Genomic DNA, 123872 nt, shown 5'->3' with positions numbered 1-123872 from the left:
CTGTAAGGCTTAGAAAGATTAAATGGTTTGTACATTTTCACATAGCTGGTATGTGGCTGAACTAATGCTGAAATCCGGTCTCCTGATTCAAAAATCCACCTCGGTCTCTATTACAAGTTGACCCACAGTCATAGAATATTAGAATTCAAAGGATCTTTAGGAATCTTTTGGCTCAATCCTCTCTCTTTCTCTCTTTTTAATAGATGAAGTTTTTTGGAGTTTAACCTAAGAACCCACAATTAATTACTGACGGAATTGGCTCTAAACCTCAGTTCTCATGCCAGTGTCTTTTCCACTCACCACATTGCTTTCACCTTCTGTGGACACTTGTAAAGGGGGGTTATATTTGTGGTTCAGTCGCTCAGTTGTGTTGTACTCTGGGACCCTATGCACTATAGCACACCCAGGCTTCGCTGGTCCTTCACTGTCTCCTGGAGTTTGCTCAAGCTCATGTGAGTTGATGATGCCGTCCAACCATCTCATTCTCTGTCACCCTCTTCTCATGTCCTCAGTCTTTCCCAGCATCAAGGTCTTTTCCAGTAAGTCTGCTCTTGGCATCAGGTGGCCAAAGTATTGGAGCTTCAGCTTCAGCATCCATCCTTCCAATGACTATTCCGGGTTGATTTCCTTTAGGATTGACTGGTTTGATCTCCTTGCAGTCCAAGGGACTCTTAAGAGTCTTCTCCAGCTCCATGGTTCAAAAGCATCAATTCTTTGGTGCTCAGCTTTCTTTATAGTCTAACTCCCACATTCATACATGACTACTGGAAAAACCATAGCTTTGACTAGACAGAATTTTGTCTGCAAAGTGCTGTCTCTGGTTTTTAATACACTCTCTAGGCTATATTAACCCAAAGATCATGTTATCTGTTGAATAAATGAGTTTTTGTCTTTTGAAAAATCTGACAGTGGAGTTATCTTAAAATGGAGACCTGTACTTTCTGATCTGAATCACTGGAGGACACATCACCTGCCAAACTGTCAAGAATGTTTAACTTCGTCATGAGAAAACAGACAAATCTAGCAGTAGAACATTGCACAAAATAACTGTTCTGGATTCTTAAAGCAGTGCAGTTGTCTGTTGGTATCAGTGGGGGACTGGCTCCAGGAACTCCTCAGATACTCAAATCTGCAGATGCTCAAATCCTTTATATAAAATGGTATCATGTTGGGCTTAGTCATGTCTGACTCTTTGCTACCCCATGGATTGTAGCCTGCCAGGGTCTTCTGTCCATGGGGATTCTCCAGGCAAGAATATTGGAGTGGGTTGCCATTCACTTCTCCAGAGGATCTTCCCAACCCAGGGATCAAATCCAGGTCTCTCCCAGATTGCAAGCAGATTCTTTACTGTCTGAGCCACCAGGGAAGCCCAAGCATACTAGAGTGGGTAGCCTATCCCTTCACCGCAGGATCTTCCCAACCCAGGAACTGAACCCGTGTCGCTTGCATTTGAAGCGGATTCTTTACCATTTGAACTGTATTTGCCTATTTGCACTTTCTAGGTGACTCAGTGGTAAAGAATCTGCCTGCCAATGCAGGAGGAGCCGCAGGAGACGTCAGTTCGATTCCTGGGTGGGGAAGATCCCCGCAAGCAGGGAATGGCTATCCACCCCGTGTTCTTGCCTGGGAAATCCCATGGAAAGAGGAGCCTGGCAGGCTACAGTCCATGGGGCCGCAAAGAGTCGGACTCAACACACACACGTTTGCATATAACCTGTGCACATCCTCCTGCATCTCTTACATCATCTTTAGATTACTTATAATATCTTCTACAATGCAAATGATGTATACATAATTTTAACTACAATGTGAATGCTACATAAAGAGTTATCAGTACATGTAAAATTCAAGTTTTGCTTTTTTGGAAATTTCTGGAATTTGGGGGGGAATATTTTTGATCCAGCATCAGTTGAATCCATGGCTATGGAGTTTCTGACTGTATCGTGAAAGCAAAAATAGTAGGGCACTTCTTGAATAAAGATGGCTAAAGAAATATGGTAACTAAATTTTATCTATCACTGTTGTTTGGATCCTGGATCAAAGACTGAAAAAGCTGCTAAATGGACAACTGGGAAATTTGGTTTTGTGTTAGATTGTGTTATGGTATCAATGTTAAATATCTGGAGTGTTATATCATGGTTATTTTTTAGAATGTCCAAGTTCTTAGGAGATACTTGCTAAAGTTCTTAGAAGTGAAGTGTAGTTCTGTCTGCAATTTATTTTCAAATGGAAAAGGTTGGCGGGAGTGCAGTGTGAGAGAGAAAAAGAGAACATACAAATGAGTTATAATAACTGTGGAGATGAATGTGACAAAATAAGGCAAAATTAACAATTAGGAAATCTAGATGCAGGGCATAAGCTTGTTCACTGTATACTGTTTATATTTTTTTGTAAGTTTGAAGTAATTAAAATTCAGTTGGGGGAAACCCATGTTGTTGATATTCAATCGTAAAGTCATGTCCAACTCTTTGTGACGCCATGGACTGCATGCAGCACACCAGGCTTCCCTGTCCTTCACTATCTCCAGGAGTTTGCTCAGATTCATATCCCATTGATTTGGTGATACTATCTAACTATCTCATCCTCTGTTGCCCCCTTCTCCTCCTTCCCTCAATCTTTCCCAGCATCAGGGTCCTTTTCAATGAATCCAGTCTTCACATCAGGTGGCCACAGTCTTGAAGCTTCAGCTTCAACATCACTCCTTCCAATAAATATTCAGGGTTGATTTCCTTTAGGATTGACTGGTTTGATCTCCTTGCTGTCCAAGAAGTACCACAATTCTCCAGTACCACAATTCAAAAGCATAAATTCGTTGGCACTCAGACTTTTAAGGCATAATCTTTTATTGATTATGTCTTTTTAAAGACATAATCATTAAAACACATCTAAAATTGCAAATGTAGCTAGGGGGATGAAAAAGAAACATACAGTGTTCTGAGAGCCTATAGTAGGAAAAGTTAACCCTTGTAGGGATGATAGAATGATCCTTATATTATGAAAGAGAAACCTGAGGTTCAAAAATGTTAATAAGGGACTTCTCTGTTGGTCCAGTGGTTAAAACTCCAGCTTCCAATGCAGTGGGCCTGGGTTTGATCCTGGTCAGGGAATTAAGATCCCACGTACTGCACAGTCAAAAAAATTTTTTTAATTTAAAGAAAAATGTCAATAAGTAGTCTAAAACAAAGAGTTAGTAAATAGAAAATCTAGGATGATTCCAAACCTATTGCAATTTTTTCTATAACATCTTGTTTTCCATCCAAGTTTATTTGCATTCCCTGAAAAGAGTTTTTTTCCCTTCCTCTTAATGCTAAGCCTCAATTTATACTATTCAATCTTTTTTATTTTTGAGCCATCTTACTCTCTGTTTACCATCTTCCTGTCCAAAGTCAATTGTTCCTTACTCCTACTTTCAAGTATGCCTTTGTGGTGGTAGTTTAGTTGCTAAGTCATGCCCAAGTCTTCTCGACCCCATGGACAGTCTCCTACCAGGCTCCTCTTGGGATTTCCCAGGCCAAGAATACTGGAGTGGGTTGCCATTTCCTTCTCCAGGGCATCTCCCAACCCAGGGATTGAACCTGGGTCTACTGCATTGAAGGCAGATTCTTCACAAGCTGAGCTACCAGGGAAGTCCTCACGTAGGCCTTAAAACCTTTTATATTATGACATATCCTTGCTTGACCGCCATATTTACTGTTGGCAATAGTTGTATCATTGTATCCTTCTCCTAATGGAGCTCTTCAGGTAATGACAGAGGAGGTAACTCAGATAAGTGTCCCCTCTGAAAATAACAAAAATGCTTGTTCCATACAAATACATAGTTTCAGTTCAGTTCAGTTGCTTAATCATGTCCGACTCTTTGCGACCCCATGAATCGCAGCCTCCAGGCCTCCCTGTCCATCACCAACTCCCAGAGTTCACTCAGACTCACGTCCATCGAGTCGGTGATGCCATCCAGCCATCTCATCCTCTGTCGTCCCCTTCTCCTCCTGCCCCAATCCCTCCCAGTATCAGGGTCTTTTCCAATGAGTCAACTCTTCTCTTGAGGTGGCCAAAGTATTGGAGTTTCAGCTTTAGCGTCAGTCCTTCCAATGAAAACCCAGGACTGATCTCCTTTAGGATGGACTGGTTGAATCACCTTGCAGTCCAAGGGACTCTCAAGAGTCTTCTCCAACACCACACTTCAAAAGCATCAATTCTTCGGCGCTCAGCCTTCTTCACAGTCCAACTCTCACATCCATACATGACCACAGGAAAAACCATAGCCTTGACTAGACGAACCTTTGTTGGCAAAGTAATGTCTCTGCTTTTGGAACATGCTATCTAGGTTGGTCATAACTTTCCTTCCAAGGAGTAAGCGTCTTTTAATTTCATGGCTGCAGTCACCATCTGCAGTGATTTTGGAGCCCAAAAAAATAAAGTCTGACACTGTTTCCACTGTTTCCCCATCTATTTCACATGAAGTGATGGGACCAGATGCCATGATCTTCGTTTTATGAATGTTGAGCTTGAAGCCAACTTTTTCACTCTCCACTTTCACTTTCATCAAGAGGCTTTTGAGTTCCTCTTCACTTTCTGCCATAAGGGTGGTGTCATCTGCATATCTGAGGTTATTGATATTTCTCTGGCAATCTTGATTCCAGCTTGTGCTTCTTCCAGCCCAACGTTTCTCATGATGTACTCTGCATATAAGTAAAATAAGCAGGGTGATGATATACAGCCTTGACGTACTCCTTTTCCTATTTGGAACCAGTCTGTTGTTCCATGTCCAGTTCTAACTTGCTTCCTGACCTGCATACAGATTTCTCAAGAGGCAGGTCAGGTAGTCTGGTATTTCCATCTCTTTCAGAATTTTCCACAGTTTATTGTGATCCACACAGTCAAAAGCTTTGGCATAGTCAATAAAGCAGAAATAGATGTTTTTCTGGAATTCTCTTGCTTTTTCAATCATCCAGAGCTGTTGGCAATTTGATCTCTGGTTCCTCTGCCTTTTCTAAAACCAGCTTGAACATCTGGAAGTTCACGGTTCACATATTGCTGAAGCCTGGCTTGGAGAATTTTGAGCATTACTTTACTAGCGTGTGAGATGAGTGCAATTGTGCGGTAGTTTGAGCATTCTTTGGCATTGCCTTTCTTTGGGATTGGAATGAAAACTGACCTTTTCCAGTCCTGTGGCCACTGCTGAGTTTTCCAAATTTGCTGACATATTGAGTGCAGCACTTTCACAGCATCATCTTTCAAGATTGGAAATAGCTCAACTGGAATTCTATCACCTCCACTAGCTTTGTTCGTAGTGATGCTTTCTAAGGCCCACTTGACTTCACATTCCAGAATGTCTGGCTCTAGGTGAGTGATCACACCATCGTGACTGTCTGGGTCATGAAGATCTTTTTTGTACAGTTCTTCTGTGTATTCTTGCCACCTCTTCTTAATATCTTCTGCTTCTGTTAGATCCATACCATTTCTGTCCTTTATTGAGCCCATCTTTGCATGAAATGTTCCCTTGTATCTCTAATTATCTTGAAGAGATCTCTAGTCTTTCCCATTGTATTGTTTTCCTCTATTTCTTTGCATTGATCGCCGAGGAAGGCTTTCTTATCTCTTCTTGCTATTCTTTGGAACTCTGCATTCAGATGCTTATATCTTTCCTTTTCTCCTTTGCTTTTCCCTTCTCTTCTTTTCACAGCTATTTGTAAGCCCTCCTCAGACAGCCATTTTGCTTTTTTTGCGTTTTTTTTCCATGAGGATGGTCTTGATCTCTGTCTCCGGTACAATGTCACGAACCTCGGTCCATGGTTCATCAGGCACTCTATCAGATCTGCTGCTGCTGCTGCTAAATCGTTTCAGTCGTGTCCGACTCTGTGGGACCCCATAGGTGGTAGCCCACCAGGCTTCCCCGTGCCTGGGATTCTCCAGGCAAGAACACTGGAGTGGGTTGCCATTTCCTTCTCCAGTGCATGAAAGTGAAAAGTGAAAGTGAAGTTGCTCAGTCGTGTCCGAATCTAGCGACCCCATGGACTGCAGCCTACCAGGCTTCTCCGTCCATGGGATTTTCTAGGCAAAAGTACTGGAGTGGGGTGCCATTGCCTTCTCCTATCAGATCTAGTCCCTTGCAAAATACAAATAGTTCAAACAAAAACAAATGTTTGTATTTGTTACAAACAAATACATAGTTCAAATCTTCTATGTCCTTACTGATTTTCTGTCTGCCTGTTATATTAATTACTGTGAGAGGTGGGTTAAGATTTTCCCAAGAATGTGGATTTGTTGATTTTCTTTGTAGAGCTGTCAAAGGTTACTTTATATATTTTAAAGCTTTGGTTTTGGTGCATACAAAAGTACAGTTGTTAAATGTCAGTCATTGTTAAGTGAGCCTTTTTTCTTTAATGGATTTTTTCCCCCTTTGATACGGTACTAGCTGTCTCTTGGCTAGTGTTTACAAAGTTTTACCTTCAGCCTTTATTGTGTGTTTCTTAAATGTGCTTTTCTAACTAACATACAGTTGGCTTTGTTTATTTAATCTAGGCTGAGAACCATTTATTTTACCTGAAATATTTAATACAGTAATAGTTAATGTAATCACTCTTAAATTTGGATGTATGTCAGGGTTTTCCAGAGAAACAGAACTATTATCCAGTGTGTGTGTGTGTGTACGCACACTTGGCTTCTACGATTATGGAGGCTGAGAAATCTCAAGATCTGGTATCAGCAATCTGGACATATGTCTTCATATGTGTTTTTTAGAAATATATCCTACTTGGTCTTTGTTGAACTTCCTAAATCTATAGATCAAGAAGACATCCTGACTTTACACCCAGGAAAGCCAATGACATAAATGAAAGCCTGAGAACCAGTGGAGCCAGAGGTATAAATCCAAGTTCACATGCAGAAGACTGATATCCCAACTCAAAACAGGCAGGCTTGATCTGAGGGTTAGTGCTCAGATCTGTCTCTCCTCAAAGATACTATTAGAAGAATATTATTATGACCTTGGATTAAGAAAAAAATTATAATGACACAAAAAGACTAGCTACAAAAGAAAAGATTGATATATTTGACTACACTAAAATTAAGAATTTTGCTCATCAGAAGATACTATTGAGAGAGTCAGAATTTGTACAGGGTTCCCACATACCCTTCATCCAGTTTCTCCAAATGGTTTCCTCGTACGCAACTACAACACAGTATCAGAATCAGGAAATGTATATTGCTATGATGCATGTGTATAATCTATGGCATTTTGTCATACACAAGTTCATGCAACCACTGCTACCATCAAGATACAGAAGTGTTCCATCACCACAGACGTCTCCCTTGTGCTCCTACTTTAGTAGCGCAGCTCCTCCTCTCCCCCACCCCCACCAACCCTAATCCTTGGCAACCACTTACCTATTCTTCCTTTTTATAATTTATTTGAAGAATGTACAGAAGTGGAATCACTGAAATGGTCTTTTTTTTTTTTTTCACTCAGCATAAGTCCCTTGAGATCCAAGATGTTACATGTACTAATAATTTTTAGGAGGTACCAAAGTTTGTTACTAACTCACTTATTGAAAAAAAGACTTTGGTTAATTTTGGCCTTTCACTATCACAAATTAGCTGCATTTTACACTTCTGTAAAAATTTGCATGTGGGCTCAAGTCATTTCTCTCAGACAAAGGCGTGAGCATGTGAATGCTGTGTCAAAAACAAACAGTTAATATCTCTAATTTAAAAAGAACTTCCAAAAGTAGAGAAGAAAAAGTTATACAGTATGTATGTTTCAATTTTTAGTAAACAGCCACACTTTTATAGTGTGGCTATACGATTTTATAGTCCCATTAGCAATTTCTGAGACATCCAAGCAGTATGCATATAAGTCCTCTTTCAGATATATGACTTTCAAATATTTTCTCTTATTCGCTATCTTGTACTATTTTTTTTTTTCAAAGAACAGGACTTTTAAGCTGTGAGGACCAGTCTATCATTCCTTTCACGATTAATGCTTTTTGCATTGTGTCTAAAAATAGTTGCCTCCCCAAGGATGTAAAGATTTTTATCTGATGTTTTCTTTTGAAGGTACTATAGTTTTAATTCTTAAGCTTCTGATCCCTTTTAAGTTAATTTTTGTATATGTTGTGAAATAATAGTCAACATTCATTTTATTACATGAATGACAGCATTGAATGACCTTGGCACATTGTGGAAAACCCACTGAACATATATGTTTTGAACTATTACTGAACTCTCTGGGTGTTCCATTGAGCTATGTGTCTATCCTTAAAAGACTGCCACATTGTCTTGATTATTGTAACCTTATCATAATAAGGTCCTTTACAGCAAATTAATCCATAGATTCAACCCAGTTTCAACTAAAATCCCATGCTTTTTGGATACAAATTGGAACACTGATTCTCAAATGTATATGGAAATGTAAAGGACCTTGAATAGCAAAACAGTTTTTCAAAGGGAACAAATCTGGGTACTCAATTCCAAGGCTTATTATAGTAATTTTTTAAGGAGTTAGGCAAGGATTTCACTGTGGTGTCGATCTCCTCAGCTTCTTTCTCTTCATGAAATTCACCATGATAATCATTACAGGTATGTTATTAAGAATGCTGCTTACTCTCACACAGGGTTCCTTTAATATTATCTCTTAATAATAATATTTGTTTCTAGTTTCAACATAAGGAAGATTCCTGATTCTTCTGACCTATATTACCTTGTTGATACTTGTGAATCTTGTAGCTGATTGCATTTCCCTATTGCCTTTGGCTGAAAGGAATCTAAAGCTAGATTTGTGGCTCTTGTCTAGAATTTGTCCAATATTCTATGGTATGTATTTCTGTATCACAACTATCTCTGGGTAAATTTTCCTATCATTTATTTTTCATTGGTTCTCTACAGTCTAATTCTATTTAGGTTTCTACCCTGATATTCCATGTGTTCATGTAAACTCTTGCAAATACTATTAGAGAATAGGACTGGGAATGTTTAAACATGTAAGTAAATGTAATAAAATATGGTTCATTTAAAGTGGCACTTAGGGCTTCCCTGGTGGCTCAGTGATAATGAATCTGCCTGCCAGTGCAGGAGACACAGGTTCAATCGCTAACCTGGGAGGATCCCACATGTCACGGAACAACTAATCCCTGGGCTAAAACTATTGACCACTCTGCCCTGGAGCCCACGTGCCACAACTACTGAGTCCATGTGCTGCAGCTACTGAAGCCTGTGTGCCCTAGAGCCTGTGCTCCACAATGGGACAGCCACAGTGAGAAGCCTGGGCACCCAAACTGGAGAGTAGCTCTGCTCACACTATTCAGAGAAAGTCCATGCAGCAACGAAGACCCAGGACAACCAAAAATAAAATAAATAATTATTTTAAAAATATAAATAAAATGGCACTTATGGCAAAGAATTAGTGTGTATTTCACATTGAGAATTCAGTTTCAAACTTTTAGATTGCATCACTATCTCATTGTTAAGTTTTGTTGCATAAACCAAAGGTGAAGCAGTGGAAAATATTTTTAACGTGAATCATCTTGTCTTTGTGTACTGCTTAACACTTAATATTGACCACGGTCAAGTAATTTAAATTTTCTCAGCCATAATTATCTCATTTATAATGTGAATGAAGTTGACTTAATGATCAGTTCGAGGACATGGTACCTCTTAGATGAAAAAACAGATTATTCAGTTCAGTCGCTCAGTCGTGTCTGACTGTTTGGGACCCCATGAATCACAGTACGCCAGGCCTCCCTGTCCATCACCAACTCCCAGAGTTCACTCAGATTCACGTCCATCGAGGCAGTGATGCCATCCAGCCATCGCATCCTCTGTCGTCCCCTTCTCCTCCTGCCCCCAACCCTCCCAGCATCAGAGTCTTTTCCAATGAGTCAACACTTCACATGAGGTGGCCAAAGTACTGGAGTTTCAGCTTAGCATCATTCCTTCCAAAGAAATCCCAGGGCTGATCTCCTTCAGAATGGACTGGTTGGATCTCTTTGCAGTCCAAGGGACTCTCAAGAGTCTTCTCCAACACCACAGTTCAAAAGCATCAATTCTTTGGCGCTCAGCCTTCTTCAGAGTCCAAATTTCACATCCATATATGACCACTGGAAAAACCATAGCCTTGACTAGACGGACCTTTGTTGGCAAAGTAATGTCTCTGCTTTTGAATATGCTATCTAGGTTGGACATAACTTTCCTTCCAAGGAGTAAGCGTCTTTTAATTTCATGGCTGCAGTCACCATCTGCAGTGATTTTGGAGCCCAAAAAAATAAAGTCTGACACTGTTTCCACTGTTTCCCCATCTATTTCCTATGAAGTGATGGGACCAGATGCCATGATCTTCGTTTTATGAATGTTGATCTTCAAGCCAACTTTTTCACTCTCCACTTTCACTTTCATCAAGAGGCTTTTGAGTTCCTCTTCACTTTCTAACATAACGGTGGTGTCATCTGCATATCTGAGGTTATTGATATTTCTCCCGGCAATCTTGATTCCAGCTTGTGTTTCTTCCAGTCCAGCGTTTCTCATGATGTACTCTGCATATAAGTTAAATAAACAGGGTGACAATATACAGCCTTGACGTACTCCTTTTCCTATTTGGAAGCAGTCTGTTGTTCCATGTCCAGTTCTAACTGTTGCTTCCTGACCTGCATACAAATTTCTCAAGAGGCAGATCAGGTGGTCTGGTATTTCCATCTCTTTCAGAACTTTCCACAGCTTATTGTGATCCACCCAGTCAAAGGCTTCGGCATAGTCAATAAAGCAGAAGTAGATGTTTTTCTGGAACTCTCTTGCTTTTTCCATGATCCAGTGGATGTTGGCAATTTGATCTCTGGTTCCTCTACCTTTTCTAAAACCAGCTTGAACATCAGGAAGTTCACGGTTCACATATTGCTGAAGCTTGGCTTGGAGAATTTTGAGCATTACTTTACTAGCGTGTGAGATGAGTGCAATTGTGTGGTAGTTTGAGCATTCTTTGGCATTGCCTTTCTTTGGGATTGGAATGAAAACTGACCTTTTCCAGTCCTGTGGCCACTGCTGAGTTTTCCAAATTTGCTGGCATATTGAGTGTAGCACTTGCACAGCATTATCTTTCAGGATTTAGAATAGCTCAACTGGAATTCTATCACCTCCACTAGCTTTGTTCATAGTGATGCTTTCTAAGGCCCACTTGACTTCACATTCCAGGATGTCTGGCTCTGGGTCAGTGATCACACCATCGTGATTATCTGGGTTGTGAAGCTCTTTTTTGTACAGTTCTTCTGTGTATTCTTGCCACGTCTTCTTGATATCTTCTGCTTCTGTTAGGTCCCTACCATTTCTGTCCTTTATCGAGCCCATCTTTGCATGAAATGTTCCCTTGGTATCTCTAATTTTCTTGAAGAGATCTCTAGTCTTTCCCATTCTGTTGTTTTCCTCTATTTCTTTGCATCGATCGCTGAGGAAGGCTTTCTTATCTCTTCTTGCTATTCTTCGGAACTCTGCATTCAGATGCTTATTATCTTTCCTTTTCTCCTTGGCTTTTCGCTTCTCTTCACAGCTATTTGTAAGGTCTTCCCAGACAGCCATTTTGCTTTTTTGCATTTCTTTTCCATGGAGATGGTCTTGATCCCTGTCTCCTGTACAATGTCACGAACCTCATTCCAAAGTTCATCAGGCACTCTATCAGATCTAGGCCTTTAAATCTATTTCTCACTTCCACTGTATAATCATAAGGGATTTGATTTAGGTCATACCTGACTGGTCTAGCGGTTTTCCCTACTTTCTTCAATTTCAGTCTGAATTTGGCAATAAGGAGTTCATGATCTGAGCCACAGTCAGCTCCTGATCTTGTTTTTGCTGACTGTATCTAGCTTCTCCATCTTTGGCTGCAAAGAATATAATCAATCTGATTTCGTTGTTGACCATCTGGTGATGTCCATGTGTAGAGTCTTCTCTTGTTTTGTTGGAAGAGGGTGTTTGTTATGACCAGTGCATTTTCTTGGCAAAACTCTATTAGTCTTTGCCTTGCTTCATTCTGTATTCCAAGGCCAAATTTGCCTGTTACTCCAGGTGTTTCTTGACTTCCCACTTTTGCATTCCAGTCTCCTATAATGAAAAGGACATCTTTTTTGGGTGTTAGTTCTAAAAGGTCTTGTAGGTCTTCATAGAACCATTCAACTTCAGCTTCTTCAGTGGTACTGGTTGGGGCATAGACTTGGATTACTGTGATATTGAATGGTTGCCTTGGAAACAGAGATCATTCTGTTGTTTTTGAGATTGCATTCAAGTACTGCATTTCGGACTCCTTTGTTCTAGAATATTGGAAAGCTATCTGATCTCTGTAGGGTTTACTTTACTCTGGTGGAAAATAAGATGACTGAACTAGATGATCCTTAAGACCCTTTACAACTCTTTTTTTTTTTAAGTTTATTTTTGTGCTGAATCTTTGTTGCTGCTCCGGCTTTTTCTAGTTACAGAGAGCAGGGGCTACCCTCTAGTCACAGTATGCGGGCTTCTCATTGTGGTTGTTTCTCTTGTTCTGGAGCTCTGGCTATGTGAGCTCCAGTAGTTGTGATGCACAGGCTTAGTTGCCCTGCAGCATGTGGGATCCTCCCCAACCAGAGATCAAACCGGAGTCCTCTGCTTTGCAAGGTGGATTCCCAACCACTGGACCACCAGGAAGCCCCCCTTTACAACTCTTAATTGAATTATTCAACAAATATTTATACAAAACTGAGTAAAACAAAGGACTTAGCCTTTAGAAGGTCACAGTACGTTTAGAGGGTAAATGGATTATTAAATTGTTAAATAATAATTTATTATTAAATTAATGAAATTATTAAATTAAATTATCCCCCTCTAGTAGGGGATAGAAACATAATTTCATTGAGACAGAAAGGGAATTATGGGCTCTAATTGCAAAGGCAGAGGGAAATTCAGCCTGTGATAGTGACTTTCTTTGTTCCTTATTTTAGGGGGAAAGTCATTAGTGTTTCACTATTAAGGATGATATTAGCTGTAGGTGTTTTATAGATTTTTTTTCTAGATTGAGGAAGGTTTTCCCCAACCATTTTTCATTTGCTGTGAATTATCATGAGTGGATGTTGAATTTTGTCGATTTTTTTCTGGATCATTTGAAATAATCATCTAGTTTTTCTTTCATAGTGTGAAAATATGGTGAATTACATTGACTGATTTTTGTATTATTATATAAACCATGCATTCTTGTGATTAAGCCATGATATAGTATCCATGTTTGTGTATCACCAAATTTGATTTACTAAAATTTTGTTAAGGATTTTTGCACCTATGTTCATGAGGGATATTGTTCTAAATTTCCTTTTAATATGTTTGGTGTTGATTTAGGGCAATGCTGGCCCCATAGAATGAGTTGAGTTACATTCAATCACCTATTTTCTTTTTTTTTGCTTTCCAGTGTGAACTGGAAAACCTGCTAGACAAATTCCAAAAGAACTGTAACACTCAGTCATCTGTTTTCTATAAGAGTTTGTGTATAGAACTGGTATTATTTGTTCCTTAAGTGTTTTGTAGAATTCACCAGTGAAGCCATCTGGACCTTATGTTTTCTTTAGGGAAGTTCTAAAACAATGAAGTCAATGTGTGGCTCTAATGTGATGTCCTCTCTCTCATTCTTGTTATTGACAATTTATTCTCTCTTATTTATATTAATGATAAACAGTCTGGTTACTGGTTTATCTGTATTACTGACATTCTCAAAGAACTAGCTTTAGATTTCACTCACTTTTCTCTTTTTATTTTCTATTTCATTGATTTCTGCTCTTTTTTTTTTTTTCTATCTGGAAAATTTTAAAAATGTGTTTTCCATAGTAGAGTTCATAATATGTGTAAACATAATGACATAGTACATAGACATAAACATAGAACAGACTTTTTAAAAATTGAAATATAATTGATTTGTAATGTTGTGTTTGGTTTCAGGCGTACAGCAAAGTGATTCAGTTATATATACATATATATTCTTTTTCAGATTCTTTTCCCTTGTAAGTTAGTATAGAATATCAAGTACAGTTTCCTGTGCTATACAGTAAGTCCTTATTGTTTATCTACTTGATATATGGTAGTATATATATGTTAATCTCCAGCTCCTACTCATTTATTCCCCCTTCCCTTTCCCCATTGGTAACCACAGGTTTCTTTTCTATGTCTGTGAGTCTATTTCTGTTTTGTATATAAGATCATTTGTATCATTTTTTTTTAAAGATTCTACATATAAGTGATATCATCTGGTATTTGTCTTTCTTTGTCTGGCTTACTTCACTTGTATGATAATGTCTAGGTCCATCGTGTTGCTGCAAATGGCATTAACTCATTGTTTTTAATGGCTGAGTAATATTCCATTTATATTCACACCACATCTTCGTTATCTGTTCTCCTGTTGATGGACATTCAGGTTGCTTGTCCATGCCTTGGCTATTTTACATAGTGCCACCATTAACACTGGGGTACGTGCATATTTCTAAATTATGGTTTTCTCTGGATATAAGCCCAGAATTGGGATTGCAGGATCATATGGTAGGTCTAACATAGTAGAAATTTTAATGGCAGCTGTTGTTGTTCATCAGTTTAACTTCACAAAAGAAGTTCATCAGCAGAGCTAATGTCTCGCAGACTTACTAATTCACATTCTGTAACAAGTTAACCTGGTTCCTTTTTGTCACCTCTTCTCTCTGCCTCTAATTTATCCTCTAGCAGTTCACATTCATATTCCAGTGTGTGCTCTTCCAAAAATGCACTAGTAAAATCTAAATCATTTACACTCATTCCAACGCAGCAGATCCTCTTTAGGAGAGATGTCATCATCTATGAGGGGTTTGTTTTCTTTTTCTACCGCTTTGTCAACTCAACCAGTCATTTCTCCTTTTGTTTTGGTCATACTGGGCTCAAACTTCTAAAGTCTTTCTTTACCCCCAAGCACTTTTGTCTTCCTTTTGTATTCTATTATTTGCTTTTTGAGTGCCTCCTGATTGAGTCCACACAGATTTGAGTGCACAGCAGATTTCATGATATAAGAGGAGGCTGTAGCTTCCCTTCAGAGACGGCAATGGCAACCCACTCCCGTACTCTTGCCTGGAAAATCCCATGGACAGAGGAGCCTGGTAGGCTGCCGTCTATGGGGTCGCACAGAGTCAGACATGACTGACGCGACTTAGCAGCAGCAGCAGCAGTAGGTTCCCTTAAGTCATTTTGTATAGAGTCGTCTTTTTCATCTGGGGCCCACAGTCAGCAACTGCCAGTAACTAATCAGTCTCAGATGGAGCTGCATTTTGTCTCAAGCAAACACTATAGGCAACACACTCCTCAGGGTCTACTGAGACATCAAATGGTGCCTCACATGGACAGTGCTTTTCTGTAAGATGGTTAAATCCTGTGCTCATTTTGTTCAGCAATAAGAGTTGTCTTCCAATACATACAGCAGGCTGAAAGGTCTAAAGTTAGAGAGACTTTGGAAACCCCACATTCAGGTTACAGATCTCTTGGCTCACATCAGAAGTGTCCAGAGACTCTGTCTGAGCTTTATAAAGAAGGCCATCCCGGGCTTTTAGTGCTCATGATCCTCCTCCTTGGTTTTCTTTGAAGTGTTCTTCGTTAGTAATTCTAACCTGGATGATTTGGAAGTAGAGATCCCAAGGAAAGACCTTAATACTAAAACATTTTTCTAACCAGTACTCTTCAAAGTATAAAGTTCAAAGTATAAAGAAAGGTGAGCATCGAAGAATGGATGCTTTTGAACTGTGGTATTGGAGAAGACTTTTGAGAGTCTCTTGGACTGCAAGGAGATCAAACCCATCAATCCTAAAGGAAGTCAGTCCTGAATATTCATTGGAAGGACTGATGCTGAAGCTGAAACTCCAATACTTGGGCACCTCATGTGAAGAACTCATTGGAAAAGACCCTGATGCTGGAAAAGATTGAAGGCAGGAGGAGAAGGGGACGACAGAGGATGAGATGGTTGGACGGCATCACCAACTCGATGGACATGAGTTTGAGCAAGCTCCAGGAGTTGGCGACGGACTGGGAAGCCTGGTGTGCTGCAGTCCACGGGGTCACAAAGACTTGGACACAACTGAGCAACTGAACTGAATTGAACTCTTCAAATTGTCAAAATCATCAAAAACAAGGAAAACTTGAGAAACTACCATAGTCTAGAGGAGTCTAAAGTGACATGAACTAAATGATTTTTGAGGAAAATTTCTTAAACAAGTTCTTGTCGTCATGGGAAACAAAGGAGCCCCGGGAGCCTCCAGTCCATCTGCTGTGTAGCCTCTGTGGCTCTGTGGGGGCCCCACAGCCCCCTAGCTGGTGCCCACATGGCTTATTATAATTTTTTAAATTTTATTTCCTTCTTTCTGCTTGCTTTCAGTTTAAGTTGCTCTTGTAATTTATTAAGATGGAAGAATAGGTCACTGATATTAAAGTTTTTCTATTCTAATATGAACATTTGATGCTATGAGTTTCCTTGAAAACATAGCTTTAATGGCATCCCATAACTTTTGAATAATTGTGGTTCTATTTTCATTCAGTCCATAACATTAGACTTTTTCTTTTGTGACCTTTGATCCATTGGTTATTTATGTGTTGTATTTGACTTTTAATTATTTGGGGAGATTTTTTCAAATATCTTTCTGTTACTGAATTTTAAAATACTTTAAGTTGAGAGGATGCTTTGTATGAATTTAATCTTTCTGAATTAATTGTCTTGTTTTATGCCACAGAGCATAACTGATATAGCTTGGTAAATGTACCATGTACACTCAAAAGAATGTGTATTATGCTATCATTTTGGGTTTTTTGTTTGTTTGTTTAATTTTTTTATCCCTGTCTTGATTTACTGAAGTTTCATTTTTATAAGATATGTTTAGTTGAGGATTTATTTTGCTTGGGCTTTGTAGGGCATCTTGAATCAGTAGACTGTTAATGATCATCTCTTCAAAATATTGTCTCAGATCCCTTCTTTTTCTTTTTTTTCCGGGACTTCAGTTTATCTTGTTAGGTTCCCTCACTGTATCTGATATCTCTCATCAAAAACAAACAAACAGAAAAGACATTAACTTTGAATAAACTGCACTTAAACCCAACACTGACATTTCAATGACAAGAACTTCAGAAAACAGTGAAATGTTATCTCCAAGGTGCCTTGAGAAAATAACTACTCTTCTAGATCTACTTCAATAAAGAAGGTAAAATTAATATGTTTTTAGAAGATATTAAAAGAAATTATATTTTTGAGAAAATTAAAGTTATTCCAACAGGAGATAAGCATTAAAGAATATTCTCTAAATCATTCATCATGCAGAAAGAAAACCCTCTTGCATGAAAGAACAGATGCAGAAAGTGATGGAGACCAAAGAAAATTATAATTATGAGAATAAATCTAAATCACATTGACAGTGAAAGTAGGAGGTGTGAAGAAAGAACAATGTGGCATTTAGATTATACAGAACTACAATACTAAATGGTGAAAATATTGCAAAGGATATGTATGCATGTTGGGGGATGTATGTGGTAAATGCTTTTACACTGTTCATTAATTCTCCCCTAGGAGGATAATAAAAGTAAGAATGGTTTTGTTAAGGAACTTTTAAAGTAACTAGTAAGAGAATAAAACAGTGAGGCTGCAATAAGATGCCATTTTATACCTACTAGGCTGACTACTCGGAGAAGGCAATGGCACCCCACTCCAGTACTTTTGCCTGGAAAATCCCATGGATGGAGGAGCCTGGTAGGCTGTAGTCCATGGGGTCCCTAGAGTCGGACACGGCTGATCGACGTCACTTTCACTTTTCACTTTCATGCATTGGAGAAGGAAATGGCAACCCAATCCAGTGTTCTTGCTTGGAGAATCCCAGGGACGGGGAAGCCTGGTGGGCTGCCGTCTATGGTGTCGCACAGAGTCGGACACGACTGATGCGACTTAGCAGCAGCAGCAGGCTGACTACTAGATGACCTACTAGTAAAGAAGACTGACAATAACATGTTGGCCAGGACATGGAGATATTGGAACCCTCGAAAAGCTAAGCGTAGAGTGACAGTATGACCCAGCATTTCCATTCATGCGTATACATCAAAAAGAATTGAAAACAGGAACTCAAACAGAGATGTGTACGTCTATACTTATAACATGATTATTCACAGTAGCCAAAGATAAGAAACAATCTCAGTGACTCTGGAGAGATGAATGAATAAACAATGTTAGAACTTCAGAAATCTTTGGTTTGGGAAATGTCTTATTACTTCTTTCATAATTTCTTCTCTCCATGTTCTTTGCTCTTCCTTTGTGGAACTTCTGCAAGATATTTTACCTCTAGGAATGGTCCTCTATAACTCTTACCTTTTCTCTCATATTTCTTTCCTTTTTGCCTTATATCCTGGAAGATTTTCTTCCTTTTATCTCTCAAACTTTCTATTTTAATTTTAGAAATCATCATTTTAATTTCCAACCATTCTTTCTTGCTTTTATCATTTGCATCCTTTTTTTTTGTTATAAAGGATGCAGTATCACTTTTAAAAAATATCTGAGGATATTAGCAGGAGGGTTAAAATATTTTCCCTCTCTCTGTTAAATTATCTCTATCTCTGCAGTTTTTCTTAATATTTAACTTGATCTGTTTTGCATTACAGGTTTTCCTCAAATACCTAGCATATCTTGGTTTTCAATAAATATTTTAAAATTATTAATATAAAAACTAAATGTTTTATAATTATGTAGTATAAAAACTTTAATGTGTAAAAGGATGATGTCTACTGCCAGGCAGGTGTTGGCAGATGGACCTTTTAGTATTTAAAGTGAAGTAGTTAGTGTAAGCTATTACACCAACTACTTAACTAATTCAATCTGTTTTTTTTTTTTTTTTCTTTCAGAACTCCCTGCCCTTGTGTTTAGCCTAGGACTTCAAAACCTAGATACTATGCATTCTATTTTTTAAAATATATTGTATTAGTATTTATTTGGCTAGGCAAGGGATCTTTTAATTATGTCATGTGGGATCTAGTTCCCTGACCAGGGATTGAACCCAGGCCCCTGCATAGGGAGTGAGGTGTCTTAGCCTGCCTGCGTGCTAAGTTATTTCCGTCGTGTGCAACTCTTTGCGACTGTATCGACTGTAGTCCCTCAAGGTCCTCTCTTGGTAGGATTCTCCAGGCAAGAATACTGGAGTGGATTTCTATGCCCTCCTCCAGGGCATCTTCCCCACCCAGGGACAGAACCTGTGTCTCCTATAGCTCTTGCATTGCAGGTGGATTCTTTACCACTGAGCCACCAGGGAAGACCTCTTAGCCACTGGACCACTGGGGACATCATGCTGTGCATGCTTTGTGCGCTGAAGAGAGGCATAGAGAGTTTTGACCGTGCCACATATAGACTTAATCTCTTATTTTTCAATTCTACATTTTTTTTTCTTGGCTTCTCTTGTCTTTGGCCTGAGTCCTTAGTCTCTGGTGTATTCTGCAAGGTGCACCAGCTCCCTAATTAGTGCAGCCCCTCTGGTAGTACTTCATGGTGTAGATGTTTCTTCACTCTGCTCAACAGTTAACAGCTCTCTATCTGATTTCTGCCTTCCAGATATTTGGCGGAATAATTTGCTTGGTGACCACCTGCTCCCACTCTTGTTATTTTGCGTTTGTACCATTTTGATTCCTTTGCCATTTGTTAGGTGATATTGGGCGTGATAAACACACATGACGGGTCTGTTATTCTTCTACTGGGAAGAAATATTTAGTTAAATAACTTTTCAGAGGATATTTTCTGTATGAAAAGTCTCTAAAATGTACATCCCTGATGCTAGAACTTTAGAGGTTCTGGGAATGAACTTAGTGTTGAAGTGTTTAAGTAATTTTGATTCAGTAGGTGGCACTCTTTACTAGTTTAACTCAATCCTAAATTGGTGTTTGAATTTCAGTTCAGGGTAGAAAGATTTTATTTATCCTTATAATCCAAATAAATATGTTTTCAGAATTGGGTTATCAACTCTGACCAATTTATATTTTCACAACTTAAAATGTTTGAGTTAAATTTCAAAGTAAAGATCTGAAAAAAATCAAAAACTAAAATCTCCAACATTTCCACATTTCTAAAACAGTAGCGTTAATAGTGACTTATGCTCTATCATAAGATAGAGAAGGAAATGGAGAAGGCAATGGCACCCCACTCCAGTACTCTTGCCTGGAGAATCCCACGGACGGAGGAGCCAGGTGGGCTGCAGTCCATGCGGTCGCGAAGAGTCGGACACGACTGAGGGACTTCACTTTCACTTTCACTTATGCTCTATCAAAAGTTAAAAATAATTAAATCTTACCAGAAGTCCTGAGTACTGAAGACATTCAGATTCAAGCTGTTAAATATTTTAAAAATTTCCTCTTATTACATGGACAGGTTCATTTCATTCTCTTTTCTTCTCTATCCTTCTTTCTGAATATTCCCCCAATATATCAGTGTTTTAAATTTACTGAGATATTTGTACAATCTGTAGAGTAAACAAAGCACAATGTCTGTTAACACTCCTATAATCAAAAATCATAGTCAGGATACATGTTAGGCAGTTAAGTAAGCACTAATACGGTTTAGGGAAACATTGCGTGCTTTTGGAAAATTTTACATATTCTATAAATAACAAGCAAGTACAGAGAAACATCTTTACTTCCTGTTCTGAATTTGCAAATAATTTACCAGTCTGTAAATCACTCTTGAAATTGTAATATTCAATGTTCACATAAATCTTATTAGGTCTGAAGCAAACCATGAAATGTTAGAGCTTTAAGGGACTTCGGAGAGCATAATGCTAACTATTTAATGATCACAGACTTGTTTTATTTATTACTTACAAAAGTGAGCTCTTTAAAAGTTATGGTTTTTAACAACATTGGAAAAATATTCTAAAAAGAGTTAAAACAACTTACTGTAAAAGTTCACAGGTAAGTCTGTGACCAATTTTGGCAAAATACGTAAAAGATATTAGTAGTGAGAAGACTAAACTACTCTGAGAACTATTATCAATCAGTCTGGAAACCTCAGTGTGATGCTAGGCTTACGTAACCGTGGGTGAATGGTGACTTTCTCTTTTATTTTTCTACAGTTTTATTTAAAAAATATATTTTTAGGACACCCCCAGTGGTTCAGTGGTTAAGACTCCGAACTGCCAATGCAGGGGGTAGGAGCTGCCCTGCAGCTGCCCTGGTGGAGGAGCTAAAATCCCACATGCCACCTGGTTTGGCCAAAAGATTAAAATAAATAAAATGAATATGAAGAGGAAATCTTAAAAAACTAATAAATAAACTAAATAACTAACTAACTAAATAAATAAATAAATAAAAACTAACTAAATAAATAAAGACACTTTAAAAATACATACATACATCTACTTTCACAGAACCATGTGGCCTTAAATATACCCAGAATTTGGCCAGATAGCCAGAAATATTTCAGGATACTTTAAGTTTCAAATGTCTGTCTACAAAATTCCAGGCATATTGTGTTTCCTTGTTAGTCCATAATTTGTTACTTCTGTTTCAATAACTGAGCCACACAGATAATATTAGTATTTGACCAATTCAAATATATCTTGAAGGTTGCATTCCAAAGAAAATCAGAGAAACTTTAAAAAATGATAATACTCGTGAAGATTATTCTATCTTTTGAAATTATCATTCCACTAAAGAGCTCCCCAATTTTTCAAAATTGAGTCCATCGACTTCAGAACAGTTTATTAGTAGGAAATAAGTGGAGTGCCTAATGACTTCTTATCTTCTGTTCCTATTTATCTGTCTCTGTCTCTCTGTGTATGTATAATAAAGATTGTAATCTTCAAACTAACCACAATCTGTTTGTAACCTTATAGTCTGAAATCAAATTATATATATAGAATTTTAATGAGGACCTGCATTGCCTTAACTAAATCAGCAGTGCTGTGTAATTTATAAAATTTTCCTTTTAGTTTCAGATTCCAATGATACCTTGGTACATCAATAAGAAAGTAGAATGTTGTGAATCAGTAAGTGTTCTGATGAGTGCATCTCTTAGGTCCTTTTAATTCTTCCCAAAGCTTTTTATCTGAGGAAATATTTTAGTAAATATTTCAACAAGTTCCCCCAACCCCCTATCTCATTGCATTAAACCTCCAATCTTTGTTTCATTTTTTTTTTTGAAAGAGCTCACAAAGCTGACCACATAAGCATACTCTCACTTTCAAACTTTGTACAGTTATGAAGTATTTATGCAATGGATGGCGGGCATACCAGCCTTTCCCTCTGACTTCAATAATTTGGAGAAAATTTCTTTTTTTCCCATTTATTGCAGCTGATCCATTAGCACAGTGCACTATTTCCATGTTTAGAACCAGCTCCTCAAATTCTTATCTACCAGATAGTTAGGCCCTACTGGCCCGTGTGTGCAGGCTAATTTGGTAAATATTATTTTGCTGCAGTTCCTGGCAAACAGAATTTGGCTTGAAATATATATGTTGGATACCCCTGATCTTTCCATAGAAAGTAAAGTTAACTTTTTTGGAAGAGTTCAAAGATTTAAGACTAAAGATTTATGTTTTCTTAGTGTGAGATTGAGACTAGGACCCCAATCTTCTTTTTTTTAAAAATTTTTATTGAAATATAAAAATTTTTTTATTGTCGTGTAGTTGATTTACCACATTGTGTTAGTTTCTACTGTACATCAAAGTGACTCACTTATGCGTATATATACACTTTTTTCCATATTCTTTTCCATTATAGTTTATCACAGGGTATTGACTCTACTTCCCTGTGCTGTACAGGAGGCCCTTGTTGTTTATCCAGTCTACACACAATGGTTTGCATCTGCTAATCCCAAACTCCCATTTTAGCCCTCCCCCAAACCCTCTCCTCCTTAGCAACCACAAGTCTGTAGAACTCCAATCTTCTTATTCAATAAGTTCAATAAATATTTTAAGTGATATTTTTCTGCTAAAGAGAGAACATTATATATATATATTTGATCTTAGTTTTTTTTGACAGACTGTGTATATAAATAATTATAATATTTCTAATAGAAATATATGCAAAAATTGAAGAGAGTCCCAAAGTTGTAATGATTGTTAGGTCTGTTGTGGGAGTGAGGAGAGAGGTATGGCAATGCTTCATGAGGAGGGCTTTGAGGAACGGTAAGAGTTTGGTGAGCAGATGAAAGTGGGGGTGGGGTCAGGGAGAGGGTGAGAATATTTTGAAATAATGGATAGTAGGTGCAAAGGCAGGAAGATATTGGAACTGTATACTTTTTCTACAGAATGTAAGGAGTTTGAGAAGTCTGCTTAAGTCTAAGCGGAGACAGGGAATAGGGTCATAGAACGAGGTGCTGTGAAATGACCCTGGAGAATCTGGATTTGGAAGAGCTTTATTTGCCAAGTCAAGGATTTTGGATTTTATCTTGAAGCTGATGGAGGGTTATTGAAGAATTTTAACTTAGTGTTTCAGTTTCTGCCACTCTGATAGTGGTTGAAGGTGGAGGCGAAGCTGGCAAGAGTAGACCCACAGAAACCAGGAAACTATTGTGTGTAATTCAGATGAGAGATATTTCCCACCTCTATGTGAAAATTGCTGTCGTGTCTAACTCTTTGCAACCCCATTGACTATACAGTTCATGGAATTCTCTAGGCCAGAATACCGAAGTGGATATAATCTGCCACTATTCCCTTCAATACAACCCCTGGCACCTGTCGTTCCTGTCAGGCTCACCGCTTTTCTGCTCTGGGCTTCCTGCCTTTGATCTGTTGCCTCTATTGTCTGCCCTGCCATCATGTTAGTGACTATTCTGAGTTGTTTTTTTAAATCTCTGTCTTCTAATTACTCTCCACTCAGCAATTTCCAAATCTGATGTCTTAGTAAATGGCCTTACCTCATGTTTTGCAGAGATATCAAGTCCATTCTTTGAGCAAGCCCTCAACTTGTTCCCCGAAGCTAACAAACTTAATTCATTTATACAATCACTTCTTCCTCCTCCCTATCTGTTTCAGTGACAGGAATATCCCTTCTCTTATCCAAGGCTAATTCTCTCATCTGAACTTTGAATCTCATTTATTCTTCCTCCACCGAACATTTGTTTATTTCCATTCACCATTCTCCTTTCCCTTCAATTACCAACATGATTCAAGTCTCCCCTTTTTAAATTCCATATCCTGCTAGATATGTATCTTTCTTTTTCCATTTACTACAAATTTCATTAAAAAGTACTGATTCTTGTATAACTACCCCATTTAGTCCTTTCTAAACCAGGACTTCTAAGTTGGAATATTGTTAGTATTTTGGTTTAGATAATTCTTTGCTGTGGGAGGCTGTGCTGTGTATTTAGCAGCATTCCTTGTTTCAGACCACTAGATGTCAGTAACATCTACCTAGTTGTGCTTATCTCTTGCTGCTGCTAAGTCGCTTCAGTAGTGTCCGACTCTGTGTGACCCCATAGATGGCAGCCCACCAGGCTCCCCCGTCCCTGGGATTCTCCAGGCAAGAACACTGGAGTGGGTTGCCATTTCCTTCTCCAATGCAGGAAAGTGAAAAGTGAAAGTGAAGTCGCTCAGTCGTGTACGACTCTTTGCGACCCCATGGACTGCAGCCCACCAGGCTCCTCCATCCATGGGATTTTCCAGGCAAGCGTACTGGAGTGGGGTGCCATCAGCTTCTCCGAAAAACATTTCCATATACTATCAAATAATCCCTGGGAGTCAAAACCAACCCCAATTGAAAAGCTCTGTTCTAAAATGTAAATGAGTTGCTGAAACTGCTCCTATTTACTGATCTCCATACTGTGAAACTAGCAGACATTTCATATCCCTCACCATTCACTTCTTTATTGAAACTTTTTTCCTCATTGGTGCTGTTTGTTACATGTTTATCCCTTTTTTTCTGGCCCACACATAGCCTTGTAGGACTCTTTTTCATTCTTCAACTCTTAAAATATCAGATTTCCCTAGGTATCTGTCTCGTCTCACTTCTCTGTGTGGCCTCATCAGAACTATTCTTCTGGCTGTCACACTATACGTGAATGAGTCCATATCTCTGTCTTCAGCCCAGACCTCTCTCCTAAGCTTCAAACATGTAAGTTCAACAGCTTATGGGAATCTCCACTTTGGGTAAACTCAATTTGCCCAATATAAGAAGTAATACTTTCCTTTCTCTCAACCTCCTCCCTTATCCTAACCAGTTGAAAGTTCCAGACCCCCAAAGTTGGGTTTTTCAAGCCTGTATCTCTTTCTTGAATGGTGCCACCACACAACCATTCACCATAAATCTGGAAGTCTCTGAGATTCCCCTCCTTCACCTCCTATAACCACGTAGTTATTCATTCTTCTTATTTTTTCTGTCCCTTCCTGCTCATTTCTACTACCCTCACCCCTTTTTACCTGCAATTCCGGCTGGTCTTTCGTCCTCTCCTCTTGGCCTTCTCCATCTGTCCTCTACTTGCCTTATAGAATGGTGTCTCTAATAGTCAAATCTGATTATTTCTCCTCTGATTGATACCCTTTAACGGCTTCTCATGGTTTGAAATATAAAATAGTTAAAATTCCTTTTCCTAGCAAAAATCTTACTTAATACATTTCTGTCTACTTTGCTTCCCTTATCTCCTGAGACGTTCCTTGGAGGATACATTCAGTAGATCTTAGTAGAGAATTTGTTTCATGATGTTTCAACTAGAGGATTCTGTAGCTTAGCATTGCTAATCTTTCTGTGGGCAATGCCCTATTTGGTTTATGTAACTGTCTTATTTATGTTGCAAAATTTAAACATTACCTTCTCTTGGTTTGACTTCAGTATTCTGTCTTTGTGTTCTCAGAGCATGAGTATGCCATCCTATACCTTCCACATTATATTGTAAATAGTTGGGCTTGCTTTCTGGGTCTTCTCAAATACTTCATAAAACAGTGGTCATGTGTCTTGTACTCACAATGCTCAGCACAATGTCTAGCACATAGTAAGTACTTGATAAATATTTGTTATACAAATGAATAGTACCAAATATACGAAAGACCTGAACTGGTACAGAGTACAGAGAGGAATGGGTGGATTTTCAATATTTGAATGTTTCATTGGCAGAATTGGAAGTACTTACTGCCTGATTAGAGGTAGGGAGTGAGGAACAGAGAGTCGTCAAAGATGACCATTATGTTCCTCGTTAGATAACTTGGCCCTATTGAAAGAGACAGTGAAACCTGAGATGGATGAGATTTAAACACTATATATGTACATTCTTATATTTTGGACAAGATGCATTAGAAATGCCTGTGGGACATAACCAGTAAACAGCCATATGGGTCTGGATCCCAGTTAGCGCTGTGCAACTGAAGTATCACATGAGTTACTAACGTAGTTTAAAATTTTTAACCTGCTTTCAATTTTTAAAACTTGAGGTATAATTGACATTTTCTTTCTTTTCTCCCCCACTTTCCTTTCTTTTTGGAAACAGATTTACAAAGTTCAAATCAATTAGACACCTGCTATTTTCATCACTGAAATTTTTTTTTAATTTTTAAAAATCACTGCAGATGGTGACTGCAGCCATGAAATTAAAAGATGCTTGCTCCTTGGAATAAAAGCTTTGAACAACCTAGACAGCATATTTAAAAGCAGAGACATTACTTTGCCAACAAAGGTCCATCTAGTCAAAGCTATGGTTTTTCTAATACTCATGTATGGATGTGAGAGTTGTACCATAAAGAAAGCTGAGTGCAAAGAATTGATGCTTTTGGACTGTGGTGTTGGAGAAGACCCTTGAGAGTTCCTTGGACTGCACGGAGATCAAACCAGTCAATCCTAAAAGAAATCAGTCCTGAATATTCATTGGAAGGACTGATGCTGAAACTGCAATACTTTTGCTACCTGATGCAAAGAACTGACTCATTGGAAAAGACTCTGATGCTGGAAAAGATTGAAGGCAGGAGGAGAAGGGCACGACAGAGGATGAGATGGTTGGATGGCATCACCCACTTGATGGACATGAGTTTGAGCAAGCTCCAGGAGTTGGTGATGGGCAGGGAAGCTGGGCATGCTGCAGTCCATGGGGTCACAGGGTTGGACGTGACTGAGCGACTGAACTGAATGGAAAGATTCTTTTTCCATTTAGGTTATTACAGAATATTGAGTAGAGTTCCCTATGCTATTCAGTAGGTTCTTGTTGGTTATCCATTTTACACATGATGATGTGTACATGTCAACCCCAAACGCCGCATCTATCCCTACTCCCAACCCCTTCCCCTAACCTCTTAAGTTCACTCACTGGAATTTGAAAGGAAGTTTTACTGATTTCAAGGCCTACATCCCTTTTGCCTACAGCCTATTAATGCATGTAATAAAGCATCTGTTGTCTCCTTATTTTTATAAAATAAGAAAACCGTATATGATTGTACAGTTGGTTCCCAGGATATCTATTACCATTTTTTATCTGATTCTGAAAGCAAATTCACCTCAACGGTGATGATCTCATTGGTAAGGATGATTTGAGTACCATTTGCCGTGACAGACTAAACCATGGCGTTTTTGTTCGTTACCTTAAGTATAGTTAATAATTCTGTGGTTGTAACTTTCAGTTATAAAAAAAAATCAACCAAGATGTAGTCAATATTTTGTTTAATATTGAACGCATTTCACAAATGAACATAAATCGAGCTTTATACTTCGTTAGGTTTCGGCAACAGACTGATAAGGCGAGTACAAAGGGGGAGGGCCACGGAAGAGGGAGCCGGACGGTGAGAAACAGGCATCTGAGCAAGCGCAGAAACAAATAGATGTTAATGGAGGATTGAAGGCTACTGCGCTCTCACTTTGCGAACTGTCGTAAAGCTTTGAGTGTCGTGCTTCCTCGGTAGAGGAGGGATTGGTTAGGCGGCGGCGACTGGAAAGCAGCAGCAGTGGCGGCGACGGTGGCGAGGTGTTCGGTCTGCGCAGCATAGAAACGCCCGCAGTTTCGGGGAACGAGTTCCCATGGGACCAAATTAGGCATTCAGAACCCAAGCCGGGTCAGCTGGGCCGAGCCAGGCGCTGCCGCTGGTACAGTTTTGATCGCGGTGACAGACGCTGCTCTTGACCGTAGGGGCCTCTTAGGCCAACATCTGAGGCGCAGATCACTGGCTCTCGACGCATCCTCTTCCCTGCTTACATCTCCTGTCTTCCTTCTTGGGCCAGTGATTCCCAGAGCCTGGGAAGAGGGTGGCTAATGATTCAGGTGAGGGGGCCGGGGGGAGGGGATCGATTGGAGGCCGCGCGTGCGCGCAACGGGGGAGGGGCCGGGCTGGAGGGGAGAAAGAGGAAGGGCTGCGGCCGCGGAAGGCTGGGGTCGGCGGCCGGCCGGTTACTGCTGGCTCCGTTGTGGCTTAGGGTCCGGGTTTCCGCGGAAGATTTAATTGTGTTTGACAGAGCGTTCGTCTACAGACACACCCACCCTCCTCAGTAAAGGACTGTGGGTGAGGGGATTTCTTTCCCTTTTTTGACTCTCTAGAGTCTTAGGACAGGGGCTGAGGACTGATGCGTGGGAGTGCGATTTGACAATGGAGTTATGAAGGTAACCCGCTCCCGGGGTGTTGGAGGGCGCTAAGTCAGCCCTGACGGTTAGGGAGTTGCCTTCTTCTGTGATCAAGGAAACATAGACCGCGGAACAGCAGAAATACAGACGCGTCAGATTTTGTAAAGTGTTGGTTGGCTGGCCATTAAAAAAGGAGCTTTAATATTTTTATAATTATTATCATTATTTATTATTATTTTTTTTACAGAGTTTATCAGAGCCGGTAGCAATGTTGTGGAAATATTTGTTCTGTGCTGCAGAAATGAGGTTTGTCACATAGTTCTTAAATAGGTTAGAGTAGATCTTTACAGATAAGTTCTTAACTCAGGTCTAAGTTTTAACATTTGAAAAAATACCAGGAAGTATAGGGTGTTCGTTTAATTTGTTCGTGTTTGTAGTGTCGGGTGACTCCATTGTATTGCATGCTTTCCTGTTTCTTGATTTATGTGCAGGATGAATTTAGAGCTCTCTGGGGAGATAAGATGCCAGCTGACATAGATTTCATTTTATAGTTCATAACGCTTTTTGAACCTGACTTAATCCAAACTTTATTTCATTTGGTGTTTTATGTTTAATTTTCTTGTTTTAGGTATCTCTTCAACCAAAAGCACAGACTGGGGAAAAGATAACTAAGGTTCCATTTCCTTTCCCATTTCTGTTTTTTTTTGTCATTGCTTTCAAATGTTAGTATGTGATTTGGATATTACATAGAAGTTTTAAAATACTGGTTTCAACTAGAGTGAAAGTCTACATTTTGACACTTTGTTACTGTGTGTTTTTGGTAAAAATTTTCATGTCAGTGTAAACAATATTATTTTTCATATTAAACAATATCGTTTAGTTGTGTTTATGAGACAGAACAAGTAGAACCCTTTCACTCTGGAAAGAATCTTTATTTTTTAATGCCTTGCTTTGTTTTACTCTCGTCCATCTCTTGTCATTTTAACCTTGGACAAATGACATCTCTCCTGTGCATTTATTTGCCACTACAATTCATACTAGTATTCTAAGAACTGGCAAGGGTATTTATGAATACGTCTGAATAATATTGTAGGGAAACTAGCAAGAGTAGAGTCTCTTCTTGTTTATCAGGGTTGCTGTATCTTATGTGTATGGATCTTTCTGTCACTTTCCCCCTTACGTTGGTGTCTTTTGGTCACTTGCATGTTAGTTTTTCACTGGAGTTGGTTTTTGAAGAAAGATATAGTAGGAAATAATTTCATTTTGAATGCATCATAGTCGAAGTTTCACCTTCACAGGTTTCACAGCAGTACTCAATTTCCGCAAATAGTTGAAAAATAACTATACTGATCTTTAATATAAGAGGTCAACAATTTACTTGTTTACAATGAAGGAATAATCAGATATTTCTAAATAGTTATTTTCATTTTAAAATGTAAACTGTGGAATAAAAACTTCATTGAATCAAACCAGTTAGTTTTTTTCAGACGTTTATTGTATTATTTTGTCAAAAAGGGGTCTCTATAATATGCTTTACTTAGAGTATAATTATAGGTGTCCTTGTTTTGACTTTTCCTCTGGTGGCTAGGATTTCAATAGGAAAAAAAGAAGTGACATTACTAAAAATGATGGTAAAGAATATTATAACTTGATATTAGGATTCTATGAGTGACATTATCTTATGAAAGAGTATAGGGTTGGAGATAGGAGATATGGATTTTAGATGTAGCTTTGCTTTCTGTTCATTAGGTCTGTGACTTTGTATGACCACCCTGGGCCTCAGATCTCTCTCAGCTGTCAAATGAGAAGTGTGGACAGATAACTCTAGTTTTCTCTAGGTCTCAGATTTAATGGTTTGCATTTTTAGTTAGGTGTTTTTGGTATTAATTGTATTCATCATGACCCATTCCCCAGAAAGAAATGCTATCTGAAAATGTAAAATTCTTCCATGGTATATGTATATTAGAGACGGGATCGGGGGAGGGAGAAGAAAAAAAGTGAGCCGTGGTCTAGATAATACTTCTGTCCCATTGTAGATATTAACTCCTAATTTAATAGCTCTCATATGGTATTTAAAAAATGAAACTTTATTTTACTCCTGGTAATGTGCTTTAAATCATTCTGAATACATTTTCTTTCAGAAACTTGTAATCATTGTTCAGTAAAAGTCCAGAAATGCTTTTGAATGCTTTATACCTCTATTCTTTCTTTGCTGTATCCCATAGTGTCTTGGTAACAGCTGGCCTGAGTTTCTGCAGGTACTCAATTTATATCATGATGTGAGCAGTGAGCTACAAATGTTTAAAAACAAATACTAAACTGAACTTTTACTGCATTGCTATTTAATCATTCAGTAAGTGTTATTGATTGTCTCATGTTATTGACATTATTCTTGGTCTTCAGTGAAGAAGGCACTCTGCCTTCTTGAAGTGGATGTTTTATTAGAGGAAATAATAAACAGAACAGCGTTAGGTAGTGGTAAGTGCCATGAAGAAAACAGGGGCATATAATGAAGAATGAATGAAAGTGGGACTCTACTGTGCATTGAGAGGTTAGAAAGGGCTTTTTTTTTTAGAGGTAATATTGGATTTGCAATCAGTGATTAGAAAGAATCAGCTATAGTGGCAATATGGAGGAAGATGGCTGCAGACAGAGGGAATTGTAAATGCATTAGATTGGGTTTGATTCTAGAGAATCTATAAGTATGAATTAATTGGTTTGTCTAATAGATTTTTTCACAATTACTAATAGTAGTAAAAAAGTTAAAAATATTTATGTGTAGTGACTAAATGTAATGTGTTGACATTATTTAAGTCCTGACTCAAACCAGTTGTAGAAAGTAATTTTTGAAGCACTTAGGAGGAAATTTGAATGCAGATAGCTATTAGATGATATCAAGGGATTATTGTTACTTTTTGTGAAGGATACTAATGGCATTATGTTTCTATAAGAAAATGCCCATTTATAAAGATGAAAACTGAAGAATGAGGAAGAGAATTAAGATCTCTGGTATTTGTTTAAAAGTATTTCAGAGCGAAAAAAAGATGCGAGAGAGGAGTGTAGATGAAGCAGTTGTGAAATATCCTGATAATTGTATTGGAGTGGTAGGTATATGCGTAGTAATATTCTCTGCTTTTGTGAGGTTTGAAAATGTTCATATTTTAAAATGCATTTAAAATAATTGATACTCTATTTAGATGTCTTCTCCTTTTCTTTCTCTTCCTCTCAATTTTGATATCATGTAGACTTTTGTTCCTCTTTCTAAACATTCATCATTTATTCAACAAATATGTCTGCTGTATTTCAGGCCCTGTGTCAGTGCTTGAGTTAAAACAAAGAGCAGGAGCTTAAGGCCTGCCTGCAAAGGAGCTTATGGTTTGCTGGATGAATGGAGAATCTCTCAGTGTGGTCTGTGTTGACATGAAGTCATAGATTTCTGTGTTTTCCTGAGAGTATACAGGATCAGCATCTTAGTGTTTATGTGGTTACTTAAAAAACATTTTTCTTGAGACTTCCCTGGCAGTCCAGTGGTTAAGACTCCACACTCCCAATTTGAGGATGGGAGTTGGTGGAACAAGTTCGATCCCTGGTGGGGGAACTAAGATCCTACATGCCATATGGAACTGCCTCCCCTCCCTCTCAATCCCCCAAAATTTGTTTTATTTTGTTTTTCTAGAGAATTGAATTTAGGAAGTGCTATATGCAGCAGTGTGCCAGTCTGAGTCACTGTTGCATTCATTTCTCATATTCATATGTGTTATAGGGCATCAGAATAAATAATTTTTTAAACAACCTTTTGACATCCAATTTGCCTCTATGTAAATTTTTTAAATTTTGGAATAATTTCACACTTAAAGAAAAGTTTAAAAAAATGGTACTGAGAACTCTTCAGTATCCTTTAGTCAAATTTACCATTTTAAAAATTTTGTCTCATTTGCTTTAGTGCTCTTTTCTGAATCATTTGAAAATAAATTGCATGTATTATAACCATGTCTCTAAATATTCGTTGTGTATTGTATTCTTTTGCATTATCACAATACAGTTAATGAGATTCAGGTAATCTAACATTGATAGTACTATATCATTATCTAATCTCTAGCCTCTATTCCAGTTTTGTCCCTTTATCCCAGTAATAATAGCATTTGTACCATTACACCATTGGCTGAGACAGTAAAGAATCTGCCTGCAATGCAGGAGACCTGGGTTCTATCCCTAGGTTGGGAAGATCCCCTGGAGAAGGGACTGGCTAACCACTGCAGTATTCTAGCCTGGAGAATTCCATGGATGGAGGAGCCTGGCAGGCTAGTCCATGGGGTTGCAAAGAGTCAGACATGACTGAGTGACTTTCACACACACACAGCATTTCCCCCATAGGATTTGCGTCAGGATTGCCAGCTGCATTTAGTTGTCATAGCTCTTCAGTCTCCTTTCATCTGGAACAGTGTCTTAGGCTTTCTCTCTCACTGTGTTAACATTTTTGAAGAATACAGGCTTATATATGTCATAGAATATTCCTCAGGTTGGATTTGTGGATGTTTCCTCATAATTAGTTTTGGGCTATGCATCCCCAACTGGGGATTTTGTATCCTTTCCAGGGTGTGATATTGAAGTACATGCCGTTGGCCTGCCCCTCAGTGGTGATGTTAGTTTTTTAGTTTCTGATCATGGTGTTTGGTTTCTTCACAGGGATGTATAGTTATTATTTTTCTTCTTCACCTAATAAGCAATCTGTGGGTATAACTTTGAGATAGTGCAGATATCCTGCTACTAATCAGATCTATATCTTCATCAAATTTCCCTCCTATATTAACATCCATTGATGCTTCTTGCCTGTACTGATGTTTACACTGATGGTTGCAGAATGATTATTTTCTGACTCTGTTTCTTTTATGTCAGTAGGCATTCTGTTTTAAGAAAGAAAAATCCTTATACCTCATTGATATGAACTTATGTACTTCCTGTCTTACTCAATGGTTTATACTCTGTTATGCCTTTATTTATTTTGTTGCTCAGATTGTCTTGGATTTGTCCTGTGGGAGCCTTTCTTTCCTGGCTTCTGTGTCATTTTGATATACTCTTAATTTTTTCTGGAGTATATTCTCTCTCTTTGCACAGCAAAATGTTCCAAGTTTAACTTAACATCTTTTCTGTCTCAGTTCTGGATTCAGGCATTCTCCAAGGAGCCCTGGGTCCATATAGTGGGGAATGCAGTTTGCTTTTGAGTTACCTATTTATATGTAGAAATAATCACTTCTTTTCTGATCAGGACATCTTATTAGACACTATATTTAAAATTGACTTTGATAATGGGTTTATGAAGTAATTACATAAGATTAGCAATTATATTTACCATAAAGCTGTTCTTTTATTCTTTTATTTTCTTTTTCAAATAAATAAGTTCTGATTTGATCTTAATTGTGGTCAAATTAAATAGAAGAAAAAAACGAAAGATTATTTTATTTTATGTTATTTGTATGTGTGTGTGGATGTGGATAGGTAGGGGGAGGGTTTAACCACTTAACTGTTAAAAATGACTCAAGATTTACATACTTAACTGTTTTTAACTGAGTTAGACATTCTGGTCTAAGGAAATTGTTGCTTTTGAACTAAGCTTTTAATTTTTTTAAACTCGCTTTTTAAATGAAAATATTTTTGTTATAATATACAATAATATTTTATATAAGAGTGGAAACTCACAGGCACATTATTCCAGGCATTTGCTGTTACATCTTGGTGTATTTCATAGCCATTCTCTCACCTGTGCCTAGGTATTTGCTTTATTTGTCTTTTTAGATTGTATTTTTCCATGCAATATTTTGAATGATTTTTTATTTTTGAGCCAATTAAAATGTACATGGTTTAAAAGTTCCAAATGGCTTATAGTGGAAAAACAGCAGTTTCCTCTAGCACTTCTCCCAGTCTCCTAGTTCTGCTTCCTAAATGGGAATATTTTCAGCTCTTAAAAATTTTTTTTTGCGTGTATTGACCTTTATATTTAAATAATATGCTTATATATATACTTAGCCACTGTAAGATGTCAGTTTACATTTAAAGAAAATAATTGTCTATTTTTTAAATATAAAATACATACAAGGAATACCAAATTCACATGGTGCAAAAGGTATGCAGGGAAAGATGTCTCCTTGCCATTCCTGTCTTCCTACCTTCCTATCTGTCTCTTTCCCCTGGAGAGTTAGTTCCTCTTCTTATTTTATATGTATGTCCAGAGCAGCAGTTCTCAAAATGTGGTATGTGGAGTCTTGAGAGGATCATCAAATGTTTCAAATTACCTGTTGGTTTGAAACTATTTCATAATAATACTAACTTATTCTTTGCTACTTTACTCTGTTGACATTTGAATTCGTGGTGCAAACACAGTGATGCATAAATCTTCTGGTCCTGCAGAGCATATCAAGACAGTGGCAAAAATTGTACCAGTAGTCATATTCTTCATCATTTTACATTTTCGGTTGGGGAGGGGAAAGCTGATTTCATTTAAGAATATCCTCCATGAATCAGTAGAGGTTGTTAATTTCATTAATCCTGATGCTTGAGTAGATTTTTCTTTAATATTTGTTGTGACAAAATGAGAAGAATGTTATAAGACACTACTGCTGCATACCAAGCTATGATGTTTGTCTGGAAGAAAAATATTTGTGTGATTGAGGTGTGAGCTGAACTAGCTAGCTGGTTGGTTTTTTCATGGAACACTATTTTTACTTGAAAGAGTGACAAACTATAGTTATTTAAACATGGATATTTGTACCTATTTTCTCAAAAATAAATGAAGTGAGTCTCTTACTTGGACCAGCAAAATTTATTGCCATTAAAATTAAGGCTTTCAAGCAGAAATTAGAATTTTGGAAAACGTATCTGCCACTATGATCTTCGCAACTTCTTAGGACCTTGCTGATGAAATTGATGATATTAACGTGTAATTTTTTTTTTCTTTGCTATGTTATAGTGAAGTGTGTCAGTGTTTGGAAGATATGCATAACACAGTGGACCATCTTTTTTCTAAAGGTCCATGCATGATATTACAAAATCATGTTGTGGATGTAAGACCTACTTAAGTGAAAGATAGAGCAATAGATTTTAAGTGAAATGGTCTGAAAAGTTTCATTGATACAGTTTCAGAGTCCACTTTGCAACTTACCTTTATAGAATTACACTTTTTAAGTTTTGGCTTAATATCAAAGAAGGATAATATCCACACTTACCTGAAAATACTATAAAAATATTCTTCTTGTGACTTTCTTAGTCGTCCAGTGGTTAAGAATCTGCCTGTCAATGCAGGGGACAGGGATTTGATCCCTGGCCTGGGGATATTCTACATGCCTTGGGGCAGGTAAGCCAGCACTACAACTACTGAAGCCTGTATGCCCTAGAGCCTGTGCTCTGCAATAAGAGAAGCCACCGCAATGAGAATCCTGTGCACTGCAATTAGAGGGTAGCCCCTACTCACCGCAACTAGAGAAAGCGTACACACAGCAGTGAAGACACAGAGCAACCAAAAATAAATACATAATAAAATTTTTAAAAATTCTTTTATCAGCTATATATTTGTGTGAAAATGGATTTTCATTTTAGATTGAATACAGAAGCAGATATAAGAATCCAGGTTTCTCTATTGAAGAGATTTACAAAAATGAGCAGCAGTGTCACTCAGTTTTTTTGGAAAATATATTCATAAATGTTGCTTATTAGCATGGAGTGGGTTTATTGCTGTTTTTAGAATTAAAATTTTAAAACATTTGCCAACTTTTATAGTATTATACTGATACATACAACCCACATAAAAGCTCTTTAGGTTCCTCAATTATTCAGTGTAAAGGGGTTCACAAGTCAAAAAGTTTGAAAACTGCTGCTACAACTGGTTAACATGGAGGATTAAGCAGTTTTTTTAACCTTTTTTTTTTTTTTTTAATTGTCTACATTGGGTCTTAATTGTGGCATGTAGGAGCTTTGTTGCATCATCTTCCGTTGCGGTGTGTGGACTCTCTGGTTGTGGCTAGCAGGCTCAGTAGTTGTGTTGTGGCTTAGTTGCCTTGAGGCATGTGGGATCTTAGTTTCCCAACCAGGAGTCAAATCCACATCACCTGCATTGCAGGATGAACTCTCAACCACTGGACCACCAGGGAAGTCCCAGTATTAAGTGGTTTTAAGCCTTACCTTTTGACTGCTTATGGAAAAGGAGTTCACACTTCTTTCTTTACTGTTTATCCTAATATAGTTGAATCACAATTTTAGATTGTTGTGCTTTATTGTTTTTGTTTTTTAAGAACATACTTCATATTCCCTCTTTTATTGTATAAATATCAGTTTAACCTTGTACCGTAAGAATATAAATGTTTTAAGAGGACAAAGGTGGACTTCCCTGGTGACTCAGTGGTAAAGAATCCACCTGCCAATGTAGGAGATATGGGTTCAGTCCCTGGGTCGGGAAGATCCTCTGGGGAAGGAAATGGCAACCCACTCTAGTATTCTTGCCTGGGAAGTCTCATGGACAGAGGAGCCTGGTGGGTTGCCGTCCATGAGGTTGCAGAAAGGAACACACAACTTAGCGACTGAACAACAACAGGGCAAAGATAGCAAAAGTTTATGTCCTTTGATTTTAGGAAATATTCTTATGTTAGCTTTCATAACTTCTTAGTCATTTTTTCCTCTATTTTGTTTTTGTAACTGCTGTCAAATCAGATGATTGTGTTTTGTTGCTGTTCCATACTTGCTGTTAGTTTTGTGTGTGTGTGTTTTTAAAAATACTCTTACTGACAGTTTAGTGGGAATTGCACAGAAATTTGAGATACAGATATGTGTATAATTTACCATGTTTAAATATAATGTGAGCTTTTGCTTTGGTAAATAATAACAGTATTACTAGGAGCAGCTTATATTGTTGGTATGGAAATGGGCTTTTTTCTTAATTCTATTGGTTAAATCATATTTAAATATGTGAATAAATAAAGCTTTTTAAAAATATATGCAGTAAATATGTTCACAAAACCTTTTTTTTACTTTTAACACCTGTATTCTTTAATACAAATAGTCTTATTAAAATCATGTGATAAAAATTTTAATTACAGAATTTCTGCAGATTCTGATTCTTTATCAAGGATTTATTTGTAATTTCTCTGAAATTACGTTTCTTTAAAGACCTATATATAGTAACAGATGAAAGTGGTCATTTTATTTTCATAACCATCTTCCTGCCTGCCATTCCTCTATTTGCCATTATCCTTATTCTCCACTTGAGGAAATCTTATATAGCCCACTAGGCTCCTCTGTCCTTGGGATTTTCCAGGCAAGAATACTGGAGTGGGTTGCCATTTCCTTTTAAGGACCAGCTCTTAAGCTTCTGTGGTTTCTCCTCCAGAATCTGTATCCTTCCCTTTTGTTCTTCTGTAGTATTTTGTGCTTTTCTTATCTTTATTTAGTAGTTATTTCATTTTATTAAAACTTAACCATTCCCTCACTATGGAGGCTGAGTTCTGAAAATCTTCATGATAAAGAGAAGAAATTGTGGTCGAGTAACATAATGATTATCAGAGAAGGCAATGGCACCCCACTCCAGTACTCTTGCCTGGAAAATCCCACGGATGGAGGAGCCTGGTGGGCTGTAGTCCACGGGGTCAAGAAGAGTCGGACACGACTGAGCGACTTCACTTTCACTTTTCGCTTTCATGCATTGGAGAAGGAAATGGCAACCCACTCCAGTGTTCTTGCCCGGAGAATCCCAGGGAGAGAGGAGCCTAATGGGCTGCTGTCTATGGGGTCGCACAGAGTCGGACACGACTGAAGCGACTTAGCAGCAGCAGCAGCAACATAATGATTATCGGAGAAGGCAGTGGCACCCCAGTCCAGTACTCTTGCCTGGAGAATCCCATGGATGGAGGAGCCTGTTGGGCTGCCTTCTGTGGGGTCGCACAGAGTCGGACACGACTGACACGACTTAGCAGCAGCAACATAATGATTATACGTAAAAATAAGATCTCAGAACTGGAGTATTGAGTGAACATGTAAAAGCCCTCATAACTATACATTTAGTTTTTAAAAAGAGAGACCAAATCCAGCAATTTTTGTAGGAATTAAGAGCCAGGTGTTTGTGTCAGACCTCTTTAGGCAAGTCATTTGACTTCTGTAGGTCTCAGTTCTATGGAGATAATAGTTTTTAGTGAGGATAAAATGAAATTAAAACATGGTATGTAGTTTTTTTATTGGCTTTATCTGATCTGGCCCTTGACCACTTCTGGCGCCTTGTGTGTCATCCTCTCCCATTGATCCCACTCGTGTTCTTTGTACATGTTGAGTTTGTTCCCGCCACATGATCTTTCCTTACTATTCCCCCTGCTAGGAATGCTCTTCCTCCAGAACTGTGTAGCTTGGCTGACTGGTGGCTGCTTCCTTCTCATGATTGTGTCGTTTAGCTTCTTATCTAAGACACTGTTGATGGTTAACCTTTACTATTTGTTTTGTTTCCTTAAGAGAACATATTTCTAAAATTATCTTGCTTATTTATTTGTCTCCTTGTGTCTTGTTTGTCCTCATTCGCATGCAGGTTCCTTGAGAAACTTTCTGTATTCCATTCACTGCTGATGCCTGTGCCTAGAACTTGTAATGGGCTCTCAATAAATATTTATTGACTGACCACAGTACATAAGTAAATGGCAACTAATATACTATCAGTGATATTGTATCTCTTAACATGTTAATAAACTGCTCTAAATTTCATTTCTATTACTTGGGTGGTGTTTCCAGATCCTGATCTGCTTCCAGATGTTTGGAATTGAAAAAGTTTGGGTAGCCTAATCTGTTATTATCCTGCTAGAACTGAATTGATCTTCCTAAAACCTTCTTCCTAGACTTGCGTTTACCCATTTTATTCCTGTGTAAGTGAATATTTTTCCTCATGGATAGCAGTTCTGGGTAGTAGTTCTAAGGCCGTGACTTGTTTTTCAGTCATCTGCCTTTATCTTGAACAAATTTCAATTGAAAAGATTTTTGTTCTTTTGTCTTCCATCACCTTTACTGATCCCGAGTTGCCTCTCTCGGTTGCCACTGTCTTCTGTAACAGGAAGAAGTCACAGTGTATGTACACTAAAGCTAAAATCCTGAGATTGCCTCAAAAGTATATGCGTAAGTGTAGGTTAGACTTAACATATATGGGAACCCATATTAGGGTTAGGGTTTCTGTATTTATGTAGAACGTGAAATTCTTGGAACAGGGTAGTGTTTTAACTATCTTTTAAATTATCACCTTGAGCAGTTACTGGTAGCAAAAAAAAAATTCCGAAGGCTTTTTAGAGTGAAGTAGCTGACATTAGTATACTGGATAGTAACTCCTTGGTTTCCCCAAACCAGTACCCTAGGATTGTTTAATAGCTTGCTAGTTTTGCTTTTTGCCACAAAAGATTTTCACTTGCTATCTGAATGCACAGATTCAAGGAAGACAAAAATGTCATTTAGTCCAAATAACCTTGGAAATCCCTAAAGTTGCCCATAAAATGTAAAATACAGATACACGGTCTCTAAAAGCCCAAAACATCCTATTTTTCCTTCAGTATTGGAACAAATTGTGTTTCATTGTTAAACACCAGATGAAGTAGTAGGCTGTGTTTGTGGTCCATGTCCACATGGAAAAATAAATGCCTCTTAACATTAGAATCTGACAGCAAGATGCTCATATCATGAGAGGCGCATGGAAAGTGAGACCAACCAGAAAGTAGTAAAATATTACGTTATTGTGTCCATTTGGGGCATTTACTCATTGAGCAGAATAGCAGGCATGATCTACATGGTCTAAATCATTTATTTTTCTTCATGAAGTTCACTTTATATGAGTGTACACTCTATCTAGAAGTGTTCCCCCATCGAGTTTTCAGTATGTCTTTACCTTCAGTTGTAAAATGTCAGTTTTTCTCTTATGACTCTTTATCTCCTTCTTAAGAACATCATATTCTTTAATGAATATTCTCCAGGTTACATTTTTTGATCTAGATCACATTGACAAAGCAGAAACAACTTTTATCAAAGTACCAGATCAGATCAGTCGCTCAGTCTTGTCCAACTCTTTGCGACCCCATGAGTTGCAGCACGCCAGGCCTCCCTGTCCATCACCAACTCCCAGAGTTCACTCAGACTCACGTCCATCGAGTCAGTGATGCCATCTAGTCATCTCATCCTCTGTCGTCCCCTTCTCCTCCTGCCCCCAATCACTCCCAGCATCAGAGTCTTTTCCAATGAGTCAACTCTTTGCATGAGGTGGCCAAAGTACTGGAGTTTCAGCTTTAGCATTATTCCTTCCAAAGAAATCCCAGGGCTGATCTCCTTCGGAATGGACTGGTTGGATCTCTTTGCAGTCAAAGGGACTCTCAAGAGTCTTCTCCAACACCACAGTTCAAAAGCATCAATTCTTGGGTGCTCAGCTTTCTTCACAGTCCAACTCTCACATCCATACATGACCACGGGAAAAACCATAGCCTTGACTAGACGAACCTTTGTTGGCAAAGTAATGTCTCTGCTTCTGAATATGCTGTCTAGGTTGGTCATAACTTTCCTTCCAAGGAGTAAGCATCTTTTAATTTCATGGCTGCAGTCACCATCTGCAGTGATTTTGGAGCCCAGAAAAATAAAGTCTGACACTGTTTCCACTGTTTCCCCATCTATTTCCCTTGAAGTGATGGGACTGGATGCCATGACCTTCGTTTTCTGAATGTTGATCTTTAAGCCAACTTTTTCACTCTCCTCTTTCACTTTCATCAAGAGGCTTTTTAGTTCCCCTTCACTTTCTGCCATAAGGGTGGTGTCATCTGCATATCTGAGGTTATTGATATTTCTCCTGGCATTCTTGATTCCAGCTTGTGTTTCTTCCAGTCCAGCGTTTCTCATGATGTACTCTGCATGTAAGTTAGATAAGCAGGGTAACAATATATAACCTTGACGTCCTCCTTTTCCTATTTGGAACCAGTCTGTTGTTCCATGTCCAGTTCTAACTGTTGCTTCCTGACCTGCATACAAATTTCTCAAGAGGCAGATCAGGTGGTCTGGGATTCCCATCTCTTTCAGAATTTTTCACAGTTTATTGTGATCCACACAGTCAAAGGCTTTGGCATAGTCAATAAAGCAGATATAGATGTTTTTCTGGAACTCTCTTGCTTTTTCCCGGATCCAGCGGATGTTGGCAATTTGATCTCTGGTTCCTCTGTCTTTTCTAAACCCAGCTTGAACATCAGGAAGTTCACGGTTCACATATTGCTGAAGCCTGGCTTTTGGAGAATTTTGAGCATTACTTTCCTAGCGTGTGAGATGAGTGCAGTTGTGCGGTAGTTTGAGCATTCTTTGGCATTGCTTTTCTTCGGGATTGGAATGAAAACTGACCTTTCCAGTTCTGTGGCCACTGCTGAGTTTTCCAAATTGGCTGGCATATTGAGTGCAGCACTTTCACAGCATCATCTTTCAGAATTTGAAATAGCTCAACTGGAATTCTATCACCTCCACTAGCTTTGTTCATAGTGATGCTTTCTAAGGCCCACTTGACTTCACATTCCAGGATGTCTGGCTCTAGGTCAGTGATCACACCATCATGATTATCTGGGTCGTGAAGATGTTTTTTGTACAATTCTTCTGTGTATTCTTGCCATCTCTTCTTAATATCTTCTGCTTCTGTTAGGTCCATACCATTTCTGTCCTTTATCGAGCCCATCTTTGCATGAAATGTTCCTTTTGTATCTCTGATTTTCTTGAAGAGATCTCTAGTCTTTTCCATTCTGTTGTTTTCCTCTATTTCTTTGCATTGATCGCTGAGGAAGGCTTTCTTATCTCTTCTTGCTCTTCTTTGGAACTCTGCATTCAGATGTGTATATCTTTCCTTTTCTCCTTGGCTTTTTGCTTCTCTTCTTTTCACAGCTATTTGTAAGGCCTCCCCAGACAGCCATTTTGCTTTTTTGCATTTCTTTTCCATGGGGATGGTCTTGATCCCTGTCTCCTGTACAGTGTCACGAACCTCAGTCCATAGTTCATCAGGCACTCTATCAGATCTAGGCCCTTAAATCTATTTTTCATTTCCACTGTATAATCATAAGGGATTTGATTTAGGTCATACCTGAATGGTCTAGTGGTTTTCCCTACTTTCTTCAATTTCAGTCTGAATTTGGCAATAAGGAATTCATGGTCTGAGCCACAGTCAGCTCCTGGTCTTGTTTTTGCTGACTGTATAGAGCTTCTCCATCTTTGGCTGCAAAGAATATAATCAATCTGATTTTGACATTGACCATCTGATGATGTCCATGTATAGTCTTCTCTTGTGTTGTTGGAAGAGGGTGTTTGTTATGACCAGTGCATTTTCTCGGCAAAACTCTATTAGTCTTTGCCCTGCTTCTTGGAATTCACTCAGGGAGAAATTGTACCCTTGGATAGTGTTGCTCAGGATGTTAGATCTTACATTCTCAAGGCAACGGACATCTTTTCTAATCTAGTTTTCTGTTTTATTTTGTTACCCCAGTCCTTGTTTTCGGGCTTTAACAACTCAGGGGTTCAGTCTGATCAACAAGAGGAACTTGAGGTTCTCTCAAATAAGACTGACTTTTGAGGTGGGTGTACCTACAGAATTGAAGGCCTGCAAAAGAAAAAATTCATGGCAGGGGAAGATTGTGGACTTTTTCTGCCAGGGTGATGGCTTAACATTTACAACAAAACTTTGAGGTAAATATTTCCATTATTCAGGTGAGGAAATTTAGGCACAGAATGATTAGTAATTTGATGAAGGCTCATAGCAATGATGGGATTGAAGGGATTTTAGTTCATTAGGTTTTGAGTCAACCTAAGAAAGGAATTCCAGAATTCAGGAGCTTAACATGTATTTCTGTATTGCCTTTCAGGAAAACATTAAGCTGTATTTTTTGTCCTCTGGGCATGGCTGTTGTCAAAAGAGAAGGAAAGATAGTGTGATTATGAGGGACTTAATTTTTCTGTGCTTTTTCTGTGTATTTCAGATTTTTTATAGTGAACACATTTTAAAAATCAATTTAATTGCAGTATAATTTTATAAAAAGTATAAGGTACATATTTTACTGTACAGTTCAGTGAGTTTTGGCAAATATATACATCCATGTAACCAACACCCCAGTCAGGACATAAAACATTCTATTACCCTAGGAAGTTCTTTCTTGTTCCTTTGCCATAAGTCATCCCTAGCTCCTATCCCAGGCAACCACTGATCTGATTTTTGACATTATAGATTAGTTTTGTTTGCTCTAGAATGTCATATACGTACGAATTATGTAATATTACTGTTTTGTGTCTGGCTTCTTTTGCTCATCAAATGTTTTCTCGCTAGCATTTTACTGTGGAAAATTTCAAGCAGATTAAAGTTAAAAGAATTGTACACCAAATGCCCATTTCCCTATTACCTAGATTCTACAGTTAGCAATTTGCTTTTTGTTTTATCACATATCCTTCCATCTCTCCATTCCTGTAATCATTTGCCATTCAAGTCAATTGCTGTTTGGCTTTGTATTTTAAATTAAGTTGCAAACAGTGCATTTTACCCCTAAACAAATTCAGCTTCCATATCATTAACTAGAGTTGAATATTTATATATAGTTCTTTGTTTTTGAAGTAAAATTTACATATAGTTAAATACACAGATATTAAGTGTACCATTTAAGTCTTGTTAAATGTACACATTTGTGTAATCAAAATCTTAGGAAGAAATAGAACATTACCATCACCTCAGATAAGTTCCCTCATGTACCTTCTGGTCAGTTCTTTCCCAGTCCTTTGTAGAATACAGCCACTGTTTTGATTTTTTCTTCTATTAAATTTGCCTAACCTAGAACTTCATGCAGATGAAATCAGTATAGATATTTTGTTTCTGATTTCCTTCCCTTAGCAGGATGTTTTTGAGATTCATCTGTTATGTTTACTTGTATTAGTAGCTCCTTCTTGGCTGCTGTTATTGTTGCTGTTTGGTATCCCATTATACCTATATATCGAAATTTGTTTATCTTTTCACTCCTTGGAGATTTGTTTTTCTCACTGTTTGGTTATTATGAGTGAACATTTGCATACAAACATTTTTGTATACCTGTATTTTCCAACCTAGGTGTGGAATTTGAAGCTGCTTGGAGTTGTATGTGGAGTTCCAGCTGTGTCACATCCCTTAACACATGGTGTTTTGGTCTTCTCAGCCTTTTAGCCCTTTTTGGGTATAGAGTTGTATCTTGTGGTTTTAATTTGCATTTCCCTGATAATGGAAACTATTGAGCATTTTTGTGTGTACTTGCCATTTGTATATGTATGTGTTTAGAAAAATGTTAAATATTGTTTACCTGTTATATGGTGGGCTTGTCTTACTGAGATGTAAGAGTTTTACATATATTCTGGATTCAAGTTGGGTGTGTATTTGTGTAATATATACATGTAAATTATGTGTTGTGTTGTTCAGTTGCTCAGTCATGTCCGACTCTTTGAGACTCCATAGAATATAGCACACCAGGCTTCCCTGCCCATCACCAACTCCCAGAGCTTGCTCAAACTCTTGTCCATTGAGTTCGTGGTGCCATCCAACCATCTCGTCCTCTGTCATCCCCTTTTCCTCGTACCTTCAATCTTTCCCACCATCGGGTTTTCTGATGAGTCAGCTCTTTACATCAAGTGGTCAAAGTATTGGAGTTTCAACGTCAGCATCAGTCCTTTCAATGAATATTCGGGACTGATCTCCTTTAGGATTGACGGGTTTGATCTTGCAGAATTGATGCTTTTGAAGTGTGGTGTTGGAGAAGACTCTTGAGAGTCCCTTGGACTGCAAAGAGATCCAACCAGTCCATTCCGAAGGAGATCAGCCCTGGGATTTCTTTGGAAAGAATGATGCTAAAGCTGAAACTCCAGTACTTTGGCCACCTCATGCGAAGAGTTGACTCATTGGAAAAGACTCTGATGCTGGGAGGGATTGGGGGCAGGAGGAGAAGGGGACGACAGAGGATGAGATGGCTGGATGGCATCACTGACTCGATGGACGTGAGTCTGAGTGAATTCTGGAAGTTGGTGATGGACTGGGAGGCCTGGCATGCTGCGATTCACGGGGTTACAAAGAGTCGGACATGACTGAGCTACTGATCTGATCTGATGTGATCTGATGTACATGTAATTTTCTCTGTCTTAAGCTTGCTATCTTGACTTTTTCTTTTCTTAATGGTATTAATGGTATCTGAAGAGTAGGAGGTTTTTATTTTGATTAAGTCCAGTTTATCTGTTAAAATGTTTAGTCTTTTTTGTGATCTATGAAATCTTTGCCCGTGGTGTCATCATGTACATTTTCTGCCCATTTCTTTTTGAAGTGTTAGCTTTTAGGGTTAAGTCTGATCTGTTTGAGTTATTTTTTTGTCTCATGTGAGGTAGAAGTTGAAAATTCCTCCATGTAATTCACTGGTTGTTCTACCACCATTTGTTGAAAAGAGTCTCCTTCCCTATTGTCTTGGACCTGTTGTTGAAAATCATTTGATGATATGTGTGAGGCTATTTCTGAACTTTCCAGTCATCCATGTGCTAATAGCACTCTGTTTTGATACAGTTGGCTTTAATGTCATCTTGCTGTTTGTTTTCTACTTGTCCCATCTCTGTTCCTTTTTTCTCCCTATTTCTTGGCTTCTTTTGACTTGAGTTTTTGAGAGCCTGTCTTCAAGGAATAATAGTGTATTTCACGTATAATACAAGAAACTTACAATGGTTTATTCTCTTTGCTTCCCTCCTGTGCTTTGCACTATTATATTGACATACATTTTACTTTTGCATGTTATTAGTTTGGGGAGAATTTCTTTGTTGAAATTTGGGAGTGGTGTCGAGAGAATTATCCCTGTGAAGGTGAGTATCAATGAGGAAGATGTTGGTAGAACTCACTTTTTCTCTTTCTGTTTTCATGAAAGTGACTACACAGTGATGATTTAGGAAAATCATAAATTAAAAAATTAAAATTTGATCAATTCAGAGCAGAAAACTTTGATATTTAAGGCCCCAAAAAAGGATGGTTATATGATATATTCTTTTTGTAGAACTAGACCAGAATTACAACTTGGAGCATTTGTAAGTGACTGTCTCTGAATTACACAGTTATTGACTTTAGGGAAATTATTTGGTGAAGAATGTAAAAATTCCTCCCCTATGGTTTTAATCTATATATAAGGTAAACTTAGTTGTACTTTATATTTTTTGCTTTTAAATAATTTTGCTCATCTCATTCTAAACTTTTATTTTCAGGTCTTTGTTATTCAGTTTATATGTAATTCTTTTTCAGCTTTGTGTCACTTGAGACTATGCTGAACATTCCATTTATGCTTTCATGTGAAATCATTGCTGAAAACAGCTTTTAGAATTCATGGTGTAGGCTAATTTTTAATTATACACCTCATTTTATGTTGCTGATTATCTGTACATTTCCAGACAAGTTTTGGGACTGCTCTTTATTCTGTTTTAACTTCTAAGTATGTTCTAGCTTACTGTTCTTCTCTGTCTACTGAAGGGTAATGAAGTTAAGACTGCTGCCTGATGAGAGTGGTAGGGAGCTTAGTGTTACAGGTAGAGGTTAAAGGAGAACATAGGGCTTTAGTTCTTGTGAGGTAGATTCCTTTGTCTCAGATTAAATTCACAAAACTTCTGGGAGAAATTTTGTAGTTCTGTGGACCTTTGTCTCTTCTTTCATATGCTGATAAGTATCCCAAGAAGTCATCTTGGATTTCCCTGGTGGTTCAGTGTTTGAGAATCCACCTGCCAACGCAGGGTATACGGGTTCCATCCTGATCGGGGAAGATCCCACATGCTGCGTGGCAGCAAAGCCCATGTGCCACAACTACTGAACCTGAACACTGCAGCTACTGAAGCCCTCATACCTAGAGCTAATGGTCCGCAACAGGAGAAGTTGCCATGAGAAGCCCAAGCACTGCGATGAAAAGTAGCCCCGCTCACCACAACTGGAGAAAATCTTTGTGCAGCACGGAAGACCCAGCACAGTCGTAAATAAGTAGATAAATAAATGAAGTCATGTTATTTTCATCTTTTATTCTTAACAGTATTAATAATTCTAGACATAATTGTTTGAAGTGAAATGCCATCTTTGAAGATAATATGCTGTCTTTCAGAAGATCATGTGTTGTCTTTCTGATCACTGGTTTTTAAAATTTTGTAGGTGTATTTCATCATTAAATATGTAGTTCATTCAGAGAACTTCTACTGTGGAAAATAGGGTAATCAAGTCTCATTTCTTCCCATTTCACTTTTCCCTTTTATTCTTCTGAAAAACCTTCCTTGGTACAGCCTCCCCTTCAGGGTTGAATTAGATTTTACTTCAGTGTGTTTCAGTGCATACCTCCTTCATGACACTGTATTTTAATTACCTACTGATAGGTTTCTCTGTCTGTTGCACTTTTCTTGGGCTCCAAAATCACTTCAGATAGTGACTGTAGCCATGAAATTAAAAGACACTTGCTCCTTGGAAGAAAAGCTATGACAAACGTAGATAGTATATTAAAAAGCAGAGACATTACTTTGCCAAAGATCGGTACAGTCAAAGCTAGATTTTTCCAAAGTTTTTCCAGTAGTCATGTATGGATATGAGAGTTGGACCTTAAAGAAATCTGAGCACTGAAAAATTGATGCTTTTGAACCGTGGTGTTGGAGAAGACTCTTGAGAGTCCATTGGACTGCAAGGAGATCAAACCCATCAATACTAAAGGAAATAATCCTGAATATTCATTGGAAGGACTGATGCTGATGCTGAAACTCCAATACTTTGACCACTTGATGTGAAGAGCTGACTCATCAGAACAGACCCTGATGGTGGGAAAGATTGAAGGCAGAAGGAGAAGGGGACAATTGAGGAGAGGATGAGATGGTTGGATGGCATCACTGACTCAATGGACATGAGTTTGAGCAAGCTCTGGGAGTTGGTGATGGACAGGGAAGCTTGGTGTGCTGCAGTCCATGGAGTCGCAAAGAGTTGGACATGACTGAGCGACTGAACTGACTGAACTTCTTAAGGATAAGTCTATGCCTTATTTGTCTTTTGGGACAGTCTAGCACATTAAGATATTTAGGAGATGTTTATTGCATGGTGTATTTGTTTGCTGTGCTTCCATAACAAAGTACCACATTCTGGGTGACTTAAACACCAAAAATCTATTTTGTCACAGTTCTGGAGAGTAGAAGTCCAAGAACAAGTGTGTCTCTATGACTGTTCAGATTTCCTCTTTTCATAAAGGACACCAGTCAAATTGGATTAGGGCCCACTCATAATGACCTCATTTAATCTTAATTGCTTCTAAAGAAGTAAAAGGGCCCTCTATCTAGTCACATTTTGAGATACTGTGGGCTAGGATTTCAACATAAATTTAGATGGGACACAGTTCAGTCCATAACACATGAATTCTTTGGTTTGGTATACATTCTAGCTGAAGAAGATTCATTATGGTCTAATGCCAAACCAAGATTATCAAGGTTGGGACCAAAGATTTCCTAGTTTGCATAAGAAGAAAAGTGCTTTATGCTGGCTTTTCTCAGGAAAAAAAAAAAAGAAGAAATGGCTTAATTCTGGTGTTTTGTCTTAATGTACTTGTAGTATATATTTAATGATTTAGACACTGCAGTGTTTAGTACTTGGAAGTACTACCTAACTGTTCTCCTGTAATAATAAGTTTTCTTTCCTTTATTCTTTATATCACAAAAACATGATAAAACACACAGTCACACAGTATATCAGATCAGATCAGTCGCTGAGTCGTGTCTGACTCTTTGCGACCCCATGAATCGAGGCACGCCAGGCCTCCCTGTCCATCACCAACTCCCGGAGTTCACTGAGACTCACGTCGATCGAGTCAGTGATGCCATCCAGCCATCTCATCCTCTGTCGTCCCCTTCTCCTCCTGCCCCCAATCCCTCCCAGCATCAGAGTCTTTTCCAATGAGTCAACTCTTCGCATGAGGTGGCCAAAGTACTGGAGTTTTCAGCTTTAGCATCATTCCTTCCAAAGAAATCCCAGGGCTGATCTCCTTCAGAATGGACTGGTTGGATCTCCTTGCAGTCCAAGGGACTCTCAAGAGTCTTCTCCAACACCACAGTTCAAAAGCATCAATTCTTCGGCGCTCAGCCTTCTTCACAGTCCAACTCTCACACCCATACATGACCACAGGAAAAACCATAGCCTTGACTAGACAAACCTTTGTTGGCAATGTCTCTGCTTTTGAATATGCTGTCTAGGTTGGTCATAACTTTCCTTCCAAGGAGTAAGCGTCTTTTAATTTCATGGCTGCAGTCACCATCTGCAGTGATTTTGGAGCCCCCCAAAATAAAGTCTGACACTGTTTCCACTGTTTCCCCATCTATTTCCCATGAAGTGATGGGACCGGATGCCATGATCTTCATTTTCTGAATGTTGAGCTTTAAGCCAACTTTTTCACTCTCTACTTTCACTTTCATCAAGAGGCTTTTGAGTTCCTCTTCACTTTCTGCCATAAGGGTGGTGTCATCTGCATATCTGAGGTTATTGATATTTCTCCCGGCAGTCTTGATTCCAGCTTGTGTTTCTTCCAGTCCAGCATTTCTCATGATGTACTCTGCATATAAGTTAAATAAACAGGGTGACAATATACAGCCTTGACGTACTCCTTTTCCTATTTGGAAGCAGTCTGTTGTTCCATGTCCAGTTCTAACTGTTGCTTCCTGACCTGCATACAAATTTCTCAAGAGGCAGATCAGGTGGTCTGGGATTCCCATCTCTTTCAGAATTTTCCACAGTTTATTGTGATCCACACAGTCAAAGGCTTTGGCATAGTCAATAAAGCAGAAATAGATGTTTTTCTGGAACTCTCTTGCTTTTTCCAGGATCTAGCAGATGTTGGCAATTTGATCTCTGCTTCCTCTGCCTTTTCTAAAACCAGCTTGAACATCAGGAAGTTCAAGGTTCACATATTGCTGAAGCCTGGCTTGGAGAATTTTGAGCATTACTTTCCTAGCGTGTGAGATGAGTGCAGTTGTGCGGTAGTTTGAGCATTCTTTGGCATTGCCTTTCTTTGGGATTGGAATGAAAACTGACCTTTTCCAGTCCTGTGGCCACTGCTGAGTTTTCCAAATTTGCTGGCATATTGAGTGCAGCACTTTCACAGCATCATCTTTCAGGATTTGGAATAGCTCAACTGGAATTCTATCACCCCCACTAGCTTTGTTCGTAGTGATGCTTTCTAAGACCCAATTGACTTCACATTCCAGGATGTCTGGCTCTAGGTGAGTGATCACACCATCGTGATTATCTGGGTCGTGAAGCTCTTTTTTGTACAGTTCTTCTGTGTATTCTTGCCACCTCTTCTTGATATCTTCTGCTTCTGTTAGGTCCATACCATTTCTGTCCTTTATCGAGCCCATCTTTGCATGAAATGTTCCTTTCGTATCTCTGATTTTCTTGAAGAGATCTCTAGTCTTTTCCATTCTGTTGTTTTCCTCTATTTCTTTGCATTGATCGCCGAGGAAGGCTTTCTTATCTCTTCTTGCTATTCTTTGGAACTCTGCATTCAGATGTGTATATCTTTCCTTTTCTTCTTTGCTTTTCGCTTCTCTTCTTTTCACAGCTATTTGTAAGGCCTCCCCAGACAGCCATTTTGCTTTTTTGCATTTCTTTTCCATGGGGATGGTCTTGATCCCTGTCTCCTGTACAATGTCACGAACCTCATTCCATAGCTCATCAGGCACTCTAACTGTCAGATCTAGGCCCTTAAATCTATTTCTCACTTCCACTGTATGTATTTAATGATTAAGACACTGTAACATTTAGTGCTTGGAAGTACTACCTAGCTGTTCTCATGTGGTATAATAAGTTTTCTTTCCTTTACTCTTTGTATCACAAAAGCATATTAAAACACAGTCACATACACATCTGGGCACATGTGTGCTTTGTGTATATATTGATTATTAATGTATGGTTGCTGAACATTTTAACCCAGGAGATACATTTATTAGTTGAAGTATTTGGCTTCCCTGGTGGGTCAGTGGTAAAGAATCCGCCTGCAGTTCAGGAGACCTGGGTTTGATCCTTGGGTCTGGGAGATCCCCTGTAGAAGGAAATGACAACCCACTTCAGTATTCTTGGCTGAAGAATACCAGGGACAGAGGAGCCTGCCAGGCTGCAGTCCATGGAATCACCAAGAGTTGGAGAGTCGGATATGACTGAGAGGCTGAGCATGCACTTGGTAGTATCTGTGTGTGTTGACTTTGTCTTTTGCTGTGGAGTCATAAAAAGCAGCTTTTCAAAAGTACTTCGAAGTGTTTTTTTAAAAGTTAGAAAGGTTTAAGGCATGCTTGCTGTAGGGCATCTAAATAGGGATGAATCATTAGGTTCTTCTGTTTTATTCTGAACTTAAAATGAACTCTCTGGATGCAAAAAGAAATGGTATCATCAAGAAACCTGCAATGGACAAAGAAGTGTGTTTGAGAACTTCTGCTTAAAGAAATTGCAGTCTTCTTAGAGCCTGTTCCTCTCCATCATTTTCATCTTTGTTGCTGTCATCATCAATAATATTTGTATTATTTTGCCGTAACTGCTGTTATTTCAGTCTTACCTTTCTTTTCCATAATGCTGAAATTTTTGGTAATGATTTGCAGACTGTCAGGGCAGTTAAAAGATTAGGAAGGTTGGAGCCTTTTTCCAAATTGCTTTTGCTGGACTTGGGTTCCAAGTAATGGAAATTGGAGCTTTTAAATCTGTTTCTTCCTTGAAACTTTATTAAATATTTTAGAAAATGGATGGACCTGGATCATGCAAAGAGTTTATTGTTGAATTATCTTGGAAAACCTGATTTGAAATAGTAACTGTAGCTCTCTGAAAAGGTTTTAGTCAGAACAGCAGAGTTCATCCTTGTAACAGTTAAACAAAGAGTCAATGATACTCACAGGTTTTCTGAACTTTACAATTTCTTGTCTTTTAAAAATTCTATAGTTCAGCCTTTGTTCTCCTACTTATAGTTAGCAACTTAGATCTAAGGAATGATACCCTCTAGGGATTAAAGTTTTTAAATAACAAAGCTGAATCTCTTTCCTTTTTTTCTGTTTGGTTATTTTGCTCTCTGAATTTCTCAAAAAAAGACATTATAGATAGAAGTCACCTGTGTTTTCTTTATCAGTTGAAGAAACTTTGCATGTTATGAATATAGTTTCATATTTTGAAGATATTTTGTATTTTTAAAAACTTTATGCTTTTACCATTTTTGTGAATTTATTTGCAGTTTTTTTTGTACTATTGACATTGTCATCTTGTACATTTTCAATAAAAATTAAGATATTGTTAGTCACAGTTGACATGTAACCATGTTAACCATGGTAAGCAACTAAAAATTACCCATATTATTATAAATATGTCTGAAACATGCTGTATGCTTCTTTTATTGAGAACAGTCTGTCTTCTGGAGGGCTCAGAATCATGATTCAGAACATGAGCTTTTATTCTTTGCTCTATTTCAGTATTGCCCTCAGAATCTTTTCACATAAATAATGTTATTTAATGTAGACAAACTGCTGACTCTTTAGTTATTGGGACAAGTGCTTTAGTTCTTCTGTCTTTTAATTTTTAGGTGCTGCCACCAGTATTACATCTGTTAAATCCAAACAGTACTTATTAGTATTAGCTTATGAGCATTAAATATAAAATAATATAAAAGCTTATTAGTATTAAATATGAAATAATAGTTTCTGAATATTTAATTGCATGTGACCTTCCTGATAATTATTTTTAACCTTCATAGAATATTTTCCCTTTAGGTTCTGTTCTCAGGAGTTAAAGTTACTATAAATCTGACTTCCAAATAAACGGAGTATTTATTTCTGCCTTATAGAAAGAGAAAAGGGGAGTTATTTCAACAACATGATAAAACTTGATTTTATGCAAAGGAAGTATAAGTTACTGAATTATAAATATATAGCATATTTTAGCATGAGTATTTGCTTGGGTGGGAGTATGAAGTTTAGGACCAAGTGCGGTATCAGCAAAAAACAACATTCATTCCGAAATAGCATAATTCTGTAGTGTTCTACAGTTTGTGGTTCTGGCTCGCTTGTTGAGCAGTGCTCTGAAAAAATGTTGAAGGCTTCAAGTTCATATTTCGGTATTTTGGCTCAAGTTTGGTTGATGCTGGATATGTAGCCCTTGATTTGGTAAATAAGTTCTCCTTCCTTCACATGACCCTCCACTCCTAAAACCACCTTTTGTCCCCACCACTGCAAAGCCTTCTCCCTGGTCTCGTCTTTTCCTTGCACGTTTTTTATTGTTGTATCTTATTTATATTCTGCCCGCAGAACCATAAAGCCCATCATAGGTAGTGATTCTTGTGTATGCACTTTAACTGGTCATTGCATTTGCTTTTGATGTAGACTTGTAGCCATTCTGTAATTAATTGAATAACTGTGCATATACTGTATCAGTGAGAAATTTTCATTTTGACTTTCTCAGCCTACCATCATTTGGATCCACCCTACCTATCTTAAATAGTATTTCCTGCTTCTCACAAGGATGTGCTCACTGCTTTGTTGAGGTTCTCTTCAGAGTCTTGCATAATCACAGTAATTTTTATTTTTGTATTTTTTTATTTCTCCTTACTTCTTTGGCATCATTCAACATATATGACTGTTTATTCATAAGTAAAAGACCAAATCTCTTAAAATTACTGACAAAAATTAGTTCAAAATGTTAAATATGCTCCGGTGAAGATTTCAGATCTTATTTAGCAATATAGTTTAATTCTACATTTAGCTCTTGCATATTGTTAAATTTTGATAAGATATTAGGCAAATTAAAGTAGATATCTTTCCACTTATAAAAAGTCTTTTTGTTGGCCTCTGTCACTTTAAAAAAATAAAGAATTCTCAATTCACTGAGTTCCAATCGCCAAGGAAACCTGGAGGCCATTTGAAGTTCAGTTTTGGAAAGTGAAAGTTTAAATAATAGTAATCTCTAAGAGTCGTTTGTAAATTTGAAGCCTTTTGAAAGCTGATAGATTGATTACTTGAATGCAAGATTGTGGAGGTTTGTTTTCCTTGCACATTTTTTGGCTTTTTACTGATACTTTTCATTTAACTCAATAATAATAATTATCATGCTTTAATTGGTGAAAGATTTTGTGAAATGGTTTTATGATGGATTATTACTTTCCAAGCATGAAAATTTTCTTCATAGAGATAAGTTCAGAAACAACATGCCTAGGACTGTAGAGTAGTATCATTACCTAAAAAGGATAATCAACTCTCAAATTTGACAACTTCATTCAAATTTGCCAATAGTTAATTGCCATCTATCAGTTTCTGCCTTATTTTGTTATTAAATCGTCCAGGACATGTGGTCATTTCTGGTCACTAAGGAGAAATTTTATGCTTAGCCAAGATTCTCATAAAAATCATACTATTATATATTTGATTTATATAGAAATCTGCTAATAACAAAGTTGTGTCCTAGTCTACAGGAAAAATAGAATATAGTCAGTTCTTATTTTTCACTCCCTTAAAAATTCTTGTACTTTGATTTCAAAAGTGGCAAATGATCATTTTATAAAAAATTCAAACTGTGCATAAATCTATAACATAAAAACACGTATGCTCCTAACCTGTGCTTTAAATCTCCATCCACAATTACAGTCCCAAACTAAGTGTGTATTTTTCTGTATTTTCTCCATGCATGTATAAACATAAGTTATTTTATAAAAAAGGAAAACATTTTAACAGACTTATTTGCAATCTGCTTTTAAAAAACACACATGTATACCTGTGGCGGATTCATTTTGATATTTGGCAAAACTAATACAATTATGTAAAGTTTAAAAATAAAATTAGAAAAAGAAAAAATAAATAAATAAATAAATTTCACCAGAATAAACTTATTTTAAATGAAAAAAAAAAACTATTGTACAGAGGCTTTTTCATTTTCAAAGGCTGCATAGTAGATTATTTTATGCTTATGCCCTTAATTTTTAATTGATGTGTAGTTTATTGATAATATTTTGGTCTCAGGTGTACAACATAGTGGTTCAGTATTTTTATAGATCATACTGCATTTAAAGTTATTATAAAATAACTTTAAAATAATGGCTGTATTTCCCTGTGCTGTACAGTATATCCTTGTAGTTTATTTATTTTATACAGAGTAGTTTGTACCTTTTAATCCCCTATGCCTGTCTTGCTCTCCCTCCTTCCCTCTCCCCGCAGGTAATCATTACTTTGTTCTCTGTATCTGAGAGTCTTATTTCTATTTTATTATATTCACTCATTGTTTTATTTTTTAGGTTCTACATATAAGTGATAACAGGACATACCATAATTTTGTCTTTGTTGTAAAATTATTGCTTGATTTTAAAAAAGGAAAAAAAAATTTGAGTTCAGATTTACCCTTTCACTTCTACCCTCCTTAGTTACACACATAGCCATACAGTTGCTGTTATTTTTAATTAAATGTTATTTGAAATTTCCAGTGAGCAAAATGATGAGAAACTGAATGTAGACAGTATGAATTTGAATTAATCTTAAGATAAAATTTTAAAAATTTATCTTCTAACTTGTAACAGAGCCAATTTGGAGTGTTTGCATATTCAGAAATGTGGTATCTCTCCACTTACGAGGAGTGTGTTGTACATTTCTATAGTTTATTGCATATAGACCTTTTTTTTGTTGATGCTTTCATTTTTTTCTTGATAGAATATATTTTATATAATAGGTAATTAGCAATATCTTTATATCTCACATTACATGTTGTAATATGAACTCCAGAGTCCAAGCCAGCCATGTTAGACATTTGTGCATTGTACTCTATAATTTGCAATACTGCCTTCCTAACCAGTTGAAACTGACTGCCAGATACTCTTCAGACTTGGCAGGATAGATCCACCCTTCATTTTGCTACTGGCCATGATAATAACACAATCATGACTACAGCAGTAGACTCTCTACAATATATTGAACTCCACCCGGTTTGTACTGATAGGAGACCTAAATAGGTCCTAGCAGATTTTTTCTTTGATGACTAATATTTAGGGATTTTAGAGTACTTTAAACAAGACAAACAAGAAAATCATTAAGTTCACTGAGTAATAGAAACCTATTGTTTGAAAGGCATTTTTCTTTTTCCAAAAGTAGTATGTCTTGTATTAGATAAATTAGGGAGCTGAAGCATCTTGCTCCTCAGCTAATCCTGCATAGTAAAGGAGAGTTTCGAATATTGTTTTCTTAAATTTATTTTTTAATTGGAGGAAAATTGCTTTACAGTATTGTGCTGGTTTCTGCCATACAGTATCATAGGATTTTTAGCGTTCATAGGTTTTATGCCAAAAAATCTTTGTCCTTTATTTCTATACTTTAAGGTTCTGTAGGAACAGATGATTTTATGCCTTCCTTTGACTCTGAGGATTTCATTTATTTTTAGTTATAAGGGGAGACCTTAAACATTGTGTACCTTATGTGTATAACTGCTGCTCTGAAACAGGAATAACAGCCATTATGCTAGGCACTGTGGTAGGTACTCTCATTTAACCCTTAAAGTACTTTTACAAGGTCAATACTATTATTGTCCCAATTTTATAGACGAGAAACAGTGTAGTTTACTTAGGTTACACAGCTAGTCACAACCAGAGACTTGAATCCAGGTCTTTTTAATACACAAATGAAAACACTTAACTTTGGTTGACTACTCCTTTTTGTCAGTGACCCCACTTAAATGTGGATTACAAGCTTCCCTTTCACTCAGTATCTTTTGTTATTCAGTTGCTAAGTTGCTTCCTACTCTTTGTAACACCATGGATCGCAGCACGCCATGCTTCCCTGTCCTTCACTATCTCCCGCAGTTTGCTCAGACACATACCCATTGAGTCAATGATGTCATCCAACCATCTCATCCTTTGTCATCTCCTTCTCTTGCTGCCTTCAGTCTTTCCCAGGATTAGGGTCTTTTTTAATGAATTGGCTCTTTGCATCAAGTGGCCAAAGTATTGGAGCTTCAGCATCAGCCCTTCCAGTGAATATTCAGGGTTGATTTCCTCTAGGATTGACTGGTTTGATCTCCTTGCTGTCCAAGGGACTCTGAAGAGTCTTCTCCAGCATCACAATTTGAAAGCATCAATTCTTTGTCACTCAACCTTCTTCCTTTGGGCTTCCCTGATGACTCAGCTGGTGAAGAATCTGCCTGCAGTGCAGAAGACCTGGGTTCAGTCCCTGGATTGGGAACATCCCCTGGAGAAGGAAACATCTACCCACACCAGTACTCTGGCCTGGAGAATTCCATGGACTATACAGAGGGTCTCATAGAGTCAAACATGACAGCGACTTTTACTTCAGCCTTCTTTATGGTCCGACTCTCACATCCGTACATGACTACTAGAAAAACCATAGTTTTCACTATATGGACCTTTATTAGCTAAGTAATGTCTCTGCTTTTTAATACGCTGTCTAGGTTTGTCATAGCTTTTCTTCCAAGGAGCAAGCGTCTTTTAATTTCATGGCTGTAGTCACCATCTGCAGTGATTTTGGAGCCCAAGAAAATAAAGTCTAACTGTTTCTATTGTTTCCCCATCTATTTGCCCATGAAGTGATGGGACCAGATGCCATGATCTTCGTTTTTTGAATGTTGAGTTTTAAGCCAGCTTTTTGATTCTCCTCTTTTCACCTTCATCGAGAGGCTCTTTAGTTCCTCTTTGCTTTTTGCCATTAGAGTGGTATCATCTGCATATCTGAGGTTATTGATGTTTCTTCCAGCAGTCTTGCTTCCAGCATGAACTTCATCCAGCCCAGCATTTCACATGATGTACTCTGACTTCCCTGGCGGCTTAGAGGGTAAAGCATCTACCTGCAAATGCGGGAGACCCGGGTTTGATCCCTGGGTCAGGGAAGATCCCCTGGAGAAGGAAATGGCAACCCACTCCAGTACTCTTGCCTGGAAAATCCCATGAACGGAGGAGCCTGGTAGGCCACAGTCCATGGGGTCCCAAAGAGTTGGACATGACTGAGCAACTTCACTTTCACTTCTTTCACTCTTCTAATAAGATAAATAAGTGGGGTGACAATATACAGCCTTGACATACAGCTTTGGCATACTCTGTTGTTCCATGTCTGGTTCTAACTGTTGCTTTTTGACCTGCATACAGGTTTCTCAGGAGGCAGGTAAGGTGGTCTGGTATTCCCATCTCTTTAAGAATATTCCAGTTTGTTGTGATCCACACAGTCAAAGGCTTTAGCATAGTCAGTGAAGCAGAAGTAGATGTTTTTCTGGAATTCTCTTGCTTTTTCTGTGATCCAGTGCATGTTGACAATTTGATCTCTGGTTCCTCAATTTGATCTCAGTATCCTTTGAGTATATCTTTTTCCTTAATATTTTCCCGAAGTTCTTAAATTCGCTATAACTTTTTTGGTTATTATTGTAATGCCTTTATTTCCTCTAGCTTCCTAGAATATTTTGGAGATATAAAATATCTTTGTGTTGAAATGTTCCTCTTGGTGGTTTGGTTAGTTGACTAGTTCTCTACCCTAAGTCATTTGAGGTCAAGTTTGTACTAGGAGGGTGGGGCACAAGACTTTTGCATTCACAGAGTAAGCCTTAGATGAGATAGTCAGACCATGTGAACTCTAAATGTAAACTTGGTGCTCTCTGTGCTTCCTGCTTCCTCTTTACCATTTCAGGGGAGATAGTGATCTTGAGCAGACTTGTTTCAGAGTCTGACAGTTCTAAACTCCATTGTCCTGTATTTTCATTATCCTATATCTTCTTTCTTTTTTTTTCCATTTAATTATATGAAAGGGGCTTCTGGGCTTCCCTGATAGCTCAGTGGGTAAAGAATCCTGCAATGCAGGAGGCATCAGTTCAATTTCTGGGTCGGAGAAGGGTTAGGCTACCCACTCCAGTATTCTTGGGTTTCCCTTGTGGCTCAGCTTGTAAAGAATCTGCCTGCACTGCGGGAGACCTGGGTTGGGAAGATCCCCTGGAGAAGGGAAAGGCTACCCACTCCAATATTCTGGCCTGGAGAATTCCACAGACTGTAAAGTCCATGGGGTCACAAAGAGTTGGACACGACTGAGCGACTTTCGCTTTCACATATGAAAGAAAATAAAGGGCAAACTTGTTTCTAGTTCATTTTCTGAAAACTTCTAAAACTTTAATAGAAAATTCAAAATTATCTTATTTATTCCTTTTAAAATCTTGTTCGTTTAGAGTTCTGTAAAATTATTTTTATTTAAAAATTTAAAATATTGTGTTAATCATAAAAAAGTATATTTATCATTGGTAGTGAAGTTTCATACCAAAAATGATGACTCTTTCTAAACTTTATCACTGTATTGAAGTAACAGTTCCTGAAAGTTGTATTGATAAAGTTAGTGGATTTTTACCCCCATTATTAAACTTACACCATCACATAATTTATAATGTAAAATATATAAACTTAATTTATAATGTGATTTATAATGTAAATGTAAAAAACCCTAATTTATAATGTAAATCCTAACCCTAATTTTTAGTTTTGAAAGTTAGCCTTTTTAGCTGTTATCTTCTTTCATGCAGGATTTACTACTCATTCTGTATCCCAAACTAATATCAGGCGTAATTGTTATGCTGCTGTTATGAATAGCAGTAAAGTGATTGAATCAAACCAGTACAAAGAAGAACTAGTATTATGGTTTCAGTATTGAAACACTGTATAATATCAAACCATTCACAATAGGGCCAAGGAACTAGATACATCTAGTACAAAATTACCTTTATAAATTAGATCAACCAATGATTTTTACAGAAATAAAATACTAGATGGTAATCTTATTAAATGGCAAGTAGTTCAGAGCATTCTTTATTGATCCTTTGTGTCAATTTTGTTGCTTTTTTAGTTAAAAAATATAGAATTGATATTTATTTCTTTTCACGACCTTGCTCCCCTTCTTTTTCTTAGTTCAAAGTAGAGCATACATTTGTACTCAAGAACATAATATGGGATGTTAATATTGCATCTAAGGACTGCGTGACAGTGGAGAGAACAGTTACTGGCATACAAATGCACATACCACATGCTGCACCATAACTTCTCTCCATTACTCCATACTTCTCTCCCTTACTCCCTTCCCACCTGGAATTGGGCAGACAAAATTCACCAAAAATCAGAGCAGAGTTAACAAAGAGTTCATTTTTTTGGCCTCGGGGCATAAACTAATGGAAAAGAAATTGAATTTAGTAAATTATGCTGTGAATCATTTCTTTGTAAATTCTCTTATGGATTCCTCTTCTCAGAATTTATCTTGTTCTTTGGCAGATTTTTATTGCCTCTCAGGATCTGCTTTACCAAGACCCAGAGGGTGGTCGTAACGATCTGATGCCTTCTTAATTATGGCTTTACTTTTTGACAACAGCTTTATTGAGATATAATTCACATACCATACACATCTCACTTTAAGTGTACTGAACTCAGTGGTTTTTAGAATATTCACTGAGTTGAACAGTCATCAAGGAGTCTTTAAATAAGTGGTCTTCTATGACCTTTTTTTAGCATAGTGTTTTTGAGGTCCGTATAATGTTGTAAAGTGAATCAGTACTTTATTTCTTTTGATGATTGAGTGTTAATCAATTTTGTGGACTTACTTATTCATCAGTTGATGGACATTTGTTAACACTTTTTGGCTCTTGTGAGTGGCTATAATGGTACTATTAATATTTGTGTATAAAGTTTTGTGTGGATATATATTTTCATTTCTCTTAGGTTATGCCTTGGAGTGGAAGTGCTGGATCATATGATAACTCTGTGTTTAATCTTTTGAGAAACTGCCAGACTACTTTTCCAAAGTATATGTACCATTTTACATTCCCACCAGCAATGTGTGAGAGTTCCAGTTTCTTTACTTCCTTGTCAACATTTGTTATTATCTGTAGTTTTTTTTTTTTTTGTAGCTCTCCTAGTGGGACCTGCTTGAATCTTGAATCACATATACCTGTGCCTTACTGTGACTTGTTTTTCTTGCATTTAATTATGGTGATCCTTGTGCGACTGGCTGCCTCTTACAGTTTGCTCATTGCTCTACACATATGTAAACCCATCTTTTGTTCCTCCTTTACTGCTGATCCTGCTGAAGTCCAGACAGGGCTTGATGATTGATCTTGGATACAACACTACCTGCCCTTGAAGAAGATAGAGATTTTGATAGCTTCGTATAGAAATGGGTTGTTTCAATTTTAACTCTTTGTTAACTCTGCTCTGATTTTTGGTGAATTTTGTCTGCCCAATTCAAGATGGGAAGGGAGTAAGGGAGAGAAGTGTGGAGTAAGGGAGAGAAGTTATGGTGCAGCATGTGGTATGTGCATTTGTATGCCATAATTAAGAAGTTACAAACAAAAACATATACCTATGATGTTGTTTATTCCTGTAACTGTCAATTGTGGAGAAAATCTTGCTACTAAATATCTATCTTGTTTTCCTCTTTTTTCTGGAAGTAGTTTACAAAGTGGGTGTTAAGTACAAAAATCATCTGTGGTGTTAGAAGTTAGGATAATGGTTAAAACTCTTGGTGGGTGCAGTGACTGGAAGGGGATTTCTGGAATGCTAGTTATCTTATGTTTCTTGATCTTGGAGCTAGTTACATAAATGTGTGAGAATTCATTGGCTGTAAACTTAGAATACATGTATTTTTGTTATACTTCAATAAAATCTTGTTAAAATTGTTAACAATGTTTAAATCATTTTTAGCACTAGTAAAGGTCTTCATTTGTCTTATTAACTACCTTTTAAATGAGTGTATTTCTGTTTTTAAAAATTTATTTATTTTCAATTGAAGGATAATTGTTTGACAATATTGTGTTGGTTTCTGCTATAATCAACATGAATCAACCATAGGTATGCATGTGTCCCCTCCCTCTTGAACCTCCTTCACATCTCCCATCCCAAGAATTTATTCCGAGTCATGATATTTAATACCTTACATTATCACTGTTCTTGTATATACACTGCTTTGGTGTAGATGTTTTAATTTCAGGTTCTCTTGTTAGGGCTTCCCAGATGTGCAGCTCATAATTTTAGAGATACAGTGATTTAGGTTTTTAGATTGGCTATAGAGTTTGATTTTTATGTTCTCCTGTGTTGCTTTAACTGAGTGATCTGAAGCAACTCAGTCTTGGCTTTTTTCTTTCTGTATGTATCTATCTAAAACTTCATGAAATGTAGTAGTTGTGCCTACTGTCTGTTGGTGAGTTGAGTCTCATTAAGAGACTAGAGTAGTGTGAAGGAAAGAACCATGAAAGAGAAGCTATATTCATATTCATTATTTATAGTAATCCATCTATCACAGTAACCATCAAGATGTACAGAAAGTATTTGATATAATTATCACTTTAAAATGTGATACCAAAAGAAAAACATTATTGACTAATCAAAGTCTTTTGAATTCTGATCTTTTTATCTGTTTTTACTGTAATAGGTTTTGGAGAAGTTGTTTGATTTTGACCAAATACATTATGCTGCTGATGTTAGGAAGATACAATAAGATCAGCTTTTTGATTAATACAAGATTTGAAGTAGACTTATGTTCTATGTTCTATGATCTTTACTCTGTTTCTTTTTTTCTTTTTTTTTAATTAATTTTATTTTATTTTTAAACCATACATAATTGTATTAGTTTTGCCAAATATCAAAATGAATCCACCACAGGTATACATGTGTTCCCCATCCTGAACCCTCGTCCCTCCTCCCTCCCTATACCATCCCTCTGGGTCGTCCCAGTGCACCAGCCCCAAGCATCCAGCATCGTGCATTGAACCTGGACTGGCATCTCGTTTCATACATGACATTTCACATGTTTCAATGCCATTCTAAAAATTGGATCTGTAAGAGTTATCAGAGAAAAACGACTTGTTATAGCCATTTTATATCCTGATGAGAAAAAGGCATTTCTGCCCTATTACAGGAATATTTGTGCTTCCCAATTGACGCTTGTGATAGAGAACCTGCCTGCCAATGCAGGAGATTTGAGAGACGTGGGTTCGATCCCTAGGTTGGAAAGATCCCCTGGAGGAGGGCATGGCAACCTACTTCAGTATCTTTGCCTGGAGAATCCCATGGACAGAGGAGCCTTATGAGCTACGGTCCATGGAATCACAAAGAGTCGGAGAGTCAGACATGATTGAAGTGACTTAGCACACACGCACAGGAATATTCTCAGTGGAATATGAGAACTCTTTAAATATTATAATAAAACACATTGACAATCTTTTAAATATCATGTTGTGTCTTCTAGGCCTTCCTTAAAGTTTCCCATGTCTCAATGGACTCCTGAATATAACAAGCTGTATACCTTAAAAGTGGATATGAAGAGTGAGATTCCTTCTGATGCACCAAAGACACAGGAGAGTCTGAAAGGGATCCTCTTGCATCCAGAGCCCATCGGGGCAGCCAAAAGTTTTCCTGCTGGAGTTGAGATGATTAATAGTAAAGTGGGGAATGAATTCTCTCATTTGTGTGATGATTCTCAAAAACAAGAGAAGGACATGAATGGTAACCAACAAGAGCAAGAAAAAAGTGTTGTTGTGAGGAAGAAACGCAAAAGCCAGCAGGCTGGCCCTTCATACATGCAAAATTGTGCTAAAGAGAACCAGGGAATATTAGGATTGAGACAACACTTAGAAACACCAAGTGATGAAGATAATGATTCCTCTTTTAGTGATTGTCTTTCTTCTCCTTCATCTAGTCTACATTTTGGAGATTCTGATACTGTGACTTCGGATGAGGATAAAGAAGTCTCTGTAAGACATTCCCAGGCAATTTTGAGTGCTAAAAGTAGAACTCATAGTTCACGGTCCCATAAGTGGCCTCGGACTGAGACAGAATCCGTTTCAGGATTGTTAATGAAAAGACCCTGTTTTCATAGCAGTTCATTAAGGAGACTTCCATGCAGAAAGAGATTTGTGAAAAATAATTCCTCCCAGAGGACACAGAAACAAAAAGAGAGGATATTAATGCAGAGGAAAAAACGAGAAGTGTTAGCCCGAAGAAAATATGCGTTGCTCCCCAGTTCTAGTAGTTCCAGTGAGAATGACCTCAGCAGTGAATCCTCTTCCAGCTCATCAACTGAAGGAGAAGAAGATTTGTTTGTTTCTACCAGTGAAAACCACCAAAACAATCCAACTGTTGCCTCAGGTAAAAATTTTGTTCCTTAAATTTAGTATAGCATGGAAGCTATTGCATTGTGTTTGTCCTTATTTTCTTCTACATTTGGTGATTTCATTATATTTAAAAGGAATATGAGGCTCTATTAACTTTTATGTTTAAGCTGTATGAATAACCAATTTTATTTAGCCATGACCCCTCTTCTGAGATACAAATGTTGAAATTTTCTAAAATTTTAAATAGAAAGTTGTATATTTTTCTATTTTTCTGATGAAAATGAAGCAAGAGATTTTACTGAGGGTTGTTTTGAAAAAATTTGCATTTTATACGTATCAGATTATATTTTATGAATTGTTGATTTATTGTACAGTTTCTTTTTGTTTTTTCCTGTAGTGCATCTTTAATATGTTTACCTTTAATGAGTGCCTTTTTAGATAGCTATGTGACAGATTTCTTTTACATTCAGCCACAGTAGGGACAATTCTGGTCACTAAAAAAGACACTTATTTTTCCTTACGTACTCTATTCTTACTGTTTACTATTCTTTTGTCATATTCTTTATAACCAAAAAATAATTTCAAGCATTTGAGAGGTAGCTTTTATTGTGATACTAGAACACAAACTTTTAATCCTGACAGTGCTCAGTCAAGCCTGTGATTAGTCAGTTAAAAATGGGTTAATCATTAGCTTGAGTGCACCCCTCACCACAGTAAATGTTACATTTAATTGGAATAAGTTTATGTATAGTCTCTGAAGTGTATGTTACCTACAAACCATTTTTACACTTTATAGTCACTTAAGGCAGTTTGATGAAGTGAGCATTGAAGAGTGAAGTCTGAACTGAGGTAAAAGATTACTTTCTTGTGAAAGTATAAGGAAAACAGGATTTGAGAGAGCTTGATTTTTCTGGGGCAAAGATCATGGTTTCCATTTACTGGCAGAACTTTCCCAGTCTTTGCCTGGTGTCTTCCTGTTGAGGGCAAAGCCTACTAGCCTTCTCTTCAGATGACCATTTCTCCCCCTTCTCTCCATCTATATGGGTCCCTTCCTTTTTTGAGACTCCCTTTCCTCTTCCACATTTATTTTTCTATCCTTGCCAGAACACTGAAATCAGCAACTTTGTTCTTAATTTTAGTCTTAGCTATGGTTAGTTCATTTTTTAAAAAAACCTACCCAAATACTTGTTTTTAAAAAAATTCGTTGAGATCACCTGAAAGAAGGTTACAGCAGCCATTCCTTGAAGTTTCTTGAGAAAGAGGGAAGTGATAATAGGAATTGTCTTGCTTAAATGTCACATTTTACATTTTCTCAGGTAATTGGAATGTGAAGACTAGTTTGGGAAGTAGGAGCAACATAATCTAGTGTCTGCTTGAAATTAGTGAGACAGCATGGTTGGTTATATAAAGCAGAAGTTCCAAGGAACTGGTATTTGTAAGGAAGCATAAGAATAGAGTAAATGTAGGTCTGGATCAGTGTCTTTATCTAGGAAGAAAGGAGTTCGTATACTCTTAAATATTCAAGATAAATTCAAACTCTAATTCATTTAAAAATCTTGTTTAGTACTATTGTAGCATGTAGGTTTTTAAACTTTCTTGTAAGAATTACATTATTTTCAAACATTACCCTTAATGGTTTGTCTCTGAAAAGACAGATCCAAAAGTTGAAGCCAAGTACTCACACTGATGTTTTCTCGTTTCTAGACCAGAATTTTGTTTTATATTAGTTTTTAATAATAATATTTATTTGGTGTGAAATTTTAAAAGTTCTAAGAAAGTATAAAGTAAAAAGTAAGTTTACCTCTTATTAGGTTCCAGCCTTGCTACCCAAAGGTAATCAGTTAGCAGTTTCTTACTTCCTTCAGAAAATGTGGAAGTATATATAAATATAGATAAGTAATGTGGGTTTTAAAGATATCAGTATGTATAGTCACTTCTTTTTTTTTAAAAAAAAAGCTGCATAGTATTCCCTTTGTATACGTGGTCCACAGTTTATTTAATCAACTTATTTTTGTTGATATTTGCTACATTCATCAGTATTCAGCATTCTGAATGCATTTTTTACGTGTCTAAGTAAGCATATCTTAAGGAATAATTTGAAAAGTATATCACAGTGTATATGCATTTTAAAATTTGGTAGCAATTGTTGCCAGGATGCCCTCTAAGGAGTTTGCCTCAAGTTCTTCATGGCCCATCAGTGGAGGATATCATGATAGTAAAAATACCTAGTACTGGGGACTTCCTGGTAGTCCTATGGTTGGGATTCCGCCTGCCAATGCAGGGGACACGGGTTCAGTCCCTGGTGCAGTAAGATCACACATGCCATGGAGCAGCTAAGCCGTGAGCCACAACTACTGAGCCTGCAAGCTGCAGCTACTTAAGCCCAGGGCCCAGAGCCCATGCTCCGCAGCAAGAGAAGCCACTGCCATGCGGAGCCTGTGCACCACAACAAAGAGAAGCCCCTACTTCCCACTACTAGAGAAAGCTCATGTGTAACAATGAATTTAGACCCAGTGTAGTCCAAATAAATAAATAAAAATTTTTAAAAATACCTAGTATTTGTTGGGTATTTACTCTGTGCTGGTAATGTTCTGGGCTTCTCAGATGGCGCTAGTGGTAAAGAACCCCCCGGCCAGTATTGGAGATATAAGAGGTGTGGGTTTGATCCCTGGGTCAGGAAGATCCCCTGGAGAAGGGTATAGCAACATACTCCAGTATTTTTGCCTGGAGAATCCCATGGACAGTGGAGCCTAGTGGACTGTAGTCCATAGGATCACAGAGTTGGACATGATTGAAGCAACTTAGCATGCATGCACAGTAATGTTTTAAGTGTTTTATATGTGTTCTCATTTAATCCTCCCACTCTTTGGAGGTGGATTCTGTCATTATCATCTTCATATCATAGAGAAGCATTTAGAAAACCATTTTAGAATAATTTATGTACAGAATAGTTAAATATTGATGGGACTTAGCTGTATTGTCAAACTTTTTTTCCTTTTTCCAGTTTATTGTATTTTTTTATTAATCTTTATTTTCTAACTTTTTATTTTGTATTGGGGTATAGCTGATTAACAGTGTTATGATAGTTTCAGGTGAACAGCGAATGGTGTATTGTCAAAAATTTTTAGTGCTCTCAAAAAATTGACTTCTTTAGATTCTTTGAGGTAAGGTTTTCTTCTAGATGTATTTTTAGTGCTGGCTTTTTGACTCCAGGTATAGTGTGTTTTAGTGTTTGTAAATGATTAGGGGCGGATTTATCTACTGAACTTTAGTAATATGATTTGTAATGTGGATGGGCATTATCTGGAGTACTGGGACAACTTTTTCATAATGCTGTTTATCAGCGCTTATTGATTATTACTGTAGTGAACTGATGGAAAGAATGTTTTACACGTTAAGTCTTTTGTTTAACCTTCAAACTCTCTAAGGCAAAACTGTTGTAGATAATTAAAGGGTTTTGCCAGATTACCAGGAATGAGTTATTTAAGTCAGTACTTTATATTGTATAACAAATTAGTTCATATGTAGTCAGCAGATTTCTGTGTAATCCCTGTTTGCCTTTTGCTTTATCATTATTGTCTTTTAAATTTATTAGAGCTCTCTATTCAAGCCTAGAAAGCCAAAATGATATACAACTTGAGTTGCTGGACATTGAGTTATTTCCCTTTGCCAATGGGGTAGAGAATTTATACATCCTGTTTTGTTCTCAATGTTTGCTAAGAACTTCATATGTTTTAAAATAACCTAGTGGCAGCTAAGTTTCAGAGAGCTATTACTCAGTGTGCCTCCTCTGAACTGCTATTTAAATTTTTATTATATAATACTATAGGCTTTGATTTCTCCCAATTAATTGTACTTTTGAGGATCTCCTTATTTTACTAAATTTAAGTTAAATATTTATAGATTATATTTCCTCCAGACTTGAAGGAAATGTAAATACCATGTATGTCCCCAAATAAGAGAACTAGAATATGTCAGTCCACTTTCCTACTGAGGAGAAAAAAAAAGTTTTGAATCTCTTGAAATATATACATTTAGGGCTATAGTTAAAGTAGTAGTATATCTAAAGTAGTAGTTTTAGTCTTAAAACTAAATCACTAATTTATTTGCATATATAAAATGTTGAATAAATATCAGTTTAGAAATATTGCATGTCAGTACCCACATTTCCTGATAATAGGAATTATAATAATAATAATTATTACTCACACAGGCACCTTAGGTACCAGTGACTTGGTAATTGCTAGAACCACATTTTAAGTTGGACAGTTTTCAAGATCATATTATTCTCATCTTTGTGTAAGATATAGCACTTGTGACTCCATGAGTGATGCTGTCACTGGAAATTTTATTCCAAACTACATATACCTTTTTTCCTTATATTATGATTGGAAAATCCCTTTTTCGTAGGTGTTTTGTTTTGTTTTATTTCTCATAGCTGTACACTTTATTTACAGCTTTAAAAAATGTATCCAACAGGTATATATTCATATTTTGTGACTATACTCCATACTGTATTGACTTAAGGGTTTTACAAGTGTACTCAGCTTGTAAAGATGCTCAACCCTTGGAATTGTAAAGTCCTTACACTGTGAATTATATCTAAATTCATGAATATTTCTTTTCTAAAAATAACAGTTTTTGTTATTTTATAATTTGTATATGGGAATTTTCACACTTTTAATATAAAAAAATATAAATATACAATGAACTCCTACATATTCAGAATCTAACTTCAGTTTTCAACATTCTGCTATTCTTATTTCATCTCTTACCTCTCCTTTTTTTAATGGAGAATGTCAGAACAGTTTCTGTCATCATACCATTTAATTTGTTTTATATACTACATATTTCCTACAGACTGGTGGATCTAAAAACTTGATTAGATTCAGGTTCAGTTTAGCAACATTTCCTTGGTGGTGCTGTGCACATTCTGTTGTATCACATGTTAAAATTGATAAGAGGGTTTAGATTGTGTCATCCTGATCCTTCCACCATAAAATTTCCCATTAACATTTCATAAAATACTTTTAGCAGCTTTGATGATCTTATCTAGATACATTATTTCATTAAGGGTTCTAAAATGCTGACTTTCTAATTCTGTCATTCTGTTACATTTATTAATTGAGTTCTCATAAAAGGAAGAATTTTCCCTACATCAACTAATCGATTACTCTGAAATGTAGGTCATACAGGAAAGGTAAGACGAATGCTTGAATCTTCACCTTCATTTACTATTTTTTCAGAATAAACTCTAGCAATATTTAAAGAGATTTTTCATTTTCAAGGACCATTTTGAGATCATAGATTTTGGCATAGTTGATGTGTTGTAGTCTTCTTCTTCTTTTTGATGTTCAAATAGTTTCATCTTTGACCAGTGGGAGCATTTTCAAGTTGGTCTGTGTCCTTCTGATACCACTCAAGTAAACTTTGCTAATATCCTTACTCTCTGATTTAACAAGATAGTCCAGATTCATCCTATTCATTTCCTGTCCCAAACCCGGAACTAGTCATTCCAAGTACTCCTGGTTGCTTTTTATTGAGAAATAACAAAACTGCTCATTTTTCTATTGGGTTATCATTGCTTTTCATCTTTCTTAATGCATGTAGTTTGTAAAGATTATAGAAAGATAAATAATTAATTCACGTGACTATTTCCACTGAATATTTAGGATTAGGGTTTTTATGTAAGCTTGTGTTTTACTTTTTGATCTGTTTACTCTTACATTGAAAATCTTGATTCTTAACAATATGAACTTTTATTCTATACAAACTATAAATACACAGACAAGTAAACATTCATATATGAATTTAAATGAAAATACTTACAATTATTACTAACAATAATTCTGTTGAATATAATACAAAATTTTTTCTGTGTGTTTCTTTGTTGCCCTTGGCTGGTTTTCTGTGTGGTTATGCCACCAATTTAATATGCATTTAGGATCATTTGTTTCATGGTTGCTGCAAGGTTTTATTTTTTTCTTTTAAAGGATTTGTAAAAATTTTTAGTTTTGCTTTTTAATTCTGTGAAGCACATACCTGGTTCTGAAGTCAAAATCACTGCAGACAGTGACTGCAGCCACAAAATTAAAAGACGATTGCTCCTTGGAAGCAAAGCTATGACAGACCAAGACAGGGCATTAAAAAGCAGAGACATCTCTTAGCTGAAAAAGGTCCATATAGTAAAAGCTGTAGTTTTTCCAGTAGTCGGGTATGGATGTGAGAACTGGACCATAAAGAAGGCTGAGTGCTGAAGAATTGATGCTTTTGCATTGTGGTGTTGGAGAAGACTCTTGAGAGTCCCTTGGACAGCAGGGAGATCAAACCAGTCAATCCTAAAGGAAATCAATCCTGAATATTCATTGAAGGGACTGGTGCTGAAGCTACCTGATGTGAAGAGCCAACTCTTTGGAAAAGACCCTGATGCTGGGAAAGATTGAGGACAGGAGAAGAGGGAGACAGAGGATGAGATGGTTGGATGGTATCACTGACTCAATGGACGTGAGTTTGAGCAAACTCGGGGAGATAGTAAAGGTCAGGGAAGCCTGGCATGCTGCAGTCCTTGGGTCACAGAGAGTCAAACACGACTTAGCGGCTGAACAAAATCAAAACTTTTAAATAAGATGCATTCATTGAGGTCTAGTTTTCCATCTCTGCCCTCTCTTCCTGTCTTTTTCTCACTAATAGTCATTTCACACTATTTTTGTCTTAGTTTGTTCCATTTTTCCTCTTCAAAAAGATTAGCAAATATATATATATATGTATGTGTATGTATGTTTACATACACACATCCTCCCCTCACAACATAGCTCTCTTTTTCACTTAACAATATATTCAGTTGTTAGAGTATAGAGATATAATAGAGGAATAAAAAAATAGATATGAGATGTAGGCTTTCCTACATTCCTCTGTTCATTCTTTTTCATTCCTCTTTTATTTTTTCCACAGGTCCACAGTACTTGTAGTTGTATAGTTATATCCTAATTTGTTCAACCAGTCTCCTATTGATGAACATTTTGCAGACTTCTGCTACTATGAATCGGCTTGCAATGAATAGCTTTTTGTATATGTCATTTGATAGTTCATGCCATTGTATCTTTGGGATAGAATTCTAGGAGGGGATTGTTGGGTCAAAGACAAAAGAGTATGTTATTTTAAAAATATGGCCAAATTTCTCTGTGAAGATTGTAACCATTTTGGATTCATCAGCGTTGTATGAAAGTGCCTATTTCCCAAAGCCTTTCCAGCAGCATCTGTTGTCAGATTTTAATTTTTTGGTCCATTTGATAGGGAAGAAGTAGTATATCAGTGTATTTTAATTTGCATTTTTTATGAGTAATGTTTCTGTGTCTTTTCATGTATTTAAAAGTTATTTGCATTTCTTTTCTTGAGATCAGTAACTTCATTTGCCTGTTTTTCTCTCAGAATATTGGTCATTATTCCATCCATTTTTAGTACTTTTTTATATATATATATATATATTCAGTTCAGTTCAGTCTCTCAGTCATGTCCGACTCTCTGCCACCCCATGAATCGCAGCACACCAGGCCTTCCTGTCCATCACCAACTCCCAGGGTTCACTCAGACTCACGTCCATCGAATCAATGATGCCATCCAGCCATCTCATCCTCTGTCGTCCCCTTCTCCTCCTGCCCCCAATCCCTTCCAGCATCAGAGTCTTTTCCAATGAGTCAGCTCTTTGCATGAGGTGGCCGAAGTACTGGAGTTTCAGCTTTAGCATCATTCCTTCCAAAGAAATCCCAGGGCTGATCTCCTTCAGAATGGACTGGTTGGGTCTCCTTGCAGTCTGATGGACTCTCAAGAGTCTTCTCCAACACCACAGTTCAAAAGCATCAATTCTTCCGCGCTCAGCCTTCTTCACAGTCCAACTCTCACATCCATACATGACCACAGGAAGAACCATAGCCTTGACTAGACGAACCTTTGTTGGCAAAGTAATGTCTCTGCTTTTGAACATGCTATCTAGGTTGGTCATAACTTTCCTTCCAAGGAGTAAGCGTCTTTTAATTTCATGGCTGCAATCACCATCTGCAGTGATTTTGGAGCCCAGAAAAATAAAGTCTGACACTGTTTCCACTGTTTCCCCATCTATTTCCCTTGAAGTGATGGGACCGGATGCCATGATCTTCATTTTCTGAATGTTGAGCTTTAAGCCAACTTTTTCACTCTCCACTTTCACTTTCATCAAGAGGCTTTTGAGTTCCTCTTCACTTTCTGCCATAAGGGTGGTGTCATCTGCATATCTGAGGTTATTGATATTTCTCCTGGCAATCTTGATTCCAGCTTGTGTTTCTTCCAGTCCAGCGTTTCTCATGATGTACTCTGCATATAAGTTAAATAAACAGGGTAACAATATACAGCCTTTACGTACTCCTTTTCCTGTTTGGAAGCAGTCTGTTGTTCCATGTCCAGTTCTAACTGTTGCTTCCTGACCTGCATACAAATTTCTCAAGAGGCACATCAGGTGGTCTGGGATTCCCATCTCTTTCAGAATTTTCCACAGTTTATTGTGATCCACACAGTCAAAGGCTTTGGCATAGTCAATAAAGCAGAAATAGTTGTTTCTCTGGAACTCTCTTGCTTTTTCCATGATCCGACATATGTTGGCAATTTGATCTCTGGTTCCTCTGTCTTTTCTAAAACCAGCTTGAACATCAGGATGTTCACGGTTCACGTACTGCTGAAGCCTGGCTTGGAGAATTTTGAGCATTACTTTACTAGCGTGTGAGATGAGTGCAATTGTGTGGTAGTTTGAGCATTCTTTGGCATTGCCTTTCTTTGGGATTGGAATGAAAACTGACCTTTTCCAGTCCTGTGGCCACTGCTGAGTTTTTCAAATTGGCTGGCATATTGAGTACAGCACTTTCACAGCATCATCTTTCAGGATTTGAAATAGCTCAACTGGAATTCCATCACCTCCACTAGCTTTGTTCGTAGTGATGCTTTCTAAGGCCCACTTGACTTCACATTCTAGGATGTGTGGCTCTAGTTGAGTGATCACACCATCGTGATTATCTGGGTCGTGGAGATCTTTTTTGTACAGTTCTTCTGTGTATTCTTGCAACCTCTTCTTGATATCTTCTGCTTCTGTTAGGTCCATACCATTTCTGTCCTTTATTGAGCCCATCTTTGCATGAAATGTTCCCTTGGTATCTCTGATTTTCTTGAAGAGATCTCTAGTCTTTCCCATTGTATTGTTTTCCTCTATTTCTTTGCATTGATCGCCGAGGAAGGCTTTCTTATCTCTTTTTGCTCTTCTTTGGAACTCTGCATTCAGATGTTTATATCTTTCCTTTTCTCCTTGGCTTTTCACTTCTCTTCTTTTCACAGCTATTTGTAAGGCCTCCCCAGACAGCCATTTTGCTTTTTTGCATTTCTTTTCCATGGGGATGGTCTTGATCCCTGTCTCCTGTACAGTGTCACGAACCTTAGTCCATAGTTCATCAGGCACTCTATCTATCAGATCTAGGCCCTTAAATCTATTTCTCACTTCCACTGTATAATCATAAGGGATTTGATTTAGGTCATACCTAATGGTCTAGTGGTTTTCCTTACTTTCTTCAATTTCAGTCTGAATTTGGCAATAAGGAGTTCATGGTCTGAGCCACAGTCAGCTCCTGGTCTTGTTTTTGCTGACTGTATAGAGTTTCTCCATCTTTGGCTGCAAAGAATATAATCAATCTGATTTCAGTTTTGACCATCTGGTGATGTCCATGTGTAGAATCTTCTTTAGAGAGATGTATTCTGTATCACACATTTTCCTCCAGTTTGTCTTTAGTTTTTGACTCTGCAGTGTCAAAAATTGTTTTGGATTAGTCACATTTATTGACTGTTACTTTTCCTGTGTTTTTGATCATCATTAGTAAAGTTTTTCCCTCTACAAGTTTATAAAGAAACTAACCCATTTCTCTCTGGCCCCTGTATTGTTTACCTTTTTTTCCCCCCTTACAAAGCTCAGATCTATTTGATGTTTACAATGTGAAGAATGGATCCTTTTTTTCATGTGACTATCCAACTGTCCCAAACCAAACCGTTTAAAATGTTCTTTCTCCTGTTGAATTGAGATGCCACCTTTGTCATATGTTAAATTTCCTTAAGCACTTGGATCTATTTATGGAACTTTCCTACTATTCCATTGGTCAGTCTGTCTGCCCATGCACTAGAAGCACAGTTTTAATTATAGACTGTTTCATATTTTCCTGATTATTTTCTCCTGTTTTTTCCTCCAAGTGAACGTATAATCAACTTTTTATTTGAGGATGGTGGTAGGGGGGAGACACATGATGATATATTTTTTGGAATTGTGTTTGTAGGCTAAATTAGAGTGAACTGACATCTTTAATGGAGAAGGCAATGGCACCCCACTCCAGTACTCTTGCCTGAAAATCTCATGGACTGAGAAGCCTGGTACACTGCAATCCATGGGGTCGCTAGAGCCGGACATGACTGAGCAACTTCACTTTCACTTTTCACGTTCATGCATTGGAGAAGGAAATGGCAACCCACTCCAGTGTTCTTGCCTGGAGAATCCCAGGGACGGTTGAGCCTGGTGGGCTGCCGTCTGTGGGGTCGCACAGAGTCAGACACAACTGAAGCAACTTAGCAGCAGCAGACATCTTTAAGATTTTGAGTGTTCCTATTCCAGAGTATGGAATGTCTTTTCATTTACTGAAATGTAATTTTGATCTTGCAGGGAATGTTTTATAGATTTTTTTATCAGCTTTATTGAGGTATAATTTGCCTATCATAAAATTTATCCATATTGAGTATACAGTTCAGTGACTTAGTAAACTTAGAGCTGTACAGCCATTGCCACAGTACAGTTTTAGAACATTTCCATTAATCTCAAAAGATCCCACCTGCCTGTTTACAGTTAGTCTCTGTCCTACACTTACTTCTCATACAACCTCTAATCTGCTGCTCTCTCTATAGACTTACTTTTTCAGGACATTTCATAATACTATATGTGATCTTTTGTATCTGGCTTCTTTCACTTCCCTTAGTGTTTTTGTGGTTCATCTGTGTTGTAGCAGATATCAGTAATTAATTTCATTTTGTTTTTATTTAATTCTATTCATTTTATTACTTAGTTCCTTTATAGTATGCCATTGTATTGATAAGCCACATTTTGTTTACCATTTGTCAGGTGGTGGACATTTAATTGTTTCTAGTATTTGACTATTGTAAATAATACTGTTTGTGAACATTTGGGTACAGATTCTTTGTGTATGTATATGTTTTCACTTCTTTTGAAAAGATACCCAACAAAAGCATCCCTCAGAAGAAGAGTCAAAGCTATTAAAACTTAAGTAACTTTGTGACTACAAAAGACAGGAGCAGTAGCAATGGCAACTGTAACAGGAAGATTCTTTGATAGTAACTAGCATCAGCTTGTTGAACATGCATTGCATTATGATATATTTTATGTAAAGAGTCTGAGTTCAGATTTGGAATTAGGTGTTAATTCCAAGTGTTGCTTATGTTTGTTCGACAAGTCATTTAAACTTTTTAGGTTTTAGTTTCTTATGGAGCTAGACACGTAGAATATTAAACATGGGACAGAGTATGCGCTCACAAATTGGAAGCTCTTGTTATTGGCATCATACCAGACTTAAGACACAGGGAAACGAAAATAACAAGTTATATGGAGGGATTCCCGAAGAAGTCTGCTAGAGCAACCGTTGTTTTTGTTACCATTGTTACACTATCCAGGTTGTTACATTTTATTTTTCTCATGAAGTACAAATAAAATAAGTAATCTTAAATAGCTAAATCACCTGCAGTCCCATCACTTTTAGTTACACTAAAGTTTCTTGTCATTTAATATTTCTACGTGTAAAAGACAACAAAAATGAAATTGGTCCGATAAGAAGTGACCTGTTGATTGTTTTAAAGCTTTATTAGGGTTAACTTCATAACTTCAGGGATATTTCCTTTAAATTTTGTTTTAAATAATAGTCATTCTAAAGATACCCATATCTTGCCTAATTGTGATAGTTATTTAGTTGCATGATTTTTGTGTAGTGTATTCAAGTAATGCTTATAAAGGTTCTTTTTGGAAAAATTACATTTAAGCAAACAGTGCCTAAATAAGTTACTTATATAACTTTTAGTTATACAGCCTCTATATTCATAAAAAATGATACAAATTAAATTTTAATACACTAGCAAAGCTAGCTTTGTATCATTTATCATTGGAACTGATGTTTGACTTTGCTTAACTACCTGAAAGGTGTTTAATATTACCTGTCAGGCTGCAGTCCATGGGGTTGTAAAGAGTGGGACACAACTTGGTGATTGAACAACAACGTTAGGTGATTTCTTTACAGGCTTGTAAAGAAATTTCATATATACATACCATAGAGGGAGATCACCAATAAAGTTGATATGCAGATGTAGCTTTTCTCCATGTAAAATGGTAATGTCTACTTGATAGGTTAAAATAAGGGAGTTGGTTTTTTTTTTTTAATCCATGGTGTTTTATTTTTATATATTATACTTTTAGTTCTAAATATATGATTGCTGGGAGCTTTTATCTTACTCTTTATCATGTATGAGATTATGAAGAATTAGAAAAGTAATTTGGAAATTGAATTGAGAATATTAAGTAGATACTTAAGTGCTGCCATTTTGTTGTTCTCTGTGTATAAGATATTTATGATGTTAAAAATACATTTAGGGACTTCCCTGGTGGTCCAGTGGCTATAAGACTCTGCCCTCGCAATGCAGGGGGCCTGGATTTGATCCCTGTCAGGGAACGACATCCCACATGCTGCAAATAAAGGATCCTGCATGCCTCATTTAAGACCTGGTGCAGCTAAATAAATAAATTTAAACAATTAAAAAAAAAAAGAGAAGGCATCTCCTGGTTTCCCAAATGTAAAACAAACAAAACAAGCAAACCAGAAACAAACAAAAAAAACCATTTGACTTGAACATGTCTATGAGTGTAGACTTTAGAACTTAGAAACTACTTTAAAATTTTGCACATCTCATAGTTTTTAAATCTTATTTTTTTTCTATTTAGTGGATAGAACAATTTATATGTATTCCAAAATAAAATGTTATGGAATATTTTTAAAATAACTATTTCTCCAATCATAACGTCTTTCATTGCCTCTGATTTACTAGTGCCTGCTTTGTTATCCTCTTTGGAGTATCAGTATCAGAGAATATGTTATATATCTAATCATGGACTTGTAACCTCCTCCAAATACTGGCCAGCTTTTGAAGTAGTACAGATATTTGATGATAGAGCTATATTACAGATGAAATTCCAGGATGTCTAGGAATGGTGCCTCAGGTAAAGGAATGTAGACTGTGTAAATTCCACACTGAGAAAAAAATTGAGCCATTTGTTATCATGTGGTAAGCAAGCATTCTGTCAAAACAGGATAAAATTGAATATAACTATCAATGGAATACCAACATACTAGTAGAAAATACAATGAGAAAAAGCAGCAAAGGGAATAAACTGTCTAAGAATAATCTCAATAGCAGTACATTTGGCTTCTCTGAAGAAACTTTGTAACTTTGTAAACTTATGTAACTTTATACAATTACATTTATAATCAAACCATATTCTCCGTTTTTTTAGGGGTTTATAAATATGATATTGGTAGATGTCAAGATAGGATCTTGGATGGAAGTATGTATGTTTTAGAGATATCAGGGCTTTTAAAGTGATGTCTAATGCCACTGCTGCTGCTGCTAAGTCGCTTCAGTCGTGTCCAACTCTGTGCAACCCCACAGACAGCAGCCCACCAGGCTCCCCCGTCCCTGGGATTCTCCAGGCAAGAACACTGGAGTGGTTTGCCATTTCCTTCTCCAATGCATGAAAGTGAAAAGTCAAAGTGAAGTCGCTCAGTCGTGTCCGACCCTCAGTGACCCCATGGACTGCAGCCTTCCAGGCTCCTCCATCCATGGGATTTTCCAGGCAACAGTACTGGAGTGGGGTGCCACTGCTCCACTCCAAATCTCAGGAATTTTTCTCTCCCCTTGATTTATAATCCTGAAAAATAATTAAGAAAACCTGAATGTACTAGGTATCAAAATAGAATAATTTTAGTCCTTTCATCATATGGTGTTGGGACAGTTATAGATCTACATGCTCAGAAGGTGAATTTAGACCTTTTATATCATGTTAGATACAGAGATTAACAAAATGGATCGCAGACATACATGTTAAGAGCTAAATTACACAATTGCTAAAGCAACATACAAATACTCAGTCACCTTTGGTTATGCAGAGGTTTGTTTAAACAGTCACCAAAAATGTGATCCATTAAAGAAATTGCTGACTTGGTGTTTCATCAAAATGAAAGACTTCTCTTCTTTTTAATTTTGTTTATTTTTTAATTGAAGGATAATTGCTTTACAGAATTTTGTTTTCTGTAAAACCTCAACATAAATTAGCTATAGGTATACATATATCCCCTCCCTCTTGAACCTCCCTCCCATCTCCATCCCCATCCCACCTCTAGGTTGATACCGAACCCCTGTTTGAGTTTCCTGAGACACACAGCAAGTTTCTGTGGCTGTCTGTTGTGCATGTGGTAATATAAGTTTCCGTGTTACTCTTTCCATACATCCTACCCTCTCCTCCCTTCTCCCCATGTCTGTAAGTCTGTTCTCTATGTCTATCTCTCCATTCAGATCAGATCAGATCAGTCACTCAGTCGTGTCCGACTCTTCGCAACCCCATGAATTGCAGCACGCCAGGCCTCCCTGTCCATCACCAACTCCCGGAGTTCACTGAGACTCACGTCCATCGAGTCAGTGATGCCATCCAGCCATCTCATCCTCTGTCGTCCCCTTCTCCTCTTGCCCCCAATCCCTCCCGGCATCAGAGTCTTTTCCAATGAGTCAACTGTTCGCATGAGGTGGCCCAAGTACTGGAGTTTCAGCTTTAGCATCATTCCTTCCAAAGAAATCCCAGGGCTGATCTCCTTCAGAATGGACTGGTTGGGTCTCCTTGCAGTCTGATGGACTCTCAAGAGTCTTCTCCAACACCACAGTTCAAAAGCATCAATTCTTCCGCGCTCAGCCTTCTTCACAGTCCAACTCTCACATCCATACATGACCACAGGAAAAACCATAGCCTTGACTAGACGAACCTTTGTTGGCAAAGTAATGTCTCTGCTTTTGAACATGCTATCTAGGTTGGTCATAACTTTCCTTCCAAGGAGTAAGCGTCTTTTAATTTCATGGCTGCAATCACCATCTGCAGGGATTTTGGAGCCCAGAAAAATAAAGTCTGACACTGTTTCTACTGTTTCCCCATCTATTTCCCATGAAGTGATGGGACGGATGCCATGATCTTAGTTTTCTGAATGTTGAGCTTTAAGCCAACTTTTTCACTCTCCACTTTCACTTTCATCAAGAGGCTTTGGAGTTCCTCTTCACTTTCTGCCATAAGGGTGGTGTCATCTGCATATCTGAGGTTATTGATATTTCTCCCGGCAATCTTGATTCCAGCTTGTGTTTCTTCCAGTCCAGCGTTTCTCATGATGTACTCTGCATATAAGTTAAATAAGCAGGGTGACAATATACTTGTTGTTAACAAGTATAACAACATATATAAAAAAGGAGCCTTGATGTACTCCTTTTCCTATTTGGAACCAGTCTGTTGTTCCATGTCCAGTTCTAACTGTTGCTTCCTGACCTGCATACAAATTTCTCAAGAGGCAGATCAGGTGGTCTGGGATTCCCATCTCTTTCAGAATTTTCCACAGTTGATTGTGATCCACACAGTCAAAGGCTTTGGCATAGTCAATAAAGCAGAAATAGATGTTTTTCTGGAACTCGCTTGCTTTTTCCATGATCTAGCGGATGTTGGCAATTTGATCTCTGGTTCCTCTCTCTTTTCTAAAACCAGCTTGAACATCAGGAAGTTCAAGGTTCACATATTGCTGAAGCCTGGCTTGGAGAATTTTGAGCATTACTTTACCAGCGTGTGAGATGAGTGCAATTGTGCGGTAGTTTGAGCATTCTTTGGCATTGCTTTTTTCGGGATTGGAATGAAAACTGACCTTTTCCAGTCCTGTGGCCACTGCTGAGTTTTCCAAATTTGCTGGCATATTGAGTACAGCACTTTCACAGCATCATCTTTCAGGATTTGGAATAGCTCAACTGGAATTCTATCACCCCCACTAGCTTTGTTCGTAGTGATGCTTTCTAAGGCCCACTTGACTTCACATTCTAGGATGTCTGGCTCTAGGTGAGTGATCATACCATCGTGATTATCTGGGTCGTGAAGATCTTTTTTGTACAGTTCTTCTGTGTATTCTTGCCATCTCTTCTTAATATCTTCTGCTTCTGTTAGGTCCATACCATTTCTGTCATTTATCGAACCCATCTTTGCATGAAATGTTCCTTTCGTATCTCTGATTTTCTTGAAGAGATCTGTGGTCTTTGCCATTCTGTTGTTTTCCTCTATTTCTTTGCATGATCGCTGAAGAAGGCTCTTATCTCTTCTTGTTCTTCTTTGGAACTCTGCATTCAGATGTTTATATCTTTTCTTTTCTCCTTGGCTTTTCGCTTCTCTTCTTTTCACAGCTATTTGTAAGGCCTCCCCAGACAGCCATTTTGCTTTTTTGCATTTCTTTTCCATGGGGATGGTCTTGATCCCTATCTCCTGTACAGTGTCACGAACCTCATTCCATAGCTCATCAGGCACTCTATCTATCAGATCTAGGCCTTTAAATCTATTTCTCACTTCCACTGTATAATCATAAGGGATTTGATTTAGGTCATACCTGAATGGTCTAGTGGTTTTCCCTACTTTCTTCAATTTCAGTCTGAATTTGGCAATAAGGAGTTCATGATCTGAGCCACAGTCAGCTCCTGGTCTTGTTTTTGCTGACTGTATAGAGTTTCTCCATCTTTGCCTGCAAAGAATATAATCAGTCTGATTTCGGTGTTGACCATCTGGTGATGTCCATGTATAGAGTCTTCTCTTGTGTTGTTGGAAGAGAGTGTTTGTTATGACGAGTTCATTTTCTTGGCAAAACTCTATTAGTCTTTGCCCTGCTTCATTGCGTATTCCAAGGCCAAATTTGCCTGTTACTCCAGGTGTTTCTTGACTTCCTACTTTTGCATTCCAGTCCCCTATAGTGAAAAGGACATCTTTTTTGAGTGTTAGTTCTAAAAGCTCTTGTAGGTCTTCATAGAACTGTTCAACTTCAGCTTCTTCAGCAGTACTGGTTGGGGCATAGACTTGGATTACTGTGATATTGAATGGTTTGCCTTGGAAACGAACAGAGATCATTCTGTCATTTTTGAGATTGCATCCAAGTACTGCATTTCGGACTCTTTTGTTGACCATGATGGCTACTCCATTTCTTCTGAGGGATTCCTGCCCGCAGTAGTAGATATAATGATCATCTGAGTTAAATTCACCCATTCCAGTCCATTTCAGTTCGCTGAATCCTAGAATGTTGACATTCACTCTTGCCATCTCCTGTTTGACCACTTCCAATTTGCCTTGATTCATGGACCTGACATTCCAGGTTCCTATGGAGTATTGCTCTTTACAGCATTGGACCTTGCTTCTATCACCAGTCACATCCACAGCTGGGTATTCTTTTTGCTTTGGCTCCGTCCCTTCATTTTTTCTGGAGTTGTTTCTCCACTGATCTCCAGTAGCATATTGGGCACCTACTGACCTGGGGAGTTTCTCTTTCAGTTAAATTCTTTGGTACCATCTTATAATGAAAGACTTCTGTGCTTCATAAGACACCATTAAGGAAATGAGTATATAAAGAACTTTTATAATTCAACACCAAAGTCCAAGTTAAACATGAATGAAAGATCTGAATTGATATTTTGGCACAGTGGCTAATAAGCATTTGAAAAAATGCTCAACATCATTAGTTATTACAGTAATGAAAATTAAACTACAATAAAATACTACTATATATGCACTAGAACAGTTACTATAAAAAAAGGGACAATAATAATTCATGGCAAAGATATAGAGCCCTCATTTTCCCGGCAAGAATGTGAAATTGAACAGTCACTTAGGAAAACAATTTGGCACTTCATTAAAATGCTAAACACAATGTATGATAGTATGTAGAAATTGCATTCCTAAGAATTTACGCAAGAAAAATGTAATCACATGTATACAATGAAGTACATGCATTTATTTATAATAGCCAAAAGTGAGAAAAATTTAGGTGTCCATCAATAACAGAAGAATGGATAAACTGTGATATATTCATATGATAGGAAACTTACTCAGCAGTAAAAATGAATGAACTGTTGATATGCCAGAAAGATAAATAAATCACAAAATAAGTATGCTTAGTGAAATAAGCCCAGGGACGGGGGAACCTGGTGGGCTGCCGTCTTTGGGGTTGCACAGAGTCGGACACGACTGAAGCGACTTAGCAGCAGTAGCAGCAGTGAAATAAGCCAGATATGAAAGTATTTATAATGTATCACTCTATTTATATTGAGCTTTTGAAAATACAATTCAATCCATAATGACAGGGGTGGTTCAGTCACTAAGTCGTGTCCGACTCTTGCTACCCCATGGACTGTAGCCCACCAGGCTCCTCTGTCCATGGGATTTCCCAGGCAAGAATAGTGGAGTGGGTTGCCATTTCCTTCTCCATGTTGTAGGGGTGTAGGGATGCAGATAGAGGGATGGTGATTGACTGAAATAGGGCTTGTGGGATCTTTTTAGGGTATTGGAAATATTTAAAAACTGGACTGCGGTGTGGTTATGCTTCACGAATGTACTAAAGTCAGTGAAATGTACACTTAAAGTGGATGAAATTTTAAGCTCTCAATATTCTTATTATTGGAAAATTCTTATCTCAAACATGTCTTAGAAATTGTTGGCTGACCTTTAGACAGGTGATAGTAATGAAGAGATAAGACTATTTTTAAAAAGATAGTTTAGCCCTAGATTTGTGGAAAATACAGCAAGAGTAGAAATGGAGGGTAACTTTTATCCTTTTTTTTTGTTTGTTTAACCATCTTAACCAGTTTAAAGGGTGCAGTTCAGTAGTTTTAAGAATATTCACGTGGTTGTGAAATGGATCTCTGGAACTTTTTCTTCTTGCAATCTGAAACTCCATACCCAATTAACAGCTCCCTTTTCCTTCTTTCCCCCTCAGTCCTGGTAACCACCATTCCCCTTTATCTGTGAATTTGACTACTTTAAACAGTCACCCATAAGTGAAATCATACAGTGTTTTTGTGTGAGTGTGTGTGCGGGACTACATTGTTTCATTTAGCAGGGCCAACTTCTAGTAATAATCTTATCTAATGCCGTAAGTAAAAATTAGTTCTAGGTGAAGTAAATACTAAGGAAACACACCGAACCCAGTATAATGTCTTCTAGATAAGGAAGCACTTTCCAAACTTAGAATACTTTAGAAAAGATTGTGTACAGAAAAAGGTTCTGTAGCATAAAACTAAAAAGTCACTGTGTTTCTTAAAAAATACCATATCACACAAATAAAAACAACCCTGAAGAAAGTGTGCAGAGAGTGTAGTGTCTTCATTTTATATGTTAAAGGGTTAATATCTTACAGAATGTGAATATCTTACATAAGATCTTAAATGACTACTTCCAAATATTACAGTGTTAATGTCCTTATATGATTATGCAAATTCATATGGAAACTACTGAAAGTTTGTAAAGCATAAACAAAAATCATGAGAAGAATTAAAAATGAATACGTACCGATTAAGAAAGGGAATTCCCTAGTGACCCATTGGTTAAAAATCCACCTGCCAGTGCAACGGTTCGATCCCTGGTCTGGGAAGATCCCACATGCCTCAGGGCAAATAAGCCTGTGCTCTGCAAGTGCTGAGCGGGCACTCTAGAGCCCACATGCCACAGTTCCGGAAGCCTGCGTGTCCTAGAGTCCTGTGCTCTGCAACAAGAAGAGCCACCACGATGAGAAGCCTGCGCAGTGCAACTAGAGGGTAGTCCCTGCTTGCTGCACCTAGAGAAGCCTGCACGTGTCAGTGAAGACCCGGCACAACCAAGGGTAAATAATAAACAAAAGTTTAAAAAAAGAGTAAGTAACTTTTCACTATGTGTGGTGAACTCCGGTTTTAAAAACTTTGATTTGGCAGATAAAATTTTCACTTTTGTGACTAATTTCACACAAGTAAAAAATGTCAAAATTTTTTGTCTATAAGTTAGCTGACAGGCATATGCCCTTAATTTTTAAAATTGAAGTATAGTTGACTTACAATGTTGTGTTCATTTCTTCTGTTTGGCAAGTTGATAACATTACACATGTATATACATTCTTTTTTTTTATATTCTTCTCCATTATGGTTTATCACAGAATACTGAATATAGTTCTCTGTGCTGTACAGTAGGACTTTGTTTATCTCATATACCCTTCAAATGTATTTTCTTCTTTCTAGGAAATATTGATGAAGATGTTGTGGTGATAGAAGCTTCCTCCACTCCCCAGATCACTGCCAATGAAGAAATTAATGTTACCTCAACTGACAGTGAAGTGGAGATAGTAACAGTTGGGGAAAGCTATCGGTAAGATTTTAATTCCTAGTTGTATATTTGAAGTTTTAAGTATAAATATTTAGACACATTTGTGCTGCAGATATTTTCATTGTTTTAATTAAAAAAAAAAACAACCTAGTTTGAGTATGTGGTTGTTAAACTAGGCTGAGTTAGATTCATCTGGGAAGATTATAAAATACATATTGTTGCTGGATCATGGCCCAGACCAGTTGAACCAGAATCTTAGGAATCAGTATTTTTTAAGCACCCCAAGTATACAGTGAGAGTTGAGTCATTGCTCTGGATAAATATTGATTTTACTTGGTGTTTTATAAAATTGAGTTTGTTTTATGATTCAGAGTTCACAAACTCCTGGTTTCTCATTAATACCAGTGATGTTTATGCTTTTATATTAGGACAACTTTGTATCAAACCTCTTTTAAAATTTTTTTGTCCTTCACTCAGTAATTTGTTATAAGCTCTGTAGTAAAAAATGAATGGGATATCCTTGTTTGTTTTGATAAATAATTGAAATGTCATTGTCCTTTTGAGAATCACTTTGACCAAAAAAGAGAGAGAGAGACCCTAATATTGTATTCATTTTGGGCTTTAGATGGTTACAGATACTGGTAAAGGAAGCAGTGAACTGCTCCTCTCTTTCATGTCATGCACAAAACTAATCTATGGATGAACCTTAATTTTTGTGTTGGAATGAATTTAGAAATGCATTTGCTTATTGTATTTTAATGTTATTGATTGAAAAAAAAATGTTCATGTAACAGTCTAGAACGTGCTTCTTTACTTAACACTTTTTCATTGGAGTACTGCTCTAATGGCGTGGAAGAGAGTACTCTATAACATACACTTGTTTAAATTTAAATGATTTTCCCATACTTGGAGGAAAATTGATACTCCGTGGTATGTGCCATATAGATACCTGTGACTGCCCATAGTGCTTGATACAATATTAACTTGGTTTCTATGAGCTATAATTATTGTTGAAACTAAGAACCTGTTTTTTCGTGGAATTGGAGAGCTTTCTTATCATGCAGATGTTTAAATATTCAAGCAAATGCATTTACATAGTGGAGACAGTGCTCTTGAAAAAGACATATATGCTCATTACTCATATTTATTTTCCTTATGGTTACCTAGAACATTAACTTTGTCACTTCAACTGGCTCCTTGCCCTTCCTCTGTAAGAGAGAATGTATCCATGTTTCAGATCTACTTGTGTCAGGATTTGATAATTGCCACTAAGGCCTCTGGAACTGTTCCTTATACATCAGGCTTTTTGCTGGTACTTCACTCAACATTATATTTGGAGTTAGTATATCCTGTGAAGTTTTCACCAAAGTACTGCAAAGACCTGGAAGTTTCTTCAGCTATTAACAGTTTCTCAGAAATAATAGGCTGCTCAGTTTCATCAAAGACTCTTGATTTCTCAAGAATTTTAAATGGTGATCATTCTCCTTATCTAAAACTATTTCATCTTGAAACATTTGTTTATCCTCATGCCTTAATATGTACAATTCTTGCTGGAATACACTGTCTTTTTTTCTTTTTTTTTTTAATCTGTGTCTCAGGATTTAACCTCTATACTCCTCTATTACTTGAAAATTTAAATTTACAATTTGAAGTTCTTTCTAAACTTCTAGGCTCCATGATTGCTAAGGCCATTTTCAGCTCAGTTTGAACTTTGGAGTTCTTCTCTGAAATTCTCTGTATGAACTTTGAGTGACCAATCTCATACGCGTACAACTACATGTTAGAAGATCTGGCTCACTTTTTTCCGTACATGCTGACATACATACATATAAGCATATAGGCAGTTTTACATTCATTTTGGGCAGGAGGAGAAACCAACTTTGTAGTAAACCCCATCTTCCCAAAACATTTATTTTTTTCTCCTTGGATCCTGAGAGCTGCATATTCTATATACTGTCTCTCTGTACCTTTAATCCAGATCATTACAGTGAATCCTTTACAATTTTTTAATAATAAAATATATGCCTGTAAGTAATTTAGTACAATATACATAATTAACAGATGATAAAAGGCATTTGGTGTTGAGGGTTTGTAGTTATATGCCTTTAAAGCATAAGTGGCTCAAACAATGATGTTATGTATAGCTGCCAAAGTATAGTTAGCTGCAGTAAACTAGCTACGGCTATCCTTACTTCTCCTGATAGCAAGAAATCTCTCGTACTTCAAATCTCTTTTAGGACAGTCCCAGAAACAACTTGGTTCTGGACTCCCAAAGCTGAAGATCATGTGAATGTTATTAAATGTTTAGGGTGTTGATATTTTTGTTACTATATCTATGATGAATAATTTTAGGTCTTAAAATGTAAATGATTGATTATAACCCAGGTGACTACTCTACCTTGAAAAGAGAGTAGCATTCTTGAAACAGAATCCTATATTTTACACCAATGATAGGCCTAACATATTTTTCGTTTTCTTAGGTCAGTTGGTTGGTGAACATTTATTAAATATTTAATTCAGATGTTTATTGAGTGCTCAGCATTATGCTAGTCATAATTCTAAATTCTATTGTGATTATCTCTCTGGAGAATTCTTGCATGAAGAATTTCACAACTTATTTTGTAAGAAAGGCTTATGATTTCTTAGGTGACTAAAAATTTTGTTATTTAGGTCTCGGTCAACCCTTGGACACAATAGATCTCACTGGAGCCAAGGTTCAAGTTCTCATACAAGTCGACCACAGGAGCCACGGAACCGCAATAGAATGTCTACTGTTATACAGCCCTTGAGGCAGAATGCAGCAGAAGTTGTGGACCTTACTGTTGATGAAGATGGTAAGTTGGAGTGCTAGCAGTGTGGAATTATGAAGACAATTTAGTAAAATGAAATATCTTAATATGTTAGAAACTCTTTATTGCTACTTATTATTGGTAATAATAATAATATGTCAATAATATATTATTAAATTACAGAGAAGTTGGCAGATTATCCTAATGTTATTTTCAGTTGATAATATAACCCCAGTTTGTAAGTTGTGTCTAAGTTTTTTCTGGTTATTGTTTCACTGCTTGGTAGTTGTTTTCTTAGAAAAAATTATTTTTACAAGTGGTGGTTTGATCTATCCTCAGACTTATGTGTTACTTTCATTTATAATATTGCTGTCATACTTTACTATGAAAAATAGAAACAACAGTTTTAAAATACAGAACAGAAAAGCAGTGTAACTGAGTTTAAATGATTAATACTAGTTATTTGAGATGTTGAATTTGCTTTTATAAGTTATGTTATCTTTCAGTGTAATAATGTGGTTACTTTATGTGCTGCTTAGCTCTAGTGTTTCGTTTTGGCTTACAGGGCTTCTGTAGCTCAGATGGTAAAATACCTTCCTGCACTGCAGGAGACCCTATTCAATCCCTGGGTCAGGAAGATCCCCTGGAGAAGGGAATGGCAACCCACTCCAGTGTTCTTGCCTAGAGAATTCCATGGACAGACCATGGGTTGCAAAGAGTTGGACATGACTGAGCGACTAAGACTTACACTTCACTTCTCTGGCTTACATACAGCTACACCCAAGTAACTGAGGAAACAATGCTAGAGTTGGAAAGCAGAGGTTAGGAAATGTGGTAAGCAAGTATGAATATATGAATACATTTGTGAATTTTCCCTCAAATTGAGAATTATCTTTAGATACTGATAGTTACATCTTAGAAGGAAATGGTCGGGAACTCTGCTTAATGAACTGTGGTAACCTTAATGGAAAGGAAGTCCAGAAGGGAGGAGATACATGTATATGTATGGCTGATTCATTTTGCTGTACAGTAGGAGCTAATACAACATTGTAAAGCAACCATACTCAAATAAGTTAAAAAAGAAGCCCTCAATCATAATGTCCTTAATATTTGGTAAGCCATATATGGATTGGATTCTTTACCATCTGAGCCACAAGGGAAGCCCATTAGTTTTGGCAGTTAGCTATAAATTAGATAAAGAATACATTTGCTAGGTTGGAAGAGTTAAGGGCCTTGTGAAATCAACTCTAATATTGGCTGTTGGCAGTTTGGATGATCATAACTTTCAGAGTACCAGTACTTTGGAGTTAAGATGTTTATGAAGAGAGAATTTATTCTCAATGTACATTTCAGTTAACAATGTTTTGGTTTTTATTTTGGAAGTACCATAAATCATCTGTAAGAAGCGGTTAATATAATAGGGATTTATTAAAGATTATCCAATTAAATATTGTTGACTCTTTTGGAAACTTTTTGTGTTTTCCCATGTGACACCTGCCATCTAAGTAACTTTTTAATCCACTTGAATTTAGTTCAAACAGAATACTTTTATGTTAAAAGTATTCCAGTGATTAGTAGACGGACTCCCTTCTCTCAGTGGAAAGCTTCCATCTTACTAAAAGTAAATCTAAAACATAAGTTTAGTTAGAACAGTGGTTCCTACCTAGTGACCGTTTTGTGTGCCTGGAGACATTTGGCAGTATCTACACACTTTTGATTCTCAGAGTGGAGGGAGAGTGCTGCTGCTGCTGCTGCTGCTAAGTCGCTTCAGTCATGTTTGACTCTCTGTGACCCCATACACGGCAGCCCACCAGGCTCTCCCATCCCTGGGATTCTCCAGGCAAGAACACTGGAGTGGGTTGCCATTTCCTTCTCCAATGCATGAAAGTGAAAAGTCAAAGTGAAGTCGCTCAGTCGTGTCCAACCCTCTGCGACCCCATGGACTGCAGCCTTCCAGGCTCCTCCATCCATGCTACTAACATCTAATGGGTGGAGGCCAGGGGTGCTGCCAAACATCTTATAATGCAAAGGACAGCCCACCTCTAAGCCACTCCCACCTCCAGTCCAGAATTATTCAACCAAAAAAGTTAATACCTCTGACTGAGAAACTGAGGTCAACTACTGGCAAATAAACAGAAGTTCCTTCCTCTCCCTTTTATGTTTAGGCAAATATATTTCTTTAAGCATCTGAAGTATAGGGTTCCATATAGACTAACAGGCACTATTTGTGTTTCAGTAATCAGTCTCCTGTACTGCATTGTAGAGAATGGTTGTTTTCTCATTCTATTCTGTATCACTTTTAAATATCTTCTTTGCAAGTCTAATTATTGTGACTATGGTTTGGACAGATTTATTCCCATTATTAATTATTAAAGTCATGTAACAATTAGAGTCTAAAATAGAGCTCATTCATAAGGTCTACCTGAAATTTCTTTTAATTTCTACTACAGAAACTTTAATTTTTATTAGAAAGCACGGATAAAAATATTTGCAAAAAAATTGGGGGAAAACATACAATACGACATGTGAAAAATTAAAACATATTAAAAATCCCAGCTAATGTTTATTAAATGACTTCGATTTGTAAAGCATCATCTATAGGTACTTCATATGTGTGATCTCTGTTCATCCTAACAATAGTTCTATGAAGAAAATTTTGTACTTTACTAGTTCTATAGATGAGGAAATGGAGAGTAGTTGAGTAATTTCTCCTGGATCAATCTGTCAGTGGTGAAATCAGAATTTCTATCCAAACCGTTGAACTCTAAAATCCATAGGTACCAGAGAGAGTACAATTTGTGTGCTGTTCTAACAGCCTGGGACAATGTGTGTGAACATAGCAGAGGGACTTTTATTTTACCTCTCTGTGATCAGAAAACTTACATGGTCCTTACCCAAGAAAACTATGTTAGTCCTTTGAATTATTGGAATATGCACATGTATGTTTAAAAATACAGTAACATTTCATTTTAATGTTGATTTAACTTTACGAAAGCTTTTCTTTTTAAACTATATATTGTACTTATCAGAGGGTTCACATTTTAAGTTTAATAGCTATAAAAATATTAGCTTTTATTAAAATATAACCCATTGCCTAATTTGTTTTGAAATGCTAAATATTTTGTATTTTGTAGAACCTACTGTAGTACCAACCACTTCTGCGAGAATGGAATCACAAACCACAAGCGCTTCCATTAACAATTCAAATCCATCTACCTCTGAGCAGGCCTCTGATACTGCTGCAGCTGTCACTAGTAGCCAACCCTCCACAGTGTCAGAGACTTCAACTACTCTCACAAGCAATAGTATGACTGGTACTTCTACAGGAGGTATGTGCAAAAAATAAAAAGGGGCGAGGAGAGACTCTTTGTTAGAAAAAGAATTGTTGTTATTAAGATTTTAGCTGTGTTAGCAAGAGTATATTCTTAGAATAAACATCATATGTTAACAAAGTGGTCTCTTAGAATTAGATTATGACTTCATATTTGAGTTTCTGTGTGCTATGTTACCAGAGTATTATAGCTCAACTGAAAGAGATGGGGGAGAATTGAATGGCTGACACCAAAAATACAATCAACAAAAGAAAAAAATGAATAGGACTTGATCAAAATTTAAAATTATTGTACATTAAGGGTATTTATAAGAAAGTGAAAAGATAGCCTACAGAATGGGAGAAAATATTTGAAAATCATGTATTTGCTAAGGGTCTGGTATCCAGAATATATAAAGAATTTGCACAGCTTAACAGTAAAAAGAAAAACAGCCCAGTTTTTAAATGGGCAAAGAATGTACGTAGCCATTTTTCCAAAGAAGAAGATCATTTATATAAATGACCAAGAAGCACATGAAGACATTAGTTATTAGGGAAATGCAAATCAAAACCAGAATGAAATTCTGCTTTACTCCTACCAGGATGCCTATAATTAAACAAAACAAAAGAAACAGGAAATCAGAAGATGACCAGTGTTAATAAGGATATTGAGAAATTAGAACCTTTATTAACATCTGGTAGAAGTGTAAAATGATAGAAGACACTCTGATGGTTCCTTAAAAAGTTAACCATGGAGTTACCGTAAGACCCAAAAGTCAACTCCTAAATACGTATCCAAAAGAATTGAAAGTAGGAGTGGGAGTTTTAGGAAGCTTGACGATGTCCATTTCCCCAATTCTATTGTTTATTCTTTTGGTGTCATGTCTAAGAAGCTATTGCTTAACCCAAGGTTGCAAAGATTTACTCTTATGTTTTAAGATTTTTATAGTTTTAAAAAAAGGGAAAAATAAATCCAAGAAGGGCCCCCTGGGGAGTTAAGGGAATATAATGGTGCTGATTGCGTGCAGTTTGAGCTGATGGTCTTCTCACTAGTCTTAGAACAATTTCCTTCTTGCAACAAACATGTTTCCTCCTTCATCCCTAGGAGCTTGGGATTAAAATACACACTTTGATATATAAAACAGATAACCAACAAGGACCTACTGTATAGCTCAGGGGAACTATACTCAATATCTTGTAATAATTTGTAAGGGAAGAGAATGTAAAAAAAGAGTACGTGTGAAAGTGATGTGTGAAAGTGTTAGTCGCTCAGTCATGTCTGACTCTTTGTGACCTCATGACCATAGCCCACCACCAGGCTTCCTCTGTCCATGGAATTCTCCAGGCATCTGAGCCACCAGGGAAGCCCACCCACCCTACCCCCCAGAAAAGTATATATATATATATATATATATATATATATATATATATATATATGTAAATTACTGAGTCACTTAATACCTGAAACTGACACAACATTGTAAATCAAGTATATATCAATAAAAATTTTTTAAAGGAGAATTTTACAGGTTTAGCTTGTAGATTATTTCTTAAGATTCAGTTAGCAGTGCAATCTCTGGTTCTTTCCTATCAGCTGTTTGACTAGATCTTAAAATAGCCTTTTTTCTCTCCTGAATGATGGCACAGAGATAGGAACTTGCTGTTTACTAGCAGAGACATCATAGACCCTATAGGTTGTAGATTGCCTCTATCACCAGTAATAATAGTGATGACCATTAATAATGAAACCACTGTATATTTTATATCAATTTTTTTTTGCTTTTAATAATATGTTTAATTCTTATATCCTTATAACTTAACGTTGAGCAGATTAGAAAACTGTTTGTGTCTGGTTTAGATCTCCCTTCCCTGGAAACTAAAGGTGAGCCTTGAGGAAACACAATTTCCTGGGATATCTTTTAAATACTGCATTTTTTGAAAAAGAAAATGTAGGCAGAAGTGAAATGGGCTTTTATTTCATTTATTGACTGCACACTCTTTTCTGGTTGCATTCTGTACCTTGTGTTTATCTAGATGTTATGTGAAACAGTCCCAACTTTATTTCAAGACAACTTTGAAACAGTCCCAACTTTATTTAAAGAAAACTTTATCTCAAAGCTTTTATTTATGTACTTATTTTTTAACACCTTTGTTTAGTTAGGATTCATATTTAATCTATTAAGTAGTAACATCATTGCATGAGTGGACCCTCTCCATGATATTTATTCTTTTTATGACAGCCCTTCTGATAGACTTAATCATGTTACATTTCTCTAGACGAGGAGAATCTTGTTCAAGGCAAAGTTGTTCCTCTCTATAAATCTGATAAAAGCACATACAGATAGACTGTATTAGGGGCATTCAGTTCTGCTGGTTTCATTTCCTTCCAGGACTGTAGAATATCATTCACCTATTTTCTTCACATCCTGTCTTTACTTTGCACCTTCTTGCATATGTCCAGCGTTGAATCACTTGAGCCATCTAGCTTATCTCTTATCCAGGTTTCTAAATGGGGCTGATAAAAATCATAGAACCATGCAGATCAGTGCCTCCTGAATTTATGGAATCAGATCTTGGGCTGTTGGTAATAAGTTGTGATAGTATCATACCTCAATTAGTTCCCTTCCCTTTCCTTTCCCTCAGTGTCTATTCCAAAATTGTCTTATTTTTATTAAGACTCTCATTTCTGGGGGTGGAAGGAGGATAAAAAAATAAATGAAGGTTCTCATGCTAAAAACTTTTGTATGTTTATACCTATCCATATCTCCTAACTGCTGGTCTCTCAACTCCCTTCAGGTAGCTTCCAGTTTCTTTATCTGTGCTTTTCATGCTATCCTTTTTTGTGTCCTTGGCCTTGTTTTAATCTTGCCTGTGTGTTCAGCATCTGTGCTGGTTTCATTCCTTTCATACATGTACGTGTGCATTTGTGTTAAGTCTATGCACACCTAAGGGATCTTCTTCACCTTAAACTCCTTCATTTAACTTTGACTCCTTTTAAAACAAACATGATGTTTAAAATCTGGCAGTAAACTTTCTTCTCATCTTCTTTTCTCCCAGAACTCTATTCTCATCCCTTTTTTCACTGATCCATCTCATAATTTTAGGTGTTTTCACCTGCTACCAGTAGTCAATGACTCACCATTTTGTGCTTCCAGAGTGCTCTCCTTGTTTTAAACTTTCATATCCAGCTTCCTCTCCTCTGGGCCATTCTGCAGTCACCTCAAATTCAGCATGCCCACACTCAGCTTATCATCTGTATGATTTCTCAGTGTGTTCCTAGCGTATGCGTACGTTATCTTGTGTATTCATTTATTCAGCAAACTATTGATTGCATTCTATGTATCAGGCCCTGTTCTATACACTGGGAACACAACATAAAAAGAGCTAACAATTGTAACGGATAGTAATAGCTAACACCTGTTGAACTCATAATATTGGTTAATTATTTATAGTAGCTCTGACTTTCATAATAACCCATGAGACAGATTGTATGATTATTCTCATTTTGCAGGTGAAGTAACTTATCTAAGGTTATATGACAGTAGAGCCAGAATTCAGACCTACAAAGTCTAGCTTGAATCCTGTATTCTTCGTTATGCCAGGATATCTCAACCTTGGTACTCTTGTCTTTGGGCTGGACAGTTCCTATAGGGGCGGGCAGGCTCTCCTGTGCATTGTAGGATATTTAGCATCATTCTTGGCTTCTACCCACTGAATTACCATTAGTGCCCCCTCCCCTCCAGTTGTGAGAGCCAAAAGTATCCCCAGTTGTTGCTGGATACTCCTTGGGGGACAGTGCTGCTCTATACTGTACTAGAACCCATTGCTTCTGTTACAGTACTGGTTGATTTCTTTTTAAATTTTCTCTGTGCTTGATGATGAGCTCCTTGAGGACCAAAGATCAAGTCTTCCCTTTTTTAGCACTAAGCTGCTCCCATACAGGCATGCCTCTTTTCCCTTGCGAGGTTAGCTTAAATTTAGCAGGTGCTTGTTGATCTGCCTAGGTTGTAGCTTGTTTCTAGTTGCTAGAGATAAAACAACAAAAGCAGACAATATCCCTAAATTATTTTAATGGTCAAGACTTTCCTTTTTACTGTTGTATTTTCCAGTATCTTTATAGATCCTTAGCCATGTTATTATTATATGTAAGACTTGCCAAATAAATGAATAAATACATGAGTACATCTCCGTATTCTTCCTTGAATTACAGTAAAAGTACTTTAAGCAGCCTGATGTCACTGTGATGTGGAGTTAATTTCTCTGATGTAGATTTGTGATGATCTGTTTTTAATGGACACTCAGTAAGCTAATTTTAATTTTAAAAAAGGGCAGGGTTTATTTACTTAATTAGATATCTTTGTATTTTACTCTGCTCTGGCAATTTTCTTTGGTTATTAACTCTTGAACAACGGGAGATTCAGTTGTCTTTGCTTTGGATTTCTACCTTGTTTGAGCAACAAAGAGCTTCTGGACTGTAGGAAAACAGATATTAATTTAATTGGAAATCAAAACTGTACCCTAAGAAGTAGAGCTATAAGGTCAGTCCTCTTTTGAGGGGCATACTGTTAATCATTTAACCCCTTAAATATATATTCAGCCTTAAGGATATTATAGTTATTGTGCTTCCTCTTCTCTCACTCTGACCTTTGTTTTTGGAATAATCGAAGACCAAGAAGGCAAGTCATTTTTAAACAGATAAATGTTGTATCTATCACTTTGGTCATGCAGTCCCTAGATCTCTTGCTCTGGTTACAGACTCATCTCCTTAGTCTTAGAGTTTCTGGATTTGTAAAATTAATGTGTCACAGTTGGAAGGAACTATGAAGGTCATTTAGTCCATCCACTGAATGGATTTAGTGTCCTAAAGGTTTTTGATTTTCTTTTCTGAAGTAACACATAATAAATGACATTTACTTGTGTAACATTTTGACATGCGGACTGAGATATAACCCCAGAAATGTTGTAGGAAGTGAAGATCCTATAATGATGATATTGCTATAAATATTACAGCCTATAGAAAATAGCTACTTTAGATTCAGCATAACTAAGATAGCTGTTGATCATAGTCAGTTCCTAGTATGCCAGTTGTGATTCTATCCAGGTTACTCAAGAAATTTGAAATGCAAATGAATGAAAGGGATGTAGTTATTGAACTGACTTTGAATCTGCTATCACTTATGTTTTAAAAGTGAACAACTTGTTGACTTTTTTTATCTTTTTTGTTTTTGTTACAAACTACTTGTGATATTTAACCTCTCAATTTATGATAACAAGGTAGTATTAATTCCAGGAGGCTACTAGAGATTAGTGTAATTCTTTTCTATCCGAGTTTACAGACTCCTGAATTCTGGTTCTCAGATTAAGAACCCATACAAAAGGGCTCAGGAAATTAGCCCAAATAGGTCAGAATAGGAACTTGAGGGGGAAGTAAAACAATATTCAGAGATCTAGAATAGAGATACTGCCTAACAGTATGCCTAAGAGTTTAGGTTTGTCTGGAAGAGACTCAGCAACAGCAGAATAGGACATGTATAGGAGGGCAGACACTGGAGAATTACAGGGAGGTGTACTGCAATCACACTCATCAGTCAGAGCCACCCAGATTAATTTATGTGAGTCTGTAAATTCCCTTCATTGTTTTAGCCAGTTTTGGTTGGATTTTTTGTATTGTTTGTAAATAACTAGAAGATCCCTAATTGGTACACTGACCCAGAAGAGAATAGCTTTTTATTGTGAGCCAAATAGGAGTAAGGTATCCCTGGTATTGATTATTCTAGAAATATGGCTGGAACACAGGTGTACTCTAGAATCCTAAGAATTCTGAGGAGATGCCTCATGAGTCATGTGGGGGAAAGGAAGGACAAAGCTTTGGGTTTTCTATTCCTCTAATTTTTATTTTTTAAGTAAAAAATGTATCTCCATTTTTATCTTTTTTTAATTTGCACATATGTAGTTTGAGGAAAGGGTGCTGTTTCTTAGAGGAGTTTGAAACACTGGGATAAACCTTCTGGGGACACATTTGCTTTTCTTCTGGCCTGGAAGAATGTACCTTCAAAGTAACTCTGGGCATGCCACAGAGCATAATTAGGACTCAGATGTTTCGTACCTAGAAGATTATTATCTTTTCTAAGAACAACCATGCAAGATAGTTACTGCTATATTTAATAGGTGAGAAAGAGATTAAATAACTTTCTTAAAGTCACATTACTCAAATTAGACAGGCTCAGGATTAGAATTTAAGCCTGTCTGACGCCATGCTTTTATCCCACTATTCAACTTTGAGTCACAAAGTTATTACAAGAGACTTATAATTTTCAACCAGGTAGAATCTTATCATTTCTTTTGTTCTACTGGGTCTGAGGTTAGAGACCAGAGAAAGGGAAAAGACATTGGAAGTTAGTAAGACTTAGCCAGATATGCTCTGAGTTGGATGGTTATATCTTTCAGAAGTTAAGATTTTAAGAAGTATGACATAGTAGTCTTCATTATATAGGAATGATTTATAGTATTAAGAGTATTTGTTGTATATAATGGAAGGACTCCCATGATACTTTGGAGTTTTTAAAATACAATTTAAAACTAATAATTTATTTTTAAAAACTAATAATTTATCATGACCTAGCAAAAGGTGATTTATTGCCATATTTAAACGTCATGGTAAATATAAGCCTCTTGAAGCTTGGAAGAAAATCCCAGTGAAGACCACTGCCTAAAATTACAGGATATACATGTTAAGAATGTGAATATATCACATTATTGTTTACAGATACTTGAATTCACTAATCACTTATTATTCACCTATTTATACGCATGGTTGCTCAGATGGTAAAGAATCTGCCTGCAATGTAGGAGACCCGGATTGGTCCATGGGTCGGGAAGATTCCCTGGAGAAGGGAATGGCTATCTTACTCCATTCAGTATTCTTGCCTGGAGAATCCCATGGACAGAGAAGCCTGGTGGACTACAGTCCATGGGGTTGTGAAGAGTCAGACATGACTGAGCAGCTAAGCACACACACGTATTTTTTACACAGCGATACTTGATCATTTAATTGATCTGTGCATTTTTTCATTTCAAGATGACTCGAGGAGAACTGCATCTAATGCTGTAACAGAACCTGGCCCTCCTGCAATGCCTAGGTTACCTTCCTGCTGTCCCCAGCACTCGCCCTGTGGAGGGTCATCGCAGAATCACCATGCATTAGGACATCCACACACAAGTTGCTTTCAGCAGCATGGCCACCATTTTCAGCATCATCACCACCATCATCATACTCCCCACCCAGCTGTCCCAGTTTCTCCTTCCTTTAGTGATCCTACTTGTCCTGTGGAAAGACCTCCACAAGTACAACCACCTTGTGGAGCGAATAGTACTTCTAGTACCAGCTACCATGACCAGGTATGTGGAATTTGATGAGTTCTTCTTAATTTTTTAAAATTGCAGTTCCTTCCGGAGAAAAAAAATCTAATGATAAAGTTTATGTACCAAATAAGTAATTCTTTTTGCCCCTGCAAGAGTGGCGTAATTTAATGGTCTGTGATTTTTTTTTAAATTAAGTATTTAGGATTTTCTCATGTTGTAAATGATTGCAACCAATTGAGGGGACCAGGGATGTGGATAATTGGATACTATTTTTTATTCTGGAATGTTTTTCAGTGTTTTTAGTTAAATATAAGTGGATTTAATGTTTAGGATTCCATTTCAAACAAAGGTATTGAAACTGCAGTGTCAGCCTCATTCATGAGAAATTGGGGAATTCTCCCAGTTTTTTCCTCTACCTCCTCTTCTGGAGCCTCCCAGTCATCTCCACTCATATAGAAATAAACAGACTTCTCAGCTGCAAAACCATACAGGGAGGAACCTCCTGTTTCTCAGGAGCAGATTAGGTTTTTAGTTTCTGGAAAATTGAAATGTCAGCAAAAAAAATTATCAGTAATTTTTTTTGCTAATTAAGTAAATTGGTTGATAGTGAGTACTTAAAATGTCAAAAAATGTTAAATTCGTATTGGTGATCACATGGAGTAAATAAAGTGAGGTATTTTGTGCTATTTTAACTTTTGCTGTGTTGTTTCTGTGTATAATTGTGATGTAAACCTGGGTGGTGCATACTTTAAAAAACAAAATGGGTAATATAAAATGGTAAGTGACACATGTGCTAAAAAAAATGGGCTAGAAAAAGTTAAAGTGAAATTCAAAGTAACTGCTCCACTGTACCCTCTCCCCTTTGCTCAAGTACATTACTTGCTTTGTCTTTTAAATTTTTGATGCTTATCTCTTCTGCTTCTGACAAATTAAAATTAAGAAAGTGAAGTGTTCCCTTAAGAAGAAGAAACTAGCTGCTGATACAAAAAAAAAATTGAAAGGGTTTAGTAGGAAATGTGATTAAAGAGATTTTGGATGATGTTTTGGCTCTGGTAACAGCAGTTCTAAGTACTAACATCTGTTGGTTGACCACACCTGTTCTACCTTTTGGGCCTAAAAAAGCAACCTGAGTGACTTAATTATAGGTAGAATCTCTTTTATTGTTTTATGTCAAATATAGGTGTAACCTACTGATCTCTCTCTCTCTCAAGTGTTAGTTGCTCAGTTGCATCCGACTCTTTGTGACCCTGTGGACTGTAGGCTGCCGGGCTCCTCTATCCACAGAATTCTCCAGGCAAGAATACCAGAGTGGGTTGCCATTTCCTTCTCCAGGAGATCTTCTCTAACATCTGTCTCTAAGTATTTGAACTATACACAAACCTTGAGGAAAATCAGCAGGATCAGGCATTCAATAGTGATAATGGATATGAAGCTAAAGAGTGAGGTTTTGGAGATATGAACAGTTTGAGATTCGTGTAGCTCTTTGTAGGACTCTGAAATTAACCACATGTACATGAGATAGCCTCATATAGTCTACATTTGAGACCTGTGTGGACATAGTAGGAAGCTGAGGAGAAGGAGATTGATCTTAGAATTTATAATTGTGTGGTGTCTCATGATTGTCAAACTGTAGATAGGCAGAGAAAGATTGGGGAGGATTAGTCTTAACAACAGAGAAGTTTTAGTAGTCACTTGACTCTATCATACTACTCCTCTGGGAGTAGCTTTCTCTTTTGATAGAATAGTTTAGTGTTATACATTATTTATGATCTATGTAAAGGGCTTCCCTGATAGCCCAGTTGGTAAAGAATCTGCCTGCAATGCTGGAGATCCTGGTTTGATTCCTGCGTTGGGGACAACCATGGGAAAAGGGATAGCCTACCCACTCCAGCATTCTTGGGCTTCCCTTATGGCTCAGCTGGTAAAGAATCAACTTGCAGTGCAGGAGACCTGGGTTCAATCCCTGGGTTGGGAAGATCCTCTGGAGAAGGGAAAGGCTACCTACTCCAGTAAAGGCTGGAGAATTCCATGGACTGTGGGGTTGCAGAGAGTTGGACATGACTTAGCAACTTTCACTTTCACTTTCCCTGGTGGCTTAGTGGTAAAGATGCCTGCAATGCAGGAGATCAAGATTCAGTCCCTGAGTCAGGAAGATCCCCTGGAGAAAGAAATGGCAACCTACTCCAGTATTCTTGCTTGGGAAATCCAATTGACAGAGGAGCCTGGTGGGCTACAGTCCATGGGGTCGCAAGAGAATCAGATAGGACTTAGTGACTGAACAACAAAAAAGTAATATTTGCTATTTCTGTACCATCTTGCTTAACCCCTCTTTTCCTTCTAGAATAAGAATTGAGTGAACTCTTGGAATTGTGAAGAAGAGGGTTCTGTCTGTTGGTTTTTTCCCCCTTTTTATTCTCTACTGTTAACTTTACCCTCGGTTGCTTCTAGGAGGACCTTCACCCTACCTTACTCAATCTTTGGGAGTTTTGTTAATCACTGGAGAAGAAGATAGGAAATTTGCTCACCTTCATAGTATGTTAATATTCCAGTCCATTTGCCAGATTTTAACCTAAATAGGAAATACACAAAGGATTTGAGTCATCAGTAATAATTAACAATCTTAAAATATTGTTCTTAAACCTTATTTATCCAAATTAGAAGCTGATACTGTATTTGCCAACTCAGAAGAAAGATGTCAGACATTTACTTAATTGATTGTAGACACGTAATATACAAGAGGAAAGTAGTTCTATTGTCCTTCCCTCATTCTGTACCGTCCTCCTCCTTCCTTTTTAATATCCAGAGTTTCTTACGTTTCTATTATCCTCTGAACAGGGTGGCCATTGAAACCACAAAGACTACTCTGTCTCTAAAAATAATAATAATAAAATAAATTTTTAAAATATACTAAGACCGCTATGGTTCCTCACTGGACTGAGTGACCTGGGCCTCTAATAAATGCATTACCCTAGCTTTCCTCACCTCTAGCCACTCAGATTTCAGTAGTGAACAATCCCTACATACGATTCCATATATAACATCTTCATTTTCTTTAATCACATTTTAAAAATTGGCAGCTGTACTGAACACTAAGCAAAGGCTTATACTTAAAATACTTAAGAATATAAAGAAGCAATTCTGTTTCTGTTACCTGCTCTAGAGTAGAAGGTAAAGTGTTTTCCTTAGGACTTTTCAAAGTGCTGTAGTAGGGATGGAATTTAGACTCTTTGATTTTTCAACTTGGTAAATGATCCTTCCCTAAAATTATTTTACTAATAAAAGTAATTGTGGTTTAATTTTTTTTAAGTGAAAAAGTTGTGAGGCAAAGCTAACTAATGGTTTTAGCTTGAATAATCTTAGACCCTTTGTTATCTTGGATAATGTTTTCACTATTTGAGTTTTAGTTGAATCCTTGCTGTGTACAGTTTAAAAATGACAGATTTTTCCTGAACCCTTAAGTGTTTTCAATGGCATGATTATACGTTTTCTGAAGGAGTCCTAAATTACAAGTCAGAGTTTTGGTGTAAAGGAGGATATCAAAGTATGATTTAAAAGTTTTTCTCTTAAGATCTAGTATATGGAAGATAAATAGATGTTAAAATAATACATTAACTTTTGTTCAAGCACTATCACATGCTTGGTTATTTAAAATTGATTATAGGTTTTAAATGGATAAGCACTATAATTTTTACAATCCAAGATACACATAGTATTTTTTGGTACTCAGTAGGTCTTCACACACAAAATTTTACCAGTTTCAAATTTATTGATTCTATTTTTCTACATTACATTGAGTACTTTTACAGTAAACCATAAACAATGTTTTGACCAAGTTTTAGAAAGATAAAACATAGTTCCTCTTTATACAGCAGGCATTGCCAGTAGACCTGAGCAGCAGTGGTATCAGAAGTCATGGAAGTGCTGGTTTTCATGGAGCATCTGCATTTGACCCCTGCTGTCCTGTTTCTTCTTCCCGAGCTGCAATCTTTGGCCATCAGGCTGCTGCTGCCGCTGCCCCGAGTCAGCCATTATCAATAGATGGTTATGGATCAAGCATGGTTGCCCAGCCCCAGCCCCAGCCCCCTCCACAAGCCTCACTGTCATCTTGTCGACATTATATGCCACCTCCTTGTAAGTATAAATTTAATAGGCAAAGAACTTAGAGGCACATAAATGAAGCATTGTACTCTCCTCCATTTAATAACCTTTCAGTAATTCTAATTTATAAATTTCTAGTATTTCCTTGACCTAAAAGTGGAGTGTATTTTTCCCATTTCATCCTTCCTTCACCTCATATACCTAAAGCGGTCTTCTTAAGCAAAAATGGCAGATGTTGTTTTAAAAGGTCTGGGAAAATAATAAAAAGTATCATATCTAATTTACATTTTAACATTTATGTTTTAATATCTATTAGAAGTACATTGAATGGCACTTTAGATTCCTATAAAAGGAAATTTTAAGGAATTTATATTTATCCTTTAGTATTAAAAAGAAATTGGAAGGTTTAGTAGTTGTTTCTATGCATAGGAAAAGTAAACTTTTAAGAATTCTGAAACTTAACTGAGATATAGGAGAAAATTCCTTGACAGAAAGCCAATTGTAGAAAGGTTATCTGTACTCTTTTTGTGCAAGCAATTAAAACAGAATCAGATATGACTTTTCTAAGAAATTGAAGTCTATAAGATACAAGAAATGAGAAATAACCTTAGGCTGTGTATTTATTGCTTTGTTAAATCATAGGCTAATAATCAGATGGAAACATATTAAATATTTTGATTTTTAAAAAAAGCACTGAAAATTCATGCCAGGAGTAAAGCAAAACATTGGCAAGGAAATTTGCTTTTGTCCTCTGATTACATACGAGGGATAATGTTCAGTTATTTATCTTCTTATGATTCCAGTCCTATAATTTTAAAAATCTGTGTCCTGCATATACAGCTAGAGTCAGCCCAGAATTTGTACAGTGAAATCTGGTGATACATCATTTATCTTTTCAAGAGTGAAAGTTTTTGCAAAGCATTAACCAGTGGATGAATTCTGTGTGTGAACACTGGCAGGATGTGCAGGCTATTCTGTAATAGTTGTTGATATTCATCTTTGATTTATCATCTTTTATTGGGAACTCAAAATGTGTGGTTTTCTCCCCCTCATCTTTAAAAATAATATACTGAAGCAATTTATAAATGTATTCTTTGCTTTTTTCTGTCCTAATCTAAAAAATTAATGTTTTCTTTTTATCATAAAAATAACTTATGTGCACCTTAAGAAAGTCAAATCACAGAATAATATAAAATAAGAAGTTAAAAGTCCTTCTCCATTCTTCCCACTAATCCCAATACTTCAGTGGTAGCAACTGTTTATAGTTCATTATAAACCCTTTCAGAAATTTTCTTTCTCTTCACATGTTATTATTGACACATCTCTTATTATGACATATCTCTCCTTTTTTAAAAAAAAAATAGGATCATATCAAACATTGTATTTCCCTCTTTTTCATTATTTATTTATTTATTTTTTGTTTTTTAATTTTTTTATCTTTTTTTTTCATTATTTATTTTTTAAAAATTTAACAATATGTCTCAGATTTTTGTAATATATAAAATTCTAGCTCATTGTTTTTAATATCCTCATAATATTCCATTATATATTGAATTAGTCCTCAGTTGATGAACATTTAAATTATTTGTAGTTTTCTACTAGTCTGTAGGGTAACTTCTAGGATTGAGATTGCTGGGTTAAAGTGACATGCTAAACTTTTAAGAAACAATATCAAGAACAATTTTTGTTTGTCTGTTTATTTTTACTGGCGAGAACACATAATACAGAGAAGAAGGGAAATGGTCTGTGGGAATGCAGAATATATCACCTTTATACAATGATTAGTAATTATTTTGTTTAGATAAACAGTACATTATAATGATGGCTGAAGTTTTCACCACACACAAAAATTGGCAACTGTGTGAGGTGATGTATATGTTAATTAAACTGATTGTGGTAATCATTTCACATGGTATAATATGTCAAATTATCATATTATACACTTCAGATATATTGTTTTAATTGTTAATTATACCTCAGTAAAGTTGAAAAATGATTAATGAAGCATTAAATAAATTGATTCATTCCAAAGCAAAACATTAGCATTTTGTGATATTTGTGAATATTATTTCTTGTATAATAATTTATAGAGTTAGAGAACCTTGCTGTGAAACTGGGCAAAATACTCTAAATTTGAGGAAGAATAGTTAACAGTTAGAGAACTTAGTGGCTTCTTTTTTGATGACTAAGAAATACTGAGCTTTGTGACTTCTTAGAGTAAAACACTGATTTGAAAATACAACTTTTAGAAAATTAGTTTAAAAATATGTCTCACAACTTAAATTGAGCTCAGTGAAAGTTTCCTTTAAATATATGCTAACAAGTTTTCCTTTGAAGTATGGCTGAATGAGTCTGTGGTTACCTTTCACCCCTGCTGCACAAATCAAAGCAATTAAAAATTGAAGGTAATCTTTCTGTAATGAAACTAGAGAAATGCTATGGCTCCATACCAGGCTACCAAGAAAATCTTACAAATAAAATGAAATTAGGGCTGAAATCCAGGGAGGAGACAAACTTACTTTTTAGACTTCAAACTGATGCTTATCTCTTAAGAGTTAGAGAGAGAAGTATTCCTTTAAGGGACCTTTCAACAGTCATTTTGCAACATCAAGATTCAGACTGAAGAAATGGGTGAAACCATCTTTATAAAGGCTGATTTTCACGGCAAGTTGCTAGCAAATATGCCCTCTACTTAATATGTAGCACAGGAAAAATAGCATGGGGCAGGGAGAGAGGTGCAGTGGTGAAAATATATGTTTACAGGCATGCCTGGGACTTGCAAGTTCCTTTCCTCTCTATAGTGCTCTATAACCATTAATGATGAAAGAAAACATGATTTATGTGTTTATAAATATATAATTTATACATTTGATTTTACAAAAGCAAAATACTTATGGCAGAGTAAAATTACCAGGAGACAATTTGGAAAAATGTTTGTACTACCTTATGACAAAGCTCCCATACAAGGAATACTTATAAATCAATAAGAAAAAGGTGAATTATAAACTAAGAATGAGAATAGATAATTCTGGAAAGAAATATAATTGATTAATGAATACAAAATTTTTTTCTGATTAGCATGTAAAAAATGTGACAGTGTAATTAGTCAGGAACTCTCATGTACTGTTGATGGTAATTAATTATGGTAAACTTTTCGGAACGATGTTTTGTCAACTAGTATCTGAATTTAGATCAAATGGCCAACATCCTCTGGATCCTAGAAAAAGCAAGGGAATTCCAGAAAAATATCTGCTTCATTGACTACACGAAAGTGACTGTGGATCACAACAAACTGTGAAAAGTTCTTAAAGAGATGGGAATACCAGACCACCTTACCTGCCACCTGAGAAACCTGTATGTAGGTCAAGAAGCAACAGTTAGAACCTTACAAGGAACAACTGGTTCAAAATTAGGAAAGAAATAATCAAAGTTGTATATCATCACCTTGCTTATTTATATGCAGAGTACATCATGCAAAATGCTGGGCTGGATGAAGCACAAGCTGGAATCAAGATTGCTGAGAGAAATATCAATAACCTCAGATATGCAGGTGATACCACCCTATTGGTAGAAAGCAAAGAGGAACTAAAGAGCCTCTTGATGAAGGTGAAAGAGGAGAGTGAAAAAGCTGGCTTGAAACTCAGCATTCAGAAAACTAAGATCATGGTATCTGGTCACATCACTTCATGGAAATAGATGGGGGAAAAAATGGAAACAGTGACAGACTTTATTTATTTCCTTGGGCTCCAAAATTGCTGTTGATGGTGACTGCAGCCAAGGAATTAAAATCACTTACTCCTTGTAATAATAGCTATGACAAACCTAGACGGCATATTAAAAAGCAGAGACATCACTTTGCCAACAAAGGTCCATATAATCAAAGCTATGGTTTTTCCATTAGTCATGTATGGATATGAGAGTTGAACCATGAAGAAGGTTGAGCACCGAAGAATTGATGCTTTTGAACTGTGATGTTGGAGAAGATTCTGACAGCCCCTTGGACAGCAAGGATATCAAACCAGTCAATCCTAAAGGAAATCAACCCTGAATATCATTGGAAGAACTGATGCTGAAGCTCAAATATTTTGGCCACCTGATGTGAAGAGCCAAATCACTGAAAAAGACCCTGATGCTGGGAAAGATTGAGGGCAAGAGGAGAAGGGTGCAACAGAGGATGAAATGGTTGAATGGCATCATTGACTCAGTGGACATGAGTTTCAGCAAACTCTGGGAGATAGTGAAGGACAAAGAAGACTGGCGTGCTGCAGTCCATGGAATAACAGAGTCGGACATGATCAACAACAATAATCTGAATTTAAATTATTCTTTCAGACTCAGAACTGCTTATAGGAATTTATGCTATAGAAACTTTCTGTGAGTGGTGTGTATGAATGTGTGCTTTTGTGTTCAGACACTCGTGTACATGCATGTATGAAAGAGAGCACAAGAGGAATTATACACAGAGATGTTTATTGCAGCTTTGGTTTGCTTCCAGTTTTTATCAATGGCGATTTCTTCAATAAATTTTGGTGCCTTCCTGTAATGAAATGCTGTGAATGAAGTAAAGCTATATATATTGACTTGAGAAGATACCTGTGATTACTCAAAGAAGAAAGCAGGTTGCCAAACAAGACTAAGCAGACTCAAGCATTGATAAAGTATTTATAAAATAAAAATACACTAATATGTTTGTAAAGTATAACATGAATGTATTATGGCAATATATGTTTAACCTTGTGGTGCTTGTGCTTTTCTTACAGATGCTTCTTTGACAAGACCACTTCATCATCAAACCTCTGCCTGCCCCCACTCTCATGGAAACCCTCCTCCTCAGACTCAGCCTCCACCTCAAGTGGATTATGTTATTCCTCATCCTGTTCATGCTTTCCATTCTCAAATATCGTCTCATGCAACATCTCACCCCGTGGCACCCCCACCTCCAACTCATTTAGCCAGTACAGCTGCGCCAATCCCTCAGCATCTTCCTCCCACACACCAGCCAATTTCACACCATATTCCAGCCACAGCACCTCCAGCACAAAGACTGCATCCTCATGAAATGATGCAGAGGATGGAAGTTCAAAGAAGGAGAATGATGCAGCATCCAACGTATGTTTTACATTTTTAAAAAGATAATCACCCTTTATTCTTTTCTGTTCTATTTCCATTGGCTTTTAAAATTGTAAAGTCTTCAGAAGTGATATAGCTATACTTAATCCTCAGTTCACTAGGAAATTAATTTTTTTCTAACCAGAATGTCTTATCCTGAGTTGTAGGTGCTGACATAAAAATTTTATAAAAGGTTATTTCATATGAAAAGACTATAAAAACAAAAAGAACTTTTTGTTTTCTTTGCAAAACTCAGGATCTGATGTTCTAATTTGGGGCAGTGTACTTTGTTGGTCTTATTCTGCTTGCCTATTAAAGTTATGCAGGAAAATGGCTACACTGGTTCATCTATATATTGTCTGTAGCTTCTTTTACACTACAAAAACCAGGTTGAGTAGTTACAACAGAAACCATGTGGCCTATAGAGCAAGCAGTATTAAGTATTTGGCTCTTACAGAATGTTTGCAGACTCTTGATTTAATCAATAATCTGGCTCTTGTTTAACTTCTTTCTTTAGTTATATAATTTAAGGTTATATTTACAATCTGTGACTATTTCTGTCATTTTAATATAGTAACTCTTTATAAAGAAAGTTGCCAATTAATATTTCTATCTTCCAGTATCTAGAAAATTACTTGTTCTGAATCCTTAAGGTTAAACATGAAAAATCAGTATATGTGTTTGAAACTAGTAGAAAATAAGAATTAGACTATAAAAATGAATCCCTAGAACTGTTTTCTCTCAAGTGCCATTCGTTTAGAACTTTATTATTATTTGCATTTGTAAATTTGACAGACTTTAGAAAGAGAAAATAGAGTAAGCTGGACTGATGAATAAAGAGTGTGAATAGAAGTAATACCAGTTTCCCAGATGTGTTGACATGTATTTGCATGTGTTTGAAGAAAATGCACCGGTTAAATTTTTTTCCTTAGAAGTTTTTTTGTTTTTTTTTACTTAGAAGTTTTATCCATTAAAATGGATGAATATTATTAAAGCAAAAAGATGAAGCAAGATAGTTTCCATTTCTTCTGTTTTATATGTTTATATAAAACAACTTCCTTGTGTCTATAGCATATGCTGGAGTATTAATTTTTAAAATTTTATTTTCATTTAGTTCCTGTTATTCTATTTAAAATATCTGCCGTATAAAGATTATAAAGATACTGTTTTTTCCCTTGGATGATATTTGGATTGGAGACATTGAAATAAATGAGTAGTGAGAATTTGTGGGACTATGGTTTCTTGATTTATTGTTAATCATTAAGTTATTTTATATTGCATTTTATAATTTATTGTTACAGAGTTAATTTCAAGACTATAGATGTTTATAATATTAATACTAGATTGTTTTTTTCTACATTAAGAAATAACCAATTATTCAATTATTTCCAGTGGTCTTTTTGTGTTCTGTGTTTCCAGGCGGGCACATGAACGCCCCCCACCCCATCCACATAGGATGCACCCAAATTATGGTCACGGGCATCATATTCATGTGCCTCAGACTATGTCCTCACATCCTCGACAGGCTCCAGAGAGATCTGCCTGGTCAGTATCTTATTTATTTCAGGGCTGTGATCAGTTTCTTGTGGTAGAAAAGGTTGGAAGAGATACTTTGTAGGGGAAGGGTAATGTGGGGACTTGCCTGGTGGTCCAGTGGCTGAGACTGGACTTTCAGTGCAGGGAGTCTGGGTTCAATCCCTGGTCAAGGAACTAGATCTCACATGCTGCAACTAGGAGTTCGCATTCCGAAAGTAAAGATCCCACATGTCACAACAAGATTGAAGATCCTGAGTGTTGCAACTAAGACCTAGCACAGCAAATAACTAGATATATAAATTTTTTTTTAAGGATAATACAGAGAAACTGAATTCCAGCTTAGCTGTGACTCACTGTCTCTGGGTGAGTCATAAGAGACTCGGGGAGGAAGGAGTAGCAACTTGAGTTCTAGGGCAGGGAACCCTGTCAAACTGGAGTAGAACTTTTTTGTTGTTGTTGTTTCTCAGAGATTGACCATCAAAGTAAAAACCCTAAATTTTTCATATCTTCTTTATCCAGCACCTCCACCTTTGTACTCACATTTGCTGTACCTCCCTTAACCCCTGCTATTGACAAGGGAGATCCAGCCTGGATTCTCCAGGCTTGAGTTGTTTCCTAGAGAAATGGAGGCAAATTTGCATTAATTTTCTTTCTGAATCTGTTGTCTGTAGGTAGTTATTGAGATCTTGATCCACAATGACTTTTCAGACAAAATATAAAATGAGAATAAATAAATGAAGATTTGATATTTACCAGTTTTACTTTCTAAAATGTTGTTTACCCTTGCTTTATAAGGTATAGAAATGTTTACTCTTCGAATTATCCTTGATGCCAACAATCCAGAGGCACTATCCAACAAACAAAAGACCTGGAAGCAACATTCATATAAACCAAAAAAGTAAACTCAATTGTATGTGCTTCTCATGAAAAATCAGACTTTTAGATTGGAAGGAACCTTAGGGACACTCATTATATGTCCTTCCTTTGTAAAGTGTGAAACTGGATACAAATGCCTTGCTCCTCATGGTCACAAAGTTGAACCTTTGAATTTTGGTTTCTAAAATGAACTTGAAATTATTAGGTATATCTTTTGGGCTAAATTATCTTTTTACTCAGCTAAGATAAGAATCTTCAGATGACATTAAAAAATGTAAACATACTTCTGCATTTCTGTTGATAATAGACACTGTAAGGATGTCTAACATTTAAAATGTTCTCCTTTGTCAGGGAACTGGGAATTGAAGCTGGAGTAACTGCAGCTACTTATACACCTGGAGCATTACATCCTCACTTGGCCCATTACCATGCACCACCTCGGCTTCATCACTTGCAGTTAGGAGCTCTACCTTTAATGGTAAAATAGGAAGATTTCAAAATTCTGACATAGTTGCCTTCAAAAACTGTTCTTCCTTTTCTAAATTATTTTTTGGAAATATTTTTAATGTATTAGTTGTTAATAGGTGTTTCAGTAGAGGATTAGAATTATTATTATTAGATTTAAATTGTGCTATAAGAAGGTATTAGATACAGTAAAATATGTGTTTGTAATGTTACATATATTCTTCTTGATGTAAAAAATGACATTTTTTTCCTTTTATACCGACATGATAATCTTTATCCACTTTTAGTGAGATATGTGCTTTATCATCATAAATGGTAATGGGTCTGTTCTGATGCATTCATACTTTATTTTCTGATCAGTAGAAAGACTATACTAATTCTCTGTAACTGATTTGAGCGGATTCAGATTTTGTTGATACCAGCTTGAGTTCTAAAGAGCAAATTCAGCAAAAATTGAGTTTGCCTTTCACATAATACATATTGTGTTATAGAGAGAAGTGAGTAGTTTTGTAGGAGTAGAAGTATTGCAGAGAAGGTTTCCAAGTTATACATGCAACTTCTAAGCAAGCTTTGGAATTGAGAATGGTACTCTTAAAGTGGCTACATCATGCAAAGAGCTTTCAAATAGCATAAAAGCACAGGGAAATCCAAGTTGCTGTTTCTAGATCTTAGGGGTGAAGGTCACTCAGCAATGAAATATGTGCCCTGCCAAGAAACTAGAACTTAGGCTTCATTGAAAGAGGAATGTCTTGATCAGATTGTACCTAAATAGACCATCTCTTCAGTTGTGTGGAAAATAGATTTCATGGTGGAAGCAAGGACACATTATAGTAGAAGAGATGAAAGTTGATGAATGCTTGAACAAGGGCAGTGGCAGTTGACCTAAAAATGATGGGCTCTGTTTGAGTAATATTTAAGATGATTCCCAGATATCTACTTTGGTTGTTAGGTGTATGGCGCTGCCGTTCACTAATTTGGAGAATATTAGATGAGGATTTAGGGAAGGGGTTGCTGCTGCTGCTGCTAAGTCGCTTCCGTCGTGTCCAACTCTGTGCGACCCCACAGATGGCAGCCCACCAGGCTCCCCCATCCCTGGGATTCTCCAGGCAAGAACACTGGAGTGGGTTGCCATTTCCTTCTCCAATGCATGAAAGTGAAAGTGAAGTCGCGCAGTCCTGTCTGACTCTTTGCGACCCCATGGACTGCACCCTACCAGGCTCCTCCGTCCATGGGATTTTCCAGGCAAGAGTACTGGAGTGGGGTGCCATTGCCTTCTCCGAGGGAAGGGGTTAAATGAGTTAGATTTTGGACATACTGAATCTGAGATATATGTGTGTCAGGGTGGACTGTCCAGTAGGAAGTTAGGTTTATGGTCTGGATCTCCAAAGAATAAACTGGTCTTTGAGTTAAAGAGGTTGTGATCTGTCAATATAAAATATTACATGTGTCATATGTCTGTCATATTACATGAATCCATGGAAGAGGATTAGATTTCTAAGAAAAATGTGCAAAGGTGATGAGAGATTGAAAGAACCTTGGCCAATAATAATACTGTATTTAAATGATAATACTATATTTCAGGGCATCCTAGGTGGCTCAGTGGTAAGAGGAACCTGGTGGGCTACAGTCCATGTGGTCACAAAAGAATCAGACACAACTTAGCAACTAAACAACAACAATAAGTGTACTTCAAACAAATAATTCCAAGAATTGGCTAGGGTAATTGAGGAGAAACAAAGTTAGAATAATGTCAAAATAATACGGTCAGTAGTGTTTCATCACAAAAAAGTAAAGTTTGAAATATGTTGAATGCATTTGGCATTAGAGTGGTTTTTGGCAGCTTTTGTCAAAGTGATTTCAGTAATGGTGAGGGATGGAGGTTGGGGTGCCTCTTAGATCACAGTAAGGTAGGGAAAGTTAAAATATGTGGAGATTAAATATAAACTACTTGCCTTATAAACTTGGCTGTGAAGGGAAAGTGGGAAATAGCATTGGCATTTGGTCCAGGATTGATTCTTCCTTGGTGGCTCAGATGGTAAAGAATCTGCCTGCAATGCCAGAGACCTAGGTTTGATCCCTGGGTAGGTACAGTCCCCTGGAGAAAGGAGTGGGTACCCACTCCAGTATTTTTGCCTGAAGAGTTCCATGAATAGAGGAGCCTGGCGGGCTCTAGTCTACGGGGTGGCAAAGAGTCGGACATGACTAAGTGACTAACACTCTCTCACTATTAGGATTAAAGAGAGAACCTGGGTTTGGAGAAACTTGAAGGTAATTTCAGGTTTAAGACAAAACAGTGGTAGCATTAGGGAGGACTTGTTTGAAGATATACAGGAAAAGGGTGGGTAGCAGTTAAGGGTGGTCCAGGTTGGGGAAACAAGAGAAAAGGGGAGCAAATGATAGAGCTCACCTTTGGGTAAGAGAAGGAGGAAGCTTATCCCCAGAAGTTAGAGAAAGGAGGCTAGGGAGGGTTACAGGAGACGTGCAGGTTTAAGTAATTTGGAAGGCAGGAGTTCCTTTCTGATTTTTTCATTTCTCTTGGAGATATGTAGAAAGATAGGTTATCTGCTTAGAGCTGGATACTATTGATCTTGATTATAAGGAAAGTTGCAGATACTTAAATAATGGACTATTGAAAGGGTAAAAATTATTGCTTATTTTAAATTCTTTTCCATGTGTGAACTGTCTTTTAAAGCTGTAAAACATGCTAGAAGTGTATTATGATTTAGTAGAAGCCAAATAATTCTGGAGATTTGTTTATAAAAATGCAAGAATGGTCTTAGAATATCCCTTTCCTAACACTAGGGTCAGCTCTTGTTATTCATGGTAGTTAATGTAGTATAGAGTTACTGTGAATGCTGGTAAAATAGATAGTGAACCATTATTCGCAGGGTAAATACAGCCCTAGGTTATTGCAAGCTTCCAGTCCAACAACCAATGCATAACCTTGTTTAATGTATTTTTCTGTCTAGAGACACCTTATTTGATATTTACTGTTGATTCATTGACATTGAGCACATGGCCATGCTCATGACACCATAACTCATGCCTGAATGAAGCTTATGTACACGTATTTTCTCCATAAGGCACATCACAGCCTTCTTGCACTTAGGAACCCTAGCTAACAATTAAGCATTATGTTTGAGGATCAGTTTAAACAACAAAATGACCTCTGAAAAGTACAAAAATGTGAAAAACATTGCACTTAATACATTGCAAAAAAGACACTTGTTTACAGTGTAAGAACTGAAACAAGTGGGCAAGGTCTTGTTCTTCCTCAGCTGGGAGCACATACTGGGTAACTCAGATTTTTTTTGCTGCTCTGTGCAGGTCTGTGAATGACTTGTGAGAGCACAACTATTGATTTTGGAGTTACAAACAAATTCTGTCAAGTAGGTGAGCTCACAAATAAGATTGTGAAGGTTGACCTTAGCTAATAAAAAATTAGAAACTGTTAAACCTTTCACTAATAGAACCAAACCAAAAGAGCAGCCAAAGGTACCTTTGGCTATTTGGGAGTTAGAGAAAGGGAAATAAAACTTTTATCCGAAATTAAATTTTGTTAGAAAATTGTATGCATTTCTGTTTCTTAATACTGTATAATAAAGCTCTCTGAAATTGACCACCTTTTTTTTTTAATATAAATTTATTTATTTTAATTGGACTAATTACTTTACAATATTGTATGAAATTGACCAGATCTTATGAAAATTTTACTCTGTATATGTTTAGGCTACTAAGAGCATCATTCTTGGGTTTGAGTATTCTCTACTTAGGATTCTTTGTGCAAAATAAGTCAAGTAGAAGAGAATCTGTTATCTCATGAAACTGCTGTTTCTGTTTTTTTCCTTCTGATGATAATTTAAAAGTTATTATAAATGAGATCACTTTTGAAGAGGAACCTGTTAACAGAATGCCTTTTTTGGAGTTATGTATACTTCCTGAAGTTGATTTTTTTGAGAAGCTAGATGGAGAAAATTGAGTATCTGAATTATTCAATGGTAGCAGTAAAACTTGAGCCTGTTCTTAATTCGTTTAGCTTACCAGTTCTCTTAAAATAGGTTCCTGACATGGCAGGCTATCCTCACATTCGTTACATTTCATCAGGCTTGGATGGAACATCATTCAGAGGTCCTTTCAGGGGCAATTTTGAGGTACGTAATAGCATTAATGAAGATATTTGCCATAGTATCTGTATTGCAAAAAGACAGCATGTGTAATATTAATAGTTACAAGTATAGGATTGCTGCAGTGACTGAGGATCAAAAGGCAGTAACACATCTATATTGCTTCTAGGGATTATTATAGAAAGATTTATTAGTAATATTAATCTTAGCATCAGAAATTACCCAAATATTGAAGAAGAGTAATTGAAAATATCTAATAATAGAAGAATGTAGGAATTTATTAAATAAATATAAATATCAGATAAAGAACCATACCATTAAATGTGCGAGAAAAATCTTAATGCTTTTTTTTTTTTTTTTTTTTTTAAATAAATGCAGTACGTGGAACTGTGCTCAATGTTTATGGCAGCCTGGGTGGGAGGGCAGTGTGAGGGAGAATGGATACATGTATTGTATGTACCAAGTCCCTTTGCTGTTGACTAGAAACTATCACAACATTGTTAATTGGCTCTACCCCAATACAAAATAAGAAGTTTAAAATTTTTTAAATGAACTAGACGTATATGCTTTACTGAACCCAAGTGATACTTGTAATACATTAGAATTTAGTGATAACATTTTTTCTATAAATCTACTCTTTGCAATATATCTGGGAAATAAGTACTATCAGTTTTTTGACTAGTACATTGTTTTTGATAGTTCTGATATTCTCCTGGGTAGGTGAATATAATTTATTTAACCATTCTTCTAGAAAAACATTTAGGTTTTTAAAATATTTTTTCTACTATAATCAATGCCTAATGCTTTTTGACTAAGCTTAGTTTTTAGAGAAGCATTGCTATAGAAAAAGAAACCTAAGTAACTCAGTTTTTTGCTAAATATCTTTGAATTTTCTGGAAGAACAGATCATTTAAATATGATTCAAGTTTTGTTTCTTCATGTCAGTTTGGAAGTTGGAGTCAAGAATTATTGTTTGACTTGTTTCCCTATTTTCCTGCAGTGACTTCATCTAGATGCATACATGCTTACTGACTTACATAGGATCTGTGGTAATACGCTGCTCTAGTCTACAAAGATAACTTTGCCATACCACTTCAGTTAGCTGAAAAATAGTTACAAACAGCCATTTGCCTTACCATATATGGGTTTTTGAATACTCTACATTGCATGTTTATAAATATGGTACTTTATTGCTTTTACAATACTGACTGTGCAGTTCAAGGAATAATAATACTGGCTTTTAATACTAGTTCTTCTTCTTCTTCAGGAACTTATTCATTTAGAAGAAAGATTAGGAAATGTCAATCGTGGAGCATCCCAGGGGACAATTGAAAGATGTACATATCCACATAAATACAAAAAGGTAAGCATTTATTCTATGAAACATCTACATTATTGTTGAAATGCATAACATTTAATATCATGGACTTTTTTCAAGTTTATGGAGTCTATCAGCTACATTTTTTTATTATTAAAACAATATATGCATATGGTTAAAAAATCTAAAACTATAAATTGAAGTCTGTTACTCTAAAGATGCTAGTTTTCCTTCCCAGAAGAAAAATCATGCTTAAAGATTTCTTAGGTAATCTTCCAAGTATTTTTAATAATGTGCATATGTATATATTTTTTCTTCCACTTTTAAAAATAACTCAAAGGAGATAATATGCATACAGTTTTTGTCCATTTTCTTTTTATTCTATATCAGCACCTACAGATGACCCATATTCTTATTAATAGCTTATACAGAATTCCATCCTATAGTGGTACCATAATTTAGCTAGTCAGTTGTTTGGATGGGAACTTAATTGACCTACATTTCTTATATTCTACCCTTATATTCCTTATGTAGTGTTACATCTAGAAGATGTGGAGTAGGCATGTTAAATAAATTTCTTTCAATAAACAATGTTCTATACTATAGAGACTAATGAAGTTTGAAAATGACTGTTCGTTGTATTTTTCACCCTTTTCCTAAGAGTATTAATGGGATATTACCATTAAATGTAAGTCCTCTCAACTGTTTAAGCTAAATATTATAACTGGCATTCATTTTTGAACATTATCTGAAACATTTATTAATGAAACAAAGTTTATCTGACTGTGCCTCATGATGGGACAGAATAGTGTATATGATCCTGATTATATATACTGGGTTAGAAATGATAGATTTCAGACTAATGAATATCTGTTACTTTTAATTTTGATGCTGATTATTTAAGGGTCTTACGAGAACACTTCATTGATAATAGTCACTTAATTCATCCTTTAATTCATGGCAGTTTTATCTGGGAAATATGTTGTGGGTGAATGTATGGTTTTGTTTTGTTTTGTTTTTCAAATAAACACAAACTTTACTCAGTTGTTCAATAATGTCATCTCTACTAACAAGGTAACAACTGATTGGTTCTCACAGAGGAAACTGCACTGCAAACAAGATGGGGAAGAAGGGACTGAGGAAGACACAGAGGAAAAATGTACTATCTGTTTGTCTATTTTAGAGGAAGGTGAAGATGTGAGGTAACTAAACACTAATTATCTAAAATTCATTGTCAAAACTGGACAAGAGATTTTATTTGAGGGAATTCTCTTGTCGCCCAGTAGTTAAGACTCTGCACTTTGAGCTGCTGAGGGTGCTGATTCAGTCCTCGGTCGGGGAACTAATCTCCCACAGACCTGCAACACAGCCAGAATAAGAGGAATTTTATTATAAAGCAGACCAGAAACCAAATAAAGATTACTCCTAGCATACCCTGTTACCAGTCTCTGATATGTAGAATTGTCTTCTAATAGTGAATAAAACAGTGAAAAGATTAAGTTCCTGTATTAACATCAAAGAGAAATATACTACCTGCTTTAGGGCCACACCAAGACTTGGCCAGGGAGATTTTGTGGTCAGTATTGTCTTATTTGAATCTTATAGGATGGAGAACTTGAGAGATGAGAGACTTTGGAGGCCAAAACATGTATATTAATGTTTCTCCAAAGCTTAAAGAGAGGGATCCAGATTAGCTCCATGCAGTTTGTTTTACATCATCATTTGTAAAGTGATCTTGTCCTAAAATTTCCTCTCAGTTTGTAGACTGTTTTCTTCTTGCACCTATGTGATTTAGAAAATGTTATTATGCTAACCAAATATTTTAGACTTTTCTTTTTATAATCTGTTAAGTAACTGTTTTGTTCCTATTCTGTTTTTTCTAATGTAACATAATCCCATATGAAGCAAGTTCTATAACATATATAACAACTGTATCCTATTTTGTCAGTTGACTAAGAGAAAAAAAAGTTATAAACTTTTATTGTCTACTATATCACATAGAAGGTTGTTTGAACACTGTATTTCCAATGAAGATTTATAAATATAGATAATTGTTTTTTATAGTATTGACAATACTGTGCAGAGAGTAATTAGAACACCTCTTTTTAGCTGTTTTTACAAAATATGAAATCTGAAATGTACAACAACTCAACAGTGGTGGAAGTTGAAATTGACACTTAAGTCAGTAACCTTTATTCTACTGTTAGGTTTGATATTAGCATGTTAGTGCATGGAAGCTTTATTTATTTCTCTATTTCTAATTGATAGTGTACTGTACTAAAGCAAACATAGCTGTTTAATCTGCTTTTAAAAGAGTAGCATAGTACGATAGAACATGAAAATGACCTCATGAAACAATATTAATAACCTTTAATCAATCATGTACTTTGATGTGTTAAAGAGATCCTCTAGACCGAAAATAATATTGTATATTAAGACATTCCTTAATTAGTATGATATGGCTGCTGTGTGTTTACAGAATTCTTTTGAGAGAGAATTAAGTGAGAATTTTTTGGGAAGTGCTTCATAAATACAGTGATTTGATATTAAAAATATATTTACAGTATTATGTTGTGGGGAACATATTGCCAACTCCAATACATTGGCAGCTCATGTATAGAAACAAAGCTGGAATAATTATTACTGTAGTTGTTCTTAAAATTCTTGAGGTCTTATATAATTTGATTCTTTAGCTGTGACAGTTAATTATCTTGTATTATCACCAAGATAATTAACTGTCACAGCTGAAGAATCAAATTCATATAATTTGATTAATTATATATTAATACATTACAGTGCCCAAAGTATTAATTTAATGTAGGTATATAATCTTGAGTAGGGAGGGGTTTTTTTGTTCTTTTTTAACAGAAGAGAAAATGTTTAGTAACTTCAGACCATTACTGAAGTATTACATGTATCATTTGTTTAAATGCCACTGCACTTGTCATAAAATTAACTTTTGCTTTTTGTTTTGTTTACTTATAATAGACGCCTTCCCTGTATGCACCTTTTCCACCAAGTGTGTGTTGACCAGTGGTTGATCACCAATAAGAAGTGCCCCATTTGCAGAGTGGACATTGAGGCCCAGCTGCCAAGTGAAAGTTGACACCATGTTTCAGAACTCTTACCCTCCCTCTCATTCCCACCCTCCTGGTACTGCAGTCAACCAAAGATGGCATGACTTACCTGCGCAGATTCGGAAGCCTTGAACTTAAGAGTGCTGGCTCTGCTACATGGTACAACTAATGCTAGACCTACAGTTTATGTATACAGTTGATTTTGATGTATTTATAAAAGCTTTTTTTTTTTCTAGATTTGACATTTTTCCTGTATCATTTTACTGTATTTTTGCATGGTTCCTTGTATTGCATTTCTTTGCACATATTATGGGCTTGTGACCCTGAACTTGCAGGCAAGATTAGCTGCTTTAGTAAGTAGGATTTTGTGGTCTTTTTGTTTTTTACATAGTACCGGGTCTTGAGAATTATGAATTTTTTTATCCATTACTAACGTTTAATTTAATCAATCATGTACTTTAGTTTAATGTATAAAGATCCTCTAGAAAATGATAATATTGTGTATTAAGACATTCCTTAATTAGGACAAAATGGCTGCTGTATATTTACAATATGGAGTTCTGAGTTCAATACCATCCTTATTACCGGGAACAGAATACAAACCATTTTCAATCAGATGCAGGTGGTACTCACATCACCAGAGTGATCAATAGAATTCTTCTTGGTGTATCCTTTTCCTTTTAGCACAATGCAGATAGAGTTGAATATTAATACCATACATTTAGACTGCTGTTCCTATTGTATTTATCTTTTTCCTCCATCATTTAGAACTTTATTTCCCAGATTCAATTTTTGCTGCTGTGAAACAGCTCTGATGAACACTAAATATTAATTTCAATTAGCTGGATTGTATATACTTGCAGATTTAACAAAATTTTAGGGAAATTGAAGAAGACATGTAGAATTTCATTCAGTCTTCTGCTAAGCACGCATAGTAAAGATATCTGCTTACATTGATTTTTGTAAACACATTTAGTCAGGATTTAGAATTGCAGTCATCGGCAGGTATCTATGCATTCATAGAACTTCTAAAGGTCCCAGAATCACTTTTAAAGGGATTTTTATTAGTTTAAAGATAAATAAAGTCAGCTGAATCTACATGTCTCTTGTTTTATTTCTCTTTAAGCTTGAAAACAGTAAATCTGCAGATACTGTGAGGCAGAAATTATACTGTCAACCTACTGTTGCTCTGGTTTTAGACTCCCACTTCATACATTACCAAGAGTCGATCACTGATTTAAAATTTTTAATTTCTATAGTTAAGATTTACTGCATAATATAGAATATTAAAGTTAAGTTAATGTACTAACATTTCTCTTTTGGAGAAAGTTTTAATCCACTTCAGGATGCATATTATCAAGATACTTTCATATACAGGATAGCCTAATTTTATTTGTCTAAATATGCTTAATATGCCCCAGAATGCAAATGCATCAGTCAGTAACATCACTGTCTGTATGTGGAAGACATGTTCCCATGGATCATATGTGAAGATGTCGATAAGCTTGCATTAAGCCACCTGCTTTGTAAGTGGATTGATTAATAAATAACTTATATTTCTATTGTCTTTGTGTTTCATAATTCATTTTTGTAAAACTGCCTATATTGAACATTATGGGATTCAAAAACAGTGATCTCACTCAGGTTGACATTTGCCTAATTTTGTTTGTATTCACTCAGTTATGGCTACTTGCCCTTTTTTTGTATTAGTAAATGTTACACTGAGTAATTGTCAATATCAACATGCTTCAGCATGGTATGTGTTAGAGATCATGGGTGGATTATGGTTAAGAAAATTGGATATAAAATAATACAATTAAGAAGAATACTAGCAGCAGTTGTAGAAGGGTTGTGGGAGGGGTGGCAAGACAGAATGAGAGAGAGAAAGAGAAACTTTGCCATCTTACTGGGGAGAAGAGCTAGTAGCCCATATTCTGGTAGCCTAGATGTAGGACTTTACCACTGGAAAACCAATGGTCCAGGCCAAGGGATAAGATGGGGAGAATTCTATACAATGGAGTCCTCTTGATGCTCCCCAAAACACAAATACATATAGATTTCTCTATTTTTTATATTACATCAGATTTAGATGCACAACTACATTGTTGATTTGTTTAACATTTGCTACTGATTTTTAAAAATATAGACTTATCATTACTTTAAAATTTACTTTATGTGAGTATTTGTGGCATATACCTGAACTATGTAGGAGCTTATTAAGCTACTACAGTTAGTTGCAGGAAAATGTGATTAGTGTTGAACCAAATATGGAAGGAAATTTTTAGTATTTTTTTTTTTTTTAATGCAATTTTTAGTATTTTACCTTGTGCTTTGTTTTGGTGTCTTCCATATCCTGCTACATTTTATGTCAAAGTGAAACTTTCAGTGATAGCTATCCAAATACTTTAAAACTAAAATTCTTTTGTCAGCAACTCCTAATGTTCATTTTTCTCAATATGGAAGTGATAAAGTGATACTTGAAGCATTTTTCTTATCTGGTGAATTTTAGCTGCTAGCGTGTTTCATCATTTGAATCATAACAATTTGACAGGAAACTAGCTGTGTTTTAAAAATGCTGTTAACATCTGTAACAGGTTAAAATGTTGACTCCGTGGACATTTCATTATTAGTTTTTCATAAATGAGAATGACTTAGTTTTGTAGAAAATGCATCTTGATTTTTTAAAATTTTTATTTTGAAGTATGGTTGATTTTCAGTGTTTTGTTGGTTTCAGGTGTACAGCAAAGTGATCCAGTTATGTGTATTACATGTATCTATTCTTTTTCAAGTTCTTTTCCCATTTAGGTTATTACTGCATCCTGATTTCTAATTTAACTTCCAAAACCTCTGGAAACACAGTAAATTTTCTTGCTTATTCAAGACTTCACATGTCACAATATTGGATGTATTAAGGTTGAAATATTTTCTCTCAGTTATAGATTTCACTCATTTCCTTGAAATATGAGTTATGTCCAAAACATGTTTCTTTTAAGAAAAATAAATGTTATCAATTCTGTGGTTGTGCCTTCTGGACACAATCTCATTTCTCTCCTCTGTATCCTGTACAGATTCACAGGCTACACAGTTGATCTTTTGAAATTTTGAAAAGAATATAGTCTTTGGTGTCAGACAGACTTGGGCTTTGAATCGTGTAACTGTAAAAAACTTAAGCTTTCTGAACTCCATCATTCTTACCTATAACAGAAATAGTTTATTAGAATTGAATGAGATGAGTATAAAGAGCTTTGCATATAGGATATACTTAAGAAGTAAGTTCTCCCAATTCTTGCTCCGTCCCACCCCACCACCCAGATTCACTTGCCCTTGATAACAAATAATAGCAAAGGCAGGTGCTGAACCATAGATCAGTGTTTACTGCAGTCTTTCTCTTACGGGTCCAACCAACTGATGACTAGATAAGAATGAACAATCCTTTTCAGCCCTTCTCTGATAGGTTGGCCTTTTTTCTTCTACCAGAGGAATGGAAGATTCAGAGCACGTGTGCTTTCTTCCCTTTGCCTTGAAAGCACATGAGGCACATAGTTGTCCATAAAAACCATCTAATGCTGTGTTTTAGGCTACTGCCAGTGGGTCAGAATTGGCACAGAATATGAAACCATTCACCCTTCCTGAGCTAAAAGAAAGTAAATATTATGGAGAAATTAACAGAATTCCTCAATTGCTCCTAATTTTTCCTCTCAAATTGTGTTATATAGAGATCTGGTGCCCATTAACCATTAACTAAGCACACTACTGAGCCGCATATGTTGTATTAGCTGCTTGGATCACAATAAACTGTGGAAAATTCTGAAAGAGATGGGAATACCAGACCACCTGATCTGCCTTTTGAGAAATCTACATGCAGGTCAGGAAGCAACAGTTAGAACTGGACATGGAACAACAGACTGCTTCCAAACAGGAAAAGGAGTACGTCAAGCCTGTATGTTGTCACCCTGCTTATTTAACTTATATGCAGAGTACATCATGAGAAATGCTGGGCTGGAAGAAACACAAGCTGGAATCAAGATTGCCGGGAGAAGTATCAATAACCTCAGATATGCAGATGACACCACCCTTATGGCAGAAAGTGAAGAGGAACTAAAAAGCCTCTTGATAAAAGTGAAAGTGGAGAGTGAAAAAGTTGGCTTAAACCTCAACATTCAGAAAACGAAGATCATGGCATCTGGTCCCATCACTTCATGGGAAATAGATGGGGAAACAGTGGAAACAGTGTCAGACTTTATTTTGGGGGTCTCCAAAATCACTGCAGATGGTGACTGCAGCCATGAAATTAAAAGACGCTTACTCCTTGGAAGGAAAGTTATGACCAACCTAGATAGCATATTCAGAAGCAGAGACATTACTTTGCCAACAAAGGTTCGTCTAGTCAAGGCTATGGTTTTTCCCGTGGTCATGTATGGATGTGAGAGTTGGACTGTGAAGAAGGCTGAATGCCGAAGAACTGATGCTTTTGAACTGTGGTGTTGGAGAAGACTCTTGAGAGTCCCTTGGACTGCAAGGAGATCCAACCAGTCCATTCCGAAGGAGATCAGCCCTGGGATTTCTTTGGAAGGAATGATGCTAAAGCTGAAACTCCAGTACTTTGGCCACCTCATGCGAAGATTTGACTCATTGGAAAAGACTCTGATGCTGGGAGGGATTGGGGGCAGGAGGAGAAGGGGATGACAGAGGATG

General features: G+C 36.8%; 1 protein-coding gene, 1 non-coding gene and 1 pseudogene across 13 annotated transcripts; 1 reads left to right on the top strand and 2 right to left on the bottom strand.

The window, feature by feature from the left end:
- Positions 1–13395: 13395 nt before the first annotated feature.
- Positions 13396–13457, bottom strand: LOC113900522. Its single transcript, XR_003513162.1, has one exon. It is a non-coding gene; the product is annotated as a U7 small nuclear RNA (small nuclear RNA).
- A 1445-nt stretch (positions 13458–14902) lies between these two features.
- LOC113899633 lies at positions 14903–27964 on the bottom strand (annotated as a pseudogene).
- RNF111 (ring finger protein 111) lies at positions 27629–120744 on the top strand. Of its 12 annotated transcripts, none has more exons than XM_027553875.1 (14): positions 27629–28186; positions 63743–64641; positions 85029–85155; positions 87784–87947; positions 91037–91231; positions 98291–98610; positions 102447–102705; positions 107433–107781; positions 109174–109326; positions 110545–110671; positions 114717–114809; positions 116050–116145; positions 117175–117302; positions 119089–120744. In XM_027553875.1, exons 2-14 carry the CDS (start codon positions 63762–63764, stop codon positions 119204–119206), a joined length of 3009 nt encoding a protein of 1002 aa, XP_027409676.1. In that variant the 5' UTR covers positions 27629–28186; positions 63743–63761; the 3' UTR covers positions 119207–120744. The 12 variants fall into 12 exon arrangements, with proteins under 12 accessions (XP_027409676.1, XP_027409673.1, XP_027409684.1 ...); XM_027553872.1 differs by having other exon boundaries at positions 27630–28186; positions 102444–102705; XM_027553883.1 differs by having other exon boundaries at positions 27826–28186; positions 102444–102705; positions 109201–109326; positions 117199–117302; positions 119089–120737.
- Positions 120745–123872: the final 3128 nt, after the last annotated feature.

Source organism: Bos indicus x Bos taurus, chromosome 10 (assembly GCF_003369695.1).
Source record: "Bos indicus x Bos taurus breed Angus x Brahman F1 hybrid chromosome 10, Bos_hybrid_MaternalHap_v2.0, whole genome shotgun sequence".
Taxonomy (NCBI): Eukaryota; Metazoa; Chordata; class Mammalia; order Artiodactyla; family Bovidae; genus Bos; species Bos indicus x Bos taurus.
The sequence above is the reverse complement of the archived record's forward strand: the minus strand, read 5'-3'. Positions and strand labels throughout refer to the sequence as shown.

Bases quoted from the DNA above. Each gene is read 5' to 3' on its own strand.
- RNF111 (XM_027553872.1), top strand. From the start codon at position 63,762: ATGTCTCAATGGACTCCTGAATATAACAAGCTGTATACCTTAAAAGTG. The intron at 98,611-102,443 runs GTATGTGGAATT...CTCTTTATACAG, and splicing joins GTACCAGCTACCATGACCAG to CAGGCATTGCCAGTAGACCT. The intron at 109,327-110,544 runs GTCAGTATCTTA...CTCCTTTGTCAG, and splicing joins GCTCCAGAGAGATCTGCCTG to GGAACTGGGAATTGAAGCTG.